This window comes from Misgurnus anguillicaudatus, chromosome 19 (assembly GCF_027580225.2).
Source record: "Misgurnus anguillicaudatus chromosome 19, ASM2758022v2, whole genome shotgun sequence".
NCBI lineage: Eukaryota > Metazoa > Chordata > Actinopteri > Cypriniformes > Cobitidae > Misgurnus > Misgurnus anguillicaudatus.
Window position 1 is genome coordinate 44,781,301 of NC_073355.2, and position 144,179 is coordinate 44,925,479.

Consider the following 144,179-nt stretch of genomic DNA (forward strand, 5'->3'; position numbering starts at 1 on the left):
GTGGACTTTATTGGACCTCAACAGTTTCAATGCAGCTTCAAAGGGCTCCAAACGATCCCAACTGAGGCATAATGGTCTTATTTAGCCAGACAATCGTGATTTTCGCAACAAAAACAATCAGTCCTTTTTAACCACAATTTCTCGTTTTGCACTAGCCGTGTGATGCACCTGCATGACCTTTAATATTATGTAATCACGTCAAAAGGTCCCGCATGACGTATGTGAAACTCTTGCTCCAGTGACATAAGGGTCTTCTCTAGAGAAACAATCATGATTTTCGCCAAAAAAAATCGGTACTTTTTAACAACAATTTCTCATCTTGCACTAGCTGCGTGATACGCCAGCGTGACCTTACGTATAATGTAATCACGTCGAAAGGTCCCTCATAACGTATGCGTAACTACTGCTCAAGTGGCGTAAGGGTCTTATCTAGCGAAACAATCGTGATTTTCGGCAAAAAATCTGTACTTTTTAACATCAATTTCTCATTTTGCACTAGCTGCGTGATGCACCAGCATGACCTTACATATTATGTTCTCACGTCGAAAGGTCCCGCATGACGTATGTGAAACACTCGCTCCAGAGACATAAGGGTCTTCTCTAGAGAGACAGCCGTGATTTTCGCCAAAAAAGTAAGCATAAGGTCTTATCCAGCGAAACAATCTTGATTTTTGGCAAAAAATCTGTACTTTTTAACAAAAATTTCTCATCTTGCACTAGCTGTGTGATGCGCCAGCGTGGCCTTACGTATAAAGTAATCACGTCGAACTAATTTTAATGGTTATAAATTTTGATTTTAAAAATTAGTTAATGTTTGTTACAGAATTTGCCAAGATTAATAAATGCTGTGAAAGTATTGTTTATTGTTAGTTCATGTTAGCTAATGTGTTAACTAATACAACCTAAGTGTTGCCCAAAAATAATCCACATCCAATCAGTCTCATCTATTTTCAGTAAAAAACTTAAATCTTTTCAGTTGTAAAAAAATGTTTGTCTTTTAAAGCCCCATTTTATATATAGACGGTTTCATCCGACGCACGTGATACACGTCTGGATCCGAACCTTACTTCCGGTTTCGTTTTTTTTTAATATTTCCTTTGTAATCTATGTGTTTTTTTTTTGCTTGTTATATAAATAAACTACGTTTAAAGAACTTTGTTGTTATTTATTCTTAGCGGAGTTTACAGGAAGTTGCGTGCGGACCGCAACAGCCGCTTGTTTTTGTTGTTACTGCTGAAACCGTCTATACGCTATACTCTAGGTTTAAAAATAAATAAATCGTTTGGTTTCAAAACGAGATCTTGTTTTTAATTGTTCATTCCAATTAATATCAATCAAACTGCAGTTGGTTTGTTTTGATAAAAAACAGCCAAGTAGCACAATAAAACATGATAACATAATTTAATTACAAAATTAAAAACAGAGTTATCTCGTTTTGGAAACCAAACTCTTAAAATATAAACTGGTATGGTCCAATACACTAACAAAATTCTCTCACAAGAATATCTAAGCTTTCAAAACCTACAATTTGGCAAATGCGTTAAAGTTGAATTTTTACAACATCGCCCCACCCTTTCACTTTTCATCAAATTTCCTGTTCAATCAAATGCTCTTTAGATGCTTAAGCGTCCCGCTCTCTGTTTTTGTCACAGTACGTCTTTGGTGGACTGTGCCATAAATGAAACGCTATTGGTTATTTAAAAAAGTTTTGTTGTTGTCACCACATCAAATAATTCTTCACATTCCAAGGCACTTGCCTTTAATGTTGTTATAAACTACCGCATACATTTGTAGTTTTTAATGTAGTTACACTTTAGTTTTCACAAGGCTTACTTCATCTTTAATTCAGCTTAATTTTATTTAATTTCTAATAGTAATTGTTTAAATGTTGCGTATGCAGCCTCAGCAGATGTATGAAGTTTGATGAGATATTTACAGATGAGTGCTGCCCCCTGTAGGTCAGCCGTCACTGCAGCGCTCTCAGTGTGCAAGCACGAAAGAGCAGCAAATTCCGGCAGGCAGCAGGCCTGTAATCTGACACCGCGGGGGAGGGGCTCCACCTCTCATTTATCAGAGTGGGTGGAGCGCAGGGAGGCCCTGCTCTCTGATTGGCCAGGCGACAGCTGACTCGTTTAAATCCCCCTGTAGTGGCAACAGAAGCACGTTCTCTCCGTCTCTCATGCAGTTCTGCTCTTTGCCGCTGTTTAAATGCAACGTGTATCTAGTATAGTTAAAACGATTCAATCGCTTGTATTTACATTTTAAGAGAAAAAAAATGTATTTAGTATTTAAAATTTTTAATAAATTTAATATTAAAACAAAAAGCAAATGTGACGACGTTACTGTCATTTTACGGAGAATTGTGAGTGTCTAATGCAATGCAGCAATAGCACTACCATAAAAACATAAAATAAATATTGCATTTACTATTAATAAATAAACAATAAATAATAATTTAACTTTTGAATATGGAATATGCATCAACGTGCTTAACCTTTTTTCCATCATGTGGCAACCAGTGGTTGGATGAGAGGGGATTAATGGGAAGGAATTAACATTTTGAAATATTTTTAAACATTTTGTGTCGACTATATTGAAAAAACGGAAACACATCTGTTAATCAGCTATTTAACATTTTTATATTTGTTTTGTCTTTGCAGCGATGTTGAGCTCCCCCAACGCTGGCATGCCGGCTTCTCTAGGCCCCGTGGGCACCAGTCAGCCCTCTACACCGGCCATCAGCAGCGGCACGCACATAGACCCCAGCTCCATGCAGAGGGCCTACGCAGCACTGGGCCTCCCTTATGGGAACCAGCCGGCTTCGCAGACGCAGGTCGGAGGGCAGCAGTCAACGCAGACCCAGCAGATGCGCAACATGAATTTAGGTATAAACTTCACTTTGAATATGTGTTGATTGATTCAATCTTTCTTGTTCATTATTAACTTCATCTACTGTCATATTGAACCATTTAATAAACATGTCTGTTAAATGATGAAAAGAAACATTGAAATACAGTTAACATATCCCGAAATGTGCCACCTGACGTGATCTGTAAGCTGTACAGTTCATCGCACGAAACGTTAGATTGTGCTTCTTTATCATGTGTAATCCCTGTCACACATTCAGGCCCTAACCAGATGAACATGGGCGGAAACGGTTTGGGTGATCAGACGACCCTTCACACTGATTCCTCTCTCCCTCCATCCCTCAGCAGCAAGTGAGTCTTTTCACCTTTCATCCTTCACCTTTAACCCCAACCATTCAGTCATATAAAAGACAGATATTGCAGCAGGAAATGTTCATGTAAGATTGGAAGATGATAAATGTATTACATATTTCGAGTGATTTATGAATGCATGATCCCACCCCTACAGTCAGATGATGTCCGATGGGTCGAGCATGGGCGGCGCGGGGAACCTTCCCACCGCGGCACCGCTCTCCATGCCTGGCATGAAGAAGCCATGGCACGAGCATGTCACTCAGGACCTGAGGAACCACTTAGTCCACAAGCTGTAAGTCTGACAGGAAGTCATCATAATAGTTTATCAAAATAAAGTTAATCTTTACTTACGTTCTCATGTGCATATTTCTTAAACACCACGCAGAGTTCAAGCCATATTCCCCACACCAGACCCTGCAGCACTGAAAGACAGACGCATGGATAACTTGGTCGCTTACGCTCGTAAGGTCGAAGGGGACATGTTTGAGTCTGCCAACAGCAGGGTAAGTTTGCTGAACTATCATGCTAATTATCAAACACCTGTATTTTTGTAGTGCTGGCCTGTTTTTAACTTAAAATGGTTTTGTATTAAGGACGAGTATTACCACTTCCTGGCTGAGAAGATCTACAAGATCCAGAAGGAGCTGGAAGAGAAGAGGAAGTCCAGGCTGTCAAAGCCACCCATGGGTGCTCAGGTTCCACAGCAGCCTGGCCTTCCGCAGCCCAACGCTATGGGACCCACACAAGCCATCCGGCCACCAAGTTAGTATATTTATTTGATGGCTTCTTTTTCTGCCATTGCATAGTACCCCACGGTTTAAGTCGGCTCACCTTACTTTGTCTTGGTTAGCTTTTCCATCAAGTTTAGTAACATTTCAGTGTGGGAGGGATTATAGGTGTGTCGTTATATTTGCCCTGCTTACTGCTGTGACTTCATACAAGAGAGAGCGTCGTTGTACATTCCCATACATTTATTTATTTTTCGGTCCACCAAACAATTAAAATTGACCACCACAAATAGATGCTTGCACATCGCGTTTATCACTACCTCTGTCTCACACGATGTACAAACAGCGGAGCTACACGTTTAAGCATATATGCAGACGTGCGCGTCACGAATGTGCCGCCACAAACTGCAAGTCTGGAAAAAACTGGTATGGTGGTCCGGGCTCCAGACTAACTTTTTTCACTAGGAGCACAGTGGCCCCCAACTGGAAATTTTAGGGGCGCAACCAGAAAATTTAGGGGCACACACTGTAAATCAACATGCTAACCAAATTCTCACATTTCTACTAATTTCCACTGTATTACTAATAAATACTTTAATGATAGATGCAGAAAGTACAATGTGCTGTTTCAAATTCAGTGGCACATCACAAAAAAGGTCAAATTTACTGGTCGCACATGTGCGACTGGATGTAAAATTCAGTGGCACACTCTAAAATTTTGGTGGCAGTCTGGAGCCCTGGTGTTCATGATTTTCAACCTGTGGATGTTTTTCATCGCATAAAGGGAGTTTGGGAATTTGCAGCAAAGCACAGATGACAACAGGTTTACCTGAGACAGTGCAAGCTAGCAGAAAGCTAAAGCTAATTATAATGCTAAAGCGTCATAGCGATGACGCTGGTAGTGACAATTCTGTCAGACCAATCAGTGATCTACAGAGTTTTCGGGTCACTTTTGGTATCAGCTCGGGTACTATGCAATGGAAAAGCGCCATTAGTGTTTGGGTGACTTATTTTTTGTTTTGGGTGAAAATGATTAAATCTCAAAATATCACTCATTTTCACAGATGGACCTATGCCCAATGTGCCAAATCATTTGATGGCCCGCATGCAAGGCCCCCAAGGTATTGTGTCTTTTTTGTATTTAACTCGACTTGACTGATGAAGTGTACATGATGACGCCAGAAATATTTATTTTCGTAAATACTATTAATTTTGATTTCATGTTTGTTGTTTAAAATAACATTTATATGCTTTGTGCTGTTTTTAATGTTTCAATATAAGCTCCACAAGGCAAGACCTGCTTACACCTGTGTTGAGGAGTACTTTTATAATGCGTTTCTATTATCTTTTGCAGGGATGGGACAGTTTAACCCTGTGACGATGCAGAACGTACAGATGTCCCAGTCCCAAGGGGCAGCCCCACGTGCAGTGTCTCCCATGACCCACCCTGGACAGATGAGCATGGGCTCTGTCCCATCGGTAAGCATCGGCTCATTTTAACCAAGAGTCAGACGAATCTATAATGTGGCATTTTATAATTTTGGTTTTAGTGTCAGTAATACTGTTACAGCTGTTTCCTGTTATTTACTCGTGATCTACATTTTACAGTCCCTCCAGTTTTTTGTGATTCTGTGATCGGAAATGTTGCAGTATTATTATTACAGTATTATTATCACTGACTGTTTATTTAATTATTGAATTGAGAACTTCTTAATAATTTAATATTAGGCAAGCTATCCTAAGTAGAGAGAAATTTAGAAGAAAATTATTAGTCATTTTGATTGCATAATATATGCAATTAGCTAAATGTTGATCTTATTGTTTTTTGCAGATGGGTATGTCACCCTCCAGGATGCAACAAACACCAGGCATGATGGGAGGCCACCCAAACAACATGGTGGGCCAGACGCCCAGTCAAAACCAGTTCATGAACCAGCCGTCATTCTCTGCCTCATCCACAGGCATGAATGTGAATGTAAACCAGGCCCAGCAATCAGGACAGTCTGCCGTGCAGGTAAGTACTCGGATCCTTTTACATATCCTCTACTCTATTCCTGTTTATAATAATATATCTACATTAATACTAGAGCGCTCAAATGAAAGCATTGTTCTTATATCATAGGTGATTTTTAAATGTATGCTTAAAGTATTCAAAGTTTAAATAAAGCACCTTGATTTGATATTCTTTAGTAACATGAATATGTTTGGAGGCAACAGTAGTTTGAGTGTGTATGTTCTATATCTGAGCCGGTAAGCCCTACATATTTCCTCTACAGCAGAACTCTAACCTGTCCCTGAATGCCGTGGGCTCCCTGGGCCCCCAGTCCACTCTGCGCTCCACCCCTCCTCCGCCCTCCACCCCTTCAGCCGCTGCTAACCTACAGCTGCTCCAGACCCAGCCTTCCACGCCGGCCTCAGCTGGGGGCCAATCCACGCCCACCCACATCCCCAGTGGTTTGCCCCGCCCTCCCTCTGTCCTGGGCTCCTCCCCTGCCCCTTCCCACCCGCTCACGCCCCTGCAGTCCCAGCCTGAGCCCTCCCTGCAGATGCAGCAGCCCAGTTCTGTGCAACCACAGCAGCCCAGCACTCCGGTGAGGATGGCCGCCAAAATACAGCCTCGTTTTAAACTAATGTTTTACAACTGTCTTATGTGGCTAGTCTCACGTGTGCCATTAGCACATTTATCCTTTCAAATTCCGATTGTATTTCCTTTAACCTTGAATTATTTTGTTTACTTTATTGACACTGAATGCATGGCACTCTGCTTGTGTTAGCAACTGGGTCAATGTTTACCTAGTGACACATTAATTTGCATCATCTTACCTTTGATAACTAACCTTGGAAAACGTTGACTTTCCTTCTTTTAAAAAGTATTGAATACTCCCAATTCATTTTGCTATCTTTACTATACATGAATATGTGCTTTGTTGCATTTTGCATATCGTTTTTTCCCAGATATCCTTGACACGAGAAAGACCTGAACAATAGTTAAGAACTGCTTGACTTGATACATTTTCTGTTTTGTATTTAGCTATCTCAGATGGCCGCTAGCGTTGATAACAGAGTACCCACGCCTGCGTCTGTGGCAGAGAGTCACTCCCAGCAGGCTTTACCTGACTACCCTGCTGCTGAACCCAAATCTGAGCATCAGGAGGACCAGCAGGAATTTGAGTCTGGAAAGAAGCAGATTGAAGTCAAGACAGAGGTACGACATCATTTCTGAAAAAATTAATCAACTTTAACATTTATATTATAATGTAAATTATACAGAAACATGCGTTTCTCCAAGTAGCACAGAAAGGAACAATGTTTTATGGTTTCTAGGGCTGCATAACGATTAAACGCAACTAATCGTTTACAGAATAAAAGTTTTCGTTTACATCATATGTGTGTGTATTGTAATTGTGTATATATAAATACACACACATGAATATATATTGTTTCTTAAAATTATACATGCATGTGTGTATTTATATTAGGCCTGTCAAATAAAATATTTAATGTAGATTAATCGCATGATTGTCATGAGTCAACTCGTGATTAATCGCAACTTAAAGGTACGTTTTTCAAGTTTTTAATGCGCTAATCAGCATAAGTGTGGACAAATATGTATGCTTTATGCTTGTGTGCATGCTTCAGATGTGTCGGTTAGCGCAAGGAAGATTGTGTTTTTTTAGTCTTGTCGATCTTAATAATGTTTTTAAAACAAAAATCAGGTCCCGAACTTTATTTCTCTTAATAACTATTTTTAACATCAAGCAAGTCCTGCATTTTATTTTCTAATTCCTGCATGTACCGAAACCAAAATCTCTGACGCGAAAGTGGATGGACACGCTTTCTTTGTATTAGTTTAGCATTTAGGATGGTACACCACTCAGAAAACGTACTTATAAAGATCATTTTAGATGTTTGATAACTATTTACTGTTTAAGGCTGCGTTTCAATTTATCCAACAACGTGCTAGACCTAGGGTCAAAAAGAATTTGCACGTTGCATTAATCGCACGTTAATAAATAAGTTTTGTTAAAATACATTTTTGTTAATTTGTTATTACAAACACTTTAATTTTGACATAATATACTCGATACACTTACATATGATATAAACACAAACTTTTATTCTGGAAACGATTAGTCACGATTAATCGTTATATCCAGGAATAACCAGCAGTTTAACCAACATATATTTTAGTAAAACATTTTATTTAGATATAAAATTTCACATAGGGATATCTTTGAACATTGCAGGTGTGGTGCAAACAATGCATTGAATGAGGATAATAAATCAATTCAGACAGTAATTTTAATCAGTAGTGTTGTTTAAACTTTGGTCAAGATTTTTTCCTGACCAGAAAAATCACAAATATTTTAAGTATTCAATAAATCACCTGGCACTCGTGTGGTGTTGATTTTGCTTTTCATGTGTCGACAGGATGAAGACGTCAAACCTCCTCAAGTGAAGGAGCAGCCAGAGACTGTTGAAACTAAATCAGAACCGATGGAGGCGGATGAGAAGAAACCAGAGTTAAAGACCGAGCCTAAAGAAGAGGAGGTGTCCAGCGCCAACAGCACCACACCCTCCGGCCAAGCCAGCCAATCACGGAAGAAAAGTAAAAACTTCAGTCTGATAAACAATTCAGTTCAAGTGTCTTAACTTCATTGTTGATAACATCTTGATGGTTCCCTGCAGTTTTTAAACCAGAGGAGCTTAGACAGGCCTTGATGCCAACTTTAGAAGCGCTGTATCGGCAAGACCCAGAGTCCTTGCCCTTTCGCCAGCCTGTGGATCCCAATCTACTTGGCATCCCGGTAAATATATATTCATTCTGTTTGTCTTGATATTCAGAGGCCAAGCACATGCTGAAGCTTTAATTTAAGTGTATGATATAATTCACCATGTATTTTTATATTTGCTCTGTTTCTTAGGACTACTTTGACATTGTGAAGAACCCTATTGACCTTTCCACCATCAAGAGGAAGCTGGACACTGGCCAGTACCAAGAACCCTGGCAATACGTGGATGATATTTGGCTCATGTTCAACAACGCCTGGCTATACAACCGCAAGACGTCCCGCGTCTATAAGTACTGCTCGAAACTGGCTGAGGTCTTCGAGCAGGAGATCGACCCCGTCATGCAAGGTCTGGGGTACTGCTGCGGACGCAAGGTGAGTATTTCAAATAATGATGACCGCATCACAAAATATATGGATTGGCCGTACACACAAAACCGCAAGGGTGTCATTTTCAGATTTATATACTCTGGAACCCAGTTAAAAAAAAAAATAGCAGTTTCAGACTTTCAAAATGGCGGATTCTTCTAGATGAAAACGCAGATACTGTACAAATGTTTTATGTATACTAGAGGTCTTCTACCCAACCCGAAATGACCTAAATAACTTTTTACTTGAACCTGAGGTGTATAAATTTTTTTTTTAAAGAAAGGCTTGAGACGAACCCAAGAAAATTAGACCAGAGAAATGGAAAAGGCTTTTGTCTGTGAATGTAATCCTAAAGATTTGCCTTATTTGTGTCCTCCACAGTACGAGTTTTCACCTCAGACGCTGTGCTGCTATGGTAAACAGCTCTGCACCATATCCAGAGATGGCACGTACTACAGCTACCAAAACAGGTAACCGATGGCATGATCTATGATGAGGGAAATTGAAAAGGGAACGTTGGAGATTTGGACAGGGATGCACTGATAAATCAGGCTTATTATCATTCACGCTCATTCATGTAGATGTGGGCCACCTTTAGCTGACCCTGTATTGATTGCACAACAGTCATAAAGTCAGACTCAATGTTTAAATGACATTTAAGTACAATTGAAAGCAGTTTATGGATCATCCTTGTAGGATTTAAACCTATAACCTATCAGTTATCAGTCCAGATCTCTAGGCTACACCACCCTGAGTTCAGCCTCCGTTAATTAATATGATTGGTAATCTACGGTGCATCACATGAAAAACTCCATCTTCCTGTGTGACTTCATAGCATGCGTCTTACCTCCATCACATCATCTCATTTCTTAGTTGTACTGTACAGTGACTGATTGTCTTGACTGATTTCTGTAGTTTTTTTGTTAATTTTTCATTCATGGGTTAGTTTACCCATTTGATTAATATTTTGGGTGAACTACCCAATTGCATGACGTAACATCCCATCATTTGTTTTGATATGAATGCTAACGTGTCCTGCCTTGGCCTGTCTGCTGTGTGTTGTGTCTCTCTCCCCTGTTCTGCACTCTTGTGCCGCTCGCCGTGTGCCGGTTTGCCTGTGCTCTTGTGTGCCGCAGTTCACCCAAATATGGCCTTGTCGCCGACAGGTATCACTTCTGCGAGAAGTGCTTCAACGAGATCCAGGGCGACAGCGTCACCCTGGGAGATGATCCCGCACAGCCCCAGACGTACGTATTTCCTGTCACCTTTGAGTTTTAAAAACATAATTAGGGCTGTAAATCGATTCATGTTTTTAATCGTGATTGAGCAAAATTTTTATTATCAGTCCGTTATTGACATTGTTACATGCATTGATATGTGACCCTATCTGTGATATCCTAACCTGATAATCTATTGATGGCGCATTAAAGCTTGAGTCAGTTTTAAAATAATTTATAGTTAGATTTATAGCATGTAATAAATCTTGTTTATTGTTTTTTAGGATGATATCCAAGGAGCAGTTCGAGAAGAAGAAAAATGACATGTTGGACCCTGAACCGTAAGTCACAAAATCTTTAATTGCGCTTTTCATCTGGTTGTGTTTGGGAGTTATCTCATGGCAAGTGTAAATACCGTATTTTTCAACAGTTTGCAGCTTTTCTTTGTGCATACTAGGACAACCTACATCACTTGCACTGCATGGTTTACTGTATCTCACAATGCACTGCATTAGAATGTAGGGCAGTGATTAATCGTGATAAATTGCATACAAAATGAAAGTTTGTGTTTGCATAATGTATTATGTTTATATAAATATATGCATACATGTATGCATTTAACCCTCCTATTATGTTTGGGGTCAAATTGTATATAAAAAATTAAAATTATATTATTCCTACAATTTAATTTAAAATCTGAGGTTATTTAGCATATATTAAACTATTTGGATTCAATTTGAACCCAAACATTAAAAGTGTTGCTAAAATTTGAACATAACAGGAGGGTTAAGAAAAAATGTTATTTATATATAAATTAGTTTTAATATATAATATAAAATGTGGGTATAATAAAAATCCAAAATATATTTAATTTTTTAAAGTGGTTGCATAACGAAAAAAAAATTAATCTAATTAATTAGAGGCTTTGTAATTAATTAATCAAAATTAATCACATTTAATCACATATAAATATTTGACCTGAGAACATTGAGAAGTAATTTTTTCACATGGATTTTTAGTATACCATGAATAATGACTGAATACATAAGCTTAAGCAACAAAATATTGTTTATTTTTGTTCAACCAAGTTGTTGTACTCGGAGTCAGGCTAACGTCCACGCTAGATGCTATATGTTTTGCATTGAGATAATACTTGAGGCTCTAATTTATACATAATTATTATACACACACGTGCATGTATATGTCTAAGAAATATTTACTATACATTTTTATATTTATATATTATATTATATATAAATATGTAAATATATTATTTTGTAAAATTATACATGTATGTGTGTATTTATATATAAATAATTATTGTACACACACACACGCGATGTAAACAAAAACTTTTATTTAACTTTTATTTATCTTGCTATAAATTGTTATGCAGCCCTAATTTTGTATGCGATTTAATCACGATTAATCGTCAACAGCCCTATTGGAAAGGCTTACTTGGTACTTTACAACAAATAAAATGCAACTTACAACAGATGCTGTAGCATATGTTATATCCAGAATTAAGAAACATGACTTAAATTATTAAATATATATACATCGTCTTTCCCACAGCTTCGTTGAATGTAAAGACTGCGGCAGGAAGATGCATCAGATCTGCGTCCTGCATTATGATGTCATCTGGCCAACAGGGTAAGTGATTCATCCACCTGTACTCCTGCAGTTCACTGTGAAGTAACGTGACGTTCCCCTCACGCTTGTTTTTGTTCTTCCCCCAAAACAGTTTCATCTGTGACAACTGTCTGAAGAAGTCAGGAAAAACGAGAAAAGACAACAAGTTTTCTGCTAAGAGTAAGCACCTCATTTGTTGTTCTTTATACTTCTAGCTGTCTGCTGCAGAGTGAAGTAACCCTGTGTGTGTGTGTGTGTGTTTGTATTCAGGGTTGCAGACCACACGGTTGGGCTCGTACATTGAAGACCGAGTAAATAAGTACTTGAAAAGACAGAGTCACCCTGAGGCCGGAGAGGTGTTTGTGAGGGTGGTGGCCAGCTCTGATAAGACCGTAGAGGTCAAACCCGGGATGAAATCCAGGTACAGACACTTGAACGAATATACAATTAAAAGATTGTGACTAAGAGGCAAATGGGTTTTTTTGCGTGTGAGATTATTCGCATCATATCATTTTTCTGCAGGTTTGTCGACTCGGGGGAGATGTCAGAAACCTTTCCCTACAGAACCAAAGCACTTTTTGCATTCGAGGAGATTGATGGAGTGGATGTGTGTTTCTTTGGCATGCATGTCCAGGAGTATGGATCCGACTGTCCTTTTCCCAACACAAGGTAGTATTTAGCTCAAATACTGATTGGTTCGAAAACAAAAAGTAAATCATGTCTTGAAACACCTAAATATACCATGCGCACTTTTGTCTTTCCAGACGGGTATACATATCATATCTCGACAGTATTCACTTCTTTAAGCCTCGGATGCTAAGAACTGCAGTTTACCATGAAATTCTCATCGGTTACCTGGAGTATGTTAGGAAACTTGGGTAAGTTTAAGTACGACGTTGATAAATGTTAGCATTCACTCAAGTTTCACATACAATAAGTTAAACTTAACGTCAACATCGACTATAAGTAAGCCATTCATAGATTTATTCCCCTGATAAGTCTTTACTCTTAATAAGTCTACTAAAAAAGCAGTATAGACTTGTTCATAAGTTAAGGTCATAACTGATTTTAAGTGTCATCTAGTGGTGAGATTGTGAATTGCAACAAACAATTCACAGCTCACCCCTTCCTTTCGAAACGCATAGAGAAGCTACGGTAGCTCCCACGGGACACAGGATGTCGTCTTGTGCACTAATAGGGATTTTTTCCATCCAAAGGTATACGACTGGCCACATCTGGGCCTGCCCACCAAGTGAAGGTGACGACTACATCTTCCACTGTCACCCTCCTGATCAGAAAATTCCCAAGCCCAAGAGACTTCAGGAATGGTACAGAAAAATGCTGGACAAGGCTTTTGCGGAAAGAATCATTAATGACTACAAGGTAAGTTATAATAAATGACTTTCTATTGATACTGGGTTAACATCTTTTAGACTTCCTGACAGATACGATTCATTAAATGACTATGCGTTATACAAGGACATATTCAAGCAGGCCACAGAAGACCGGTTGACAAGTGCCAATGAACTGCCCTATTTCGAAGGAGATTTTTGGCCTAATGTTCTTGAGGAGAGCATCAAGGAGCTGGAACAAGAGGAGGAGGAGAGGAAGAAGGAGGAGAATACAGCATCCACTGAGACGACAGAGGTTAGTTAGACAGCCAAACTGTGATTGAAAACCTACAGTTGCTTTTAGCCTTTCGTTAAATGTTATCCATTTCGACAGGGAACTCAAGCCGACAGCAAGAACGCCAAAAAGAAGAACAATAAAAAGACCAACAAGAACAAGAGCAGCATGAGCCGAGCCAACAAAAAGAAGCCTGGGATGCCGAATGTAGCTAATGATTTGTCCCAGAAGCTTTATGCAACAATGGAGAAGCACAAAGAGGTTTGTCCCAATTCTTTAGGTACATGGATAAAATAGCATTTATTCCACAGGCCTTAATGCTAAATCTTTTTAATTCTAAATAAAATATAGGTCTTCTTCGTGATCCACTTCCATGCTGGTCCAGTGGTCAACACTCTGCCTCCAATAATGGACCCTGACCCGCTTCTGAACTGCGATCTGATGGATGGCCGTGATGCATTTCTGACGTTGGCCAGGGACAAGCACTGGGAGTTCAGTTCTTTACGTCGCTGCAAATGGAGCAGTATGTGCATGTTGGTGGAGCTACACAATCAGGGCCAAGACCGATTTGTGTACACTTGCAACGAGTGCAAGCACCATGTAGAGACACGCTGGCACTGCACCGTTTGCGAGGTCAGTCCTTTTTTTATGGCTTTGATAGAACAGTTTGGGTTACTGTTCCCTACCTAGTGGATTGTTTTTGGATGTAAGCATTGTCAAGTAGTTAGGAGTCCTAAGCTCTGAAACTAAAATCGCTTTTTTTATAAAAATTGAGCAAGCTACTTAACCCTAGGTTGCTCTATTAGGCCTTAAATATTACCATGAGGTGTAAGGCTAGTCTGTGGATAAAAACAAATTCTTTTTGCCTTAGTTATGCCATGTTAAGTGAGAAATCTATTCTGTGAAGTATTCTGAAAACACGATTTCCACTTCTGATCTCTTTCAGGACTTTGATCTATGCATTAACTGCTACAACTCCAAGGGCCATGAGCACCAAATGGTGAAGTGGGGTTTGGGCCTGGACGACGACAGCAACAACCAGGGCGGCGAGGCTAACAAGAGCCCACAGGAGAGTCGACGCCTCAGCATCCAACGCTGCATCCAGTCGCTGGTGCATGCCTGTCAGTGCCGCAATGCCAACTGCTCTCTGCCGTCCTGTCAGAAGATGAAGAGGGTGGTGCAGCACACCAAGGGTTGCAAGCGCAAGACCAACGGAGGCTGCCCTGTGTGCAAACAGCTGATCGCATTGTGCTGCTACCATGCCAAGCACTGCCAGGAGAACAAGTGTCCCGTGCCATTCTGTCTCAATATCAAGCACAAGCTGCGACAGCAGCAGATGCAGCAGCGGCTGCAGCAGGCGCAGATGATGCGCCGGCGTATGGCGCTCATGCAGGGCAGAGGAATGCCTCAGAGTCTGCCCTCCCCAACTACCTCAGCAGGTCCGGGGACACCCAACTCTCAGCAACTGCAGCAGCCTAATACACCCCAGACCCCGCAGACGTTACCCAGCCAACCCCAGCAGCAGCCTCCGCATCAGAACGTGGCTGGTATGGTGCAGGCATTCCCCAACCAGTCGCCTACGCCAGGGTCCCAGGGAAAACCAGGACCACAGTCCTCACCTCTGCCCCAGCAGCAGTCTCCTCTGCCCATGCCTCCACAACAACAGCCACAGCCCTCTCCACAGCAGCAGGCAGCAATGAAGGTTGCAAAACAAATCCAGATTATGACCAAAAACAAGCAGCTCCAACAGCCGCAGCAGCCAGACTATAGAATGAATATGAACGGGATGCCAATGAATCAACAACCCCGCATGATGCCTAACATGCAGATGATGGGCCCACGTGGTCCTCAGATGGTTCAAAACATGCAGCCTGGCCAGTGGGCACCAGGGATGCCAGTGCCCATGCAGAATCCGCAGGCGCCTCCACCGCAGCAAGTTCCCCCTCAGCAGATGGCTATGGCCCCACAGCAGCAGCCTCAGGTAACGCAGACACCCCAACAGGCCCAGCTTATGCAGCGTGCAATGATGCAACAGCCGCAGCGGCAGATGCAGGGTGTCATGCCTCCCCAGCAAGCGCCACCACAGGCTCCTCAGCAACAGGGCATGCAGCAAAGAGGATTGACCAGCAGTATTGCCCCAGGAGCATTGCAGGACCTGCTACGTACCTTGAAGTCACCGAGTTCCCCTCAACAGCAACAGCAAGTCCTAAATATTCTCAAGTCAAACCCCCATCTCATGGCTGCGTTCATCAAACAGCGGACTGCAAAATACCAGTCTAGCCAGCCACAGCAAGCGCAGCAACAGCAGCAGAATCCACAGGCAATGCTCGCAGGTCAGCCAGGAATGCCGAACATGGCTGCCATGCAGGCCGGCGGTGTGCCAAGACCCGTCATGCCCCCTCAGCAGCCTCAACCGGCCGCCACCCAGACCATGGCCGGCCTCGGACCCCAGGCGCAAATGATGAATGCCGCAAACGGAAACCAGCAGATGTTCCGTCGCCAGGTCATGCGTCAGATGCCTCCGGGACCACAGAGATTCCCGCAACCAGGCCCGGCTAGTTACTCTCAAATCCGGATGCAGCAACAGATGAACATGCAGGGAGGTGCTGGGCCTATGGGTCAGATGGCACCCATGGCTCAAATGGGCCAGCCCACTATGAGCATGGAAGCCCAGCAAAATTTGCTGCATCAGCGCTTGCTGCAGCAGCAACAACTGCAGCAGCAGCAACAACAACAGCAGCAGCAGATGATGAAGCAGCAGCAGATGGGTTCGCCAGCACAGGCCACTTCCATGAGCCCTCAACCCCATATGCTTGCTGGGCAGCAGCAGGCCATGGCCAACACGCTGGGCAACCAAGTGAGGTCTCCTGCCCCATCGCCCCGTCCCCCCTCCCAACAGCAACCACATTCCAGTCCGTCCCCACGCATGCAGCCCCAGCCCTCGCCGCAGCACGCCGCCTTGCACTCCAGCTCCTCTCATCCCAGCCTGGCGGGGCCCATGCCCGGTCCCATGGACCAGGCTCACCTGTGCACACCCGAACAGAGCGCAATGCTTCCTCAGCTAAACGCGTCGAACAGTGGAGGGTTGACCAACGACTTGAGTATGGTCGGGGACACCACGGGAGACATGTTAGAGAATTTTGTAAAGAATTTGTAGCATTAAAAAGACTTCTGTAAGGAGATACTTGTGTTTTCGGCACATGTTGTACTGAAATCAGAGACGTCGGCAGAAATGCGACGAGGTAATGGACTGTACAAGGTTTACACAACCGACGGACTGCTTTTCTTCCGTGTTGGAGGGATTAAAATAACTATTTAAAGAGCAGAATCACAAAGGGTTTTTTTCTTGGGAGGGATGGTCCGACCAGCTGTAATTCAATCCTGGTTCATGCGTTACGTTTTTTTATGATTTTTTTTCTTTGTTTTTTTTTCTCGGGGAGGGGTGTTGTTTTTGGAATATGGACTTTTTAATGAAATTTCTCAAGGTAAAATATTTGATTTTATTATCGAAGACTTTCGTTTTGTATGTTTGCAAACTGAAATGCATTTTTTTTCTGTGTGTGTGTGCTCGTTTCGGGACTGTAAAATATTGTGGTGTGGAATCAGGATCAATCCTCATTCCCATCTGATACGTATTCACATTTACCAGGTTTGGAAAAGGACACGCAGCCTTTTTCTCTCCGGACTGTGGAGTTTGTACAGAGGACCTGTATTCATTTGTACAGAAAAGGAGCCTTGGCTACTGCACACACACGAACACGAGCAATCTGTGAAAATTGCTCTTATTTTTCAAGGTGCCCAAATGCGTTAATTTATTGGCCTGAATTTAGTAGTCGTTGCTTAAGATGTAGGAAAACGTTCCTCTTGTTTTCTTGTTTGATCTCTGAAACATCGATGATGTCCCCTCCACCTCGCTTATGAGGCCGGAGTTTCGTCTAACTGCTGATTTCTTCAAAGAGTTCTTCAGTCGACCTTTTTCTTTCTCCACGAAACTTGAATTGAAGGTGAACGATTCTTTCATGTAAATCATGCAGCTCGGTGACACTGTAAATAAAAGGAAAAAAGAATGAGATCGCTGTATAAACTGGTTAAGAACTTGTTTCGTACTTATATACCATTGTTAAATAAACTGTGTGCAACAGACGCCTTCTCTTGATTTTTACTCTCTGTGCATAATTTGTGGCTCTCAATTTGAACAGATCATGATCTAAATGAGATGTAAACCTGTGTCCTAACCAGCTGTTCAACCAAATAGAAGCAAGGCCATATGTGCTATAGGTAATTATATCTGCAGATCTTCAGTAGCTACATCAGGATGCCGAGGAGTGTGATGATAGCAGAGTGAATTGAGTCATACAAGTGATTCGAGTCTTTTGATTCTATTCACCAAAAAGATTCGTCCAGGTGGTATTTTCGTGTTATGAACAGCACTTTTATCGTTTATTATTAAGAGGTCAATATTGTGAGTTTGAGAATGTGTAAAATGTCTACAAATCTATAATAAGGCGGAGATTTTGAGAATGTTGGCAGTTTCTCTGCAGTTTTTGGCTGATTATTTGACTTGCTGAACTTTAATCTAATGGCATACGCCGAGTTTTAGTTTCATTATTAACTGTTACATCATTTTAATTGTGTACGGCGCCGTCGATCGTTTCTTATTTCAGAATGAGATTAAAGATAGACATGCAGCTTTTTGTTCAGTCGGATGTACATAACGTTGTAGGTGAAATTGTTTTTAAGAAATACATTATTTTTGAAGAAGTAAAGCAAGTTACGTATGTGTGGGTCACCCATACACCGACGCCGCATTGAGCTCGAGGCCCGTTGCTAGAATACGTTACCGAGTCCGCCATTTTGATGAGGGCAAAAATAAGTGCACACTCGGTGCGGCGTATGTGTATAGGTGTCCTTTTACATAAATGAAAAATTAAAAGTTAAAATACAGCAATAACTGGCAAACGCAACTTGCAAAACCATGGTTTAACCGTGATTTTTAATAAATAAATAAACAAACATGGTGTGTGGTAACTGCCCTACAAAGGCAAAATACCTTAACTCACTAACAGACATTTTTTTTTTGCTTTTGTATGGCAATGTAGTACAACTTTTTGTTTAAACCAGTAAAACCAGGGTCTTGCCGAGCTGCGCACATTGATCGGAGTATGACGTCAAATTACCGCGAGAACGATTGAAACGCTTTGCCTGTAATGAGTAAATTTGCTTTATTAGCAAAAAAATATATGTGGTTGAGTCAGAAAGAAACTTTAAGACGGATTAAACGCTTTATTGAAGTACAGTGGGCCAACAGAAGTTACGTGCTTTACATTTAAAACAAATCCTGGACTACCACCAGATTGTAAAATAAACGATAACAGATTCGCACAGCTAATCATCGCGTGTAAGTTTCATTCAAGTCAACTTCATTGGTAAGTCAGTCAGGTTTCATTCTAATTATCTGATTGTTTTTTTAAGTACACTGTTCATTTCATTGAGTTGTTGCTTGAGGTATTGCGAATGCATTGAACTATTATTACATAAATTAAAAACATCACGAATGTTTTTATTTGTTTTCATGTTTATTTTGTTCTTTGTAAAAGGGAACAATTAACATTAAAATGCCAAGAAGCAAAGCGTCTGCCCTCCCCAACAAAAGCAAAACAAACGATTTGCAGGTAAATACATAAAACTAAGAATAAATTCAAATGATAATTGAAAAGTTTGCGCTTTGGAATTGTGCTGGATCTGCCATTTTTTTGTGTCCTACCAGAAATTCTTAATATTTTTGCTGTTCTTTTAATTTCTATTCAATTTTTTGGACTTAAAAATTTCCTCTTTAAACAGATTTTATCCTTTATATTTTTTGTGTAAGGCAGAATAAATGTTACAACTAAATACCAGAATATTAAGTTGATGCAGATTTTTCGGTTTTAAAATCAGCTTTACTGCGCCCCCTGCTGTCTGAATAATGAAACTACAGATTTCACAATCTTGTGTGAAGGATTTTTATCAGACTTTATGAGAGCTATATCATTTATAAAACGTATAGTATCCCAGATGAAAAATGCACCAAAATATACTTAATTTAAATGTATTTAAAATATGTACGTTTTTAAGTTAAACTTATGAACATTCAAGCTTACTTAACTGTGCTATTTTGAGGCACCATTTATTTCAGTACGCTAAAAATGATTGAAAGTACTGGTATTTAGTATACCTTTAAGCAGGGGTGCTTTTTCTAACAAGGGCCAAAAATCAAACCCGACTGAGGGCCGTGGGCTGAAAGTTTTAAAATTAAAGTTGCCCTGATTCTTCTAATTTATAATTTTGTAATATTCAAAAAAATAAGCAAACATTACTCTGTTTTTGCATTAATAATGCCGTTTTATTTTCGAGTTTGTTGAGTTTCATGATGCATGCTATTCACCATCAAGTATGCATGTATATTAAAAAAAAATTCACTTTAATTCCTTGCATTTAATTTCAATGCACAAATAAAACAAAAATGTTAAATTAAAAATATGAACATCTGTGTCATTGACGTTTATCGTTTTTCCTTATCTCACATGGCATGATGGGCAAATTAAAGGTCATTGCGGGCCCTAGTTTGGGCATCTCTGCCTTTACTATTGAAGTTGAACTATACTTGTAATTAGTTTATTTGTAGAGTATTACTTTAACACTATTATTCACATACTAAATGTCTACCAGCTGGTATATTTTTTACTAGATTCAAGTGTACTTTATTTTTATGTGGGATGCCTTACTGTGTGATTTTATTAGGTTTATTATTATGGATACAGCTTTTGTGAGCTCTTATGTATGTTACCCAAAAGAAATGGAAAAGGACCACATTTGCAAAGATGTAGGCAAAGTGTAAAAAAGGTCAAAGTGTATTAAAACAGAGCACCTTGAACATTCCTCTTAAAAATAAAGGATCTATTAAAGGTTCTTGGCAGTGATGTCATAAAATATTTTAAAAGATTAATTTCTTACATTTCAATTTCCATTACAGATTTTTCTGTGCATGTTTAAGGTTCTTTATAAAAGTATACACCGTAATTAAGAAAACCTTTTTTTTAAAGTTTAAAATAAAACCTCCACTATTAAGAGTTTTCATTGCAGTATCAAAAATAGAAGAAACGCTTTTGACTTTGTGAGTTTAGAGTCTCAAGAGCACTTGATTTTTAATTTCACAGGTAGAAACTACACACAAAGCTGTTACTGGGAATTGCATACAGCTAAATATTTTCTGGATATATTGCATTTACAAGCTACAAATGAAATGTTTGATAAGGACATGTGGGACTTACGATATTTTTTTTAAATGTTCTTTTGTAAACCAGCCGCAATAAACATAGACATTGTCTGACCTTTAAAGTAATTTACTATTTTACAGATTATTGTTTCTATTCAAAGAAAACCTCCTTCCAAGTTACTTTCAGTATTCATCGCCCTCCATCACAGACAGATGGCAAAAACTGCATTTTGTCAGCATGTAAAATATGACTCCACCCAAACTACAGATATCAGAGTCTTTATAAATAACTTTAGTTTGAGTTTAGATCAACAGCCCAGGCTGTGATGTGGTGATGGAGAGCCGTGCGCAGCTCCAATGATGGTAAAACAGAGTCCAGCAGTGTAAAATTCAGTGTGGGATTCAGTGTTTCTCCAGGGCTTGTGTGAGAAGTTTATTCAATCTGGAAATCATCGGACGGGGGTCTTCATTCAGTCCAGCGGTGATCATGGCATTGTCATAGATCTGGAGATTAAACATGTATTTTAACACAATGAGACATTAACATACATTCACTTATTATTAACTGATGATGATGATGATTATAATATTGTCACATGTAGGTCATGGGTTCATCTCACCTGATCCAGAAGCATCTGTGCGAGATCAGGGCTTGAGTCCTTTAGATCATGAAGTTTCTTGATGAGGTCGTGTCTGCAAACCAAAGATTGACATTAAAGGGGGGTGTAGAGATATTTCATGCATTCTGACAAAAAAGCAATTGAACGCGTGAAGGAGTATTTCTGTACCATATCTAGAAGTTTTGGAAAGGTATTTTTGAACATGAAAGATTCATATGTTAAAATCTTGCTCTATTTTATTTAGGGGCAATTTTAGTGCAGGAAGTACAGTGGAAGTCCTTATATGGGCACTTCACCTGGAATAGCAAAAAACACACCAACCAAGAACTGACACAAAATCAACGTCACCCAAGAAGTGTTGTTGTTTGTAAGGGAGTTTGTTCAGCTTTCCAGCATTATGGAAACAATGGATATAGTCTGTTTATCCGGTGAAGCAGCAGAGTTTTGTGTGTTTGTTTAACGCTGGGTTTCGTTAAAATGGGGCGGTCCCAACTGGGTCATGAGTCACAGGTGGTAAGTAAAACTGCATCAAATACCTGCATCTTGTTGGCAATCAGCGCGTAAGTGCTTATAATGCAAACAAAATGAACATTACGGGGTGGTTTCCCGGACATGGATGAGCTTAAGCCAGGACTAGGCCTTAGTTTAATTAGAAAATAGAACTAGTTTTAACAAACATGCCTTACTAATAACATTACTTGTGTGTATTTTGATACAAACAAAGGGCACTGGTGTATTTTAAAATATGTCAGTGCAAGTTGTTGTCAGTTTTTGGACAGCTCTTACATTTATTTTAGTCTTAAACTAGTCTAATCCCTGTCCAGGAAACCGCCCGTAGTGAATCATGTTTTGTGTTTGTTGCTTGCTCAAACACTTTAAATAATCCTTAAAGTTGATCTGTCTTTTATAAATCTCATAAAATTAAAGCCTCTTTGGATATATGACAGATGTAATACTACTCTATAGGTACTCAAGATTAACTAAAGATAAGCAAAAATGGCTGGTGTTGTGTGAGCTTTAAAGAAAAACCAACACAAAACCATCACTTCATCTAAAACAAAAAACTACATTTACCCCAAATCATATTTTGAGTTGTCCAAATTTTGTTTGTACTCCCAATAGTTACTGTAATACATACAGTAGATCATTGTATTGTAGTATTACTTAAATCACAGTAAAGGCTGTATAACAAACATAACCATGACAAGAAACAATACACGAGCTAGCATATGTTATTTAAAAAGAATATCCCGTCTTTATGTCTTTATTCTGCTGAACACAACAAAGACACCCTCTGACTTACATATTATGTGTTTTTCCTACTATGGAAGTCAATGGCTGCCATCAACTGTTTGGTTACCATCATTTATCAAAACATCTACTTTTGTATTTAACATAATAAAAAAAACTCATACAGGTTCAGAACAACATGAGGGTAAGTAAACGATGACAGGATTTTTATTTAATTTAAATTATATATATATATATATATATATATATATATGCTAGCCTAGTTTCTTGTCTTTATGTACTGGATGTGTTTTTTTTAGGGTTACGTACCCAGTATTGATCTCCAGTGTGGGCTGTAGTATCTGCGCTCTCTCTTCTGAGCTGCGGGCGAGTTGTTGTGTGCGCAGGAAGTGACGCGCAGCGCCCATCTCCAGTACTGTGATCATGGCCGGGTGTGTGTCTAGACGAGGGGTCACCTAGAGAAGATGAGGTACCAAACGTTACCAAACACACCATGAATGTTTGAGCTATGAAATGCATTAGAGGAGCAGTAGACATGATGTCAATAGCACTTTACAATATTGTTGTATTTGCTAATGTTGTTAGCTAATGCATTTAATTTGAACAATATCATTTTTAAAATCTTTGTTAATGTTAGGATGTTAATACACTTTAATTAATTTAAGTTCTTTGTCCATTTACTAATTTTAACAGATTAATAGTTTTGATTAAAAAAATTTGGACAGCCAGATATATCGAAACCATCCCAGGCAGCAGGTGACTCCGAGACGGATTTCCGTTGCAGATCTGGCCCGGAGTCGTCTGCAGTCTGGGATAGAAATACCGCAAATGTGCACATTGCAGTACACGTATTATAAAGGGTTTGCAATAACTGAACAGTTTCTTTTACCCGAAAGGTGAAACATGCATGTTGTTATATCATTTTCAGTTTTTAGATATGATTTTTTATTATTGTTAACTAATCCATTTACTAATATTAACAAATACAACTTCATTGTAAAAGGTTAATGAAATGAATGAAGACTCTGGCTGTCAAATGCAGCAGTTGAGTTGTGTGTCTCTGTAAATGTAATAACCTTGATGTTGGTGACTTTCTGTCCGAGTGAGTTCCTCATCCAGGCCATCAGATCATCAGCCTGCTGTTCGGTTAACCTCTCAGACTCTGATCAACACAAATATTATCATCAGTTTCTCAAAACAAAATCTAAGTAGTTGCATTTGTCCAAATGCTTAAAGCAAAAGTTCAGCCAAAAATGAAATTAACATAATTTACTTGCACCGTCTCACCGTGCCAACATGACTATTTAACGTAGGCTTGTTTGTCATAACACATGCAAGAACTAATGTTTGGCATGCCACCCTAAATTTAACATGCTGATCTATTTGCTTCCATGGATATGTGAAAAATTTGTGACCCTGGACCACAAAACAAGTCATAAGGGTCAGTTATTTGAAATTGAGATTTTACATCATCTCAGTGCTGAATAAATAAGCTTTCCATTGATATATTGTTTGTTAGGATAGGACAATCCGAGGGTGCAAAAAAATCTAAATATTGAGAAAATCGCCTTTGAAGTTGTCCAGAATATGAAGTCATTAACAACACGTATTACTAATGAGAAATATATTTATGGTACTAAATATACAAAATATATTCATGAACATGATCTTTACTTAATTTTGACCCATACAATGTACTTTTGGCTATTGCTACAGATATACCCGTTCGACTTATGACTGGTTTTGTGGTGCAGGGTCACGTATGACTTTTGGGTGAAGCATTCTTTTAAGTCACTAAACACAGCACAGTAAAACTATAAGCAAAATGGAATCAAAGATATAAATTCAGCTATGGTTTTATGTTACCTGGTTTGCTGTCTTGAAATTTCTCCTCTTTGTAATGATCGACCACGATGTCCGTCTCCGCTGAGATGAGTTTCTTTCTGTCAAACTCTCTGAGGTGAAGCAGCGTCAGCTCATCAAACTGCTCGAAGCAGAACAGAACCTGCCCAAAGAAACAGAACCTCAAATAAATTGTTTCTCTCAAATTGGGTGATGTGAGATGGCCCCCATCATTTTTGAATACACAATAATTAATCATAAATTCTGTGCAGTTTAATCTCAGAAAAAATAAGGCTACAAACTAACAGCACTACATTGTATTATTTATATACACTGTATAATTTTGTTTTGTTTGAGTCAAATTTTAGGTTCACAAGGGGGGCGCACACTGAAAAGTTTGAGAACCACGGTCAGAAATCAACCACAGGAATGGTTTGAAGCAATTCGCAAAGCCTAATAACCCTTAATATTCAGTAAGGCCACATATTATTGTATGTTTGAAGTGACAATTCAGATTTTTACATGCGTTCTGTCTGCAATGTAAGCGTACAGATCGGATATTCCCATCTCAAGATGTGTCGTGCGTCATTGAAAATGCGACGTTGGCAAATCACATGACTCCTCTTAGCAGAGCAATGGAGGACGACAGCTGTACTTAGTGGAGTAATGTTAAAGTTTTACCGGTATGTCTTGTTACAGAAATAAAGCTCTATAATCTTGTATAATCATTCTGTCTGTGTCCATTGCATATAGCAACATTTGACTTCCTCTGTGGTTTAAGTTGTTCTGGGTCAGTATGCCATAAATTGTTTTGGTTTCAAAGTGTTTAGTGTAAATGCTGATATCAGATACAAGTCACTTTTAAAAGATGATGTAAGTTGGTCGTCAAAAAAAAATTAAAAAAAAATTTAGAATTGTGCATCAAGATTTGCTGTGTAAATCCAGCCTTAGTGCCCAGCTGACGTTATCCTTTAGCAATACTTTGGCTGTTTTGAGGTATTTTGTCCATTTAACAGATGTGGTAGTGCCCCCTTGTGTCAGTTTTAAAAACTACACACAGTCTTGTCCATGCATGATGCCCATTTCTTGTCATGTTAAAGCTGCAATCCCTAGTTATTTTGGTAAAAAATAAACCAAAACCTGTTATTGAGCAAGTACACAATAATCCGTTTAACCATACCACAATTCACAACGGCAGCTTTAAATGATCTTAAAGGATTAGTCCCTGTTTCTTAAAAAAAAATCAAGATAATCCACTCACCACCACGTCATCCAAAATGTTGTCTTTCTTTGTTCAGTCGAGAAGAAATTATGTTTTTTGAGAAAAACATTCCAGGATTTTTCTCATTTTAATAGACGTTAATGGACCCCAACACTTTCAATGCAGTTTAAAATTGCAGTTTCAAAAGGACTCTAAACGATTGCAAACGATTGTCATTTTTGACAAGCAAAATAAAAAATATGCACTTTTAAACCACAACTTCTCGGCTATTTCCGGTCCTGTGACGCGCTAGCACGACCTCACGTAATTGCGTAGTGACGTAGAAAGGTCACGTGTGTTACATATATGAAACGCACATTTGTGGACCATTTTAAACAATAAACTGACACAAAGACATTAATTAGTATCATTCCACATACAACAATGTCGCAACGGTCCTCTTTCTCCACACTGGGGCGTAGTTTCGATACGTGATGTTTTTGTGGTTTAAAAGTGCATGTTTTTTCCTTGCCAAAAATTACAATCGTTTCACTTGATAAGACCAATATGCCTCGTTTGGGATCGTTTTGCAAGTGTTGGGGTCCATTAAAATTAGAAAAATCCTCAAAACATAATTTCTTCTCAACTGAACAAAGAAAGACATCAACATTTTGGATAACATGGTGGTGAGTAAATTATCTGGATTTTTTAAGAAAATTGACTAATCCTTTAAAGTGACTGTTTACCCAAAAATAATTACAAAAAAAGTTACAAACCTATATTAATTTCTTTGTTCTGATGAACACAAAGGAAGGTATTTTCAGGAATGTTTGTAACAAAACCAATCAGACTTCCATTATATTATTTTATCCTGCTATGGAAGTCAATGGGGTCTCTGATCGGTTTGGTTACAAACATTCCCCAAAATATCTTAATTCGTGCTAATCAGAACAAATAAATTTACGTCAACATGAGATTGAGTAAATGATGACAGAGTTTTCATTTTTGGGTGAACTTTCCCTTTAATAAATGACTAAACTGTGATGTAACTGTTTTCAGACTTATGTCTGGTCTCACCTCCATGTCTTTTTGTTTCATGGCCTCATAGTACGGCGAGTGTTCGGCCAGGTGTCGGTTCGGCGCGCACAGATAATAAATATTCCTGCTTCCCGCCTTCATGCGTGATGCGTATTCCATCAGACTGGTCTGCTGTCCTGCAGGAAGAGCCGATGACTCAAAGCGGAGCAGCTTACCGATGTCCTCCTGTGATATCATAACGCAGTCATTTACAAACAAACAGAGACAAATGCAGATGAAATACAACTAACAAACGTTTTCGCACCTTCACGCTCTGCTCCGCCGTGGTCACGATGCCCTCGCGCATAAACAGACCGTAGTCCTCAAAGAAACGACCGTATTTCTCTGGATCTTTCTTGCTCTGGTCCAACAGGAAGCGAATGATACGCTGCTGTAAAACATCTCGCAGTTTCCTAAAGGAAATAAAGCATTTGTTACCCTCTGTTAAATATGATAGTGGTGATGTGTGGTCATATATTGCACAGGGTTTACACCTGATCAGGGCGCTTTCCTGCAGCAGCTCTCGACTGAGATTTAAGGGAATATCTTCACTGTCCACGACACCTGCCATTAAAGCAATGAGACTTATATTTGCTCTCGCATGATGTTGTGTAATGCTTGTGTTGATGGGTGTCCTGCTCACCTCTCATGAATCGCAGCCACTTGGGAAGAATATCTGTGGCTTTGGTTTGGATCAGAACCTTCCGGCTGTAGAGCGCCACGCTGGATCCCATCTCACGACTCACATCAAACATAGAGGGTTTCATCTCACACACACACAAAAAAACATCAGCCATGCAATAAAAACAGTAGTTTTTGACATATAGGGCTGCAACTTACAATAATTTTCATAGTCGATTAATCGTGTGCTTATTTCATAGTCGATTAGCCGTGCGCTTATTTTCCATAGTTGATTAATCGTGCCCTTATTTTCCAAAGTTGATTAATCGTCATAGTCTACTAACTGTGCACTAATTTTCATAATCTATTAACCGTGCGCTTATTGTTATAGTCGATTAATCATGCGCTTATTGTTATAGTCGATTAATCGTGCACTTATTGTTATAGTCGACTAATCCTGCACTTATTTTCATAGTTGACTAATCGTGTGCTTATTTTCCATAATCGACTAATCGTGCGCTTATTTTCCATAATCGATTAATTGTACGCTTATTTTCCATAGTCGATTAATTGTGCGCTTATTTTCCATAGTCGATTAATTGTGCGCTTATTTTCCATAGTCGATTAATCGTGCGCTTATTTCCATAGTCGATTAATCGTGCGCTTATTTTCATAATCTACTAACTGTGCACTTATTTTCATAATCTACTAACCGTGTGCTTATTATAGTCGATTAATCGTTTGCTTATTGTTATAGTCGATTAATCATGTGCTTATTTTCATAGTCGACTAATCATGTGCTTATTTTCATGTTGACTAATCGGGCGCTTATTTTCATAGTTGACTAATCGTGTGCTTATTTTCACAATTGACTAATCGTGCGCTTATTTTTCATAGTCGATTAATCATGCATTTATTTTCATAATCTACTAACAGTGCGCTTATTGTTATAGTCGATTAATCATGCACTTATTGTTATAGTCGATTAATCCTGTGCTTATTTTCATAGTCGACTAATCATGTGCTTATTTTCATATTGACTAATCGGGCGCTTATTTTTATACTTGACTAATCGTGTGCTTATTTTCACAGTTGACTAATCGTGTGCTTATTTTCCATCATGCACTTATTTCCATAATCTACTAACCGTGTGCTTATTATAGTCGATTAATCCTGTGCTTATTTTCATAGTCGACTAATCATGTGCTTATTTTCATTGTCGACTAATCGGGCGATTATTTTCATAGTTGACTAATCGTATGCTTATTTTCACAATTGACTAATCGTGTGCTTATTTTCACAATTGACAAATCTGATGCTTATTTTCCATAATCTACTAATCATGCACTTATTTTCATAATCTACTAACCATGCGCTTATTATAGACGATTAATCGTTTGCTTATTGTCATAGTCGATTAATCATGTGCTTATTGTTATAATTGATTAATCATGCGCTTATTTTCATAGTCGACTAATCGTGTGCTTATTTTCACAATCCACTAATCGGATGCTTATTTTCCATAATCGACTAATTGTGCGCTTATTTTCATAGTCTACTAATCCTGCGCTTCTTGTCCATAATCGACTCATCAAGCGACTACTTTTTAATTAAACTGCGAATCAGGCGACTTTTTTATTAATCGACTACTCAGATAATACCTACATGTTTACTCAATTATAATTTTCACTTATAGTTAAATAAGGTACTAAATTAGGGTATTCACGTGTAATTTTAAAAGTGCAAAAGCCAAAAGCATATCATAACAATTATTATCAATTTTATCGATTAGTTGTTGCAGTCCTAGTCTCATGTATCTCTCATACTCACCATCTCAGGCACGTAGAAGATGCTGCGGATGTTGAGAGGAGCGTCTGCGCGGTAGTGAAGTGTGTATCGAGGTTTATCATGAGCCTGAGCCACGTACCGATAAAACTCTTCATGTTGCCACTCGCTGATGTCTTTGGGCTCCATCATCCAGAGCGCCTGCAGAGAAGGATAGAGATGGAGACATCCGGATCAATGATTAGAGTTTGGAGGGGTCAGAGGTAATTTGTTAGTAGACTCAACGCACCTGCAGGGTGTTCAGCCTTCGTCCGTTTAGAAAGATTGGAAAACTGACAAAGTTGCTGTATTTAGTCACAACATCTGAAAAATACACAGGAGTTGTTTCAGTCTACATCTTCTCCGACTAAAACGTGTTTTACGTAAGCAGAGTCACAAACCTTTCACGCGGTCCTCGGATGAAAACTCCTTACAGTCGTCTTTCAGGTGAAGCACAATCTTGGTCCCCTGACGGACACCTGAAGCTTCTGCGACCTCAAATACTCCAGAACTGCAGACACACAAAACTCAATGAGTCGAATATAAAGCTTGTTTGAGCAAACATATCTGCTTTCTTGCAGATCAGTTTTAAACTGCTCTCTGCTCACCCATCTGAGGACCACTTGAATCCAGTAGCATCTGGTTCAGCAGATCGAGAATAAACGTCCACCTTGTCAGCCACCATAAAGGCGGAGTAGAAGCCCACACCAAACTGACCAATGATAGAGCTGCTGGCCTCAGCTTGGTTCTGAAGGGCATCCAGAAACGCCTGAAAATCAGAAAGAGAGAATCATGAAATAACGTCCTTAAGATGCTTAAACGTGCAATGTGGGACTTTTAGTGGCATCTAGTGGTGAGACTGTGAATTGCAACCAATGTCTCAAAGCATAGAGAAGCTATGGTAGCTGTCACAGGACAAACACATCAGCGTCTTGAGACAACATAGTTACAAAATGCACCCTGTAAAGCAGTTTTTCCATTTAAGGCTACTGTAGAAACATGACGGCGACATCCATGTTAGGAGACCCTAAGTGTATGTAGATAAAAATTGCTCATTTTAAGGTATTAAAAACAATACAGTTCATTATGTAAGGTCTTTATACACCACTGATAATATAGTTATGTATGTTATATTGCATTTCTGTCAAGAGATCCTTCTAAAAGTTTCACATTACATCTTTAAAGCTCATTGGTGGAATCAATCACAGCGTTAGTTATAAGACACACCTTTGATCCAGAGCGGGCGATGGTACCCAGATTAGCAACCAGCTCTTCTTGACTCATTCCAATACCTGTATCCTAAAATATGAAAATGAAGACTGTGTTAAACAAAGGATTTGAATTTTTTTAAAGGTGCCAAAAAATCTGGTAAGTACAAACAAAATATTCATTTATACCAACATATTTAGCATTATCCTAATTGTACTATTAAAAAATACTTAATTAAACAGGTATTTGCATAACAATAATTTTTATTTCTTTTAAATAAACTTTCCAAAACATGTCTCAAATCAATGTGCTTGACAATTGACAAATGTTGTTTCTTATAGACACATGCGGATATAAATACATTTTGAAAATATGGGTGTGTTTTCCTGGACCAGGTTTAGATTGATCCAGGACTAGGCCTTGGTTATATTTGGACATTTAAATAGTTTATACAAACAAACCTTACATAAAACAATACTGGTGTGCATGTTGAGACAAAACAATGGTATTGATTTATGTTAAGGTACGTAAAGCAAGATGTTTTTAAATGAAGGCAGCTCAAACATACATTTTAGTCTGGGACTAGGATAAACCCTGTCCACAAAACTGCCCTGTAATGCACAAATTTTGTATTAAAAAAAAGTGTCCACAAGAACATTCATTATGAATTTAATCTGATCGTATCTGTGTTATATAAATGAGATTTCAAAACTCAGTTTTATAACATTTAAGATTACATATTAGCCTGTGTTTCATTGGTGAAGGATACCTGAATGGTGAAAGTTCCTTTATCTGCATCTGTCTGCAGGTGAATCTCCATCGTTGCTGCGTCTCCACCTGTTGTCATCATCTTGTGCCTCAGTTTCTCCAGAGCATCACTGCCATTGGAGATGAGCTCTCTGATAAACACCTAACAAAGCAAACATTAGTGATTATAATAGTCATATATGCTGGCACAATGTTTGAATAATCTCTTGTTTCTTTAAACTTCTTTACCTCTTTCTCAGAGTACAGTGACCTGGCCACAATATCCAGCAGTTTCTTCGTCTCTGCTTGAAACTCATGTTTGGAAAAGGATCCTTATGCAAAAACAACAACAAAAGTCATCTCCTTATGTTCAACAGTGAGTAAATAATGTATATTAACCACCCACAGTTAGTAGACACAGGCACTGCATGTAAAGAGTTGTGTTTTTTATACCTTGTACGCTCTCTGTGTCATTGATGATGTTGTGCAGCGTCTCCTCTTCTGCAGGTTCTGCTTGTTGAGTGCTGTAGGTGCGGTGGGTGACATTGGCACCGGTTAAACTTGAGCTCCAGATTCTGACAGGTCTGATGTGACACTGCTGCTGTCTGCCATTAGTATCAACTGTTAAAGAGAAACACAGAGTCAATATCAATAGTGATGCTAGGGTTTGTATTGGGTTGGCTATGAATGCTCATCCATCTCTGGACTTATACAGGAGTTATTTACAGAAACGTATCAAACTAATAAACACTTCAATTTGAGCACAAATCACGTGCATCTTAGCAAGCAATGAGTTATATGGTCTATTAAATCCATATTTTCATATGATGGCACTGGCGGGCATTTTCATTTAATCAATAGTTTCCAACACTTTGTATAATCTTGCTGGTGCAGTATCATGTCGTCATGGCGGTCTTTAATTAATACAGAATATTATTATTAAATTAAAAATTATTACCTCCATTGAATGTGGCAGGTACAATTCTGTTCCTTATCCCTCTGCTGGATGATAAGAGCCTGACATGAGCCCTCTGCGAGAGGTTTACAGAGTATTTGAGTAAACTTAATGATCGGATCATTTCGGCTTTGACCTATAGATGCTGGAAACTGCGGCGTGACAAGCATACAGTGACCGAAAGGACCCAGCGGGCGCGGACTGATGGCGTCACCGTGGGGCTTAATATATGCCTGTGTAAAGTTTTTCACACATTATTGAACACATTCGATGATGTCAGATTTGTTGTAGGTTAGTTTGTTCTATATGGTTATTTTGCTGTATGTAGTTTCATACAAAAAACAACAATCAGAAAAATTGATTGTCTGTCGCGATTTTCTCGCGCGCCGAGGACACCTGCTGGTCGAACTTGTAACTGCAATGAAAATCAAACACTGTACATTTGGATTTATGTCAATATTATGACGAATGTATACATGCGATCTTCTTTATATTAAATTACATCGTTAAAGAATGTTGTCATGCTAATACAAAAAGCAATCAAAAAATGTATTGACTCTCGCGATGCTCTTGCGCGCCGAGGACACCTGCTGGTCGAACTTGAAACTGCAGGGAAATCAAACACTGTACATTTGGATTTATGTCAATATTATTACAAATGTATACATGCGATCTACTATATATTAAATTACATGGTTTAAGAATGTTGTCATGCTAATATATAAAGGGTTTTAGCGGGTGTTAAATATCTTGAAACGGTAGTTAACTTTTACCTTAAAGGAATTTTTAAGGTCTTAAAAATCCTTAATCAGAGCAACAAGTCTATGGTAATAAATTTGAGCAAGAATTGAATTTTAAATTAAAGAGAAGGGTTAGATTATTTCAGTGCGCAGTAGATGGCGGTGTGTGCTCATTTGTCACTCACCTCCAGAATTTGACAAACATGCGCAGATGAGACTTTTCTGAATCACGCATTTGGGATTTTGATACACGTTTGGAAAAATTGGGAAGTGTTTTTTTCTTGGCTAAATGGCTATAAGACAAGGTTTGCGTCGTACAAGGTGTTGTTAACGCGTTACGCATAGAGACAGAGCGCAGCGCGTCACAACCTGAAAACCACGCCCACCGGGGGGGAAAGCAATCCAACAGTCTCCATTGACTTTGTATTGCAAAAGGCCGCCTCCTTGTCATTTCTGGCTTATAACAAAAAACTGAATAATGCCTAAAAGCTGCTTTGGGACAATATGTACAGCTAACAAGCCAAAGAACACAGAAATAAGTTTTTATAAGCTGTCGAGCCGTAAAACCCAGTCTTTAAGGAGAATAAAGTGGATCGCCGATTACGTTTCCCCCTATTGGACGCAGTTTTACTAATAGGAGTACTATGAAAAGTTGCCTGTTTCCATTTCTGTGTCTAAACGCTCGTTTTTTGAAGTCGACAGCTTATAAAAAATTATTTATTTATTTTTTTGGCGTGTTAGATGTACACCTTGTCACACAGCAGCTTTTAGGTATTATTCGGTTTTTAAGTTTAATCTGTAAATAAGTTTTTATAAGCTGTCGACCCCAAAAAACGAGCGTTTAAAGACACAAAAATGGATACAGGCAACTTTTCATAGTACTTCTATTAGTAGAACTGCGTCCACTAGGGGGAAACGTAGTCGGCGATCCACTTTATTCTCCTAAAAGGCTGGGTTTTACGGCTCGACAGCTTATAAAAACTTATTTCTGGGTTCTTTGGCTTGTTAGCTGTACGTATTGTCACACAGCAGCTTTTAGGCATTATTCAGTTTTTTGTTATAAGCCAGAAATGACAAGGAGGCGGCTTCTCGCAATACAAACTCAATGGAGACGGTTGGATTGATTTCCCCCCCGGTGGGCGTGGTTTTCAAATTTGCATAACGGCGCTCTGTCTCTATACGGTTATATCAAAATGAACCAGAAAGCAAAGCTCCGCCTCCAAGGCAAATAGCCACACCCACTTTACGCTCTTCAGTGCTGGTAGCAGAGTACCTGCAAAAACCTGCATTGACTTGTCTTTGTGTGTTGTTGTCTGAATATGGCACTCTTTCAGGATTACACAGCGGTGTTAATCTGTGTTTTAATTCTGCTTTTGGTTCTTTATCATCTCTTCTCTGGGTCTAACTCGAGAAATGAACCTCCTGGGCCAAAACCTTTGCCACTACTAGGAAATCTGCTAATGTTGGATGTCAACAGACCATATTTGAGTCTCTGTGAGGTGAGTTAACACAGAACCAGACTAACCTGACTGATGAGATACCAGACACAATACTGTTTCCAAGGAACTTATAAAACCATTTCACACGAGTTAAAGATCTTAAGTTACATTGAATGCTCTGAATCAAGAACATATTTGTGACCTGAATAAGTGATTACACCTGCATTTACACCTGCACTGGGGTAAAGATTCAGGTGACCCAAACTCGGGTGTAAATATGGTCAAAAAGTTTTATAATTAAATCACAAAATCACATACAGAGGTAGACTTTGTAGTTTGTACTACTACATTGCTGCTGTAAATATACATGTTTCCTGATAAGTTAGGCAGTGAAAGACCACCCACTTACCTGTCAATCAACCACTGTGCAATATGGATTGGTTGCAGTTCACAGTCTCGCCACTAGAGGCCGCTAAAAATCTACACAGTGGACCTTTATATCCATTATGATTTTTATGCTGGTTTCTATTGTTTCTCAGTAGGGTTAAGCAGAGCTTTTCTGTCATTTTATTAAATGTTTATAATGTCTGTTATGTTTCCATCAGATGGCAAAGCAGTATGGCTCGGTGTTCACCGTGTACTTTGGTCCAAAGAAAGTGGTTGTGTTGGCCGGCTACAAAACAGTGAAACGGGCGCTTGTTCATTATGCAGATGAATTTGGAGACAGAGAAATTATGCCACTGTTTCGTGATTTTACTAAAGGACATGGTAAGAGTGCTTCAAAGCCATCGCAATGTTTGAGGAGGTTTCTTTTACATTTGTATATTAGATATGTGACCTGTCTGTGAAAACCCAGCTAAAGTCCTTTTCTGTGATTTACTGTTTTCTACATGAACCCTGCTGAAATAAACAATAAAACCATTACAGAAAATTCTAATGGTTTCCATTAAAATACCAATAGGAACCATTAGCTTTTACCATTAAAACCACTACACTGTAGTGTGTTTTGGGCCATATTCCATTAGAACCAATAAAATTCCCAATAAAACCATTAGAATTATGGTTTTATTGTTTTTTTTCAGCAGGGAACTCAATCGTCATAATGTTAAGAACAATATGACCTTGATATTTTTAATATTGACTGAGTAATATTGTCAGAGATGGAAATCAATGAGACATATGAATTGAGAAAATAAATAAAAACTTTGCAGGAATTATAGCTGCTAATGGAGAGAGCTGGAAAGAGATGAGACGTTTCGCTCTTACCAACCTGCGAGACTTTGGGATGGGCAAGAAGAAGATTGAGGAGAAGATCATAGAGGAAACATGGCACTTAAAAAAAGAATTCGAGAAGTTTGAAGGTTAGGTTTTTTTTGGAGCAAACACTTTATCCAAACCTAAGACTGTTATGCTCCCAGTTAAAAAAAACATTTTTGAGAAGTGACAACACATTTATCTCTTTTGCAGGAAATCCATTTGAAACCAACCAGCTGATGAACTACGCAGCCTCAAGTGTCATCGCTGCTATCATTTATGGGCACAGATTTGATTATACAGACCCTCAGTTGAGGTGTATGGTGGATCGAGCCAATGAGAGCGTTAGATTGACTGGGACAGCATCTGTACAGGTTCACTTATGACTTAAACATACTAACAAAGAGAATACAGGTGCCAAAAAATAGCTTATTATACAGTGAATAACATTTAAGTTAAAATTAAAAGATAAGATTTAGGGTTCCTCAAATACAATACTAGTCTTGATTACATAAAAAGTACACTTAAAGGGATAGTTCACTCAAAAACGTTCTAAAAAAATCGAACATATTGTTTTTTATGAGTATACTCACACTGGCGCCAACAGGTGGCGCCTGTCCGTGGCGCCCAGCTACGACTCAGGAAGTTGCTCAAATCCCTGTTGCGCCACAGAGCGCCACTCACATAGTTTAACATTAAATAACATCATATTTGTTCCAAATCATTAACGATTAACATTGGCTGCTAACGTATATTTAGCATTTTAAAGTAGACGCTATCTGACTAAGCACACGCTATTTAATGTGCACTTCTGGTGCACGATGCCTCAGAGTTGTCCTATATGCGACTCGACGCTGCGCAGCGCTGAGCTGCGAGTCCGGTGTGTGACCCCCTTAAGGGGCGTGCCATAGTCAGGACGCGCCGTAGTGAGGACGCGCCTGTCAAGTTATGGTTCAGCTTTTTGACAAAGGGATTTTAACGCAGATCAACATTCACGTCAAGAAATGTCGGCAAACTGGACTCAAGCAGAGATCAGGGAACTCGTGACTATCCGCGCTGAGTCTAAAATCATTCAACAGCATGACAGAAAATAGCATCACGCGCTCCTTATGATCTTGTCGTAAACTAAAATGCATGTGCGTGCTTTCTCGAGAGAGAAATATAATTAGCAATTAGCAAATTAACCACGGATAGTTAGCAAACTTCAGACGCTGTAAAAAAAACTACCAAGTGCAGGACTTTACATATGTCACGTCTTTACGGGATCTTTACGTAATATATGAAGGCACGCATAGGTTCTGGAAAATCATTGGCAATGTGAATGAACCAAAAATCAAACGATCCCACACAAATCCCGGTTGTGTTTTCCGTGTATTTTCCGTAATCTCTGTGTGAAAAGGGTTTTGCGTAACCCTAGTTCCCTTAAGAAGGGAACGGCGACTTCACGTCGAGGACCATTGAATAGGAAACCAGAGAGACCATTCAGCTCTGACAGTAACTAAACAAGCTAATGCACATAGGCATATTGTATTTGCATCATATTCAGGTCTTCACTGAGGAGCCTAGCCAGTGACCCGGCTTCTTCAGGGAACGATAGATTGGTCTCTCTGGCAAGATCCCCAATTCATCAGCCCTCTGCGTGATGTCGAAGTAAAAAACTGAAAGGGAAACCAAACTTTGTTTAATTTAATATGTAGTAAAACTTTTTTTGGTTTTTGGATCTTCAGCTCTGTAACATGCTGCCATGGCTTGGTCCTTGGATAAAGAACTGGAGAACGCTGATGAAAAACCTTGAGCTTGATATCAAAGAAATATCAGACCTGGTGGAGAGTTCACGTCAAACCCTAAACCCTCAAAACCTCAGAGGATTTGTGGATTCATTCCTGCTCCACCGGCAGACTCTAGAGGTTTGATTGATATAACATTGCTTTAAATATAAATACTCATCTCAGTTTGTACTTCTTACTAATGATTACTAATGTACTATTTGATCAGGGATCTGAAGAGAAGTCGTCATTTTTCCATGAGCAGAACCTCATTTTTACAGTTGATAATCTGTTTATTGCTGGTACTGACACCACCAGTACAACACTGCGCTGGGCTTTACTGCTGATGGCCAAATATCCTCATATACAGGGTAAGACTCAAATATCACTGTTAGGATCTTCAGTAATCTGTTTTCAGAAGATTACATGTTTTTTTATGATGTTGTGTTTGTAGATCAGGTTCAGGAGGAGATTGATAAAGTGATTGGTGAACGTCAGCCGGTTACAGAAGACAGGAAAAACTTACCTTATACAGACGCTGTGATCCATGAAACACAGAGACTGGCAAACATAGTACCCATGAGTCTGCCCCATATGACCAGCTGTGATGTCAACTTCAATGGATATTTCATCAAGAAGGTCAGAATATTTGAAATTTATGATAAAATTTAAATTTAAAGGCACTCTAAGCGAATCTGTGAGACGTCACTTTTTGATGATGTTTGAACTGTTTTCAAACAGACGGAGCGCAGCTTACTCCTCCCTCTGCCTTCCGTGCTTTCATGAACGCGCCCATCCCCCAACCCCAAATCCTTCTTGTCGTTTATTGGCTGGAACACTTTGTTATCGTTTCTGTTTGTAGGTTTGGCCACTTTGTTGTTATTGCAGTTTGTGGAGGCTGGGCTGTCTACAGAGATTGCGTTTTTTACAGTTTGATCAGCAGACAGGAAGCAAGCAGATAGTGAGATGATGTTTGCTGTATGTAACAAAAAATGTTTTATGGTCTAAAACGCGTGAATTTCGCTTAGAGCACCTTCAAACAGTATTTGTACAAATGTGTTTTGCGCATGTATCATTACTTGTTACCATGTTTATTATCTGTGTACCATGCTAATGTTAAATTAATTTGGAGTGTCATTTTAAACTGTGGAATGATGTAAATTTACTAATAATCAATCAGTACTATGGTACCTAATGTAGCAAACAACTGTGGTCATATGATCACTGTAATATAATACTTTATTGTTAGAATAAACTTTCCATTTATGTCATAAGCTGTGTTCCAATTCGAAGGCTGCGACCTTCTAAGGACGTATTCTAATGCTGCGGTCACACCAGCCGGGGTAGAGGCGGCAAGCACGGTGCGAATGGCGCAAAACGCGCAGATGGAATGTTCCGCGCGGATGGCGCATTCCCCGCGAATTGAAAAATCTAAACTTCGGCTGATTTCCGCGCCACGTTAACCAATCAGAACCTTGCTGTAGTAGTGACGTGATTACAGGAAGCCGGAGTGGGGGAATCTCAGCGGAGTTGCAGAAGCCCCTCCCATGATGCGAATTTCCACGTGAATTTCTCGAATGACTACAATTTCCCACGCAGCTTTCACGCGTGAATGAAGCAAGTGAACTCAAATGTTCAAGCGTCCAACTACGCGCGAATAGCGCAGTTTTCTGCCTCTACTGGGGCTGGTGTAAACGCAACATAAGACCAACTGCACCACAGCAGTGCGACTTAAGGTCAGTAAAGCCGTCCCAATTCGAAGGATGCTTAAAATGAAGCCTTAAAATGCATCCTTGTTTCTCCGCACTGTTCAGGATAGAACGAATGGATCCTTGAAAGCCGAGGCTATCCCAAGAATTATTGCACGCATGTTACAGCTGAATGTAACAGATGGATATTTTAAAATAAACAATTAAAACCTTTATTAAATAAAATAGTGTATTTAGCAAAAAACATTTTGTGTTATTGTTTTAGTATTATAAGTTATGTTTTGTATTAATATTATTTTGTGTATGTTGCCTATATCTGTGTATGTTGGTTAGTAATCTACATTAACGTGTCATATTTTCTTAAATAAATAAATATTTTTCTGGTTTCATATTTATTTTAAATAAGTCAAAAATGCTTTCGAGGACGCGTTCTTTGAAGGACCCAGCCTTCGAAAAAAAGGACACAGCTATTGTGTGTACAGACAGACTTTTTCACAAACTAATCATGATTCAGCAAAACTTTTGTACAAAAAATTATTCTAAATGTAGGAAAAATTTCAAGAACAACTTATATGCAATAATTACGTATGCTATAATCTAAATAGCTTAAAACCTATATAATAATGCTGATATATAATATTATTATATTTTCAGTATTATTATAAACATTATCTATATTATTATACATAGTATATTATATGTAAGCAATAAGGTACGAGAGGCTGTGCTGTATCGTGAATAAGTAACGGCTGAAGGGCGTTGTTAGGCACGACGCGAAGCGGAGTGCCTGCAACCCCTTCAGCCGTTACTTATTCACGATACAGCACTTGCCTCGAGTACCTTATTGCTTTTATAAAACGGTTACCACACAATATTAAAGTAAAAAAAATATTAGTGCAACTTTCATGAAGTTAAATTAATAAAAGCATTCCTTCCGCTAGAAAAAATAGTCCCTGACTGCAAACAACAACATGAAAGTTCAAATAAAAACAACAAACTGTTCTCAGACTTTGTCTCATTATATGTTTATGTGTTGCTAAGGGTGTTGCTAAGGGCGCAGTGATATTAAATAGAACTGTTGGGTGAAGCGGTCATAGCAGTGTTTTATTGTGAATAAAGCACACCTATTGACCAATCAGAATCAAGGATTGGAACTAACCGTTTTATAATATACAATATTATATAGGCTATATTATTTTATCTACACCTTGCATTAGTTTATTTGTTAAAAAGATGTTTACATTTTATTATCATTAATGGACAACAGCTGAGCACTACTGCCTCTGTCAGTGTTTCATCTTAGCAAAATTCAATTTAATCATTTATTTTAACCTTTTTAAAGGCAGTGAATGAAAGAGTAACTTCCTATAACTGACAATTCACCAGAAATACCTGAGCTTACTTATCGAAAACAAGGACGTAACTACATAGTTACATAGTCATTAGTGAATGAGACCCACTGTTTTAAAAGGCAAATGTTAAGATTATTAAAATTAATTATCTTTTGTAGGGTACGTGTGTATTTCCTCTTCTGACGTCTGTATTGTGGGATGAGGAGGAATGGGAAACCCCTCACATCTTTAACCCTGAACACTTTCTGGATGAGCACCGCAGGTTCAGGAAGAGAGAAGCTTTTCTGCCATTCTCTGCAGGTTTGTAGTTTCTTAATTCACAGTTTAGTTAGTTTTAAACTTGGGTCTTTATAGTTATAGACCTTTTAAATCGACCTAATATATATTTAGTCTTATAGTAAAGGGCAAGGGGGGTGCTAGGGGAAAGGGAAGGGAAATTTGAATGATTCTAAGGGCCCCACATACTTTTGGGGCCCTGAAAGATAATTTTTATTAGTAGTAACAGTACTAGTAGTAATGTAATACAAATTAAAAGTTAATGTACAGTTTGTTTCTGTATTTCTGGCAAAATTATCCCTCACCCATTCACTGCAGCTTCAGTCTAGAGTCATGACTGAGTGAGATCAGATGGTTAACTATCAAATTAGGGATGTCTTTGACGAGGAAGCAAACGTATTTACATCAAAAATGAAGAGAGAGTTAGAGAGAAAATGCGGCAACAATTAATCACCCACTTTTATTGTAAGAATTATGTATATCATATTTACAGAGCTTCCTTTGCTGTAATGTAGGCATCAGTCGCGTAGCCAATGGATGCGGCAAAAAAAAAAAAAAAATTCTTGCCCAAAAATATGTTTTAAATATATGCATATATTAAGTAAAGCTTAATTAAATACATTTTTGAATTATTAAAAAATATATTTAGTTTAAACCTTCATATATTTCAAAATGTTTTTCAGGGGCAGCAAATACATTTCTAATTTTACAACCCAATTTTATGAACCCATAATATATTTTTCCTGGCCAATATATAAAATGTATACGTATGTATAAAATATAGAACTATAAGTATATTTTTGCAATTTAAAATATATTTAATTTTAATCTTAAACAAAATACAAAGTTTTTCTTCGAATGCATCGTGAATATAAATGCTTTAAAATATATTTATTTTTAAAATATATTTCAAAATATATTTTAGCACATGTATTTGTTGGCCATTTTTTGTATATTTTGAAATAATTTAAAATTATATCCGAAAATATATATTTTTGTCATGGGGGCAGTTTGGGGGCCCAACCGCATATTCTTTCATAGGGCCAAAAATTGCTAGTGTCGAAGAGTTTCGTTGCAAAACGAGATAAATCCATTTTTTAACATTTTTGTCAAAACATGTTTATTATTATTTTATCGTGTTATTATTTTGTTTTATGGTGCTACTTAGCTGTATTTTTCAAGTTATGAAGGTTTAAATCAAAACAAACCAACTGCAGTTGCATTGATATTAATTGGAATGCACAACCAAAAAAACGAGATTTCTGAACAATTAAAAAAACGGTGGTTATCTCGTTTTGCAACGTAACTCTTGATTTATAGACTTAAGGTTTGTCTCTTAAATCATCTCTTACAGCCAAAAACAAGCAAATGCAATTAACCACCACTTAAGATACAGAACGTCTTAACATTTTGGTTTACTACCAGCAGAAGATCTTTTAAGAGAAATTAAAGTCCCTTGGTCAAAGATTAAACAATAAATAATGGTCTCTCTCTCTCTCTCTCAGGTCGCAGGGCTTGTTTAGGAGAGAGTTTGGCGAGGATGGAGCTTTTTCTGTTCTTCACTTCTCTCCTTCAGTATTTTCGCTTCACTCCTCCACCTGGAGTCTCTGAAGATGAACTGAATCTCACTCCAGCTGTGGGCTTCATACTGAATCCATCACCACACAAACTGTGCGCACACAAACGGTTTTGATATCTGTGGCACTAAAAAATTTAAATTGTCACTGTCTTTAAAGATATCTGAAGTTAAATAATGTAAATGTGACCCTGGACCACTAAACCAGCCTTAAGTCGCACGGGTATATTTGTAGAAACAGCAAACAATACACTGTATGTGTAATGAATGGTAGGAGACCATTCATCCTACCACCAGGTGGCACCCTCTCCACCAACCGGACATTGGACACTCTACTGTGCTTCTACTGTCACTTTCTGGTCTTTCTGTATTTAACCATGGCCGTTTCTCAATGTCAAGGATACTTCCTTGGCAGGACTAGTCCTTACAAGTCACTTCCTTCAGAGGCTAGACAAGGCTGTTCTTAAGCATTCGGATAACAAGTTAAATGGAACAGGCTAGCAAGTGCACGTCATTGCGTCAATGAAAGGTGTGCTTTTGGTGCTGCGCGCATAGGATTGTGGGTGATTTCATCACGCGAAGGATACACATATGCATCCTTCCCTGTGTATGGGATATTTCTCAAATGAAGGATTCAGTCCTTGGCTGAAATTCCAAGGATCATTGGAACAGTCCTTCGACGGACGTCGATGACGTAGCATCCTCGAAATTCTGGCTTCCAAGGATCCCTCCTTGACATTGAGAAACGGCTCATGGCTGCATTCCACTCCAGTTTTAGACACGCACTTGCAAACTTCCCTAAACACTTCCCCTCTGGGAATCCCTGTCGCCATTTTGAAGTTCGTTCCACTTTGTCAAGTGAACGAGGGAAGTTTATATGGACAGACCCTCGCTCCCTTGATTTTGACAGAGGGAGCAGGCTACTTCATATGTACACTTCAGGCAGCTCCATATACCACAATGCAACACGATTGTGACGTCACTTCAGCAGCTCACGCTTTTCACAGTTTAAATGATGGAGGGGGCGGTCTCCACTTTCCATGTAATCAAGGGCTTAGGGCGTTTCATTTGAACCCACTTCAAGTGTTCTGCCAGTAGTGGGCACTCGTACAGCATAAGCAATGACGTACATCTGAGTGAACGAGACTGAGGGAAGTTATCAAGGGTAGGTCATAAAAAATAAATGGAACGCAGCCCATGCCATTCACTCATTTATGGGATAAAATGCAACCTGTATATAGATGTTTTTTGATAATTTAAAAACGTTTTGTTTTATTCAGAATATAATTAATAAGGGATTCATGATTTCTTTGACAAGGTTTAACGGCTGCCAACCTGAAATAGGAGGAGCCGTGTAAGAATTTCAGGTGTATGAGATCATAAGTGAAAGTAAAATCGAACAAGTTTCTGCTTGATCCCTTTGTACAAACTCTCATGAACAGAATTTATTCAGACGCTAGACGATTTTCAACAAACTTAATGTTGAGCTGAAGGTAAGAATGATGAATTTACTAAGTTAAGAATAAATTGCAGTAAAATAGATTAGAGCAGTGTTGAAATGTGAAATTGTTAACTTAACAATCTGTTTCTACCTCGTGATTATTTTGAGGTTGGTTGGCCTCTCATTTACTTGAAGGTGTTTACTACTTGTTTTTTTAATGCTGTTTAATAAAGTTTAAACAAATGATGATTAAGATTTTAATGACTGCATGTGTCTGTATGATCAGTGTTGAGAAAAACATTTCAGCGTTACAGGAAGAACTTGTATGACAAGATGATCATTCACAAAAGAATCTGTTTTATTGTAAGAAAAGGTGTATGAAGGTAAAAATTTGTGTTAGTCTCTAAACAGATTTTTGTTTTGTCATGTTATTAAGAAGCTGTGTTTTGGAGTGATGGAGTTCATTTGTGTGACTCTGATGATTATTATTGGAATCACAGATTCAACAGCAGGTCAATATTCACACTTTATAACAAACTCATGGGGGGGAGTTGTGTCGAGCTTGTAACCTGAAGGCTGGTTTGATTCCCAAGGACTGAGGTGCCCTTGAGCAAGGCACATTAACCCCAATTGTTCCCCGGGGGACTGCAGTGATTGCTGCCCACTACTCTGTGTTACAAGTATACAAGACACAAGTAGGGTTGGAAAGGGGCAGAAAGTTTCCAGTAAATTTCTGTAAACCTTCTATGGGAAGTTAATCTGCGGAATTTTGGAAATATTTTATTAACATGAATTTACAGAAATATATGAGAATTATTTGGACATTTTTATAAACTACATCATACAAACATGGTGGTACAGTAATTCTGTATAATAACAGAAAACTGGTTAGCAGAATGTTGAAGAAACAACATCACAGCTTGAGCTGGCTACATGATAGCTAACCTTGTACATTTTCAATAAAATAGTGCTATCTTACATTTAGATATCTGATTTACTGGCTTCAAAAAATTATCTGTGCACGGCCAATATGTTTCTTTTTCTTTAATAGTGCAGCACAGACACGTTATCCCTCACAACAGATGACATACAGTCCAACAGCTCATTCTGCGTGGTTCTTGAAGTTCCCTTTAACACAGTGGCATTCTAAAAAAAAACTTAAACTCCATAAGCAATAAAGTCGACCAAGCCATGGGATATACCGAATTATCTGAGCTCTTGCTCTCATTATGCCCACGCAAAGCCAGCTCAAACGTGACACAAAATTTTGCGCAGTCTATCACGCAGTCAGACTTTAGACAGCAAATAGGGAAAACAATAAAAGGCATGACTTACATTGTATCCAGCTAGCCAACTCCACTTGCCATAAGTGGTAAAAAAGCACACAGACTTCAACTGCAATCACTTGACTTTGTTGGTCGATCTGGTCCCTAGCTTCTTAATGCTTTATTTATTCTTTAAATAAACGCCTTGTAAAGGGTCATTTTGTAAGGATAAAATCATAATTTCTTTCATCTCGAGATATTTCACTTGCTTCCACTGATCAGTACTGTAACAAATTGGGAGGGTTTGGGGCGCATGGTGCTGCGCCCCAAGGCAGATCTGAAACCAGCCAATAAGAGCTCAGCCTCAAGTCACATGGCTTTAACAAGTTTACTGACTTACATACACACTCATTTGGGTGGCACCCCCCCACACAGAACAAACTCAGTTTTGATTTTATTTTGTATTAATTTGTACTATAAATATTAAACTTTTTGGTAATATGTTAAAGTAGCTTTCCTCTCTGAACAACTTTAAGCGCCTCCTTTTGACCAGCCGCCACTGCACAACCCTCTCTGACAGCAGATTTCAGACATGTTTTCTGTCTCTTAAAACAGGTCAATATGCGGTTGTGGGACCTGTAGATCCTCTCCTTACTGTAGCTGGTGAAGATGCAATTCTGCCCTGTTCTCTCAAACCCAACACCAGTGCTGTAAACATGAGAGTCGAGTGGTTTAGAGTTGATCTCAAAGGGTCAATAGTTCATCTCTATGAATCTCATGAAGATAACAACATAAATCAGCTTCAGTCGTACAGAGGAAGAACTGAAGTGTTTAAAGATGAACTACAGAAAGGAAACACATCACTCAAACTCTCAAGAGTTAAATTGTTTGATGAAGGACTTTACAAGTGTTTAATCGAGTATAAATCCTGGAGTGATGAGATCACTGTTGATCTTAGAGTTGAAGGTAAGCAAACCACAGAAAACTAACACTATTTTATTTTTCTGTTCTGTGCTTGTATAAACTTATATTTTATAGGTAGAAAATGAACTAAATATATTTTTCACCCTTGATGTGTGAAGCTATAGGAAGTCCTCCACTCATCACTGTAGATGGATTTGATGGTTCTGGTGGACTTCATCTTCAGTGTGAATCTAAAGGTTGGAACCCTGAACCTGAACTTGTGTGGCTGGACAGTGAAGGAGTCACTTTGACATCTGAAAATACAGACAAACAGAAAGAGACAGATGGATTCAGAGTGAAACAAATGATTACTGTTTATAACAGAGACAGTAAATATCACTGTAGGGTCATAATGAGACATCACATGATGGACACTGATATTATTCTATCAAGTAAGTACACACACAAACACACACTGATTCTGGTTATGTATTTTATTCTGGTCCTAAGATGAATTGATGCTGTAAAATAGATGGGCCATTTCACTGAACCGGTGCCATTTGCATGTTGTAACTCATCAAAATTAAAGTTAATTTAATATTTTTTTACAATAAGGGCCAGATTTATTAAACTGGGAAAATTAGCGCAAAAGCGCAATTCCAAAAAAACGCAGATGGGACTGGTAATATCTGCGGGTTATTTCTAAAAAGGTGCAAATTAAATAACAGAAACGCAAAAGCAGATTTCCAAAATGACCAACACAATCTACTAAGAGCAGTGCAAATTATGTTGCGTTCCAGGCAGGTTTTGGAGCACGTGAATTACGACTTCACTTACGACTCTGAACTGGGAGTATGCGTTCCAGGCAGCCTGTAACCTGACTTCCCACCCGTGAACTCGTACTAGATCGATGTACACCCAGTTCAGAGTTGTGAGTCGTGGTTTTGAAGTCGTGATTTATGGGTTACAGGTTGCCTGGAACGCAGCATTAGTTCAGGGTCACAAATAAGCACAGCTGACGAGGTGCAGGTGATCTACTAACGCCTGATGCACTTGAGTTCAGCACCACGGACATCCCAGCTAACAAAGCCAGAGCACACTGAAAAGAACTGGAGGACAAAAAATTAAAGTTTACAAGAAGTTTTGAAACACCTGGTATGTGACGACTTCTAGTGACTTCAGCAAACAAAAATAGCATAGCTTGGCAAACAATAGGTGTGTTCGACTTCATGCAGCGCTGCGCAGACCGATTGGCGGTTGACTTGAAGCAGTGCATGCTGGTTAGAAATTTTGTCTGACTTGAGCTGGAACTGAAGGCATGTGACTGTGATATATGGTTTTAAAGAACCGTGAGAGCACTTCTCCAGACCCAGTCAGCAAACAAATTTGGCCCAGATTTGGCATGTGTCTGGCACAGCTGGTATTCATCTGGCAATGGCATACAGCATGTGGGCCAAACATTGCCCAGGTTTGGCAGAGATGGCACTGGGTTAAAGACGGCACCCAAGACATTTAAAGTTATGTTTTTGTTTCAATGTTACATTTTGATCTGGCCCAATTCAGGGCCAGTTATGGGTAAGTAACTTGGCTAAGACTTGGGCCACTTATGGCCCATGTGTGGCCCTTGTCTGGAATACAGACCTGGTCCACACTAGGACCATCATTCATTCCAGTATGTGGCCCAAGCAGACACTGGTAGTGTGGGTCGGAGCTGGGCCAGATAAAATTGCCATGTGGGGAGCGACTGCACGGAGGTAAATATTCTCCTTCCATAAATTTTGCGTCTGAAAGGGAAACTTTTGGAAATGCATTTAAAATAAGGCCATTGCATAAATAATCACACCTTTTCAGCTCTGCGTGTCTTTTTACAGTCGTAATTTAACTGATAGTTTGTACTGGTGCAAGCTATTATTAAATCTGCCCCTTCATCTAATAACACACATATTTAACTTTTCCAAACGATTATTGGTCAATCTCAGGCAACTAGAGAATGGAGGATGGAGAAATTTTGGTAAAAGGACTGAAAGTAACAGGACTAGCATAGATTTAGCAAATATATGAAATATTGCTGAATTAAATATGTGCTAATAGCATGAAGACTGAGCAAATTCTAGTGATTTACCAGTAAATCGATAGCATCAAAGAAATAATATAAGTAACCGGACTGAACATTGAAGGGATAGTTCGGCCAAAAATGATATTGGACCCATGGTTTGCTCGCCCCGGGTCCGTCCGGGATGCATGTGTCCATCGTTTTTCAGACTATTACATTTTCAGTTAGGGTTAGGTTATGGGGTCCACGACCTTCAAATCTAAAAAATGTGCATCCATCCTTCACAAAATAAATCCAAACAGCTCCAGGATGATAAACAAAGGCCTTCTGAGGGTAATCTGCACAGTTTCGTTGTAGAAATATCCACATTGAAAACTTTATAAACGAAAATGACTCGCATCCGGTAAGGCGCCATCTTAGTCGTGTCCGCATTCAAGATCAGGGCTTTACGCAGCGTACGGAAGTTAATCTGCTGCTGCTCTGTGCCCCCGCCCTCCGAATTTGTCATACGCCACTAAGACAAGTGCGTACACTACGCTAATACTCTTTCCTGAATACAGAGGAGTCTAAGATGGAGACGCTACGGAAGGTAGTTATTTTCGTTTATAAACTTTTAAATATGGATATGTCTACAACACCATCTCGCGGAGTCCCCTCAGAGGACCTTTATTTATCATCCTGGAGCCAATTGGATTTATTTTGTGAAGGATGGGTGCACAGTTTTTGGACTTGAAGGTCGTGTACCCCATAACCCCTACTGAAAAATCCAGCTAAGACCAGCATAAGCTGGTGAGTTGGTTTTAGCTGGTATTGCTGGTGTACCAAGCTGGTCTAGCTGTGTTGTGCTCACTTTTTGAGCTGGTCTAGCTGGACTTAGCTGGTCACGCAGGAAGACCAGCAGGAAGACCAGCTGATTTGCCAGGCTGGGAGGACCAGCTAAGACCAGCTTTTGCCTCCTTAAACCAGCTAAAACCAGCTACCAGCATATGCTGGTCTTTGCTGGATTTTTCAGTAGGGACTTCACATTTGATTGGCTGAAGGATCTAGAACATTTTCTAGAACATCGGAAAATGTGTTTGTCTGAAAAACGATGGACATATGCATCTCGGAAGGCTTCGGGGTGAGTAAATCGTGGATTTAATAAAGCAATAAGCCCCAAGAAGCAGTGGGTTACCAGTGCATTTTATAACAGCTAAGGGGCGTTGTTAGGCACATTTACAAATGTGACTTGTGGAATATTCCTAGATTTTCAGAGGGGTGAACACGTTAGGTAACAGGACTGAGTGAAATTCTGGGGACATAAAACATTATAAAAAAATTTCCAATGGTAAAATATGTATAGCAAAGATGGGATATGGACCTACACAAATATGCAAAAAAAAAGATATCTGAAGAATGTTATGCTTTATATTTAAAGGTAAAGAATAAAGAGAGAGCAGGGATGGATAAAAATGCTGTTTTTCGGTGTTTTATGTAGTTTCTATTAAAGGAACAGTATGTAGGATTGTGGCCAAAACTGGTATTGCAATCACAAAACTTGTGGCTAAAACTGGTACTGCAATCACACAACTGGTGGCCAATACACTAAATGACAAAATAAACATCAGTTGAGGTCTGCAACTCCACTTTTTAAATGACAATATTCTAGCCAGACAACTGTTGTGAGTCATATAAGTATTTGAAATGAAAATGATTTCTTAATATCTAGTGACATATCAGGGCCATTTTATGATTAATTGATATACATTTCTTACATACTGTTCCTTTAATATTTTTAAATTATAAAGTTTAAATTTGGTGTAAAATTAACATGCAGGACAATGCAATAAAATGTATTTTAGAGTTTTCTTGCATGTTTGTCCTGGAGACAGAAATGGCACAAATTCGGTAGAATGGCCCAGATGAAAATATTCAAAATTCAAGTGAACTATCATTGATATTAATTGAAGGGGTTATAGGACCCAAGGGAGATGCAACTAGGTGTTGGGAGGTCAGTGGAAAATTGTAATACATCTATAGGGTAACATTTTGATTATTTGCTTTAACAATTTAAAAGGCATTTTTTAATGGCAACATTATGTTTTATAATATTATTCATATTGGTTTCCCCACACAGTTTAACTGGGTGTTTATACATAAAGTGTCCAGCTGGGTCTGTTTTAAAATGATGATCATATCTGAAAAAAAGCTTTACAGTCTCCTATTATAGTACCACATTTGCATATATTAATCATGAAATAGTAAATTTTGAAAGTTTTGTTTTACAGGTAAAATGTTTAACTCTTGGAGGACATCAGTGGTCCTGATTTCATTTGCTGTTATATTCAGTGTGATTACTGGGATATTGATCGCAATGTTCATCTATAGACACAGAGGTAACATTCATGTTTGTTTTCTAATGTTTACTTTTTCAGGTTTTACAATCTTATTAATGGAAAATAATGCATGTTTGTAGTTGTAAAGAAATAGCTTTATATAATTTCCATGTTTTGTTCCACTTCAGAAATACAGAGAAAGAAACTGAGTGAAGACGAGAAACTAAAGAGTGAAGAGAGGAGACTAAAAAATGGTAATATTGGGTCTCATTCACTAAGCATGTGTATGAACAAATTTGCTCGTAAAATGAACAGATGTTTTAACTTACAAATCATGATTCAACAAAAACTTATAATCGTGCACAATAATCATGAACAAGGAAAAAGAACCCAATAATATAAATCTGTGTTATATAATTTATATATTTTTTCCTTGTTCATGATTATTGCGCACATGTGGTCTAAGTTGTTCTTACGTTTTTGGCTTAGTGGGCATTTTATTCCAAAAACTTTTATTTGAAGATGCAGCATTGAGTTCCCACGAAAAGGAACGCCTCGGTTATGCCTGTAACCTTTGTTCCCTGAGATAACTTGACATAACTCCTTGTGCCTGTAGCACTTGCTTCATTTTTTCCAGAAGCTGGCATAGGCTATGTTGTTTACGCTTCCTATTTATATTCCTATTTATCACTTGTGACATCATCTCTCATTGCTGATAAAATAGGGACTAGTTTTATAAGTTATTCAGATGCATGCATGCTAAAATTTCATATCATGACGCAGCGTCTCGTTCCCTATCTCAGGGAACAAAGGATACAGTGGTAATCAAGATTTTTCCATGTAAAGAGGATCAGTGCCGAAATACTGTTGACTCTTGTGTTTATCTGAAGCTCAAATAATGGTCATTATGATCAAGAGTTTACACAAATATCTGTATTTCTATTGTGTGATTTAAGATTAAAAATTAGATCAAACTTGACAAAATAGTTAAAATAAGTAATTGACAGCAATTGATCAGCTGATCAGCATTTTTATCAGAACAAGGATTTCTAAGTGGGCTATTGACAAAAAATTTCCAACAGATGTAGCCATCAAGCCAAATATTGAATTCATGCAGGGAAATCAGGACGTTTGGGTATACAAGTTGAGTCATAGTGAATGGAGTGAAATGACACAGGGACTAAGTATTGAACACATGAAGAAAACAAGGTGCAAAATGGCATGGAAAGGCAGGAGATCACCTGAAATCTCTCAGTACTGAGAGAGAAACCCTGCCTCCTATCAGTACTAATTGATATCAGCTGCTTTATTCCTAATTGATGGCCTGTAAAGGCTTCTCATTACCCAGGAGGCACACAAGAAAGACGTCATGATGGGTAAAAGCAAGAACTCTTTCGAGATCTATGTAATCTTATCGTTGAAAAGCATTTTGATGGGAATAGTTATAGGCGCATTTCCAGAATGCTGAATGTTCCTGTGAGCACTTTGGAGGCCATTATCTGGAAATGGAAAGAGCATCACTTCACCAAAAGCTGGCCATGATCAGGTGCTCCATGTAAGATCCCTGTCTGAGGAGTCCAAAGAATAATCAGGAGAGTTCTCCAAGAGCCAAGAACCACTCGGGCAGAACTTCAGGAAGACCTTGCATCAGCAGGTACTGTTTGTTTCAAAGAAAACTATAAGCAATGCCCTGAACCGCCATGGCATCCATGCATGCTCACCATGCAACACTCCATTGCGGATGAAAAAGCACGTTGAGGCTCAGTTAAAGTTTGCAAAAGAGCATTTGGAGAAGCCTATGGATTATTGGGAGACTACAGTATGGTCATATAAAAACAAAATTGAACTTTTTGGCAGTCATTTTACACACCATGTTTGGAGAAGACATGGCACTGCCCACCACCCCAAGAACACCATACCAACAGTTAAGTTTGGGGTGGAAGCATCATGGTTTGGGGCTGCTTTTCAGCAAGGTGTACTGGCAGACTTCATATTATTGAAGGCAGGATGAATAGAGAAATGTACCAATTCTGGATAAAAAATCTGCTGCCATCTACAAGAAAGCTGAAAATGAAAAGAGGGTGGACATTTCAGCAAGACAATGATCCCAAACACAAGGCCAAGGAAACAATGAAGTGGTCAGTCAATCACCTGACCTAAATCCCATAGAAAATCTATGGAGAGAACTGAAAATCAAAGTTCTTAAAAGAGGCCCAAGGAAACCTCAATATTTAAAGACCATTTGTGTGGAAGAATGGTCCAGAATCACCCCTGAGCAATGCAGACGACTGGTCTCTCCATACAAGAGGCTTCTAGAAGCTGTAATCACCTACAAAGGTTTTTCTACAAAGTATTAAATAAAGTGTGTTCAATACTTATTCCCTGTGTCATTTCACTTAATTTATTATGACTCAACTTGTATACTTAAATGTTCTGATTTCTTTGTATGAATATTTGGCTTGACGGCTACATCTGGTGGAAATTTTGTGTCAATAGCCCACTTAGAAATCTCCTTACTGATACTGAAAATGCTGATGTGTCAAATACTTATTTTCCCCACTGTAAATGCTTGTGTTAATAATTGTTGTTTAAAGTTTAATTTTATTTTACTTAATCTCTTTTCTCTCCTCTTTACAACTTAAACTCTCTAGAATGTGAGAGACTTGCAATGATAGAGAAGGGGACTGTAGAAAGTTGTGAGTTTATTTTCATATCTTTATTAAATTATTCGATTGTCATTCACAATCTTCTATTATGATCCCTGTTTAACTCTTTACTGTCTTTCTGTTTTTAGTGAAATCACTCTTAAGAAAATTTGCAGGTAAGTTAAAGTTTGATGACATCATTAAAGTGTTAGATGAGACTAAGTGGTTTTCTTGACACACTGAATTTGTTTGTCATTATTTTATCAGTGAATGTGACTCTGGATCCCGATTCAGCTCATCCACATCTCATTGTGTCGGATGATGGGAAACAAGTGAGATATGAACAACAATCAGAAACAGTGAAGGATGGAGATCAAAAGTCAAATAACAAGTTTGATGAAGAGCTCTGTGTTCTTGGAAATGAAGGATTCACCTCATGTTTTTACTATGAGGTGCAGGTGAAGGGGTTAAGTGAGTGGTTTGTGGGTGTGGCCAGAGAATCTGTTAAGAGGAAGGGGTTTGTCAGTCTGAATCCTGAGAAGGGATACTGGGTGGCTGGTTTGAGAGGAGGAAAGTATCAGGCTAGTGAGTATCCATATATTCCTATTTCTGTGAGTGTGAAGCCTCAGAGAGTCGGGGTGTTTGTGGATAATGATGAGGGTCGAGTCTCTTTTTATGATGTGGAGTCTATGTGTCATATCTACTCATTTACTGAACAAACGTTTAATGAGAAGCTACATCCGATCTTTTGGCATAGTAACTCTGCACCACTCATCATCTGTGATCTCTGAGATTTAATATAAATATAAAAATCCTCTCCTTAAGTTATTTGAGTAACCTGGAATGGTATTATACACGGGGATGTGCGTGTCATTTTTTAGTAATATACATTTGATGCTGATCTGGTAGGCTCTGCCATAAAGCTTGTGGCACTGGAAAGCCTTTTTGACTGCTGTTCACTGCTAAAGGACTGTAACAATCTTCTCAATAATGTCATGGAGAACTGTTTACCACCTGTTGAATCTTTGTCTAGTCAGACTGAGCATTGAGAACACAACTAAGGTTATTCAGTAAACTCTGCTCATTTTGGGCCCATTCATACGCCTGGCCCAATGCAGTGAAAGTATTTTTTATTTCTAAGTTTTGCACCACGTTGTTCACATCCCAAATGCATTTGCACCCATTTGTGTGCCCATGGCTGGTCTGAAACAGAAGTGTTTAGGCGCATTGTTGGTGCATTGCTATTTTAAGGCAACTGAAATGGACTGTGCCACTGACCAACTAAAACCTGATGTAAAGTCAATGGTGCAATTTTTTTACATTTATTTAGATAGCGTGTTAGTATTTATTATCCACCTATAAATGGGACGACAATGTGCTTATTACACACACAACCATTTATGACATGTGCTCGCAAAATGATTCGGAATGAGCACATTTTCAACATTTATTTGATTGATGTTGAGACAGACAGCTTTAAGATCTACTGTAATGCACGGATCTAATATAATGTTACACATCAGATATTTTTTCCTCAACAGTTAACCAAACATTCACTTAAGACACAACAGATTTAGGGCCCTATCTTGCACCCAGCGCAAGTGACTTTGTCAGTGACGCATGTATCATTTCGTATTTTGCAATGGCGCACAGCGGGTTTTTCCCTCCACAGACGCACGTCGGCAAACTAGGGAATGAACTTGCGCTCCCTGGGCGGTTCAGCGCAAAAAAGGAGGCGTGCTCCGGCGCAAACCATCTCTTATGCTATTTTGCCGTTTCAAAAAACAATTGCGCCACTGACCAAAAAAAACTAGTCTAAAGTCAGTGGCGCGTTGCGCGTGGTTCATTATGCTATTTTAAGGGCGCATGCTTGACCATAATGTATAGCGTGCACAACGCGCATTGCTTATCTAATCTACACAGATGCAACAGTTATTTTTGCAAATCATAAATTGTTACAATAAAAAATGTAAGATAAGGGAAATCATTAAATCATAAATTGTTACAATAAAAAATATTAATACATGAGATAAGGGAAATCATTGTGGTGAGCATTGTGGTGATAGTTTTTATGTATTGTGTGGCTGCGTTAAACAATTATCATGCAAATAACGATTAAAATATTTTCATAAGTTTGTTGTGTGGCTGTATTACGTTTATTTTATCTAAATAATAATTAAAATGTTTTCATAAGAAACCTTCATGTATGTGAACTTGATTTGTAAGTGTACTTTGGGGTTGAACCTTGCTTGCGTTTCTTGTGTCCGATTTCAAAGCCCCCCAAACCCTTTCAGCGGTGAGGGTGGACGCAGCGACGTCCTCCTGTGTGCCCGGCGTGCCCGATTTATGCTGGTAAGCTTGGGATCCCCCCGTCTCCTGACATCATTGTAGTGCTTGGCGCAGCTGATGAGACAATTGCGGCTATTTCCTCTCACGCCTGTTTAACCGACGCTGATTTGGGCGGGTTTCTCCCATCCCCATACAAAACAACTTCTCTGTCTTTGACTGCTCTTACAAGAACGTTGGTCTCCTCGGCTGTGAACCGCTCTTGGCGTGCGCCTGTCAAATCTGTCATAATAATAGCAACCCGCCATGGAACTTGCGCCCTTGCGTTTAAAGGGAATGTTGTATAGCGTTCTGATTGGTTTATTTGACGTTACGCCCAAACCACACCTATGAATAATGAACCTACTTCAGACCAACCCCTTATTGATTTGCGCCCGGCGCAAGACTTATTTCTCCCGCCGGGAAAATAGCAACAGCGCCCAAGATCCGCCCACAAAGTCACTTGCGCTTTGCGCTTCGGACTTGCGTTTCAGATCGTTAAAATAGGGCCCTATATCTGCATGAATTCTTGTCAAAACAGATATGTTTTAACTGCCATTATGTGTATATATATATATATCGGGTTCGCGCACTCCCACACATGTGTCCATGCTTCAGATCTGTCAGTGCGAAGAAGGTCGTTTTCTAGTCTGTAACTGTTAATAACTGTTTTAACATCAAGTAAGTCCTGCACTTCATTTTCTAATGTTTCTAAACCAAAATCAAAATGTCAGACGCGCATGTGGATGGATGCATCCAAAATTAATATTTATACTTTCTTTTGCCTGAAGCTCAAAATTAGTCAGTGCGCATTAAGACTTATTTTGCCAGCATGGGTCAGATTTTTAAATATGAAAAATTAAAGGATTAAAATGTAAAAGATTATTATTGAGTCTCTTGAACACAAATGAGGACGTATTATAGGACTTAAAAAGGTATGAATGCAAATTTTGCATTTATTTGAAATGATTTGTTTAAAAATGCTACCCCACAGATTTAATGTATGTGATGACTTTGTGGATATGGTGAGATGAAAACCATTTTTATCGAAACACTCACAATGATCTCTTGTGATTTTCTAAACGTTTGTAAATTCTTTATCTCCTGTTTTTTACAAATAAAGTATTTTTTTGCATGTTTGTAAAATTAAAATAGGGCCTTTATTTTATCATCGCTTTATCTTCCTGATGGTCTTCTCCATCTCTGTCTCATGATTGAGTAACAGACAAGAAGATCATTATCCTGATACACTGTAAAAAAAGTCCGTAAAAATTTCAATGTTATTGCAGCTGGGTTGCCGGTAATTCACCGCAGATTTACATTTATGTTACTTACTGGCAAGAGTTTGTTCAAAGTTAAAAATTTTTCAAATATTAACAAGTCTTTATCTTTACAGAACAAAACCATACAATAACAGCCTCATGCAAAGCACTCTGGGAACCAGAAATCATCATCAACCTTTTTCGTTTTGTTTCCCAGAATGTTTTGCCTGATGCCGTTCTTTAGTTCTACTCTGTAAAGACAAAGACCTGTAAATGTTAAATGTTCATTTAACTTTGAACAAAATGTTGCCAGCAAATAACATAAATTCAAATCCACGGTAAATTACCGGCAACTCAGCTGCAATTTCTACGGATTTTTTTTACAGTGTAGAGACCGACATTATGACCTACAGTATTATCAACAATAAATAACACACTTCATTAAATTATCAGCATGTTTTGTTTAAAATATTAATGTAGTCACTTTGTGAAGTCCTGTCACAGTTCTGACTTCAGTTTGTGTGAATGTTCATGACTTCTGATTATAGTTTGTTGGTTACTCATTTTTTTAGTCTGATTGTATTTTGCTCATTGGGAGGACAAAGTGAGACAAAGAAATGTAACATAAGATTGTGAATGAACATTTTACATTTGCTTGGAAAATTATTGTTAAGAAATGTTGACTGTTAGATCACAAAGCAGCATTTTCTTCATTGTGTTAAACACATGTGTCACATCAATAAATCTTTTGTAGTGATTTGTTTTTTTCTTATTGATTTCACTTTGGTTTTGTCACATTAAATAATATTTGTGAAACTGTCTGTGAAATCCTGGCAAGTATTGTAATGTTTTACCATTTAGTACAATTTTTCCAACTAAATTTTTTGCTATTCAAATTAAACAGTGATGATTTTTACTAAAAAGAGCTTTGGTGTCCATTTTTCACATAATGGGTTGATACTGATGGATGTGTTGGAAATGTTTTAAATCTAAGGAGGGAGGGTCATTATAGATGAATTCTTAGATGGGTTTAAAATAACATAAAATTCATAAATGTATATTCTTGAGTACTTAAGTCACAAACATTTATGATATGTTTTATTTTTTTATTAGTCCTTACACTGTAAAAAATTGCTGTAATTATGCAGCTGGTTGCCAGTAACTTACTGTAGAAGATAAAGACTGAACATGTTTCTTGTTCATTTAACTTTGTCACGTCACATGAACAAACCAAAGATCTGGGGCCTCATTTATAAAGTGCTGTGTGGAACACATCCTAAATGTGATCTTACTGTCACGAGTGACTATCGGGGCGGAACCAAAGGTTGGAAGAATAGTTCCGCCCGGACCGATTTACCCAAACACCGGCACTTCCGGGTTACCCCGGGCGACGAAATAAGCGGAAACCAGCGACAGGTGAGAGCGTCGGCATGGCGAACGCTGATTGGAGGATTTGGAGGAAGAGGAGGTATATATGGAGCATGTGAAACACAAGTGGGTGTGCATTGTTTGTCCCATTGTTGACGGTTGTTGAAGTGGGCGTTGTGGCAAGTGGTGTTGATGTGGTGAAGTGGACGAAGAGGAATTGAAGAGAGAGGATCTGTTGGAGAAAACGAAGACAGAGGAACTAGTTATGGAAACAGGTTTAGAGGAAAATACATCTTATTCAAGCGATACATGTCCACTTGTATATACTAATCTGCATTGAAGGCCATTACGAAGTACAATCTTTGGCGGAGAGCGTGCACAGTTTGGTGACTTCTTGGGAGATAGCTGGAGGAAAGAGGACAACCCTGAAGGGGAGAAATAACCGTAACAGAACTGTGAGTACCAGTGCCTCATTTATGTTGAAAACTTGGAGTTACAGACAGTCATTATCGTGTGGAGAGTGTGTTGTTGTCTAGTGGCCCTACCGTGGAGACCGAAGTCGGTGGGTGAGCCAATGGATGAGAGGATACCTGGAGCGTTGTGTGGGGACCCGTGTCATCCGTCCAGGGCGCCTGTGACCGCGAGTGTAAACACCTTTTCCCCAGTAAAGTGTATTGACCCAGTGTGGAGGTATGGGCCTTATTTTTTACTACTAGAAGTGTGAAGTGCCGTGTGTGAGTGTGCATTATTGACGTGTGTGTACCTGAAGCATTTGCAGTGCTGTGCCGTGTCTCCTGTCGCTCATACCGTCCCTAGGGCATACCAGTTGCTGTGAGGCACACCATGGAGCTGCTGGGGCGTGCTTATCATCGTGGACGCACCCGCTTATTCCCCCGCCTGCGGGTCCTGGATCTGTATGCTGTGGAAATTAAGGGAAGTAGAAGAATTGTGGAGATACCTACTGTCTATTGTGTACAACCTCGTGCGGGGAGAGAAGCCCAGCCGCCTGTCTCACCAGCGTAGGCCTTGTGTGTTGTCCTCGAGGAAGGAGCAAAGTTGCCGGTTACGGACGTCCTTTTGCAGTTCCATCTGCTCTCGCCACGGACCAAGGTCAGGTGATGTACATCCTTTCGTCACCTATGCTCTAATACTTGCTTGTGTTGTGTCTAGCGTGAGGGAGGAAAAAGTAAAGCTAAGAGTCATACTTACCTGAAGAACCTGTGGAATTAGAACCTAAAGTAAAAGCATACGTACCTGTTCTGTCCTGTTGGCATAGATCTGCACGCCACTGGGTTCCAGAGTCCGAGCTAAGAGCTATATGCCCCTAAACCGCCTTGTCATTACAGAGCTGCCCGCCATTGAGCTGCAGAGCCACGTCAGAGCCCGAGCTAAGAGCCACATGCACCTGAACTGTCCTGAGATTATAGCCGCTGTACGCCATTGAAATACAAAGCTAAGAGCTATATGTGTCTGAACTGCCTTGTCGTTACAGGGGTGTATGCCACTGAACTGCAGAGCCACTCCAGAGCCCGAGCTAAGAATTACATGGTTCCGACCCGTCTTGTACTAACTGAAGTTGTATGCCTTTGAACTGAAGAGCCCGAGCTGAGAGCCATACATGCCTGAACCGTCCAGTCGACCGTCGAGTCATCCCAGAGTAAGTAGGAACCAAACTTGCCTGAGGAAACGCAACCGTTCTGTGACTGCCGAGCCACCCTAGAGTAAACGAAAGTTAACCAGTCGTAGGACAGCTGAAGGAATATCGAGCAGGTAGTTGCCACAAACCCCTTCAATCCTCCAGGAGCCAAGGAGAGCGCCACAGGTAGAAGGACCAAGGAGAGGAACTCCGTCTCCCCGGCCCCCCCTTTTCTTGCTAAGCAGTGCCTGGCCCGGCACTTGGTCCCTTATCCCCAAAGAGTCTGTGGAGGACAGAAGGAGAGGCCCCTTTTAAATTTCCCCTTTGCTCAGAAGCATTTTAAATAATTTAAATAAAATTTGTTTTAACTTACCTGTGTTCGTCTAATTGGTCATTGGGGTGCTTTTGGGGACCTCCTCGGGGTGGAACGCGCCGGAGGGGCATTAAGTAGCCCGCTCCGGCTGGTAACAGTACGATAATTTTTCAAAAATGCATGTGTGATTCATAAAACGAATGTACGCATAGAAAACGCACGTATGCCTCACTTTCAGACATGAAATCTATAAATCGCAAATGAGCTTAAAATTGTGCACAGCTGAACAGTTGCAGATTTCTGCCTTTAAACAATTTCTAATTATTGTCATTGACATATAGGGCACCTGTTAATGTTTAAATCATTTTGAGCAGCAAGAAGCTTATATTTCCAAAAACCTGCAATCGGACAAGTTACCGTCTGATGGGGCGCTAAACACTTTTCCACGTCAAAGACAGTTTTTATAAATATGGCCCTAGGTTTTTGCGTACACACACATTATGATAAAATCTGTGTGTACGCACGTTTAATAAATGAGGCCCCAGATCTCATCGCATCTGCTTGTTGAGGAATTATGAACTAAGAACTGTTTGCAATAGCAATGGACTTTTAATGTATCAGTCACACCTACTTTACACTCTTCAGTGCTTGTAACAGATTATATCTTCACTTTGTCCCACAAAAATCTGTATTGACTTTTCTTCGGGTGGTGTTGTCTGAATATGGCACTTCTTCAGAATTACAGCACAGCTGTGTTGATCTGTATTTTAATTCTGCCTTTGGTTCTTTAACATCTGTTTATTGGGTCTAACTTGAGAAATAAACCTCTTTGCCACTTGAAATCTGCTTAATGTTGGATTTCAACAGAGCACACTTGAGTCTCTGTGAGGTAAACCAGACAAACCTGACTGATGAGATACCAGACACAATGATGTTTCCAACGAACTTATAAAACCATTTCACACAGTTAAAGATCTTAAGTTACATGATATGCTCTGAAACAAGAACATATTTGGAGTCTCTGAAAATGAACTGAATCTCACTCCAGCTGTGGGCTTCACATTGAATCTATCACCACACAAACTGTGTGCAGTCAAAAGTTTGGCACTGAAAGTGAAAACTGTAACTGTCTTAAAAGATATCTGAAGCTAAATAATGAAAATGTCAGATTGCACATAATCTTCTAAAATTTTGACCCATGAAACAGTAAGAATATGACCATCCCACACCTGAAACACCACAAATTCATGTTAAACCTTATAATTAATGAAAGTTTAAAGATTTCAGTCAACACAAACATAGAAAACAAACTCCTGTTTATCAGAATGATGGGAGGAGCTCATAAGTGAAAGTAAAATTAAACAAGTTTCTGCTTGATCCCACAAACTCTCATGATCAGAATTTATTAAGACGCCTTAGACGATTGTGAACAAATTTGTTTGTATTTGTTTGTGTTTAAAAAAAAAAAAATTGTCATGTTTTTGAGAAGTTGTGTTTTGGAGTGATGGAGTTAATTTGTGTGACTCTGATAATTATTATTGGAATCACAGATTCAACAGCAGGTAAATATTCACACATTATAACTATAATATTAACTTTTTGTGGTTAAAACTGTTTACAAGCCCATTGTTACAAACAATGACTGTTAATTTATTTTTCATGAATGGTTTCTTTAATTTTAACACGATGAAACCATACAACACCTCTCTGACAGCAGATTTCAGACCTGTTTTCTGTCTCTTACAGATCAGTTTGCTGTTGTTGGACCTGCAGCTCCTCTCCTCGCTGTATCTGGTGAAGATGTGATTCTGCCCTGTTCTCTCAAACCCAACATCAGTGCTGTAAACATGAGAGTCGAGTGGTTTAGACTTGATCTCAAAGACTCAGTAGTTCATCTCTATGAAGATCATGAAGACAAAAACACAAATCAGCTTCAGTCGTACAGAGGAAGAACTGAAGTGTTTAAAGATGAACTACAGAAAGGAAACACATCACTTAAACTCTCAAGAGTTCAGATCTCTGATGAAGGACTTTATAAGTGTTTTATTGAGTATAAATCCTGGAGTGATGACATCACTGTTGATCTCAGAGTTGAAGGCGAGCAAACCTCCTGTTTTATTGTTCTTGTACTTGTAAGTGATGTTCAGTATTGGGTTAAGTGCATGTTGTCATAATCACAATAAGCCAGAAGAAAACAAGGAAAAAAGTGTAGGAAGAAAGTTATCACTAAATTAATGTTTTTTTTTTTCATTCTTGACGTGTAGCTGTAGGTAGTCCTCCACTCATCACTATAGATGGATTTGATGTTTCTGGTGGACTTCATCTTCAGTGTGAATCTAAAGGTTGGTACCCTGAACCTGAACTTGTGTGGCTGGACAGTGAAGGAGTCACTTTGACATCTGAAACTACAGACAAACAGAGAGAGACAGATGGATTCAGAGTGAAACACATGATCACTGTATATAACAGAGACAGTAAATATCACTGTAGAGTCAAACTGAGACATCACATGATGGAGACTGAGATTATTACATCAAGTAAGTACACAAACACTGATTCTGAGTATGTGGTTTATTTTGTCTGATGATGATTTGATGCAGTAATACATAAAAATATTCATAATTCAAGTGAATATAATCAATGATATTAGATAAAGAGAGTTTTGTTTTACAGGTAAAATGTTTAACCCTTTGAACTCATCAGTGATCTTGATTTCTGTTGGATCTGTGCTCGGTGTGATCGCCGGATTACTGATCGCTGTGTTCATCTATAGACACAGAGGTAACATTCATGTTTGTTTTGTTATATTTATTATAATGTAAGTATTGTATATAGTGTTAGCTAAGGTTAGATTTAAAGAAATGTTGTTTTTGTCAACATTGAACATCTCATCAGTTAGTGGAGTTCAGTGTGAAGTTTTTCAGGTTTAGATTCACTTCATCTTCAACTGAACACACAGTGATTTGAGATTTCACTTCTCATACTGTAGTGCTTAAAAGTCAAGAGTTTATATTTTTTCAGACAGTTTTATGATCTGTGGTGTGTGTTGTAAACTGAACTGCATACAGTAACCTGTAAAGACATCACAGTGTCAAGTGGACAAATCAAATTCAAACCAGAAAATAATCTTTATAAAATAATGTTGGATGTTTGTACGTTAGTTGTTATGCCTGTAGTTGTTAAGAAATAATTATATCAGGTTAATGTTTTTTTTCTTTTCAGAACAACAAAGAAAGAATCAGAGACTAAAGAGTGAAGATCAGAGACTAAAGAGTGAAGATCAGAGACTACAGAGTGAAGATCAGAGACTAAAAAATGGTAATTTTGTCTGTTGGTTATTTATGTTATTAATTTATTGTAAATTGAAAAACAGTTTTGATTCATTAAATATTAATAAATAATCATGTTATAATCACCTGTATTTAATTTAATTTGGCAGTAATCCAGACACATAAGCATTTAGCTTATTATTTATGATAAAATAACATTGATTTGTTGATGTGTTTTATGTCTATATTTAAAACTGTGTTGAACATATTTACAGTGTAGAGTAATAAATGTGTGTGAATTACACTTAACATGAAGTTTAATCAATGACACAAGACTGAAGACAAGAATCACTGTCCAGTGTGAACTTCAAGCTGTATTGTAATTGTATGAATTATATAAAGTTATAAAGAGTATTTCTAACAGTCTTGATGTTCACAGTTCACAATAAGACAAACATCATGATTTAAAGCTGTTTGCTGTCTTAGGTCCTGGACTGTGTGTTGTCATTTACAGTAAACATTTATCAGGAGTTGTGCGGTCATCTGTACTTAACAGAAGAAGATAAAACAGTTTCTGTAGTGACCCATGAGTCCTGATCTCAACCTGACTGAGATACTTTAACATCATCTCAAATAAAATTACATCTCAGTAATATTGATGAACATAAAGAGTTTAATATGTAAAGAGGATCAGTGCAGAAAAATTATTGACTCTTGTGTTGATCTGAAGCTGAAATAATCACTCAATACATGAAACACTCAGTGGATGTTACTGCTGATAAAAGAGAGAAACTCAGTCATTATGATCAAGAGTTCACAAACTTTATCCACCTGCACTGTAAATGTTTACACAAACATCTGTGTGTCTGTTGTGTGATTTAAGTTTAGATGATCAAATCAAATTCTGATAAACATTAAAATCATTCATTAAAACATGACCAAATATTTAAATGTTTATGTTTGTTTATAATTTCATTTTAATGTGTTGTGTTATTTTACTTAATCTGTTTTCTCTTTAACCCTTTAGTACGTGAGAGACTTTCACTGATAGAGAACGGGACAGTAAAAGATTGTGAGTTTATTTTCAACGTCTTTATTAAATGATTCATTATTTGACAAACTTTTCATTAAATGTTTTGATCTTATTCTCAATCTTAAGTATAATTCTGTTATGATCTCTGTTTAACTCTTTACTGTCTGTCTGTTTTTAGTGAAATCACTGTTAAGAAAATATGCAGGTAAGTTAAAGATTGATGACATCATTAAAGTGTTATAGATCTACAGCTGTTAGATGAGACTGTATGTGGTTTACTTGACACATAAATTTGTTTGTTTATCCTCTTTATATTTTTCATCTGTGTTCATTTGTTGTTATATATTGTTCAGATTTGTCTTGTTTTGTTTCAGTTAATTTTCTCTATGCAGTGTGTTTATGTTTGTTTATTTCTCTGTAAAGTGATGTTGTGTTATAGAAAGACACAAACTAATAATATTATTATCATCATTATTACAACATTCATCTGTAAAGCAGAAATCTCAATATTTTAACAGTGAATGTGACTCTGGATCCTGATTCAGCTCATCCAGATCTCATTGTGTCTGATGATGGGAAACAACTGAGATATGAAAAACAATCAGGGACAGTAAAGGATGAAGATCAGAAGTCAAAAAACAGGTTTACTATACGTACATGTGTTCTTGGAAATAAAGGATTCACCTCAGGGTGTTTTTACTATGAGGTGGAGGTGTTAAGTGAGTGGTTTGTGGGTGTGGCCAGAGAATCTGTTAACAGGAAGGGGTGGATGTGGCTGAATACTGAGAATGGATACTGGATGGCTGGTTTGAGAGGAGGAAAGTATCATGCTAGTGAGGGTTCATACGTTTTTCTTTCCCTGAGTGTGGCGCCTCAGAGAGTCGGGGTGTTTGTGGATTATGAGGAGGGTCGAGTCTCTTTTTATGATGTGGAGTCTATGTGTCATATCCACTCTTTTACTGATCAATCTTTTAATGAGAAACTATATCCTGTTGTTTCTTTAGGTTATATAAAATCTGAAAACTCTGCACCATTTATCATCTGTGATCTCTAATGAGATTTGATCTAAGGAATAAAAATTATTTTCCTGAAGTTATTTTTGTAACTTGAAATGGTATTATACACAGGGATGTTTCATGTTTGTGTCATTTTCAGAAAACATGTGATGATGAATGATGATGGTAGTTTTTTGTCCCCTAAGAGAAATTTGTTTTGTGCATACATGTGATGCTGTATAACAAATCAAATACATGAATAACAATCACACAGTCATGTCATTCACACCAGAGTTCATCAGTTTCACGGCCATAAGATCAAAAGGATTATTGTAGTGGTTTATCTTCAACATGTGTGATCTTGTCTGGGAAAACCCAACTAATGTCATTAAATTAATGTCTATAAAACTGCAATGGAAAGATTTGTTGGCTGTTGTGATAAGAAAACTTTCAGATTAATGTTAATAAAACTGAGGAGGTCATCACAGACCCCAGGAGCTCTGTTGTTGTTTGCAGACATTAATCAGGTTTCTTCCTATAAATATTTGGGGGTCCATATTAACTTCAGTGGCATAAACATGTGTCAAGTGTTTAAATACAAGAGGTCAAGAGCGTCTACACTTTTTAAGAAGATTACAATTATTTATAGTGAGCAGTAATGTTATGTATATATTTTATAAAGCTACAATAGAGTTTATTTTGTGATCTGAAATTATTGTCTGGTTTGGGAGTCTAATGTTTAAAATGATAACTCAAATAAATAATCTGCTGTCAGGGGAAATTATTGAAAAACAAAAGCTCAGTTTCTTATAAGATATTTTTACTCTTCACATGTGTTCAACTCTGAGTGATGTGTAAGAGATTTTAGGGTCCTGTTATGTAGACATAATCAATATAAATATTCATTCATTTCACTGTAAAACTGATAATAGACTTGTACAATACCTCATGTCACTAAATGCTGTGTGTTTTATATTTTCTCTTTTTAGTAATGCATTATAATGGGATTGTTTTTTAAGAAACGTGATGCTGATGTATGTGTGATGATAGGATAACATTTGTATGATGTGAGTTTTTGCATCAGACAAACCTGACTAATGAGCTACCAGACATAATACTACTTCTAAGAAACTTATAAAATAATTTAAAGATCTTAATTTACATTGAATGCATATTTACAACTGCCTTGGGGCAAAGATTTAGGAGTTACAGGTGACCCAATCTCAGGTGTAAATATGAACAAAATAATTTTTTTTATTTATCAAAAAAATTACCTTTAGAAGAATAGAGTAACACTTGAGTCATTAGTGGATTACTGTTATTCATATAGTAGTTAATAGAAAGCTAATCTTAAAGTGTAGAGTCGTCTAACCATTCACATGCTATTCACATATGAGCTACTGTAACACCCTCACTGCCTGATGAAGGGAGATATGAATGAATAAAGACACAAGACGCAGCTGCTTCACCATCAGTGTATCTGTATTGTCTGATAATTATTTAAAGAGTTTAATCACATTATTTTCAGATTTTGTGTGCCAATAAACTTTGAATGACAGAAGATTACTTTAAATAAAACCAAAACACAAATGATAAAAATTTACTTACATAAAGCTGTACACTGTCTAAGTTAAACATATCACATATACAGTATATCATGAGTTTTTAGTGAAACATACACATTTTATGCTACACATAGCATAAAGTAGACAGTATAAACAATTAAAATGCTCATTAACATGCTCTCATTGTCCTTTAAACTTCAACAGACTCAGAAAATGTGGACATATATTAAAAGTGATTGTCCCATTTTTAATAATTTTACACAATTGTTGACCTTGTGAAACAATTTATCATCTTTCAAAACAGTCAGCTGCAACTTATAACTCGTAATTATTGAATCATCTATCAAAACAAAAATTATATTGGTAGATTCACTCCATTTCTACACTATTTCTCAAACCGCATGGTCTGATCAGTATGGACAACGCATGCGCTATGGATTGAACTGGGAGCAAAGGTTTTAATATATACTGTATGATAACGAGAGCTTTTTGAACACATTAAATTATGACATTTATATCTTTCACAAGTGTAACGCATAACAAACAAATACGTAATATTGTATATGATGACATTGTACCTGTGGATATGAGATGGGAACGATTTTTAAGCAATATTATCAAAACACTCACAGCGCTCTCAAAGGTGAAACATTTTGGCTCTAGACGTGTTTGTAAATCTTAGTTTACTAAGTTGTAAGGGTTTTGTCTTGTCATGTTCATGTCTTTTTATTTGGAAGTCCTTGTTTTATGCTCATGTCTTTAAATATTAGCCCTCTTTACCATTGTCTCTGGTCGGTTATTGTTAATGTAAAGTGTATTTGCCATGTCTGTTTTCTTGCATTGTCTTGCCATGTCACGGATTCTTGTTTATACTTCTTTGTTTCATTAAATTCACTTTCTGCAATTAGATCCTTTCTCTTTTCATGTCTTGGATTACACACATTTTTTTACATATTTGTAAATTTTTCTTCTTAACTTGATCATGTATCCATACTTTTTTAATCAATTGAAACCCTGCTGATTTTGATTAATACACCACAAAACTACAACTATAAGAGCAGAAGCAGATAAATGAACAAGAATTCAAAATTTTTAAACATTTATGTGTATTAAAATATAATTTGTGACAGTTCAGAGAGAAAGACAAACGTGAAACAGGCAATGTATAGTAAGAATGCAAATACAACGTGATGACGTCACTGTTATGCTAATGACGTGATGATGTAATCTAGCCGCATTTAGCGACTTTCCAAGCAAGCTTTAGCTACTTTCTATTGAAAATAGTTGGCAACACTGAATGAACGTTATCGTTACTGACATTAAAATGCGGCGCGTTACTAAAATTGATCTTACTGTAGTGATTTTCAGCCGCGTATGCTCACTCTCTCAGCCAAACACTGTTTTTCTCTTGTGTGTGTTGTGATAAACATAACGGATGATGATTGGCTTAATTTCCATTGGTAGCCAACCAGAGGCAGAGTTCACAAAAAGGCCCGCCCACATGCGCAGTCCAAGTCAGAGGAGCGAGCAGCAGTGTTAATAAGTCTGAGCAACTGGGTCACTTTGTCGCTAGATTTAGCAACTTTCTATCACTTTAGCGACTTTATAGGACAAATCTAGCTATCTTTTCTGGCATGGTTGGAGACTTTTGTAGACTGACATGAAAATACGCGTCGTTTTGTTTTCTCAACGTGCAGCACTGCGGTCAAGCCAGCCGCCACTCCGAAAAAGACAGTCAAACTAGCCCCCCGTTTTTTTTCTGTGTGCACATAAATTAGACATTACGGTAAACGCATGAGAGGAATGATTTCAAAATAAAAGTTTCTCACTTAATCTGCTGATATTTCTGTTGCATTATGTGTCTGTTTTAAGTCATTGCTAGGGTATTATGGGTGGTTGCTAGGCTGTTTCTCTTGCATTCTGTGTGGTTGCTAGAGTTCTATAAGTGGTTGCTAGGCTGTTTCTTTTGGATTCGGTTTGGTTGTTAGGCAGTTTATGTTGCATTATGTGTCTGTTTTAAGTAATTGCTAGGGTATTATGGGTGGTTGGTAGGCTGTTTCTCTTGCATTCTGTGTGCTTGCTAGGGTTCTATAAATGGTTGCTAAGCTGTTTCTGTTGCATTATGTGTCTGTTTTAAGTAATTGCTAGGGTATTATGAGTGGTTGCTAGGCTGTTTCTCTTGCATTCTGTGTGGTTGCTAGAGTTCTATAAGTGGTTGCTAGGCTGTTTCTTTTGGATTCTGTTTGGTTGTTAGGCAGTTTATGTTGCATTATGTGTCTGTTTTAAGTAATTGCTAGGGTATTATGGGTGGTTGCTAGGCTGTTTCTCTTGCATTCTGTGTGCTTGCTAGGGTTCTATAAGTGGTTGCTAGGCTGTTTCTTTTGGATTCTGTTTGGTTGTTAGGCAGTTTATGTTGCATTATGTGTCTGTTTTAAGTAATTGCTAGGGTATTATGGGTGGTTGCTAGGCTGTTTCTGTCAGGATTTGCACTCGGACGAGAGAAAAACAGGAGAGTGGATCCAAATGCAGTTGAATTTAATGAACAAAAACTCAGGTCTGTTACAAAAACACACACGACTTCACTCGGGGCAAACCATGACGTATACACAATGAACTATGACACACAGGTGAACAGGAAGTGAATACATAGCAATGACCAATGGTGAGACAAGAACAACAATCAACTAATGCAAGACACATGCAAGACACATGTGGGTAATAAGAGATAAAGTCAATGAGTCCAAGGTAACAGATGACGGGGGTGGAATCACAAACAAGACAAGGCAGCAAGGCATATGACCATACAAGAACCAAATAAAGAAACAATAAACAAAGAGACTGCAGACACAACCCCAACAGTACCCCCCCTTAAAGGACGGCTACCAGACGGACCAAGGCAAAAAATGGAAAAAAACAACAGTCCAGGTGGGAGGTGGAGTAGAGACGGAACGGGGGAGGGATGGAGGGTCAAAAACAATAATGGCAGCAGCCACAACTGTGGCCACGGCGGGGCCGGCAGAGCAGAAAGCCACGGCGGGGCCGCACGCTGAACCAAATACCAGAGCTGTGCTGGCGACCAGGGTGGTGCTGCAGGCAGATCCAGAGACCATAAGAAAGGTGGTGGCCAGGGTGGCGCTGAGGACCGCAGTGAGCCAAGTGGCACAGGAACCCAGGGTGGCGCCGATGACAGCGGCGCTCTAGACCCGTAAATCAGGACAGAAAGGCGAGAGACTGGCAAAACCAGGAAAATAGGACATAAGGCAGAGAGTTCACAGTTTGTCATCTTAGGCAGTTCACTGGGCAGCACACTAGGCAGTTCACTGGGCAGCACACTAGGCAGTTCACTGGGCAGCACACTAGGCAGTTCACTGGGCAGCACACTAGGCAGTTCACTGGGCAGCACACTAGGCAGTTCACTTGGCAGCACACTAGGCAGTTCACTGGGCAGCACACTAGGCAGTTCACTGGGCAGCACACTAGGCAGTTCACTGGGCAGCACACTAGGCAGTTCACTGGGCAGCACAGAAACAGTCATTTTGGGTGAGGGAGCCATTTTGATCTTAGGTGCAGGTGTAAATAGGGCACCTTTAACCATGGGTGTAATGGTGAAAATGGCTTTCTGGAAAACCGGGGCAGGAATGACTGTAGGAAGCTCAAAAACCGGCGTAGACAATATAACAGCCGTCTCAGGAACAGAGACAGACGTGATGGTGGCCATCTTGACAGTGGAGACAGGCGAAAGCACAGAGCTAGGGAGAGGGGCATCTACACTGGAAACGGGCTGCTCGGGCATGGTCCTTCTTCTCCGTCGATTGCGCGCGGATTTCGCGACCCCCGGCTCGAGAGACGCAATCGCTTCCGGTGCAGGCGTGGAGTTTCCCCGAGAGAAAGGCGTTCGTCGGATGACCAGTTTGGAACCCCTCCACGGGCTCTCGGCAGCGAGGGGTGTGGAAACGGCTCTCCCGACATCAGCTGTAGACCCATACAAGAGGCGGTCGTACCACATGGTGTCCGAAGTGCCGACGAGTAGCTCAGTCCTGGGCGCTACCAGCCTCCTTCCTCCTCCCCATTTCTTCTGTGAAACGGGAGGACCAAAACAATAAGTCCCTCTCGCGGGACTCGCGAGTGTTCCACCAACTGCTGGATCCTTTTTTGGACGGTTCATTCTGTCGGGATTTGCGCTCGGACGAGAGAAGACACAGGAGAATGGATCCATTTGCAGTTGAATTTAATGAACAAAACTCAGGTCAGTTACAAAAAACAAACACGATATATCACACGGGGCAAATCACGACATATACACAATGAACCGTGACAAACAAGTGAACAGAAAGTGAATATATACATAGCAATGACCAATGGTAAGACAGGAACAATAATTAAACTAATGCAAAACACATGTGGGTAATGAAAGATGTAATCAATGAGTCCAAGGTAACAGATGACAGAGGTGGAATCACAAACAATACAAAACAGCAAGGCATATGACCATACAAGAACCAAATAAAGAAACAATAAACAAAGAGACTGCAGACACAACCCCAACAGTTTCTCTTGCATTCTGTGTGGTTGCTAGGGTTCTATAAATGGTTGCTAAGCTGTTTCTGTTGCATTATGTGTCTGTTTTAAGTAATTGCTAGGGTATTATGAGTGGTTGCTAGGCTGTTTCTCTTGCATTCTGTGTGGTTGCTAGAGTTCTATAAGTGGTTGCTAGGCTGTTTCTTTTGGATTCTGTTTGGTTGTTAGGCAGTTTATGTTGCATTATGTGTCTGTTTTAAGTAATTGCTAGGGTATTATGGGTGGTTGCTAGGCTGTTTCTCTTGCATTCTGTGTGCTTGCTAGGGTTCTATAAGTGGTTGCTAGGCTGTTTCTTTTGGATTCTGTTTGGTTGTTAGGCAGTTTATGTTGCATTATGTGTCTGTTTTAAGTAATTGCTAGGGTATTATGGGTGGTTGCTAGGCTGTTTCTCCTGCATTTTGTGTGGTTGCTAGGGTTCTATAAATGGTTGCTAGGCTGTTTCTGTTGCATTATGTGTCTGTTTTAAGTAATTGCTAGGGTATTATGAGTGGTTGCTAGGCTGTTTCTCTTGCATTCTGTGTGCTTGCTAGGGTTCTATAAATGGTTGCTAGGCTGTTTCTGTTGCATTATGTGTCTGTTTTAAGTAATTGCTAGGGTATTATGAGTGGTTGCTAGGCTGTTTCTCTTGCATTCTGTGTGGTTGGTAGGGTTCTATAAGTGGTTGCTAGGGTGTTTCTGTTGCATTCTGTTTGGTTGCTAGGCTGTTTCTGTTGCATTCTTTTTGGTTGCTAGGCTGTTTCTGTTGCATTCTGTGTCTGTTTTAAGTCATTGCTAGGGTATTATGGGTGGTTGCTAGGCTGTTTCTCTTGCATTCTGTGTGGTTGCTAGAGTTCTATAAGTGGTTGCTAGGCTGTTTCTTTTGGATTCTGTTTGGTTGTTAGGCAGTTTATGTTGCATTATGTGTCTGTTTTAAGTAATTGCTAGGGTATTATGGGTGGTTGCTAGGCTGTTTCTCTTGCATTCTGTGTGGTTGCTAGGGTTCTATAAATGGTTGCTAGGCTGTTTCTGTTGCATTATGTGTCTGTTTTAAGTAATTGCTAGGGTATTATGGGTGGTTGCTAGGCTGTTTCTCTTGCATTCTGTGTGGTTGCTAGGGTTCTATAAATGGTTGCTAGGCTGTTTCTGTTGCATTATGTGTCTGTTTTAAGTAATTGCTAGGGTATTATGAGTGGTTGCTAGGCTGTTTCTCTTGCATTCTGTGTGGTTGCTAGGGTTCTATTAGTGGTTGCTAGGCTGTTTCTGTTGCATTCTGTTTGGTTGCTAGGCTGTTTCTGTTGCATTCTGTTTGGTTGCTAGGCTGTTTCTGTTGCATTCTGTGTCTGTTTTAAGTCATTGCTAGGGTATTATGGGTGGTTGCTAGGCGGTCTCTCTTGCATTCTGTGTGGTTGTTAGGCTGTTGCTAAGGTTCTTTAAGTTGTTGCTAGGGTTTTATGCGTGGTTGCTAGGTTGTTTTTGTTGCATTCTGGTTGCTTGCTATGCTATTGCTAGGGCTTTTTAAGTGGTTGCTAGGGTATAAATTTGGTTTTATATCCGATTGCTAGACTGTTGCTAGGGTATATGCAAGGCCGCCTTAATGCACGGGCTTACCTGGGCTGAAGCCCAGGGGCCTCCCAAGTTCAGGGGCCTCCCAAGTTCACGTTTATATTGTTTTGTAACTTGTCAGGTTATCTGTCAATCACTCTAACTGCACGTTACATGGCTGCTGATTGGTCCGTGGTAACTTACCTTGAAATAAAATATCAGACGTAACAGATTTTTTTTTTCTATTCCGCGTAATGTAATTAAGTGCGCGTTGTCAACTTGGCATTCCTGCATGTTAGACTGAGTGTGACAGAGAAACAGGAAAGAATCCACCAACAAATGAAAGAGTAATTTCTGAAATTTCATAATAAGCACTGCAGGTCTCGCTCTCTTTCGCGCGCGCGCCCGCTCTCTCTCTGTGCTCGTGCAGCTGTCTTGAGTCTCTGGCATGCAGAAGTCTCTCCAACTGTGCGCAAGATACTGTGCTGCCAAATAAAGAAAGGAGTTCCCGAACATATTAATGCTGTTCGTTGTTATAAAGTTTAAGTTTACTCGCGTTTATATCAGTGACGCGTGCGCAGCCGGAGCGATGTAGTTTGACGCGATGTTAGTTCACAGTACACATCTGTTGGTTTAGAAAGACGACGCAACGGTACATGTGCAAGTCAAAGCGCGACAAGACCATCTCAAATGATCATCCCCTGATAGCACCATTCATATTTATAATCTCCTTATCTAAAGATCTTATATACAGGTATCCCTGTCTGATTTGTGCATATTCATACGTGTTAGTTTTACATGCGTAGTATGCATAAATACTAAAAACAATGCATACTATATCTTCAATAGCCTACAAAATAAATAACTGATTAAAAAACAAGATATGTACAACAATACATACAACAATGTATTGAAAGAAACTAATGCATTTTGTGATGTAGATTACCTAGATATTACACTTATTTTTTTTTAAATGAGACTATAAATTGAGGGTATGGGGGGCCTCCAAAACATCTCAGCCCCAGGGCCTCACATTGGGTTAAGGCGGCCCTGGGTATATGGGTGGTTGCTAGTCTGTTTCTCTTGCATTCTGTGTCTGTTTAAGTCTTTGCTAGGGTATTATGGGTGGTTGCTAGGCTGTTTCTATTGCATTCTGTGTAGTTGCTTGGGTTCTATAAGTGGTTGCTAGGCTGTTTCTGTTGCATTATGTGTCTGCATTAAGTCATTGCTAGGGTATTATGGGTGGTTGCTAGGCGGTTTCTCTTGCATTCTATGTGGTTGCTAGGGTTCTATAAGTGGTTGCTAGGCGGTTTCTGTTTCATTCTGTTTGGTTGTTAGGCTGTTTCTGTTGCATTCTGTGTCTGTTTTAAGTTATTGCTAGGGTATTATGGGTGGTTGCTAGGCGGTCTCTCTTGCATTCTGTGTGGTTGCTAGGCTGTTACTAGGGTTTTATGCATGGTTGCTAGGTTGTTTTTGTTGCATTCTGGTTGATGCTGTGCTATTGCTAGGGTATTATAGGTGGTTGCTAGGCTGTTTCTATTGCATTCTGTGTCTGTTTTAAATCGTAGCTAGGGATTTATGGGTGGTTGCTAGGCTGTTTCTGTTGCATTCTGTGTCTGTTTTAAATCATTGCTAGGGTATAGTGGTTGTTTGCTAGTCTATTTCTATTGCATTATGTGTGGTTGCTAGGCTGTTACTAAGGTTTTTTTAAATGGTTTTCTCTGTGATTGCTAGACTGTTGTTAGGCTATATGGGTGGTTTCTAGGCTGTTGTTCTGGCATTCTTTCTGGTTTCTAGGTTGTTGTTGTGGAATTCTGGTTGGTTGCTATGCTATTGCTCTTGTTTTCTGGGTGATTGCTAGACTGTTGATAGGGTTTTATTGGTTATTACTAGGCTGTTGTTGAGATATTACGGTGGATTACTATAAAGTTGCTAGCATATTAAGGGTGGTTGTTATGCTGTTGCTCTGACATTCTATGTGATTGCTGGGCTGTTGCTAGGCTACGGTATTTAAATTGGTTGCTAGGATATTGTTATGTTTTCTTGGTGATTGCGACGCTGAGGCTTTGTCTTTCTAAATGATTGATAGGCCTTTGCTAGGGTATTTTAGGTGGTTTATAAAATTGCTAGGCTGTTCAGGGTAGTTAACACAGAACTGTTATGCATATAATAGAGAGTCAGTGTGTGAATGATAGGTAGTTGCTACAGCATTATGGGTGGCTGTTAGTGTTACTAGTTGCTGGGTTGTTCAGGGGATTGACAGAGCATTGCTATATAGTTGATAGGGTATTTAAATGAGAAGGCTCTAAAATATCCAACACATGCTGTATTTTTTATATATTTAGTTAGATGTTAAAGGAACTACCTGTTTCCACAGAATCATTCTACTTTTGAAAGATAATACACCATCTCAGGTTGTCACCCCTGCAGTATCATCACAGTCTGATATGCTGTTTTTAAAATAGAGAGTTCGAAAATGTCCTATACATTCAGTTAGATGTTAAAGGGTAACCACCTGTTTGCGCAGAATGATTTTACCTCAGAGTGACAGTATACCATCTGAGGGTGTCACTTACACCGTATCAGGCCAGTCTGATATGGAGTTTGTAAAATATAGCTCTCCAAAATAGCATAAAATTAAATTATTTCTATAAGATCAAATAGATGCTTAAAGGAAACTACCTGTTTGCACAGAATGATTTTACCTCAGAGTGACAGTATACCACCTCAATGTGTCACTCACATTGTATCAGGCCAATCTGATATGGAGTTTGTAAAATACAGCTCTTCAAAATAACCTAAATACACGTTTATTTTATAAGATCAAATACGTGTTTAAAAGAAACTACCTGTTTGCACAGAATAATTTCACTTCAGAGAGACAGTATAACACCTCAAGGTGTCACTCACACAATATCAAGTCAATCTGATATGGAGTTTGTAAAATACAGCTCTCCAAATAACCTAAATACATGTTTATTTCTATAAGATCAAATAGGTGCTTTAAGGAAACTACCTGTTTGCACAGAATGATTTTACCTCAAAGTGACAGTATACCACCTGAGGGTGTCACTTACACTGTATCAGACCAATCTGATATGGAGTTCGTAAAATATAGCTCTCCAAAATAACCTAAATACACGTTTATTTTTATAAGATCAAATAGATGTTTAAAGGAAACTACCTGTTTGCACAGAATAATTTCACTTCAGAGTGACAGTATACCACCTCGTTGTGTCACTCACACTGTATCAGGCCAATCTGATATAGAGTTTGTAAAATACAGCTCTCCAAAATAGCATAAATACATGTTTATTTCTATAAAATCAAATAGATGGTTAAAGGAAACTACCTGTTTGCACAAAATAATTTCACTTCAGAGTGACAGTATACCACCTCAATGTGTCACTCACACTGTATCAGGCCAATCTGATATGGAGTTTATAAATTACAGCTCTCCAAAATATCATAAATACTTGATTGTTTCTATAAAATAAAATAGGTGCTTAGAGGAAACTACCTGTTTGCACCAGAGCATGTGAGCGGTGCGGAGCAGGAGCGGAGCGTTGAGCGGTGCGGTAATATTTCCATCAGAGCGCAGAGCGCATTTCCGAAAATTCCGCTCCGCTCGCTCAATACGCTCAGCACCGCTCGCTCATCCCAGAATGCCCTTTGGTAATTTGCTAGTTCGAGAATCTGTAAAAATGGCTAGCAATAAGTTATAAGTTTAACACACAGCCAAGACTCAAAAACCAAGTGAGGGAGACAAGGGAAAAAACACAACTTAAATACTCTATGAGAAACAAGGCACAGGTGACTAACATAAGCCTAATAAAGCCACATGAGGAGAAACAAAAAGAGAGAGGAACTAGGAGGCCCTCTAGAGGCAAGGAGGCAAACAACAGGAAGTGGGATGCTGACAGGACCCCCTCATCTAGGAACGGCTCCTGACGTTCCTTCCAGAACATCCCCGCCTCCGGGTGCGAAACTCTCGGATCAAACTTGGGTCCAGGATGTCCTTGGCTGGAACCCAGGACCGTTCCTCCGGCCCGTAGCCTTCCCAGTCCACCAGATACTGTAATGAGTTCTGGACCCTCCGGGAGTTCAGTATCCGGCGCACTGTGTAGGCTGGCTGGCCGTTGATGATCCTGGGAGGTGGAGGGGGTCTGTGAGGGGGGGCAAAAGGAGAAGACAAGACAGGTTTTAGTAATGAGACATGAAATGTGGGGTTAATTCTAAGGGAATGAGGGAGAAACAAACGATTAGAAACAGGGTTAACTTTCCTTGCTATGCGGAAAGGCCCGATGTATTTCTGGGAAAGTTTCTTGGACTCAACCCGGAGGGGTAGGTTCTTGGTTGCTAACCAAACTCTTTGACCAGCTCGGAAACTAGGGGCTGTCCGGCGGCGGCGGTTAGCCTGACTTTGGTATCGTTGAGAGGCCCGAAGGAGATTATGCCTGGCCTTTCTCCAGGTCAGTCGACAACGTTGGACAAAGCGCTGGGCAGAAGGTACACCAACTTGAGTTTCTTCTTTGGGAAATAAAGGGGGAGTATATCCAAACTGGCATTCGAAGGGGGATAGTCCAGTGGCGGAGGACTGGAGGGTGTTGTGGGCATATTCAGCCCAAATGATATAGGTGGCCCAAGATGTAGGATTGTTGGCCGCCATACAGCGTAGGGTGGTCTCCAGAACTTGATTAATCCGTTCCGTCTGGCCATTAGATTCAGGATGAAACCCAGATGACAGGCTGGCAGTGGCACCAATAAGCTTGCAAAAGGCTGCCCAGAACCGGGATGAGAACTGGGGACCCCGGTCAGAGACAATGTCCAGGGGAATACCAAAGCAGAAGACATGGTTCATGAGGAGCTCAGCAGTCTCCTTGGCCGAAGGCAGCTTGGGCAGGGGAATGAACCGGGCAGCCTTAGAGAACCGATCTACAACCACCAGGATGACAGTGTTGCCTTGGGATGGTGGAAGTCCTGTCACAAAGTCTAGAGAAAGGTGCGACCATGGTCTGCGGGGAACAGGTAAGGGATGAAGCAATCCCTGAGGTCGCTGATGTGTAGATTTTCCCTAGTTGCACACGATGCAGGCATCTACATACACCTTAACATCCTTCTTGATTGACGGCCACCAAAACCGCCGCTGGAGGAAGTCAAGTGTGCGAGCACTTCCCGGATGGCATGTCAAGGGAGACTCATGACCCCATTGCAAGACCCGGGCCCGGGCAGATTTAGGAACGTAAAGGCGTCCAGTGGGACCACCACCTGGATCAGGCTCATGGGCAAGGGCCTCTCGCACCACTCTCTCCAGTTCCCACTGAAGGGGTGCAATGATCCTAGACATAGGAATAATTGATGACAAAGGCTTCTCTTGTGTCTCAGGAGAGTATGCTCGGGACAGGGCATCCGGCTTGACATTTTTGGTGCCGGGTCTGTAAGATAGGAGAAACTGGAACCGATTAAAAAACAGGGACCATCGAGCTTGCCGAGGGTTCAACCTCTTAGCCTGTTGGAGATATTCCAGATTTTTGTGGTCTGTAAGAACCTGGAAAGGGTGCTGAGCCCCCTCAAGCCAGTGGCGCCACTCCTCCAAAGCAAGTTTTACTGCAAGCAACTCACGATCCCCCACGTGGTAGTTGCGCTCAGCATCCGACAGGCGGTGAGACATGAAGGCGCAAGGGTGTAATTTTCCATCTTCAGCCCTCTGTGACAGGATGGCTCCTACCCCCACCTCTGAGGCGTCCACCTCCACCACAAAAGGTCTCTTTGGGTCAGGGATCAAAAGAATAGGAGCAGAAGTGAATCGACGCTTGAGATCTTCAAAGGCCCCTGCTGCTTCCAGACCCCAGTGAATCTTGGTTCCTCCTCCCTTGGTAAGTGCTGTCAAGGGGGCCACAACAGAACTGAAATTCTTAATAAACTTCCTGTAGAAGTTTGAAAAACCAATGAAACGTTGAACCTCCTTGACTGTAGTAGGAATGGGCCAATTGTGGACTGCTTTGACTTTCTCGGGGTCCATCTCCAGGTGGCCAGGAGTGATGATGAACCCGAGAAATTGGGCCTGGGTTACATGAAATTCACACTTCTCTGGTTTTACGTAGAGGTGATTTTCAAGGAGTCTCTGGAGAACCCTGCTAACATGCCCCTCATGCTGCTGCAGTGATTTTGAGAAAATGAGTATATCGTCTAGATATACAAAGACAAATTTATTGAGTAGGTCCCGGAGAACGTCATTAATTAGTGCCTGAAACACAGCTGGGGCATTGGTAAGCCCGAATGGCATCACGAGATACTCATAGTGGCCTGTGGGAGTGTTGAAGGCTGTCTTCCATTCATCCCCTTGCCGGATCCGCACAAGATGGTAAGCATTACGGAGATCCAGCTTAGTGAATATTGAAGCTTCTTGAAGCAGCTCAAAAGCAGTGGCCATGAGAGGTAGGGGGTATCGATTCCGAACTGTGATCTTATTGAGGCCCCGGTAATCTATACAAGGCCTAAGGCCTCCATCTTTCTTCTCAACAAAGAAGAAACCTGCCCCAGCTGGAGAAGTGGAGGTTCGGATGATGCCAGCTGCCAAGGACTCCTTAATATAGACATCCATAGCTGAGCGCTCAGGAGGAGATAAAGAGAAGATCCGACCTTTGGGAGGGCAGGAACCAGGGAGAAGATCAATAGCACAGTCGTAAGTGCGGTGAGGTGGTAAGGAGGTAGCCCGGGTCTTGCTGAATACTGCTTTAAACTGATGATAAACACTAGGGACTCGAGATAGGTCAATAGACTCTTGAAAATTAGAAATAGGGGCTATGGGACTCTGAGGTAGACAGGTAAGTTGGCAAGTTGAACCCCAACTAAGAATGGTGCCAGTGGGCCAGTCAATTATGGGATTATGTCTGCACAGCCAAGGGTGACCCAGGATAATAGGATACTCGGGGGAGTCAATAAGATAAAAGGTCTCCTCCTGCTGGTGTTGAAAGGTAGTAAGTCGCAGGGACTGAGTGGCCTCTGTAACTTTGCCTGGTTCCAGAGGTCTGCCATCTAAAGCTGTTACTGCCTGGGGATGAGGAAGAAGCTGAGTAGGGATATTAAGTTTCTTAGCCAAGGTTAGATCCAGGAAGTTGCCTGCTGCACCAGAGTCAATCATAGCCTGGACCAGATGCTGGTGGTCCTCCCAGGATAAAGTGGCTGGAACAGCTAGGACAGCATTAGCAGGAGGGGCTCTAACTTTCCCCATCACAGCCCTCCTGTTGCTGGGCGGGGACTGGCGTTTCCCGAGAGCTCTGGGCAGGTGGAGCGAAAGTGGCCAGAAGCACCACAGTAAAGGCAACGTCGCTCTCTCATGCGACGTTCCCTCTCATTGGAAGAAAGCCTGGAGCGGCCCAACTGCATGTCCTCTGGGTAATCATGGGGCTGTTCAAGGGCAGGGGAAGCTCTGGAGGAAGGAATACAAACTGGTGAAACAGACCTACTCAAAGTGGACTGAGACTCCTTGCGGCGAGCCATTCTCCGCTCTCTCAAGCGATTGTCCAGGCGGATGGCCATAGCTATAAGGGACTCGAGATCTTCTGCTGGTTCTCGGGTGGCTAACTCATCTTGAAGGGGGTCAGACAATCCTCCATGAAAGCAGACCCTCAGTGCCTCATCGTTCCATCCGCTTCTTGCTGCTATAGTTCGAAACTCAATGGCGAAATCTGCCGTACTACGGGACCCCTGACGGAGAGTGAGTAGGCACTTGGAAGCATCCCGACCACTGATAGGATGATCAAACACTCGCTTGAACTCTTCCACAAATGCCGCGTAGGACTCACAACAGGCATCCTGTGATTGCCACACTGCAGGGGCCCAGGAGAGGGCCTTGTCTGAGAGAAGGGTAATTATGTAAGCAATCTTGGAGCGATCTGTAGGAAAACTTGAGGGTTGGAGCTCAAAGGTGAGGGAGCATTGAGTGAGGATACCTTGGCAGGAACTAGGATCTCCAAAAAAAGGTTTGGGAGATGGTAGTCGGGGCTCCGCCATGGGAGAAGACCTGTCACCACCTGGAGGTAATACAGAGGAAGGGGAAGGGAGGCGTTCAAAGAGCTGGCGGATGGAACTCATCATATCACCCAGAAGTTGAGAGTGTTTGGTCATCAGCTCTTCTTGTTGGCTGAGAACAGCTTCATGACGCTGAAACGATGCCTCATGTTGAGTGATCATTGCAAACAGGTCCTTGGGACCAAGTGTCTCTGGGTCCATTGCTGACTTGGTTTTTCTGTCACGAGCTGGGATTGAACCCGGGTCTCTGGTGTGGTGATCAGAGAAATCTACCACTTGGCCACAGAGGCAGTGATGTTCAGTGTTGGGAACGTTATTTAAAAAAAGTAATAAGTTATAGTTACTCACTACTTGTTCCAAAAATTAACTGAGTTAGTAACTGAATTACTCTATAATAAAAGTAACTCGTTACCAGGGAAAGTAACTATTTGCTTTACCGTTAAAAAAAGTTGCTATATGTCAAAGAATTTGTATTTTTTAGCAGTTTTCACAAGTCAGTTGAAATAAGTAGAACAGACAGCTGTTCATAAATAACTTTCCATATTTATTGCACGTCAACAGACAGCAAGAGTTTTATCCTGTACTTCAAGTATTATCTTTGTAAGAAAAGTAAACAGTTACACCATATAAAGTGCATTTAACTTCAGCAAACTAAATGAAATAAAACTCTCTCAACCTGAGACAACTGGTCAAGTAAACAACCTGTACTTCCAAGTGTTTTGTTCACAAAAAGTTAACTTTTAAACAACAAAAAGTGTGTTTGCTCTGTAGTCGTATTCTTAATTAAATAAATCAAACTCCCAATGTCAGACAACTGGTCTGGTAGACATTCTGTACTTCAGGTATTTTCTTCAAAAGTAAACAGTTAAATAATATAAAGTGTGTTTGCAATAACTGTAGCAAATTAAATAAATCAAACTGAGATAAATAGTCTGGAAGACATAGGCTGCTGTATTTCGTTTTCTTCATTAAAAAAGTAAACAGTTTAACAATATGATTCATTAAATTAGAGTTGCTTACAACGGATGTCGACAAAGTCTTCGCTCCCGGACAGGGCCGGCCCTGGGCATAGGCGGAATAGGCAAATGCTAAGGGCGCTGCCGACCCCTTGGGGCGTCCGTGCGCCCAAATTATTATTTTTTTAATATATGTATATAAACATTTAACTATAAATATTTAATTTTGCACAAGAAAACAGCAGTTACTGATGAATTATTAGTAGCATATAATCTCGGAAGATCGTGCTTGTTAAATAGCTCTGTGGCTAAACTGCACTGAAGCGGCAGTTTAAAATATAAACCCAGAATTCAGCAAACGTCAAGGACAAGAAAACGGAAACAACAATCAGACAGAGACGCGGAATTTACATAATGTTACACAGACCATGTTTAAATTTCAATGTTTCTAGACAGAAATAGCAACTTGTTCACTTTGTTTGGTATTAATAAGCTGCGCATTGGAGTGCTGGCCGCGGTGCTGAAGACGTGCTCAGACAGAGTACTGGTGGCAGCACAGATATTTACGTGCAACCTATTGGAGACTATTATTCGTTATTATATAATTATTATTCGTTATTTTACTTTATTACTTCCACTTAAGAAGAGTTTTGCACTTTTATTTCAATATTTCTCTTTATATAAATACTATTTTGTACTTAAATCTATAATTTCATTATTTTACTAACCAAACTCATCTGCGCTTTCCGATAGGTTGCATGTAAGGAGAAAAGTAGCTTACTTCCCCTTGAGAAGGGTTGTGTGTTTTAAACTTTTAAAAACATATATCTCTTTACAAAAAAACTTTTTTCTTCTATTTAAAAGCTATAATTTCGTTATTTTACTAACCCAACTAATGACTCCTCCGCTTTCCAATAGATTGCACGTAAATATCTGTGCATATGTGCCATCACGCGCCTTCAGCACCGCCACTGTGCAGCTTATTAATACCAGACAAAGTTGGTATTTCTGTGCAGAAACATTGAAATTTAAACATGGTCCGTGTAACGTAATTTAAATCCCGCGTCTCTGTCTGATTGTTGTATCCGTTTTCTTGTTCTTGACGTTCGCTGAATTCTGGGTTTATATTTTAAACTGCCGCTTCAGTGACAATGTCAAGACCAAATGCCTGAGTGACAGGGTATTTTGTGTATGTGTGCGTGTGCGTGCGTGCATGCGTGTGTTTCCAAAATATTTTCAAAATTAAGAAAAACTAGACAAAGCTTTGCATTTTTTTCTGTGTAAGTTTATGAACAAAATGATTCTAAAGGGCACCAGGTGAAATCTTGCCTAGGGCAGCAAATTGGCCAGGGCCGGCCCTGCTCCCGGACATAATGTACACATTACATGCACGTTCTTGCTTTGACCACAATGAATTTGAAGTAGTGCTTATATCTCCACCTTGAAAATGCCAACTTTTCATCGGATTGCTCCTCCTGACTCGCCATCTCTTCTGCTGCCGCGAATCTCTGTTTAGCTGTTGCGTGTGTGTGGGTAAATTCCAAATGCCGTTTGTGCGCCCTTGAAGGGCACTTCGCGAAGGGGATGTAAAATCCAAATAAACAGAAAAAGACGCTGTATTTTATCACCAAGTGTATTTTAATTAGCCACACTATCAGACAACATTGCGCAACTTTATCTAGAGTTTATACATCAAGAGATTTGATCTTCGAAGGGAATAGGGCATAGTGATCATCACTTTCGATTGGAATTCGCCCTGTGTGTGTGTCGCCGCAGGCGCGTGCGCTGGCATGTGTAAAACAACATTGGCTCTGATTGGCTACCATGAAACACATTACTCTGCCTTAGCCAATCATAATCGCTTATCTTGTTATTAACCTACCTCCTCACTAGCTGTGTGAGCCAGGGTTGCGTTTGGATCACACAGGTTAAGTCAGTGCATAGTAACGCACCGCATTTAACGTCCGGTAACGTTAACGGCGTTGTAACGGCGGGAAAAGTAATTAATTAGATTAGCCCGTTACTGAAAAATGAACGTCGTTACGTAACGCCGTTCTTTTAAACGGCGTTATTCCAAACACTGGTGATGTTGTACCCAAATGAAACACTTAAGACAGAACTCCAGCTAAGGTTGATTTATTAAAAAAAAAGGGTTTTGCATGAAAAAATCCAACCAAAGTTCTTCTCAGACAGAGGAATAAATAGCAGTGGAAAAAACTACAAGGAAAAAACAAAAACTCCACGAGGGGAGAAAATATTACTACAGAACACACACACTCAAAAAGTAAAGATCACCTTACTTGAGGAAGCTTGAAATGGCCAGGGAAAACAAAGCAGGAAACACACAGCCAAGACTCAAAAACCAAGTGAGGGAGACAAGGGAAAAAACACAACTTAAATACTCTATGAGAAACAAGGCACAGGTGACTAACATAAGCCTAATAAGGCCACATGAGGAGAAACAAAAAGAGAGAGGAACTAGGAGGCCCTCTAGAGGCAAGGAGGCAAACAACAGGAAGTGGGATGCTGACAGATTCAGCACGTCCTCTATTTTACAGAGAGTCCGCTTAATTAACGGCTTTTCGTTCGGTCTGCGTGAGCTAAACATTTTTGTTCTGTAATTTGTTCTCGTATAGGCTATATTTCTACATATTTTCGACCATGTAACATTTGGGATAAAATGTAAGTTGTTATAGATAGCATTTAAGCTTGTTCTTGTTCTGAAATGATGAAATGTTTAGTCTGACTAAAATGATCTATCCAGATGAATTTAGCCAAAATAATGATTTATTCGTTTTCATACTATATAGATACATGTTCATTTATCTAATAATATACTATTGAAAATGCCATAAATAAATATTCTGTATTGCATTCGTTTTGTACATTTACAGGTTCATAAATACTGTCTAATTTTAATTTCTTTAAGACACTGTGTTCTGTTTTTACCATGCAATGTAAATTCGCACTTAAAAACCTTCTTGTTAAGAAATTGTTCTTCAATTTATTTTAGTTTTTTCAAATAATATATTTATATAATATTATAGTTTGTTAATCTTTTTCTCATAAGGGGAACGAATTGTTATAATATTTCGTAATTACTTATTACATTTATTATAACTTAAAATTGTGAATTAGTAAAACATGTGGAGGTCGTGGAAACAAATTGTTAATTTGAATTATATCCGTATCAGTTAAACTAGGTCTAATAGCCAACAAACAACTGTACATAACTTCGATTTATTAGCTAATACTTATATAATTAAATGCAATTATCCAAGAACGTCAGTACAGAAAACAATTAGGCTTACTAAATATTTTTTTTATGTCGGAGCGGGATCTGAGTGGGAATTGGTTTATTTCCGAGCGTGAGCGGAAAGTTAACGGAGCGCTTGCTTGGGCGGTGAGCGACTGAGTGGAGCGCTTGAACAGTAGAGCCGATATTTACCGGAGCGTCACACCGCTCCGCACCGCTCACATGCTCTGATTTGCACAGAATTATTTTACCTCAGAGTGACAGTATACCACCTCAATGTGTCACTTACATTAGCCTCAGTTGCACTATCGGGCCTGTGCGAGTCAGGGCTTCAAACGGGCCTCGCGGAGCCAATAGCCTCAGACCTCCAGCTGTGTAGCCAAAATCACGACGCGTTTGCATTGTTAAGCCAATAGCGCCGCAGCGCTTCAGAAAACCCCGCCCTTAATACGCCTACCTGGATGTAACGTCACACAACTCCGCCTGTTTTACCGTGAGGAAGTCACTTCAATCTGACAGGAGACGGGTGTGAGATAGCATTATCATACAACAAACTTAATGAAATAACTGTTTGCACGGTGAAAGCCAAGATGAGAAGATAGAGATGTTTACTCCATCCGCGGTGTTACTCTTGAAGTTTATGTTGGCTGCACACGAGCGATCTCACGACGAGACAATATCAGATGATCAATAAGCAATAGTAAACTTTATGAAGTAGGATAATTACAAATAAAGCGTTCATCTACCTAATGTGCCATTATACTATATACACAATATTTTAAAGAATATAACGAGTCATAGTTTTACATTTATATAAAATAATCTTATTTTAAAATATGCACGTGTGTCTAAATATGTAACGTTAAGTTTGTAATTATAGTTCTATGGCGATGTAAACATACTTACACATTATAAGAGGTGTGATATCTTTAATCATGAAAACGTTAATAGTTGAGCATCACATGAAACGCAAGGTAACTGTCTAATAGCTATTTCAATAATGTGTCAATCAATAAATACTTTTGTCTATAAAGAACTGCCTCGAATAGCTGAATAAGACTGAAAATCACTTTACTTGCATCTCAAAACGTTTGAGAAATCATTAGAAAATGTACTCGTTAAGAATCAACTCTGAATATACACAAGTATTTAAAAAGCTATGTTACAGTGGTTAAGTTAATGATGGTTATATTTACCATTTTGTTGCATACCATTTCTGTGTTTCAGATGTGATCCACATTAAGCAATCATTTTCAATAAACTGACAAGCAGCCGTAGTAATAATAGCGCGGTACTTTATTTACATATGAAGTTTATATCAGTGCACAAACAGGTGTATTTAAAGACATCTCCTCCAGACGGATTTTAAGATCCATGGCTCCTGTCGTCTCATCATCATCATCTTCGTTTCATCTCCTGCTCTTTCATCTGTTGCTGTGTCATCTCTCATATACTAAATAAAAACTTCTGGATGACAAAGCTTTACGTTGGCATTTTTCTGTAAAACGGACACAAAAGAAAGCAGCACATGTGATGTTTTGTATAAAGGGTTTGTAAATACACATACAGTATACCGACATAAGTTTGCTACATTCATATAAGAGTCAAATTAATCTCCAAAATACCAGAAAGCATGGCTATGACTAATATAATAAAACCATGGTTACTTTTTCTAAGGGCTGACTAAAAAATTCAACAGAGATGACAATATAACACAAAAAACACAACAAACACCCATGTAAGACACTTATGCAATCGTTAATTGTATTGTATTTTAAGTGTTTTGTATGCAAACGTTATGTGTTAACTCACCGACTGTAGATACCATCGTGACTCGAGTGATCGCTTCTTTAATACATGGACGATGAAATGATGATCCAACACACATCCTTAATTTCTCAGCACTGTTGCACTTTAAACACTTTGTTCTGTGGCCGAAACTTTATAAACGACTCCCGAACCGGTAGCGGTGTGCGCCGGGTCCTTAGCATGGTGAGTTCGGCGTCGTAACGCGTCTTTAGTTTTTTACATATGCAGATCATTTTCTTCAGTCCGAAGTACAAACATAGCAGGCATCTTCCGTTAAACAGTAAATTACTGGTGATCCCGATTATTTTTAAAGTTTTAAATCGGCAGACAGATGGATGCGCATCTTGCTAGAGACTCAGATAAACTCCGCCTTTGACCTTTACCACTCCCCTAGCCCCGAGAAGCCCGATCAGGGCCCAAGGAATTCGGCGGGCCAGAAAAACCGGGCCTTAAGCCCCAACGAAGCACCAGTGAAGCACGACCATGCCCCGGAAGTGACAATGCAAACGCCGCAGGCCTCGGCAGGCACAGGCACGCCCGCTTGAAGCCCGATAATGCAAACACGGCTAGTGTAACAGGCCAATCTGATATAGAGTTTGTAAAATATAGCTCTCCAAAAAAAAACAAATACACGTTTATTTTTATAAGATCAAATAGATGTTTAAAGGAAACTACCTGTTTGCACAGAATAATTTCATTTCAGAGTGACAGTATACCACCTCAATGTGTCACTCACACTGTATCAGGCCAATCTGATATAGAGTTTGTAAAATATAGCCCTCCAAAATAGCATAAATACATGTTTATTTTTATAAGATTAAATAGATGTTTAAAGGAAACTACCTGTTTGCACAGAATGATTTTACCTCAGAGTGACAGTATACCACCTCGTTGTGTCACTCACACTGTATCAGGCCAATCTGATATAGAGTTTGTAAAATACAGCTCTCCAAAATAGCATAAATACATGTTTATTTTTATAAGATCAAATAGATGTTTAAAGGAAACTACCTGTTTGCACAGAATAATTTCACTTCAGAGTGACAGTATACCACCTCGTTGTGTCACTCACACTGTATCAGGCCAATCTGATATAAAGTTTGTAAAATACAGCTCTCCAAAATATCATAAATACTTGATTGTTTCTATAAGATCAAATAGGTGCTTAAAGGAAACTACCTGTTTGCACAGAATTATTTTACCTCAGAGTGACAGTATACCACCTCAATGTGTCACTTACATTGTATCAGGCCAATCTGATATAGAGTTTGTAAAATATAGCTCTCCAAAAAAACCCAAATACACGTTTATTTTTATAAGATCAAATATATGTTTAAAGGAAACTACCTGTTTGCACAGAATAATTTCATTTCAGAGTGACAGTATACCACCTCAATGTGTCACTCACACTGTATCAGGCCAATCTGATATAGAGTTTGTAAAATACAGCTCTCCAAAATAGCATAAATACATGTTTATTTCTGTAAGATCAAATAGGTGCTTAAAGGAAACTACCTGTTTGCACAGAATGATTTTACCTCAGAGTGACAGTATACCACCTCGTTGTGTCACTCACACTGTATCAGGCCAATCTGATATAGAGTTTGTAAAATACAGCTCTCCAAAATAGCATAAATACATGTTTATTTTTATAAGATCAAATAGATGTTTAAAGGAAACTACCTGTTTGCACAGAATAATTTCACTTCAGAGTGACAGTATACCACCTCGTTGTGTCACTCACACTGTATCAGGCCAATCTGATATAGAGTTTGTAAAATACAGCTCTCCAAAATATCATAAATACTTGATTGTTTCTATAAGATCAAATAGGTGCTTAAAGGAAACTACCTGTTTGCACAGAATTATTTTACCTCAGAGTGACAGTATACCACCTCAATGTGTCACTTACATTGTATCAGGCCAATCTGATATAGAGTTTGTAAAATATAGCTCTCCAAAAAAACCCAAATACACGTTTATTTTTATAAGATCAAATATATGTTTAAAGGAAACTACCTGTTTGCACAGAATAATTTAATTTCAGAGTGACAGTATACCACCTCAATGTGTCACTCACACTGTATCAGGCCAATCTGATATAGAGTTTGTAAAATACAGCTCTCCAAAATAGCATAAATACATGTTTATTTCTGTAAGATCAAATAGGTGCTTAAAGGAAACTACCTGTTTGCACAGAATGATTTTACCTCAGAGTGACAGTATACCATCTGAGGGTGTCACTTACACCGTATCAGGCCAATCTGATATAGAGTTTGTAAAATATAGCTCTCCAAAATAGCATAAAATTAAATTATTTCTATAAGATCAAATAGATGCTTAAAGGAAACTACCTGTTTGCACAGAATGATTTTACCTCAGAGTGACAGTATACCACCTCAATGTGTCACTCACATTGTATCAGGCCAATCTGATATGGAGTTTGTAAAATACAGCTCTCCAAAATAACCTAAATACACGTTTATTTTATAAGACCAAATACCTGTTTAAAAGAAACTACCTGTTTGCACAGAATAATTTCACTTCAGAGAGACAGTATAACACCTCAAGTTGTCACTCACACAATATCAAGTCAATCTGATATGGAGTTTGTAAAATACAGCTCTCCAAAATAACCTAAATACATGTTTATTTCTATAGAATCAAATAGGTGCTTAAAGGAAACTACCTTTTTGCACAGAATGATTTTACCTCAGAGTGACAGTATACCATCTGAGGGTGTCACTTACACTGTATCAGGCCAATCTGATATGGAGTTGGTAAAATATAGCTCTCCAAAATAGCATAAAATTAAATTATTTCTATAAGATCAAATAGATGCTTAAAGTAAACTACCTGTTTGCACAGAATAATTTCACTTCAGAGTGACAGTTTACCACCTCGTTGTGTCACTCACACTGTATCAGGCCAATCTGATATAGAGTTTGTAAAATACAGCTCTCCAAAATAGCATAAATACATGTTTATTTCTATAAAATCAAATAGATGGTTAAAGGAAACTACCTGTTTGCACAAAATAATTTCACTTCAGAGTGACAGTATACCACCTCAATGTGTCACTCACACTGTATCAGGCCAATCTGATATGGAGTTTATAAATTACAGCTCTCCAAAATATCATAAATACTTGATTGTTTCTATAAGATAAAATAGGTGCTTAAAGGAAACTACCTGTTTGCACAGAATTATTTTACCTCAGAGTGACAGTATATCACCTCAATGTGTCACTTACATTGTATCAGGCCAATCTGATATAGAGTTTGTAAAATATAGCTCTCCAAAAAAAACCAAATACACGTTTATTTTTATAAGATCAAATAGATGTTTAAAGGAAACTACCTGTTTGCACAGAATAATTTCATTTCAGAGTGACAGTATACCACCTCAATGTGTCACTCACACTGTATCAGGCCAATCTGATATAGAGTTTGTAAAATACAGCTCTCCAAAATAGCATAAATACATGTTTATTTCTGTAAGATCAAATAGGTGCTTAAAGGAAACTACCTGTTTGCACAGAATGATTTTACCTCAGAGTGACAGTATACCATCTGAGGGTGTCACTTACACCGTATCAGGCCAATCTGATATAGAGTTTGTAAAATATAGCTCTCCAAAATAGCATAAAATTAAATTATTTCTATAAGATCAAATAGATGCTTAAAGGAAACTACCTGTTTGCACAGAATGATTTTACCTCAGAGTGACAGTATACCACCTCAATGTGTCACTCACATTGTATCAGGCCAATCTGATATGGAGTTTGTAAAATACAGCTCTCCAAAATAACCTAAATACACGTTTATTTTATAAGACCAAATACCTGTTTAAAAGAAACTACCTGTTTGCACAGAATAATTTCACTTCAGAGAGACAGTATAACACCTCAAGTTGTCACTCACACAATATCAAGTCAATCTGATATGGAGTTTGTAAAATACAGCTCTCCAAAATAACCTAAATACATGTTTATTTCTATAGAATCAAATAGGTGCTTAAAGGAAACTACCTTTTTGCACAGAATGATTTTACCTCAGAGTGACAGTTTACCACCTCGTTGTGTCACTCACACTGTATCAGGCCAATCTGATATGGAGTTTGTAAAATATAGCTCTCCAAAATAGCATAAAATTAAATTATTTCTATAAGATCAAATAGATGCTTAAAGGAAACTACCTGTTTGCACAGAATAATTTCACTTCAGAGTGACAGTTTACCACCTCGTTGTGTCACTCACACTGTATCAGGCCAATCTGATATGGAGTTTGTAGAGTATAGCTCTCCAAAATAGCCTAAATACATGTTTATTTCTATAAGATCAAATAGGTGCTTAAAGGAAACTACCTGTTTGCACAAAATAATTTCACTTCACAGTGACAGTATACCACATCAATGTGTCGCTCACACTGTATCAGGGCAATCTGATATGGAGTTTATAAATTACAGCTCTCCAAAATATCATAAATACTTGATTGTTTCTATAAGATAAAATAGGTGCTTAAAGGAAACTACCTGTTTGCACAGAATTATTTTACCTCAGAGTGACAGTATATCACCTCAATGTGTCACTTACATTGTATCAGGCCAATCTGATATAGAGTTTGTAAAATATAGCTCTCCAAAAAAAACCAAATACACGTTTATTTTTATAAGATCAAATAGATGTTTAAAGGAAACTACCTGTTTGCACAGAATAATTTCATTTCAGAGTGACAGTATACCACCTCAATTTGTCACTCACACTGTATCAGGCCAATCTGATATAGAGTTTGTAAAATACAGCTCTCCAAATAACCTAAATACATGTTTATTTTTATAAGATCAAATAGGTGCTTAAAGGAAACTACCTGTTTGCACAGAATGATTTTACCTCAGAGTGACAGTATACCATCTGAGGGTGTCACTTACACCGTATCAGGCCAATCTGATATGGAGTTTGTAAAATATAGCTCTCCAAAATATTCTTAATATACGTTTATTTCTATAAGATCAAATCCCTGTTTAAAGGAAACTACCTGTTTGCACAAAATAATTTCACTTCAGAGTGACAGTATACCACATTAATGTGTCACTCACACCATATCAGGCCAATCTGATATGGAGTTTGTAAAATACAGCTCTCCAAAATAACCTAAATACACGTTTATTTTTATAAGATCAAATACCTGTTTAAAAGAAACTACCTGTTTGCACAGAATAATTTCACTTCAGAGAGACAGTATAACACCTCAATGTGTCACTCACACAATATCAAGTCAATCTGATATGGAGTTTGTAAAATACAGCTCTCCAAAATATCATAAATACTTGATTGTTTCTATAAGATCAAATAGGTACTTAATGGAAACTACCTGTTTGCACAGAATGATTTTACCTCAGAGTGACAGTATACCATCTGAGGGTGTCACTTACACTGTATCAGGCCAATCTGATATGGAGTTTGTAAAATATAGCTCTCCAAAAAACCCAATTACACGTTTATTTTTATAAGATCAAATAGATGTTTAAAGGAAACTACCTGTTTGCACAGAATAATTTCACTTCAGAGTGACAGTATACCACCTCAATTTGTCACTCACACAATATCAAGTCAATCTGATATGGAGTTTGTAAAATACAGTTCTCCAAAATATCATAAATACTTGATTGTTTCTATAAGATCAAATAGGTGCTTAATGGAAACTACCTGTTTGCACAGAATGATTTTACCTCAGAGTGAAAGTATACCATCTGAGGGTGTCACTTACACTGTATCAGGCCAATCTGATATGGAGTTTGTAAAATATAGCTCTCCAAAAAACCCAAATACAAGTTTATTTTTATAAGATCAAATAGATGTTTAAGGAAACTACCTATTTGCACAGAATAATTTCACTTCAGAGTGACAGTATACCACCTCAATGTGTCACTCACACCGTATCAGATCAATCTGATATGGAGTTTGTAAAATACAGCTCTCCAAAATAACCTAAATACATGTTTATTTCTATAAGAACAAATACCTGTTTAAATGAAACTACCTGTTTGCACAGAATAATTTCACTTCAGAGTGACAGTATACCACCTCAAGGTGTCACTCACACAATATCAAGACAATCTGATATGGAGTTTGTAAAATACAGCTCTCCAAAATAACCTATATACATGTTTATTTCTATAAGATCAAATAGATTTTTAAAGGAAACTACCTAGAACAACCACCCTTAATATGCTGGCAACTTCATAGTAAACCACCATAATATCTCAACAACAGCCTAGCAACAACCAATAAAACCTTATCAACAGTCTAGCAATCACCCAGAAAACAAGAGCAATAGCATAGCAACCAACCAGAATTCCACAACAACAACTTAGCAACCACACAGAACCCCAGAGCAACAGCCTAGCAACCGCCATAATTCCCTAGCAACCACAAAGAATGCCAGAACAACAACCTAGCAACCACCCATATAGCCTAGCAACAGTCTAGCAATCACAGAGAAAACCAAAGCTATACCCTAGCTACCATTTAAAAAACCTTAGTAACAGCGTAGCAACCACACATAATGCAATAAAAATAGCCTAGCAACCACCCATAATACCCGAGCAATGAATTAAAACAGACCCAGAATGCAACAAAAACAGCCTAGCAACCACCCATTAATCCCTAGCTACGATTTATAACAGACACAGAATACAATAGAAACAGCCTAGCAACCACCCACAATACCCTAGCAATGATTTAAAAAGGCACATAATGCAACAGAAATAGCCTAGCAACCACCCATAATACCCTAGCAATGAATTAAAACAGACCCAGAATGCAATAGAAACAGCCTAGCAACCACGCAAAATGCAACAAAAACAGCCTAGCAACCACCCATAATACCCTAGCAATTACTTTTAACTAGGGATGGACCGAATCCAGATTTTTTTGGGTTCCACTGTTGGGTTCGGCCGAATCCGAAACCAAATACCGAATCTTACTCGCATTCTTATTCCATTACAGGGCTCGCCAAATTTCAAAGTCCCTTTGGGCAGGCACTCTTCAGTTTTTGGTAGCCCGAAATTTTGCCAATACAAAGCCAATAGGTCTAACCACAATGTTTAATCTGATATTCTTGTTATTGTTTTGATGCTGTTGTTTTTAACAAACAAAAAACTAGATTTCCATGTAAACCAACTGTTCCTGCTCATCACCACACCAGATATACTCACCATTTAAAAGTGGTTTAGTGTTTCACAAAACTCACAGTTTGGATCATCCAGTTAGAGATTGGATAATTTTTTCGATCAGAAAAACAGGGGCTACTGTCGCTTTAATGGCGATTATGCAGAGTCACACTCTTAACTGCCTGTACAATCTATATCACATTAAAGTTTTCTGCGAGAGATTTAATTTTCTTACGTGAGGACAGTAATGACTGACAGGACGAAGTTTGAGGATTTGCACAAAAATCCATGACAAATCAGTGCGGATTGCTTCCTGTACTCCGGCTTCGCCCGATCGCGAAAGTGAAAGTAAAACTCGAGCGCGCGCTCAAACGCAATTTAAATACCCAATGCCTGAATTTCATGCACCACAATTACCCATCCAAATCTGTGAGAGGATACATAAGTATTTAAATATTTTTTTTTCCTCCCTATAAGTCAAGATAGCCCGACGGGCAGGGCGGGGATGCATTTTAATAACCCGACTGCAAAGCACAATGAAAGCAATGCGGTGCGATAGGTTAGTTTTTCCAGGTGGGTCCACGAAATGTGAAACGCCCCTAAGGCTCACCGGGGGAAAAAAAACACTTATCTAAACGTCAGCACCTGATGTGTGTAATCAACGGCCGCGTGACGTCGACCAGCGTAGCGCAAGCTTAGGGTTCGGTTCGGTGGAAAAAAAATCTAAGATTCGGCCGAACCCGAACCCCGTCAAAAAGCCCAGTATTCGGCCGAATCCGAATCCTGGATTCGGTGCACCCCTACTTTTAACAGACACAGAATGCAATAGAAACAGCTTAGCAGCCACCAATAATACCCTATCAATGACTTAAACAGACACAGAATGCAAAAGAAACAGACTAGCAACCACCCATATACCCTAGCAACAGTCTAGCAATCACATAGAAAACCAGAGCTATACCCTAGTAACCACTTAAAAAGCCCTAGCAATAGCATAGCAAGCAACCAGAATGCAACAAAAACAACCTAGCAACCACGCATAAAACCCTAGTAACAGCCTAGCAACCACACAGAATGCAAGAGAAACAACGTAGAAACCACCCATAATACCCTAGCAACAACTTAAAGAACCTTAGCAACAGCCTAGCAACCACACAGAAGGCAAGAGAGACCGCCTAGCAATCACCCTAATACCCTAGCAATGACTTAAAACAGACACAGAATGCAAGATAAACAGCCTAGCAGCCACCAAAAATACCCTAGCAACGACTTAAACAGACACAGAATGCAAGAGAAACAGACTAGCAACCACCTATATACCCTAGCAACAGTCTAGCAATCACATTCAAAACCAAAGCTATACCCTCGCAACCACTTAAAAAGCCCTAGCAATACCATAGCAAGCAACCAGAATGCAACAAAAACAACCTAGCAACAACGCATACAACCCTAGTAACAGCCTAGCAACCACACAGAATGCAAGAGAGACCGCCTCGCAACCACTCATAATACCCTACCAATGACTTTAAACAGACACAGAATGCAACAGAAACAGCCTAGCATCCAAACAGAATGCAACAGAAACAGCCTAGCAACCACTTATAGAACCCTAGCAACCACACAGAATGCAAGAGAAACAGCCTAGCAACCACCCATAATACCCTAGCAATTACTTAAAACAGACACATAATGCAACAGAAACAACCTAGCAACCATTTATAGAACCCTAGCAAGCACACAGAATGCAAGAGAAACAGCCTAGCAACCACCCATAATACCCTAGCAATTACTTAAAACAGACACATAATGCAACATAAACAGCCTAGCAACCAAACAGAATGCAACAGAAACAGCCTAGCAACCACTTATCCACACTATTCCTACGCCCCATGACGCTTTGCGCGAATTGTGGGTGCGACTTCCGGCGCGTACTGTCACTGGACCAGAGCCGGTGATTTCCATGATGATTACGGTCATAATTTCATGTATGAACCAGTGTGAGGATGAAATTAAGAAGTGTCCTGATACATCAAGATATATTCAATCGTTTCATGTTGTTCCTCGGGGGCGACGGATCTTCAATGTGCAAATAAAAGCACAGAGACATGCCGTATCTCTACAGTGGGACAGTCAGTCGAGTGTTTAATACATGCAATATACAGAGACTTCTTGTTTTTAAACGTTTCAGGTGATGGTTTAAAATGTCACAACTGTCCCTGGTGTGAGGTTTTTTTAAACGGCAATTTTAATCGACTTGTTTGAGTTTTTATGGCTACACATCAAGCTTCACGCGATCCGACAGCAGCAGTAACTTATGCTTCTCATTCAATACAATGTTATTTAAACAAACCATAATAAACATATTAAACTCCTATTACATGTTTTCAGATTTCGTTTTATGAAAATATTATACAGTAAATAAGACATGAGCTTATGAAATTATTTGCTTAAATAATTTATTTAAAACACAACAAAAGTAACGGTATGCGTAACACATCACGAACTATTATAAACATTAACTAATAAGCAGTTAATGTCGTAGGCTATATATTATGTGCTGTAATCTCATTTTTGTAATAATATATAGGCCCTAGTAGCAGAATAAATAAATCAGCATATTTATATCTGCATAATATGTTGTTTTTGAATAATTATTGTATTTATTGTTCACTGTCAGTTTCTATGAAAGGTTTTACTGGATGGATGTGTGGATACTGTTAATAGATGCACGTGCGCCACATAAACATTCAGTTCTTGAGCGTGTATTACAGTTAAAACAACCGTTTTGTAAAGGTTTACTGCGTTTGTATCATCTATTATGTTAACCCCTAACTGCACAAATTATGCCGATCTTCCTGGATTTCATAATAAGCATTAAAATGCCAGTCAAAACGTCAGACTCGTATCCCTCGCAATAGGACTATTATTAGCTGTAGTGGCTCACCGGAAGTTTTACCCATCTGAGCTCAAGATGGCGTCGCCCGCATTTACCTCAGGAAAAGTGTGGATAGAACCCTAGCAACTACACAGAATGCAAGAGAAACAGCCTAGCAACCACCCATAATACCCTAGCAATTACTTATAACAGACACATAATGCAACAGAAATATCAGCAGATTAAGTGAGAAACTTTTATTTTGAAATCATTCCTCTCGTGCGTTTACCGTAATGTCTAATTTATGTGCACACAGAAAAAAAACGGGGGGCTAGTTTGACCGTCTTTTTCGGAGTGGCAGCTGGCTTGACTGCAGTCTGATGGTTCAGTATTTTACTTGCCCAGTCTGAATTTTCACTGACATCACAAAAAAGTAAAATATAAAATACAAATAAAATAGGCCTAATCTATATTTCTTGTTTCTGACATGTGTAACCCTAATAAATATGAAACCTAAGATTAAAGGTGCCATAGGATGTTTTGCCATAATATGTTAAATTGTTCTTTGACAATTACATAGAATGTTGCTTTATTAAGAGCAAAAATTATCCAGAAACGTTTTTACATGTCCATTTACAACCCTAGAATTTGTCATTTGAATTTAATTGTCTATTTTTGCCATATTTAAAAGGGACATGAATAATAATGTTGAGCCCTGCTCTGAGGCTCATGCCAGAAGCTCACATTAGTAAACAGACCTTATATTTTGAGCCCTTATCAGATAAAAATACATTTTGAGTAACAACTAACAACTAATCAGCTAAACGCTAGCATATGATATAGCATTTATTGGCATGTAGCGCTAACTCAGCAGTCACAACTTTGTTTTTAGCATTTTAACAAATTTGTAATTAATGTGTAATTTAATGTTTTCAAAACATGCACATTGTGTAATGGCTTCCTTTCCTGCTCTATAAACCTAGACTACTAAGGAGACCATGGTGTCTGTGTGAACAACTGATTATTTTGTAGACATCTTTTGAAAATTAAACAATTGCGTGAGTTTGAGGAAGATAAAATTAATTAACTTTTTTAATATATTTTTTAAAAAGGAAGTCAGAATTGCGTTAATATATATACTTTTTGTTAAAAAAAAAAGAAAAAATATACATAATTATGAGAAGTGCCCTTTATTTCACTTGAGCCCCTGCCCCTCAAAATGTCTGTGCACGTCCCTGCTGAAGATGAACTGAATCTCACTCCAGCTGTGGGCTTCACACTGAATAAATCACCACACAAACTGTGTGAAGTCTAAAGTTTTGATATCTGTGGCACTGAAAATAAAAACTGTTATTGTCTTTAAAGATATCTGAAGCTAAATGATGTAAATGTCAGAACGCACATAATCTTCTAAAAAAAATCTTAATTTAATTTATACCAAATATAATTGTTACTTTTTTATATTGTGTACAATGCAATCTGAACATTTAGGTGTTTTGTATGAGATTTAGCCTGATATACGCTTGTTTTGAATTTTGTTGTTTGTCCTTTTTATAGCCAAATAAGACTTTTTTTACTGCCAAGGCAAAATGTACGGAAAGTATATAGGCTATTTGTATGTTCATGTGAATTATTTAATAAATACAATAAAATCTGTATTTTTATCATTTGTAAGGGAATCAATATTTGGTTTACAAGGTTTTATGGCTGCAAACCTACAAAATTATGTAGTTTAGTTTATTTCATAGCAATACAACATATTGACCCATGAAACAGTAAGACTGTGACCATTCCACACCTAAAACACCACAAATTCATGTTAAACCCTGAAAGCTTAAAGATTTTAGTCCACATACCGAGAGAAAATGAATTCAGATTCCTGTTTATCAGATTGATGGGAGGAGCCGTGTTAGCACTTCAAGTATGAGATCAAAAGTGAAAGTAAAATTAAACAAGTTACTGCTTGATCCCACAAACTCTCATGATCAGAATTTATTCAGACGCTTTAGACGATTGTAACTTAATGTTGAGCTGAAGGTAAGAATGATTAATTAACTGAGTCTGTGTGAGTCTAACATTAGTGTAGCTGAGAGGTCATGTATGTGATTTCAACATATATTGAATGTAAATTAGGTTAAAGAATAAATACAATGAATAAGGATTAGAGCAGTGTTGTAATGTGCAGCTATTAACCTAAAAATCTGTTTCATTGTGATGTTTGTGAGGTTGTGTTGACTCTTTTCTTTTTACTACCTGCTTGTAAACGTTTAATCCTATTGCAAATGTTGATGAAGATTTGAATGTGTGTGCATATGATCAGTATTGAATAAAAGATGTTAGCATTACAGGATGAACTTGTAGGTTCAGTGAGTTAAACCTTTTTTAATTATTTCAGATTGCTCATTTATGCATCATTTATTGTAAAGCCCTGTTTGTGGGTATCTGCGTGCCATCTGATTGCCAGGCTGTCATGTTAATCAATTTAAAACTCTGTCTGACTTGTTAGACATTTTCGTTTTATTGAAAGAGAAAGTGATTGTATGTATGAATGTAAAATTTGTGTTTGTACTTATTTTTGTAAAAGTTTTGTGTCTAAAAACATTTTTTATTTTGTCATGTTTTTTAAGAAGCTGTGTTTTGGAGTGATGGAGTTCATTTGTGTGACTCTGATGATTATTATTGGAATCACAGATTCAACAGCAGGTAAAGATTCACACATTATAACTAACATATTCACTTTTCTGTGTATAAAACTGTCTAAAAGTAGACAGCTGATAATAGAAGAATGTTTACAAGGCCATTGTTACAAAAAATGACTATTTATTTTTTGCATGAATGGTTTATTTAATGTTAACATAATGAAACCACACCTCTCTGACAGCAGATTTCTGTTTTCTGTCTCTAACAGATCAGTTTGCTGTTGTTGGACCTGTAGCTCCTTTGATCGCTATACCTGGTAAGGATGTGATTCTTAAACCCAACATCAGTGCTGTAAATATGAGAGTCGAGTGGTTTAGACTTGATCTCAAAGACTCAGTAGTTCATCTCTATGAAGATCATGAAGATAAAAACACAAATCAGCTTCAGTCGTACAGAGAAAGAACTGAAGTGTTTAAAGATGAACTACAGAAAGGAAACACATCACTTAAACTATCAAGAGTTCAGATCTCTGATGAAGGACTTTATAAGTGTTTTATTGAGTATAAATCCTGGAGTGATGACATCACTGTTGATCTCCGAGTTGAAGGTGACCAAAGTGATTTTCAGTATTGGTTTTAGTGCTTGTATGTTTTCATAATCACAACAAGCTAAAAGAAAAAAAAAATCATAAAATAATCACTTAATAATGTTTTTTTACCCTTGATGTGTGTAGAAACTGTAGGAAGTCCTCCACTCATCACTGTAGATGGATTTGATGTTTCTGGTGGACTTCATCTTCAGTGTGAATCTAAAGGTTGGAACCCTAAACCTGAACTTGTGTGGCTGAACAGTAAAGGAGTCACTTTGACATCTGAAACTACAGACAAACAGAGAGACACAGATGGATTCAGAGTGAAACACATGATCACTGTATATAACAGAGACAGTAAATATCACTGTAGAGTCAAACTGAGACATCACATGATGGAGACTCAGATTATTACATCAAGTAAGTACACAAACACTGATTCTAGTTATGTTGTTTATTTAATCTTAATACACGGCTCTCTGGAATGCTTGATTCTGATTGGTCAGTTGAGACATTTGCAGGTTCGTTCTTTTCAAATAATAATCGCTCCAAAGTAATAACGCATAGCTGGTACTACACTCTAAAAAAACAAACGGTGCTATATAGCACCAAAACAATTGCTTTGGATCGTAACGATAGAAGAACCATTTTAGTGCCATATAGCACCGGTGAAGAACCAGTGAAGCACCAGTGAAGCACCAGTGAAGCACCAGTGTAGAACCATATAGGGGCCATATAGCACCACATATGGTTCTACATAGCACTATATGGTTCTACACAGGTGCTTCACTGGTGCTTCACTGGTGCTTCACTGGTTCTTCACCGGTGCTGTATGGCGCTAGGAGTGGTTCTTCTATCGTTGCGATCCGGGGCGACGGTTTTGGTGCTATGTTGCACCGATTGTTTTTTATAGTGTACTTGTACGAGTAAAATCGCTCCGCGCCAATAAAGATCAATAAAGATTAGTGTCTGTTTGGCGCCATCTTGTGACAAACACTGGACAACCACGACAAGACACAGACAGCTACTGAGACTGAACTTGACAAAATAGAGCATGACAGCTACAAAATGGAGACAGACAAGTATGAAGCAGAGGATCTTAATAAGCTATTACGATCATTTTATGCATCTGTGCAAAGTTTCGCGGAAGGATAAAAATGTTAATATAAAACAAATATGCCAATAAAATGTTTCAAATTCATATTCATGTCCGTTTTTTTTCTTATGTGACAAGTAGCCGTGTAATAAGCAGGATAATGTAGAGGCAGCCGGTAGTTATCGGGAAATAAGCCCCTTCAGTGTGATACAAGACCCTCCGCTTCGCGTCGGGTCCTGATCACACTGTCGGGGCTTATTTCCCAATAACTACCGGCTGCCTCTACATTATCCCTTACTTATGATGATTTGATGCAGTAATACATGAAAATATTCATAATTTAAGTGAATATAATCAATGATATAAGATAAAGAGAGTTTTGTTTTACAGGTAAAATGTTTAACTCTTTGAGGTCATCAGGGATCATGATTTCTTTTATATCTGTGCTCGGTGTGATCGCTGTAATATTGATCGCTGTGTTCATCTATAGACACAGAGGTAACATTCATGTTTGTTATATTTATTATAATGTATGTACTGTATAGAGTGTGACCAAATGTTAGTTAGATAAAAAAGAAATGTTGTTTTTGTCAACATTGAACATCTCATCAGTTAGTGGAGTTCAGTGTGAAGTTTTTAGATTCACTTCATCTTCAACTGAACACAGATTTGAGATTTCACTTCTCATACTGTGCTTAAAGGACAAGTTCGGTATTTTAGACTTAAAGCCCTGTTTTCAGATTGTTTATGGTCAAATAGAATGGTTTTGACTGAAATTTCGACATTTTCGGCTGCCCTGAGAATTTTCGCGTGTTTGTGTTTCAGCTCAGACCTTTACAATAGGTTTGATGGTGCACTGGAACAGTCCTTCCTAAAATGCATTAAACTTTCGTTTACAAAGACATGAAACTCACCGAGTGGTCAGGGGTGTTCACTGATATGCTCACACAAAAATCGCCGCAAAAGACGCACTACAACAGGTTTTATCGTAGTTTTGTCCAACTCCATTGACTTGTATTAGTTGTGCTGTGAGGTACGGTATTACTCCGCGCCGGGAACTTTGTTTCTATTCTTGCAATTTTCAATGGCGGATTAGCGCCACCACCTGGGCTGGAGTGTCTATTATTCAAGCTCTAAGCGGAAGAATGTACGGGTGTGAGGCGTTTGGAAAAATAGGTCCACAAGTTAACAACGAGTGCTAAAACAGCTGTTGGAAAGCATCTTCTGCAGCGATTTTTGTGTGAGTGTAACCCATACGTTGGATTCACTTTAAAGAAAATGAGGAAAAATATCTACTAGGTCTGAGATCACCAAACACCTAAATTAACAGATAATCTTAATGTTTGGAGTCCCGGGTTCGGGGTCTCACACAACAAAAAAAATAGTTTAAGAATAGTGTGTCTGCACTTATATGAAATCAGATCTTATTTAATTTATATATATAACTGCTTGAATAAAGGCACGAACACAAGAATTAACATGAGTGAATAGTAGTGTATTTACTACCCTTTTTCTTCTTTATACCTTTGAACTGTATTGCAAGTTTATGCAACTTTATCTTTCTTTCTTTTCACAATTGACCAATTGAACAATAAAAGATATCATTCAACAATTGAAATAACAAAAAAAATATATACATATCCCAAACAGTATGAATCCAAATATTGTAAAGTACCAAAGTTCTCAATTTGAGGTAGAAATGTGTTTAGCTCAGTTCAGTCTGTGTGTGTGTGTATATAAAGGAGAGAAAGCCTACAGATTTCCCAACGAATCCAAACGAATCCAAACGCTGAAGAAAAACGAACTTTAGTAGTCGAGTCCTGTGAGTGTGCAGTCCATCTGTAGCAAATTCCACCGTATCGCGTCCGTATCGACCCGAATCCCAAAACAATCACAGCGTGATGAAACAGTCCAAGTTCATCAAACACATGCTGCAATCCTTACCTAACGCAATGAAACAGTTTTAGCATGTATTTAGATAGAGATTTGCAAGGATGGATTAAGTTGAGCAGCTGCCAAAATGCAGCGCACATCTCTCACCACAAGCTGGCGCACAAGTGACGTCAGCGTCACTCCACTACATTCACATAACGTTGATTACTTTCAACTTAAAACATTATGTAAACATATATTGTTTAAATACAATCTCAAAACTATTTAAACAACAATGACAATAATATGAAGAAAAGGAAAGAAAAGAAAAAAAACTCAGTTTGCAAACTTTATGCCCGATTCACAGATGGCATCACTCATCATCATCTTACATCAAAAATTAAAATACACAGAAATTATTCAGAAAATATGAATGATTAAACCTTACCTAACGCAATGAAACAGTTTTAGCATGTATTTAGATAGAGATTTGCAAGGATGGATTAAGTTGAGCAGCTGCCAAAATGCAGCGCACATCTCTCACCACAAGCTGGCGCACAAGTGACGTCAGCATCACTCGACTCAACTTCTCTAATAATCCATTGCAATTCACAAAAAAAAAAAATACACACATATATATAAATGTATTTTACATGACTAAACATGTTATATGCATCAGGTAAAAAAATATACAAATAAAAAAAACAATGATAATAAAAAAACACTTAAGTCTCAGGTATGAGTGACAGAAATATTCAATCCATCAATTCAATTATTTGAGTGGGTTACATCCTCCCCTGCTCAAATTCTGATGTCCTCATCAGGCACTTTATAGATTGCATAACTCTTAAGGATCAAAAACATTCCACTCTGAGTTGTGATACTTAATTTGATACATGACCCATAAGGTTAAACAACAAATCACTTTGAGTTTGTTGCACTCTCATTTGCTGTTGCATCATCTCAATTACTTGACTAACATAATTTGGTATGACACCTGTATTTGCATTTTGCATTCCACACTGTGCTTCCCATACAAAATCTTTCAAGTTACTTGGAGGTCTCTTGTCCCTTTGTGACCTTCTCAAGGCAACAGGAATGTCAGAGCTCACTTCAGCAGGTAACTCTCCAGAATGTTCTAACTGCTCATTGTCATTGTCCACACATGACAATACTTCCTGCTGAGTTCTCCCTTCACAGCCCTCATTCAATTGGTTCCCCAAATCAACATCATTATTACTTTGGGACAGCTCAATTTCTGCCTGTACATTCAGCAAACTATCAGACGCCAAAGCATCAGAACTCTCTTGTGATGTTACCCCCAACTGAAACTCTGGGGCACAAGGGTTCAGTATCACTTTGGTGCTTTCAGTCTCTGTTACTTCATCACAACTTTCAGCTTTTGAGTTCTTTCCCAACTCACGTTTACTCCTCCTGTGAGTAACTGCACCTTCCACAACTGCAGACTCTTCACTGATCTCATCAGTGCAGGGTGGGAGAAACCCACAGGGGAGTAAAAGCTCTCTGTGCAAGACACGCTCATGACCTTCTCCACTTTCAGGCTGAACAACATACACAGGGATGTCTGCATTAGGCTGCTTTACCACCACATATACCACAGATTCCCAACGATCGGAAATTTTATGCTTTCTTCGGATGTTGACGTTCTTTACAAGAACCCGATCGCCAACTTCTACTGCAGCCGCTGTCACCTTACTATCCCACCTAGCTTTATTCATCAATTGTCGCTTTTCAGCATTTTGAACAGCCAACTGGTAAGCATATTTCAACCGTCGTTTCAGCTCTGTCACATAATGAGTATGAGTTGTGGGGTTATGCCCCTTTGGGTTAATACCAAAACAAAGGTCAATCGGCAAGCGAGCTTGACGACCAAACATCAAGAAGAAAGGAGACTCTCCGGTCGCATCACTCCTAGTGCAATTATACGCATGGACTAGGGGACGAACATATTTCCTCCATTGCTCTTTCTTTTTATCACTCAAGGTTCCCAGGAGATCAAGGAGAGTCCGATTGAACCTCTCTACTGGGTTACCCCTAGGGTGATAGGGTGTAGTGCGTGATTTAACCCCAGCTATTGTGCACAATTCTTTCACCAACTCAGACTCAAAATTGGCACCCTGATCACTGTGAATTCTCTTAGGAAAACCGAAATTGCAAATAAGATTTTCCCACAACACTGAAGCCACCGTTTTGGCTGTTTGATCTTTTGTGGGAAATGCCCACGAGAACTTTGTGAAATGGTCCGTAATGACCAAAATGTTACGGGTGTCACTCGAATCTGGCTCTAAGGACAGATAGTCAATACAGACTAACTCTAAAGGAGCATATGCTTTGATGTTTACTAGCTCTGCAGCTCTTTGTGCCCGAGCTTTTCTCTTCACACACCTCTCACATGTTTTGCATTTTCTTTCCACATATTCTGCCATTTTAGGCCAATAAAATCGAGCTCTTGCTAGTTCCAAAGTCCTTTCATACCCCATGTGCCCAGTTTCATCATGAACTCCCTCAAGAGCCCTTTCCCTGAAACTATGGGGAACTACCAACTGTCCATATTTTTGGCCATACTGATCAGATACCATACGATATAGCACACCTTCAACTAAACTCATTTTGTGTATCTCTCTCAGCATTAGATTCACTTCTTGTGATTCTTTGAGTTTTTCTGCTCGAGATAAATTCTCACCAGACTCGACCAGGTTGATTACTCTCCTGATAGAGACATCCTCTCTTTGTAACTTGTACCAATCTGCCGGAGTCATACTGGGTAAAGCAGTTTGTCCAGGCCAGTGGCAAGGCTCAATCAGGCTATCTGGGACAACATCATCATCGCAAAGAAGCATTTCTACAGCCGGAGACGGACTGATGTTGCCTTCCTGCAGGTCTCCTTCCATACCTGACTGTACCGTATGTGTCTCGCAATAAGCCAAATGCTGTAACTGCACGGTCTTAATAGCTTCCTGATCAAACTTCTCAAACTCAGCCTCTGCACATTCTGCTCTATTAATCAAATTAGCTACTCGCTCATCCATACTGATGGTCTCTGCATCATCAATTAATGGCTCTTGAGGACGCCGGGAGAGCCCATCGGCGTCAGCATTAGTTTTGCCGGCTCTGTATTTGATATCAAAATCATACATTGACAGGGCTGAGAGCCACCTATGACCAGCTGCATCTAATTTTGCTGTAGTGAGCACATACACTAATGGGTTGTTGTCCGTTAATATGGTAAATTTTGTACCATACAGAAAATCGTGAAATTTCTCACACACAGCCCATTTTAGTGCTAAGTATTCCAACTTATGCACAGGGTAGTTTTTCTCGCTCTTTGAAAGGCCACGGCTGGCATAGGCAATTACTCTGGTCTTCCCATTCTGAACTTGATATAAAGCAGCACCTATGCCACTGACGCTGGCATCAGTGTGGAGGATATAAGGTAACCTCCAATCTGCAAAACCCAAAATGGGTGCTGTTGTAAGCTTCAGTATGATAGAGTCAAAAGCAGCTTGGCAATTATCATCCCATCTTCCAGCTAGAGATTGTACTTTACCCTTACCACGGTAAGATGAAGTTGAATGTCTGGTAGAGAACTCACCCTGCAATAAAGCATTGAGGGGCTTAACTATCTGAGAATAACCCTCAACAAAACGACGATAGTACCCTGTGAATCCTAGAAATGACCTCAATTCTCTGACAGTTTTTGGGACTGGCCATTCAGTTATGGCTGAAATTTTGTCCGGGTCAGGGTGTATACCTTGAGCAGAAATAACATGCCCTAGATACTTTACAGAGGTTTGAAAAAATTTGCACTTGGAAGGTGCCAACTTCAGCCCAAAAGCTGAAATCCGTTGGAGTACCTTCATGAGCCTATCCTCATGCTGTTCAAGGGTGTCAGAAAAAATAATCAAGTCATCAAGAAAAGCTATAACCTCCTGCAAATTCAGACCAGCCATGACCTTTTCCATGGTCCTTTGAAAAGTTGCAGGAGAGTTTGTCAGCCCTTGTGGTAAACGTTTGAATTGCCAGTTCCCGAACGGTGTAGTGAATGCCGTTTTATGGCGGTCACTCTCTTCCACTTCCAGCTGATAATACCCACTCTTTAAGTCTAGGACTGAAAACCATTTAGAGCCTGACAACAAGGCAAATGTCTCCTCAATCCTAGGGAGAGGGTATGCATCTTTCTTGGTCAACTTGTTAAGCTTACGGTAGTCTACCACCATTCTCAAGTCACCATTTTTCTTCCTCACCAGTACTACTGGGGAAGCATATGGGCTGTTAGACTCCTCTATAATCTCACTAGCAAGCAGATCTAATAAGTGTTTCCTCAAATCCTCAAAATCAGCTGGAGAGACACGCCGAGTACGCTCTTTAAAGGGGACATGTTCAACTAACTCTATGCGATGTGCCACTCCTGACACCCGCCCCACATCTAAGTCATGCTTTGAAAATGCGCTTGATGTTTCACAATTTATTCTTTCAGTGATGTGGGTTTTAAGCCCTTCAGAAATAGGAGAGTCACCAAAATCCAAAATCACAGGGTCTTCTGACTTGGCTGAAAGCGGTGCCATCAGAGACGTGATCACTTGGGAGGTGCTAGAGTTTTCATGAATGGGGACAGGCTTAATCCAGTCCACCGCTGAACACTCTGCAAGCACTCCCTTTGGCTGCAATGTCACATTGTGGTTCGAAACGTTTCGAATGACTACTTTGACTTTATTTCGAGCTCTCGGCTCTGCTTGTATCAATTTACATTCCACTACTAAACCTCCTGGAACATGTTGCATCAGCGGTTCATCGAGTATCATTGTCCTGCTCTTACCACAATCCTTAGCTCGATAGACTCCAGTTACTTCACACTTTTCTCCTTTGGCTATAGTTACTGCCTTTCTGCCTGACAGTCTAACTGGAGCAGTGTGCTGTGTCCTATTACAATGTGTCAAAATCTTATCACACTCCTGATATGCAGCTATCCAATGGGTGCCGATGGGGAGCTGTTGTAGATATTCACTTCCCCGCAGCATCTTACAATCACTCATTAGCTGGCGGAGGACATTCGTGCCTACCAACAAGGGCAGATGAGCACTGTAGGTTTGATCTGGGCAGACAAGTGCTAATGCACCTACAACTGCATCCGTCCCACAAACAACCTTAGGGAACTGTACTTCTATCTCAATGAACCCCAAATAGGGAACGATTTGCCCTGCAGCTCCTTCTACTCTGAGTAAATTTCTCATGGGAGTTATGGCCCTACTTTGTAAGTATTGGTTGTAGAAAGATTCTGATACACATGTTACCTGTGACCCAGTGTCGATTAGACACTGACATTCAACACCATCTAGCCAAGCTCTGCTTTCCCAAGGTTCTCCGATTAACCCCTTAGGGACCTGGTTGGTATTTTCAATGGAACTTTTTACAATCCCAGCCTCTGTTCGTTCCACAACAGAGGCTACTCTGTGTTTAAATGTGCATTGGGCATTCTATTTAGAGGACTTCTTTGCTCATGCCTCTGAACTAACTTTTGCTGGACCAAAGCTGCGTTCACTGGATTAGGACATTGTTGCAAATAGTGAGAGTCTTCGCCACAACGGTAACAAAACCCACTAATAGGCAGTGACCTAGTTTGTATTTGCGGCACAGGGCGTGATAGTTTTGCTTCTTTGCCTCTTTTCTTCTTAGGCATATTTGCAGGAAGGTGATCAGCTGTACACGTCTCAGCTGAGGTTGGCTTCTGTGCCTTTGCTTTAACCACCTCAGCTTCAAGCTCTTTTATACGGTTTGTCAATGTCAGATGGTCTTTCTCTTTTGCATTACTTGCTCCAAATCCTGGGTCTACAGTTAACTGCACTTGGCTTTGTGCTCTAACCTTAGGCGTACATAAATGGAGATTCATACGGTTCTCTTTGAGCTGCTTCTCATGCTCATAAGACCTCAATTTGAATAGCAAGCTAGAATAGCTCAAGTCAGGTTTTGGCAAATCTGTTAGTAAATCTTTAAGACGCAACTGAGTTATCAGAACTTCGTCCCAGCACCCTCTGATGAACTGCTTAAGAAGCAGTGTATCCGAATTTTTGTCAATCACTCCTTTCTTTTCAACTACCTCCTGCATCAGAGAATGGAGCCACCTCAAATAATCAGAAGACCTCTCACCCTGGTTTTGGTGCGTCTCAATAAACTGTATGTAGAGTTCATCTCCACCAGTTACACTACCATAAGCTTTATCTAGCTCCAACGCATACACTTCTGGTTTAACATTCATGCCTACGCTTAAAGCGACATTAAAAGCAGGGGGGAGTAGGCTATCCAAGATAAGTCTTGATTTATGTCTTTCCATCACAGCAGTATCTGCTAGTAGCTGCTTCACATACAACTGCCATGTGGTGAAGTCTACTTCACCATTAGGCTTGGGAAAATTCCCTGAGAACATTCTCAATTTATGTGGTGAGGATACTTGTCCTAGATAGTCTTGGTTATGTTTAACTACATGTTCCACCACTACGCGCTTCACCTCCTGTGGTATGGTAAATGTGACAGGAGTCTCATTCATTACATTAGCCTCTATTAGAGGTGGATCGGCTTGCTTTGCAAAGGACACTTTTGATGCAGACTGTAGTCGTGAATTTACCATAACTGCAGGGCGGTCACAGATTTTTCTCGGAGCGGGAGTTGATGTGCTAGGGCCTCTGTCATCTCCGTCAGATTTGCGTGCAAGTTTAGATGCAACCTGTATACTTAAATCGCCTGCATCTACATGGTGTAGTTGGGCTAAACTTTCTATTTGTGCCAACAGCTGATCAGCCATATCATCCAAGGTTTGGCATGTATACGTAGTCTGTGATGCTGTCAGACTGTTAGAGGAATGCTTTTTCTCTTTGATCTGTCCAGCATCTAAGGGTACAATTTTCCATATACTTTTGCCATCAGCACTCAGATACTCTTCTTCTGCTATTAATGGGGTAGCAACCTCCTGAAATTCACAAATCATCTCCCCTGAAAATCTGTCACCTACCCATTCTGTCTTCACTACCTCATCTAGGTGATCGAAAAATCTTCTCACATCCGTGAGAGAAGTATTTGGGTCTACATTGGTAAGTAACACAGACCTTTCAGGATCACAGTTATACTGCTTACACAAGTCCATGTTGAAAGGAAAAAGAAAAAAAATATTCAAGACAGTTAGTAGAAAAAAAAAATTAGAAAATAACAGAATTAATAAAGATTAATTTTATCACACAAGCGCAGCCCCACGTTGGGCGCCAAATTTTTCTCTCTCTATTCTGTAACCCATATGTTGGATTCACTTTAAAGAAAATGAGGAAAAATATCTACTAGGTCTGAGATCACCAAACACCTAAATTAACAGATTATCTTAATGTTTGGAGTCCCGGGTTCGGGGTCTCACACAACAAAAAAAATAGTTTAAGAATAGTGTGTCTGCACTTATATGAAATCAGATCTTATTTAATTTATATATATAACTGCTTGAATAAAGGCACGAACACAAGAATTAACATGAGTGAATAGTAGTGTATTTACTACCCTTTTTCTTCTTTATACCTTTGAACTGTATTGCAAGTTTATGCAACTTTTTCTTTCTTTCTTTTCACAATTGACCAATTGAACAATAAAAGATATCATTCAACAATTGAAGTTACAAAAAAAATATATACATATCCCAAACAGTATGAATCCAAATATTGTAAAGTACCAAAGTTCTCAATTTGAGGTAGAAATGTGTTTAGCTCAGTTCAGTCTGTGTGTGTGTGTATATAAAGAAGAGAAAGCCTACAGATTTCCCAACGAATCCAAACGAATCCAAACGCTGAAGAAAAACGAACTTTAGTAGTCGAGTCCTGTGAGTGTGCAGTCCATCTGTAGCAAATTCCACCGTATCGCGTCCGTATCGACCCGAATCCCAAAACAATCACAGCGTGATGAAACAGTTCAATTTCATCAAACACATGCTGCAATCCTTACCTAACGCAATGAAACAGTTTAAGCATGTATTTAGATAGAGATTTGCAAGGATGGATTAAGTTGAGTAGCTGCCAAAATGCAGCGCACATCTCTCACCACAAGCTGGCGCACAAGTGACGTCAGCGTCACTCCACTACATTCACATAACGTTGATTACTTTCAACTTAAAACATTATGTAAACATATATTGTTTAAATACAATCTCAAAACTATTTAAACAACAATGACAATAATATGAAGAAAAGGAAAGAAAAGAAAAAAAAACTCAGTTTGCAAACTTTATGCCCGATTCACAGATGGCATCACCCATCATCATCTTACATCAAAAATTAAAATACACAGAAATTATTCAGAAAATAAGAATGATTAAACCTTACCTAACGCAATGAAACAGTTTTAGCATGTATTTAGATAGAGATTTGCAAGGATGGATTAAGTTGAGCAGCTGCCAAAATGCAGCGCACATCTCTCACCACAAGCTGGCGCACAAGTGACGTCAGCATCACTCGACTCAACTTCTCTAATAATCCATTGCAATTCACACAAAAAAAATAATACACACATATATATAAATGTATTTTACATGACTAAACATGTTATATGCATCAGGTAAAAAAAAATATACAAATAAAAAAAAACAATGATAATAAAAAAAACACTTAAGTCTCAGGTATGAGTGACAGAAATATTCAATCCATCAATTCAATTATTTGAGTGGGTTACATGAGCATATCAGTGAACACCCCTGACCACTCGGTGAGTTTCATGTCTTTGTAAACGAAAGTTTAATGCATTTTAGGAAGGATTGTTCCAGTGCACCATTAAACACATTGTAGAGGTCTGAGCTGAAACACAAACACGCAAAAATTCTCAGGGCAGCCAAAAATGTCGAAATTTCAGTCAAAACCATTCTATTTCACCATAAACAATCTGAAAACAGGGCTTTAAGTCTAAAATACCGAACTTGTCCTTTAAAAGGTTTATGGTCTGTGCTGTAAACTGAACTGCACACATTATCCTGTAAAGACATCCGAGTGTCAAGTGGGAAAATCAAAATTCAAACCAGAAAATAATATTTATAAAAAAATGTTGGGTGTTTGTACATTAGTTGTTATCCCTGTAGTTGTTAATTATATCAGGTTAATGTGTTAAATATATTTACAGTGTAAAGTGATAAATGTGTGTGAATTACACTTAACATGAAGTTTAATCAATGACACAAGACTGAAGACAAGAATCACTGTCCAGTGTGAACTTCAAGCTGTATTGTAATTGTATGAATTATATAAAGTTATAAAGAGTATTTCTAACAGTCTTGATGTTCACAGTTCACAATAAGAAAAACATCATGATTTAAAGCTGTTTGCTGTCTTAGGTCCTGGACTGTGTGTTGTCATTTACAGTAAACATTTATCAGGAGTTGTGCGGTCATCTGTACTTCAAGATTAACAGAAGATAAAACAGTTTCTGTAGCGACCCATGAGTCCAGTACTCAACCTGACTGAGATACTTTAACATCATCTCAAATAAAATTACATCTCAGTAATATTGATGAACATAAAGAGTTTAATATGTAAAGAGGATCAGTGCAGAAATATTATTGACTCTTGTGTTGATCTGAAGCTGAAATAATCACTCAATATATGAAACACTCAGTGGATGATACTGCTGATAAAAGAGAGAAACTCAGTCATTATGATCAAGAGTTCAGAAACTTTATCCACCTGCATTTCGTTATATAGTCACGTATTTTTTTGATTCTTTTTTCGTGCTATTATCACGAAATTTCGTGTTTTTTCGTAGTCGTATAACGAATTCCTGTTTTCGTGTGATTATCACGTATTGGTTACTCGACTGTTTTGTCCTATTTTCTTACCATTGTCGCTTCGGTTTAGGGTTGGATTTACATAAAATGACATCCCTAACCAAACCCAACTCTAACCCTAACGCCAGGCGACATATAAAAAAATAAATCAGGAAAAATAGTATAGATCAATATATTAAGTGACATTCTAATGCAAGCACCAAATCTGGCCCTAAACCGAAGCGACAATGGTTTAAAAATAGGAAAAAACAGTCGAGTAACCAATACGTGATAATCACACGAAAACAGGAATTCGTTATACGACTACGAAAAAACACGAAATTTCGTGATAATAGCACGAAAAAAGAATAAAAAAAAATACGTGACTATATCACGAAACTTTGTGAGACTGGGTAGCAGCGTCTGTTGTGTGATTTAAGTTTAGATGATCAGATCAAATTCTGATAAACAACATAACAAACATAAAATCATTCATTAAAACATGACCAAATATTTAAATGTTAATGTTTGTTTTTAAATTCATTTTCATGTGTTGTGTTGTGTTATTTTACTTAATCTGTTTTCTTTTTAAATCTTGAACTCTCTAGAACGTGAGAGACTTTCATTGACTGTTAAAACTGGTGAGTTTGTTTTCAATGACTTTATTAAATGATTAATTATTACACAAAGTTTCATTTGCAATACAGTTTAAAACAAATCTCATTTAATGTTTTCATCTCTGTTTAACTCTTTACTGTCTGTCTGTTTTTAGTGAAATCACTCTTAAGAAAATATGCAGGTAAGTTAAAGTTTGATGCCATCATTAAAGTGTTATAGATCTACAGCTGTTAGATGAGACTGTATGTGGTTTTATTGTTTTTATCCTCTTTATATATTTCATTTGTGTTCATTTGTTGTTATTTATTGTTCAGGTTTGTTTTGTTTTGTTTCAGTTAAATTTCTCTATGCAGTGTGTTTATGTTTGTTTATTTCTCTGTAAAGTGATGTTGTGTTCTAGAAAGACACAAACTAATAATATTATTATTATCATTATTACAACATTCATCTGTAAAGCAGAAATCTCAATATTTTAACAGTGAATGTGACTCTGGATCCTGAATCAGCTCATCGACATCTCATTGTGTCTGATGATGGGAAACAAGTGAGATATCAAGAACAATCAGGAACAGTGAATGATGGAGATCAAAAGTCCAATAACAAGTTTAATAACCGCTCATGTGTTCTTGGAAATGAAGGATTCACCTCAGGGTGTTTTTACTATGAAGTGCAGGTGGAGGGATTAAGTAGGTGGTTTGTGGGTGTGGCCAGAGAATCTGTTAAGAGGAAGATGTGGATCAAGCTGAATCCTGAGAATGGATACTGGATGGCAGGTTTGAGATATGGAGGGTATCAGGCTAGTGAGGATCCATCTGTCTCTCTTTCCTTGAGTGTGGATCCTCAGAGAGTCGGGGTGTTTGTGGATTATGAGGAGGGTCGAGTCTCTTTTTATGATGTGGAGTCTATGTGTCATATCTACTCTTTTACTGATCAATCTTTTAATGAGACCTTATATCCTGTTGTTTCTTTAGGTAATGTTTATTCTAAAAACTCCTCAAAAGCACCACTCATCATCTGCAGTGATCTCTCATGAGAACTGATAAATATCTGATCTAAAAATATAAATCCTCTCTGGAGAGTAAATCAAACCCATTTGAAGAGACTCAATTGTAAAGGTATTATACACAGTTATGTGTGTAATTTTAATGAACATATAACATATGTATACGTGTGAAACTGTATATCAAGCCAAACAAATGAATTACAATCACACAGTTGTATCATTCACACCAGACTTTATCTCATTTGTTCTAATGGCCACCAAACTGTTGTGGTTTTATGTTCAATATATGTGATCCAGTCTGTGAAAACCCAGCTAAAGTCATTGAATTGATGTCTATAAAACTTTTATTTTAGCTTTATAATGGTATTGTTTTTTAAGAAAGTGATGCTGATGTATGTATGACAGTTGTGTATAATGTTTGAATGATGGCTGTATGTTGTGAGTTTTTTTGCAGCAGTGTTTCTCTTGTCTGAGACAATAATGTCACCTTGACCTTGAAGTGTATAAACATCATCCAGATGAGTGTAGTTCAGATTCTGGATTGATCACATTGAGAAGGATTCAGAGTAGTTTTCCTTACATGTTTGATTCATTAAAGGCATTAAAAACAGCTGTGTAACCATCATAGCAACACTAAAGAGTCTCTGGACAAAGTACATTTTATCTAAAGTGTAGTGATCGTCACACAGGACACCAATTGTGTTGTACACAAGACTCTAGAGGTGTTACTAGTTTTGGTCACGTTAACTCATTGTGTGTGTGTGTGTTGAACTCACTGAATGGGTTAAATGAAGAGGTCACATTCCAACTATGGGTTAAATTGGCCATTCTGACCCTTCAACTTATGTAGGATGATTTTATGTAGAAAACAGTAAATCACACACAAATGTTAGCTGGGCTTTTGCAGGTAAAAACATTTCAGTATTTAATTTTTTTACCATTTGATTCAAATTTTCTTTTTGCTATTCCAATTAAAAAATGATCATGTTTACCAAAAAGTCTTTTTTGTGCTTTTGTGTCCATTTTTTTCACATAATGATGTACAACACTTCAAAGCTTAATCTAATGTAGGCCTATGAGATCATTTTAAATGGGTGAAGTCATTATCATTATATGGATTATCATTATCAAAAATTATCATTACCGCAACATGATATAACATTAACAAATTTACGAAATCATGTTTCAGTTATGAGAACTAAAAAGTTGTCTAGGTACTATGACAAACAAAATTTTAACTTTTATCTGGAGAGAAAAAAATAAGAACTGCTTACCTGGTAGCCATCTTGTGTGTCACAGTCAATTATGTCCCTTCCAGCTATTTTTTTAAAAAAATGTTAGTTCCTTGAGGGCTTAAACAATGATTGAAAATTGTTGCAGAGGATGAGAAAATTGGTCTTGGACACATTTATATTCACTATTATTGTCTCTACATTTACCAATGATCACCCAATACCACATGTTTCTTTACTGTAAATGTTTATAGTATAACATGCACTGAAGCTTTTTATTTTTTAATTATAAATATTTCCATGTCAAAGAACCCAAATCCAGTCATGGACTCTTTGCGGTAATGAAAATGTTCCCCTTAAATGTGGCAAACTACAAAATTGGTTTGTATGATGTCATTTGAAATCATGTGCAAAATAGTACATGAAGAGATGTTTGTAACTGTATGCTTCTTATTTTGATACTCTTAGGGGCCAGTCACACCAAAAGCGTTTATGGCAGTTGCAGGCGCCTTTTTTTGAATGATATTCTATGGGCAGGGCGCGGTTTTTTGCCACCTGCCGCGCACGCATTTTTGAAGGAGCGCTGAGAGCGGAGAAGCGCCTGACTTCATTCGTGTCTTTCCATTGTCCAATCGAATGAGGGGAGAGGCGGGCCTTACGTAGTGGTGAGGGAAGTTTACAGTTGCTTTGAAGAACCGGACACCACTCGCTCACTCTCTCCTGTGTGTTTGTGCACCTCTCATCCTTAAACAAGGTCAGAGCAAGCGTCCTCTTTTTAAAGTTTCTGCTGATATGACAGTTAACAGCAAAAGAGCGCTCACGCTTCAATATTTGATTGACAAGACAGCTGACTCGGTGGTTGCTTAGCAATATGAAAAGCCGCGTCGCACTGCTCTTTTTTTTTAAAAAGGCAGTGCGTCGCGCCTTGCGTTTGAAAGCGTTTAAAGCGCTTTTGGTGTGACTGCAGCCTTACTCTTACAAGTCTAATTTCGCAAGACTCACCCGTATATGTAATGTTCTCAAATTCTATTTGTTTACTTGTCAGAACTAGAAATCGTTCTTATCAAAAATACAGTACATGTTTTACTGTGATTCCGATTTCTATGTTTTTATTGTTGTATTGGACATTTCAGCCACTGGCCATAAAAAATGTGTTTACTACAAATAAAAATCAAATTTACAAAAATGTAGACCAATAAAAAGTGTGTAACCAAATAACACTGTATGGCTTTGATGAGAAAAGTTTGATCACTTGTAGAGAATCTATTATAAGGTACAATACTGATTAAAAACAATCATAATGATCTAGTATGAGTTTTAAAAGTCAAAGAAAAAAATACTTTGTAGATGAATGTAGAAACTTGTCTGAAGATCAACACAGCTGACAGTGTAACAGATGTTTGCTCATTGTGTCAGCTTTCTTTTCTCTATCATTAAGTTTTTCTCAAGTGTGCTCTCATGTCAACGTTTATCTTCTTGTGAGCTTTCAAACATATGTGCTGGGAAAAACTCACATTTGAAGTGTTGTGTGAATCTTTATGCCAAAGTAAACTCTTTACTGCACTGATCGGTGAAATGCTTTTCTCTAGAATGAAATCTGTGCTGGTGATTTATGAGAGCTTTGTCCCGTGTAAAATTATGTCCATACTGTTAACAAATGAAAGGTTTCTCTCCAGTGTGAATCCTCATGTGGGCATTAAGAGAAGATTTTCTTTTAAAACTCTTTCCACAGTGTTGGCATGTTAATGGTTTCTCTCCATTGTGAACTGTCATGTGTGCATCAAGATGACCTTTCATTCTGAAACTCATTCCACCTTCATGACATGTGAATGTTTTTTCTCCTGTGTGAATTCTCATGTGTTTATTAAGGATACACTTCAGTCTGTAACGATTTCCACAATGATTACATGCGAATGGTTTCTCTCCTGTGTGAATTTGCATGTGTACTGTAAGGTGAGTGACCTTTACGTTTGAAATTCTTTTTACACAGATGACATGTGAATGGTTTCTCTCCAGTGTGAACTCTTGTGTGCATCTTAAGGTTATGCTTACTTGTGAAACTTTTTCCACACAGTTTGCATCTGAACGGTTTCTCTCCCGTGTGAGTTTTTATGTGTTCATTAAGGTTACCGCCCGTGGTAAAACTCTTTTCACAGTGTTGACATCTGAACGGTTTCTCTCCGGTGTGAATCCTCATATGTACTTTAAGGTTACCTTTTGTTCCAAAACTTTTTGAACAGTGTTGACATCTGAATGTCTTCACCTCGCCGTGAGTCCTCTTGTGATCAGCAGGGCGTCCATCTTTTTTGAAACTCTTTTTACACTTTTTGTACAAAGATCGTTTCTGTGAAACATTACATTTTCCTTTTACATTCTGATGTTTTTCATCCATCTTACTCATCTCAATTAGATGGTCTGTGTTTATTCCAATCATATCTAAAATGAAGACAGTAAATAGTTAAAACTGATAAACCATAGTGCAAATCACTTTTGAGATTTTATGACAAAACCAGCGTGTCATGTATCTGTTATGTGTTATCTATCATGTGAAGTACATTATGTCATTTTTATTGTCAATTTCTGCTCTTGTAGTTTAACTGTAGTAGAGCATTGTCAAATTTGGACGTGGGCGGCAACATTAAACAAACGCATTAAAACCGCTTCTAAAACTTGATATATGTGCTTCACTTTTACCCGAAAATCATATATATTTATGTCCATCAATCCATCTTTATAGCACTTCTGACATTGATATTGACTCATATTTGTACTCTGTTTAACGTTTTATCCATCGTTATAGAGAAATCCTATGGAATAAATTTCCCGCCTAATGTATTGAGGTCACGGATTAAAAAATAATATGCATGAATAAAATAATAATAAGCGCAAATCTAAATCAGAACTTTAAACAGATGTAAAGTTATATTGCACAAAACTGAAAAACGAATGCAAAGTTATCCAAATTGCATACAAAATGACGTTTTCTTTGTTTATATTTTTCATTTTTTTCTTCTCTTTAATATATTCTGCTCATATAAAATTTTCCACAATCTGCGCTTGCATTTCCAAAAGTTGCAGTTAGACTTTCATGCAAATCAGGGCAGACTTTAAGTGTCGCCATTGGTCCGCTAGTTTTAGATTGACAGCTCCTCCTCTAGCCAATCAGTCGAAGAGAGGGTGATGACGTCACTTCGGCACGGTGCGACTCAAAGCAGGCGATCGTGCAGGTGAAGATGGATAATCGTCAGATGGGCTTTGATAATTTCAGATAACTTTTTGTATATTCACAGTAGGGATGCATAACGATTAATCGCGATTAATTGGGTAGCAGAATAAAAGTTTTTGTTTACATCATAGATGTGTGTGAACTGTGTATAATAACTTTGTATAAATAAATGTACACACATGCATGTTTTAGAAATGTTTACATGTGTATATACATTTGTATATTTATGTATAATTTATATTATATATAAATATAAATACTTAATATATAAAAAAATGTTTCTTAAAATTATACATGAATGTGTTCATATTTATATATATACATATTTATTATACACAGTTTACACACATATGTGATGTAAACAAAAACTTTTATTCTGCTAACGATTAATCACGATTAATTGTTTAGCATCCCTAATTCACAGGTAGTGAAGTATGCATGTACAGTTTCTCTAAATATAATTATTGGTATTTATAGTCCGTTTTGAGAGAAAATTTAATTTTTCTACTGTTATTGAGCTTATTTAAACTTAGCGGTTAGCGCTTAGCGTATTTACCTCAAAGTTTACTTTAATAATATTTCCTTTTTTAAGTAATAATAGTACAGTTTGCATATCAATCCTGCTTCTTTATATGTTTATTCATGCACTTATGCTGTTATGTGAAGTCATGAGAGTACATTTATTGCAATATGAGACATTAAATGCCGTTATATGAATACTTTTTTCTTTAATGTGATCATTATACACGCACAGTGGCACTGTTGTGCTGGATTTAAATGCATGTTTATATATTTGTATTTACGTTTATATTGCAAACTTTTTGGCACAATATAACGTGGTCTTATTGCAACAGGTCCTATAAAACTGTTCACTGTACACGTGCCTTCCCGTGTATAGTTTGAAACACATGTAGCCTTTCTACAATCCTGCCTGTCACCTAATAATCTTAATATATGTGGAGATAAATAAACCTTTGCACTAAATCTGGCTACTTTGATCCATTTCTGTGTTCTGGCTCTGACACACCAAGAGACAAGCCGGAGATTTTAAACATCTTTATAAAACGGTTAGTTCCAATCCTTGATTCTGATTGGTCAATAGGTGTGCTTTATTCGCAATAAAACACTGCTATGACCGCTTCACCCACCGGTTCAATTTAATATCACTGCGCCCTTAGCAACACCCTTAGCAACACATAAACATATAATGAGACAAAGTCTGAGAACAGCTTGTTGTTTTTATTTGAACTTTCATGTTGTTGTTCGCAGTCAGGGACTATTTTTTCTAGCGGAAGGAATGCTTTTATTAATTTAACTTCATGAAAGTTGCACTAATATTTTTTTTACTTTAATATTGTGTGGTAACCGTTTTATAAAAGCGGTGGGGTGCTCGAGGCAAGTGCTGTGTCGTGAATGAGTAGCGGCTGAGGGGGTTGCGGGCACTCCGCTTCGCGTCGTGCCTAGCAACGCCCTTCGGCCGTTGCTTATTCACGGTGCAGCACAGCCTCTCGTACCTTATTGCTTACTTAAACCAATCTCCTTATGTCCAATATTTATATATGTCCAATATTTAAAGTATATTATGTGTATCTATTTATTCACACACGTCATATGCAAGAAAGTAATGCAGTGTTTTTAAACTTATTTTCTTTGTATGCTGTCAGAATATGAATATTGGCTCAATAAAGGACTATTAACGGAAATTCACAATTCAGAGATTGTTGGCAGATATATTTAGTTTTATTTTGTGCAGCTTGCTGGATTGGAGCTTAAAGCATCAGTTTATAATTTATGTAAATTTAGCATACAGTTATTTTAATTTGTGTCATTTAACGGTTATGCAGTTCCTAGCACAGATAATAAACAAAGCCTTTTCTGTATTGTTGAGTTGTATTATTTATTATTTATTTGTATTAATACAAATAATGTAATGCCCGAGTAAACACAATGGGTCTGAAAATAAAACAAAAGCAATTGGTTTGAAAATGCTTTATTTCTTATCAATATTGGGAAATCCCCTACAGTAAACACAAAGCTTCCTTTTATAACATGTTAAAACTACTGTACATTTATTCAAAATAAAAACCTGAAGCACCACACTGATATTCAGGCTGTTTACTATTATGTTTTTTTTTTGTCAAGATCGTTCAGATGTACAACTTGGCTGAAGTCTACCAATGGTAATTTCATAAATGTATTTGTCCTAAAAAGCAGACAGCCATATATGAAAGGTCTGAATGCCTATGATATCGTAATATTTTTTGGTTTATACTGTATACGTTTGCACATAACTTAACTATTATCACTTTATCATTATAGTGTACTGAGCATAGAATGTGTAAAGCCAATGTATGTAATTCATTTTAGCCTTAAACTGCAAAGACTCACTCCACTGCCTAAACCTAAACTAGCTAAAAGGATTCGTGTTAACGGACTTTCATTTACTTGGATGACACATTATCTTAAAGAACTGACAAAGAGTACTCACAACAGACATAAGTGTATTTCTGTCAAACACTAACAATATTTTGTTTAATGATATTTAATTGTCTAATATTTGCCAGCTGACGGTTATCCATCCTCTTCTGCACGACTATGCAGCCGGGAGTCGCACTGGAGGGACGTCACCTTCCTCTTCAACTGATTGGCTAAAGGAGCTGTCAATCTACAACTAGCGGACCAATGGTGACGCTTAAGTCCGCCCTGATTTGCATGAAACTCTAACGGCAACTTTTGGAAAAACAAGCGCAGAGTGTGGAAATAAGAGCGAGAGAATAAACAGCACAAGCATACAAAACAAATAAATATGAGCAAAAAATATTAGAGAGAAGAAATAAAGGAGTAATATAAACAAAGAAAATGTCATTTTGTATGCAATTTGGATAACTTAGCATTCGTTTTTCAGTTTTGTGCAATTTTATTTTAATTCTGTTTAAAGATCAAATTTGCGCTTATTATTTTTTTCATTCACGCATATTATTTTTTGAACCGTGACCTCAATACATTAGGCGGGAAATTTATTCCATAAAATTCAAAAGCAAACCTGATCGACTCTCTCCAGTCACGTGCATAGACAGTAAAAGAAATGGACACAGCGACCCCATTGGATTCAACGGAGACAAGTGAAGTCAAATAGAAGCACGCACTTCCTGGGTGTCGAGCGTACTGCGCAGACTCAAACTGAGCTATGACGTAGATGTCACGTGAGCAACCTGTCTGACAATTGTAAGTCTTCTAATAGCCGTGCCACGGGAAATCTGAATCACCTACCTTGCAGAGACCACGAGCGTGAACAGGAGCAAATTTTGGTAAGTATTCTGATTAATAATCTCCCTTGACTTTATGCCTTCACATCCACCCGTTTGCCTCATAGTCAGTAAAAGATTGCCTGTGAGCTTATTCGCTGTCAAAGTGACGCCAAAATGAATGGGAGTCAATGGGATGCTAACAGCAGTTGGGTGTTCACTAAGCAATGGCGGCGTCCCGGGAAGCTTCAATAAAATATGAAAACCTGCCCTCCTGGTCACGTGCAGAACTGAGAGAGTTCTCTCGTCTCGTCTTCTTTTGTGGGTTTACTGGCGGGTTGTAAACCGACTTTAAAGGTGCATACCGCCACCTACTGGAGTGTGACAATGATAATCTGCATGATACTGGTTAAATTCTATTAATTAACGCGGTGTTTTTAAGAACATCATTATTGCTATTATTAACATATCCGTTTTTGACCCTTCATTTAAAATTACCTATTGTGAATTCTGTAATACCTACAGTATGTCTTGTACTTTTCTAATAATATTCTTCCTGCTGATACCTCATGTCATTAATATAAAATAGTCCTTTAATTTTTGGTCTGTCATTGACCCAGTACCCCATATGAGATACTGTTTGAAAGCTTAGAATCTCTAGTTTCTGCATATATGCATCACTTTGACATATATTTTAAGAAAGTTATTTACACTTAGGCTATGTCCACACGAAGCCGGTGCATTCCCTATCTGATAATTTTTTTTTCCTTGCACTAAAAAAATTATCCGTAAACACGAAACCACTGAAACCGACTGAAAGCGGTGTAGTATATATGCCGGACCAGTATGGGGCGCTGTAATTCTGCCACAGATATACACTATACACGGAGAAGACGACTTTGAGCATGCGCATAACCAACGTATGGTGTTGTCCATTATCGCTTGTTGCTCACCACAATTGCATAGAAGCAATAGATTTTGCTGTAATAAAGCTAGTAGGCTTTAGTAGCTTCTGTAGCACGAACACAATCACATAGTCCGCCGTTATTGTTGTTGCTGTTACGTGTGACAGTTTCGATACGTGATGTGATGACGTTTTTGCTTCACAAAATATACGGATTGGCTGTACAGACGAAACCGCAAGGGTGTCGGTTTCAGATTTATCCACTTTAGGACCCGGTTTAAAAAAATAGCGGATTCAGTCTCCCAAAACGCCGGATCCATGTGGATGAAACGCCAATACGATAACAAATTTATACGTATACAGTGATACGCATCTCCGTGTGGACAGCCCCTAAATTTACACTATCACCCTCCCCTCCAACATTTTTATATCATTTAATATTTACATATTTCATATTTTTCAAGTATGACAAACATGGGCTAGTTTTATATCAAATGAAAGCTCTCACTCTCAGGAATAAGGCTACAGCGTTATTTTTGTTCTATTATCATCACATATCCAACAATCGTTGAATGAATAATGAGGTAAAAACAGTCTTTTGTAAATTTACGTGAAACTTGAGCGTGAACTGCCTCAGATAGCACAGATAGCCACAAATGATACATCAACTTTTATCTTAGGTCCTACTCTACAAAATGAGTCCATTAACAGTTGTGTTAGTGGACTCATTTGGTTGTGTGCATGAATAATACCTTGCTATTTATTATATGTGCAAAACAAAACAAATTACTTTTATATGAAACATTTATTTTCACTCCCTTCAGTAAAATAAGAATAACTTTTGAATTCCACATGGTAAAGAGATCATTCTTTTTTTGAGTGTTTACTGCCACAACAACAGAACAACCAGAAAGGTCTGCAGTCTGCTAGAGCACACAGAACCAGAGTTATTCACTTTCAAATACATTCATCATATGAAAAACAACATAATTAATAATATTTGTCACAAACAGCAACTTTTTATGTAACCTCAAAGGATTTTCTGCAAAATGATTTAAAGATATTGCATTTATTCCATTGTATGTGGTTATGGGGACACTTCAAATGTTTTTAGGCAGAAATTCAATGCAAATACTTTTTTAATTCTACCTTGAAATTGGAATTTTTTTAAATTGCCCCAGAATTTGGTACTGTAAATTATTTATTGAACGAAGAGGTGCAAAAGGCCTTGAAGTTTAAACTGAGGTCGCAGGGTTTGTTTAGGAGAGAGTTTGGTGAGGATGGTCACTTCTCTCCTTCAGTATTTTCACTTCACTCCTCCTCCTGGAGTCTCTGCAGATGAACTGTGGGCTTCACATTGAATCTGTGTGCACTCAAACGGTTGTTATTTGTGGTAATGAAAATTAAAACAGTCACTGTATTCATGATATCTGAAGCTAAATATTGAAAATGTCACAACACATAAAATCCTAATGCTTCTAAATTATTCTTAATTTACTTTCTGCTAAATATAATTCATGTTATTTCATTTAAAAAAGAAACCTAAAATGAAACCTGAACATTTAGATGATTTTGTTTGAGATCCAACCTGATATTATCTACTGGTTATGACCCTTAAAGCAGAAAAATATGACAACCCCATTCGAAATACAACAATTTCCTGCTAAACCCTAAAGATTTCAGTCCACACAGAGAAAGAGGAAATGAATCCAGCTTCTTGTTTATCAGAATGATGGGGGTCATGTGAGCACTTCCAGTCTATAAATTCACAAATGAAAGTAAAATTAGTGAAGTACTTCTTGATCCTTCTATACAAACATTCATGAACAGAATTTATTCAGACGCTTTAGACGATTGTGAACAAACTTAATGCTGATCTGAAGGTAAGAATGATGAATTTATCTCAGTCTGTCCATATGATCAGGATTGAATAAAAGATTACAGAGCATTACAGGAAGAACTTGTAAGAAAAGATGGATAATCTTGAGTCTAATATGAGACTGATAGGTAGAGAAAGATTTCATTACAAGACTTTACAAGTGTTGGGACATTTTGGGGTCCCCATGAGGAAACAAGCTTATAAATCAAACAGAATGATGTTTCTTGAAAATGTGAAGTAGGAGAAGGGTTTCTGTGATGGTTGGGGTTAGGGAATGGGGTAGGTAAAGGGAATAGAATATACATTACGTCTATGGAATGTCCCCACAAAACATGGAAACCAAAATGCTTGTGTGTGTGTGTGTGTGTGTGTGTGCGTGTGTGTGTGCGTGTACCACCTGATTGCCAAGCTGTCATGCCAAACTAAATCTGACTAAATACAAAGTTATTCATTTTTTTAACTAACAGTTTCATTATGCCTCCATCTCACTGACAAATGTTTTCCTTCAGATGTTAGTTATTTACATGTTAAAGGTGCCGTAGAATGTAAAATGTTTTTAGGCATAGATTAATAATACGAGTTGTGTACATGGTAATGACATATTGTGAGCCTCAAACAGATTGTTTCCTCTTTCTTATCTAAACTTTGTGCATGCAAAAGACTGCTGGAAAACAGACAAATCTCAACATAACACCAACTGTGACGTTACAGTCGTGATGTACACCCCAACATTAAATTACACATTAAATTAAGTACAATGTTGTTACAATGCTAAAATAAAATTGTGACTGCCAAGTTAGTGCTATATGCTAGTTAATGCTATATACTAACGTTACACTGTAAAAAATTTCTGTAAATTTACAGGGAAATTCAACAGCAAAATGCTGTTTTCGTGTAATAACAGTAAGTTGCTGTTTTTTACAGTGCATTGTGGGTAGACTTGCTCACTTCAGGTCGGTTGTCGAGCAACAACAGAATGTTACTGTTATTTAACAGTATTATAGCATATTTTTTGTTGTGCACGCCATTTTGGATTGTCTGCATGAGGTAGGTCTGCAGCTTTATCGATGCTTGTGCTAATTTTAAATTACATATTACTTTTAAATATTGCATTTTATCCAGTGAAGCTTTTCAAAAATAAATCAGATTTAATTTCCTATTTTAATCAGGCAAAGCGGGTATTCTACCATCACATCAGTTACACTCACATCCGATCACAGGTAAGAATTCACCAAAGTTTTATCCAACCTGTTTATTTTACTAAAATGTGTGTAAAAGATGAATGAGGAACGATCAAAATCAATTATGGGTTTTGTGTCTTTACATTTTTAATGTGTGCATTCTGTCTCTGCAAGTGAAAGATACGCTTGTGTTATCTGCAAATTTGCCTGGTTTTTGTATTGTCTTAAAATCCTTTTAAAATCCTTTGTTACCAAGTATATCTACAAATAACACTAAAAAGATCTGATATTTGTAAATTCATTACATGCTGGTTAGCTGGTTGAAACATCCTGTTGTATGTGGCACGCTTTTATTGGTGGTAAGACACATTAAGTTTATAAAATGGACATTGTCTCTGTTGCAAACATGATTTCAAACTTGTTAAGTCATTATGCATCAAGTACAAGAAAGTGCAGTCAAACTTGAATTTATGTTTATGGTTAGAAACTGATAAAAGTGTTACAGTTTTGTCCGTAGCAAAACCAATTGAATCGCATCAAAAGATTACTTCTTGACTCATCTGAATTACTTTTATCCTCCATGTAGGGTTATTTTGGTGCTTTGGTGCTATTTTTGTCCTTATTCCCTTTTCGTGCATTGTGTAGACAAACAAATATTACAGATATTATTAAGGTGAGTAAAAGATGAGAGAGTATTATTTTGTATAACCATTCATGTTATGAGTAAAATGTATATTGCCTCTATGAAATATTATCAAGTCTTTTTGCAGATGTTAATTATCATAAATTGTTATCTTTGCTAATAGATGTGTGCCACTCCTGCTGACTTTAAGAAGACTAGTAACTCACCTGTGACACCTTGTTTGATCCTGTTTGGTAAATATTGACATTTTTCACTAAACAAGGCCCACACTCCAGGCTGACACAACTTTTACTTTCTTTCTTTCTTTCTTATTCTTTATGCCATTCCAGCATCTTTGGCTATATTCTTGGCGAGAACCGGTTAATGATAACATCTTCAACTTGCAAAAAGTGAGAGCAGCATCCACACTGGAAGTCCTTTAAAGGTAACAAGTTATTTTTCAATTTTTTCATTAATATGGTACTTAGTATGTTGACCTAAAAGGAATGGTTCCACATAAAATAATGATTTATCATTAACTTAACTCAATTTTAACTTGTGACTGTCTTTAAAGGTTGAATTTGTAACTTTTGAGGAGGCAATTTTGGTAAGGCTTCACAATAAGGTCTCATTTGTTAAACGGGATAGTTCACCCAAAAACCAAAATTCTTTCCTCATTTACCCTTATGTGGTTCTAAACATGTGAGTTTATTTATTTTGTTGAACACAAACTGAGATATTTTAATAAATGATGGTAACCACACTGATGACAGTTCCCAAGTCAATGGGCAGTGCCAACCTTGTGCTTACCATCATTTATCAAAATATCGTCTTTTGTATTTAACAGAATAAAGAAACTCATACAGGTTTAGAACCGCATGAGAGTAAATTATGAAATAATTTTCATTTTTGGGTGAACTATCACTTTAACATTAGTCAATGTATTAGCTAACATGAACTTACAATAAGCAGTACAAAGAAGTATGTAGTAATTTTTGTTAAGAATAGTTAATAAAAAGTAATTTGTTGTGTTCGTTAGTTCACACTTCATTAATGTGACAAATCCAACTTTTAATAATGTCTTAGTAAGTGTTAAATTAAAAGCGCTGTGTAAGTATCAAAAGCGCTGTGTAAGTATTGTTTATTGTAAATTCATGTTCACTAAAATAGTTAACTTATGTTAACTAATGACACATTTTTGTAAAGTTTTATAAAAAAAATTGATAATCTAAGTCAGAGTTTTAAATCATTCTCTATTCTCTTTTTATTTTCAGACGCTTCATTAAAATCATACCGCGAACCAAGGCTGCAAAGGGAAAAGTGACCTCTAAAACAGGAAAACTGCAAAAGAAGACCATCAACAGTCAGTCTCAAACTATCAAATCTTTTAAAAAGACTTATGGACTTTGAGTGGTACTTCATTTAAAATGTAGCTGACACTTCCCACCAATACAGTTTTTTTTTAAATATGGTGGGCTGCAGTGATGGCAGGTGACTTTTCTGAGGAGGCACGAATGCATATCTAGCCAAAACATTGTCATGTGTGTGGCTCGTCATTTCAAGATGTGCGTTCGGCGCGTCATGTGAACCTGTGCATCGCGTGTCATGTCAAAATACGTGCCTGCTCCAGACACTTTGAAGGGGATTATGATAAAAGAGATGCTCACTTTTGCCATACTAGCTTAATCTCATGTGTAATCAGAGTTTAGTGTTAAATGAGTGTCTTGCGAGTATCATGTCTTTTTTATTCTTTATCATATTCAAAGCGTTTGCGGCAGGCACGTATTTTGACATGATGTGTGATCCATATAGGTTTACATTACTCTCCATTCCAGCCACCACTGGTGGGGTGGTGTTTTTAATACTGGTTTGTATATTATAGACCATGTTTTCGTATTTAAAATTGGGCTGGTGTCTGGTAAAGAATTAGCAAATTAATGTTTTATTGAATTCTTTTAAAAATGTGGTGTTTTTACAGTTGTAAAACTTTTGTGCTTTTTTGAAATCAAAATTTTAAACTACATTTGTATTTTAAGTAAAGATAAGGCATCTCAATATTGTTCTTTGTTTGTTTGATTTTTTGTGTCATTTTTTGTATTATATGTTATTGGTGCCTTTTAATTGCACCACAGTTTATGCACTGAATATTAAAATATATCTGCTTGTATTTCTGCCTGTTTTATGGCATAACAAACATAGCATAACAGTCAATCTGGTGTTGAATAAAGAATAAAAAATTCATAACCTGTCCTTTTTTGTTTTATGTTATCCACTTAAATTTTAAAATAATGGAGGTGTGACTAATACAGTATGTACTGTAAATTAACAGGTATATGATGCTAAATAACAGTTTTATGCTGTAGATAACAAAAACAGTATCATGCTATTAAATAACAGCTGTATTCTGTAGGTAACAAAAACAGTACCATGCTGTTAAAATAACAGTTGACTGCTGTAGGTAACAAAACAGTATCATGCTGTTTTTTCTAATAACAGTATCCCGCTGTAAATTAACAGTGCAATGCTGGCAACCACAGCTTCCAGCATAATACCGTTTTTTTACAGGGAAATTTTTTACAGTGTAGGCTTACAGTTTTTCTCGGTTGCTTAAACACATTTCCTGAAACTATGCCTCATATTCTTAAAACAGGAAAACACAATATCATAACGCCTCACCCAATACTCCAAACATCATATTTTCAGGTCAAAATGAAGTTCTACACTCAAAACCATTCACTCTTAATGAAAAACCAACATTTTCCCTCAGACAACACACAAATGCTTTCAAAAGCACACACACTACAACATAGTATTACACACTGGTGCAATAAATTCAAAACAATATTTCCAAAACTGGTAAGTTGCAAGTTGCTTGTGGTTCTCCCCTTCAAAAACCTTTTTACATGACCAAAAAAGACACAATCAGTATATGCATTAGCCCATTTTTATTCATTCATGTGCTACACAGCACCACTGTAATTTTTTTTTATTATTATTACGCCTCAACATCCCGTCTTTGTTTTGGGTCAGGGCAGCGAATCTTGTCCACATCACAAGCTATATTGATCCTAGCCAAGAATCAAGGGTAAAATCCTACTGCATGATCCACCCCTGGCATTCATCTACTGATATGTCGATCTGGAAGGCAATTTGATGCATTTCTTTATTCCAGTAGCATAGTCCAATAGTGTATGCACACTAAAGTTACTGTACAGAGCAGTCTTACTGTAAGTACACCGATCTGTTTCCACTCTAAAGGCTCTGAAGATGGAGGCAACAGTGAAGCGACTCAAATTAGGCTTTACTCGTTGCTCAGCCTCAAGGTCATACCATGGACAAGGACATGGTCAACTAAAGTGGCTCGAGTTTTATCTGAGACTGCTTGTCACCTCGCCCTACGTTTCCCTCCTCCTCTTTCACCACGTCCTCCTCCTCTTCCTTCTCCTACACCATGTCCTCTACCTCCTCCTTCACCATGTCCTCTTCCTCCTCCTTCACCATGTCCTCCTCCTTTCCCTCCTCTTCAGCGTCCTCTTCTTCTTCTCCCTCCTCCACTTCCTCCTCCTCCTTCACCTCGACCTATTCCTTCATTTCTCTGTGGATCCATTGTTCCAAAGCTCAGTGAACTAATTCAGGTTCTTTTATCTATCTATTGAAGTATCTGATTGATGTGTGTTCAATTTTGACTCTTAGTGTTTAGACCTTGGTAATTGTTTGCTAATTGAGCTTAAGCTGTGCTGAATTGAGTGAACAGTATTGAATGCTAGTGCTTTTCATATGACCAGATGGTGTAAGTTCGGAGAAATGTAGGGATTTGTGTGTAGAGTTTTGAAGTAACAGTTCACCAAATCTGACTCATGTGTTAAAGCATTGGAGTAGTGTTTATAGTTTAGCAAAATGATTGTACTTCTTGAAAATGGTGTTATGTTTTTGAAATTTTAGTTCAAAAGCCTGGTTATATTGTTATAGCAATCAAGAAAAACTGTAAGTTCTACACTGAAAAAAAATATGTTGACTTTAATTAATTTTATTATGGCAAGAAGATGCACACAATAAATTTATCTAAATCCAGATATATTCTTTATGTTGAGTGTACTTATAATTTAAAAATTGAATGTACCTATATTTTATAAGTAATAACTAGTAAAATAACTATTTTGAGTAGAATGTACTCAATTTGTTTATGTTCAGTACACTTAAATTATCATTATTAACATTATGTGCAACCAGATCAATTTAATGAAGTTTATTTGACTAAGTTCGGGAGGAACATGGTCATGTGATCCAACCAATCAGTGCAAAGAGGTGCCTATAAATAGCAGTCCCTCACATCTGTCCCATGACAGATTTTTTGCAGCATCCCTCCTCCACCCCATCACCTCACTCTCATCTAGATTCATTTATAACAGTTAAAGAGGGGGGAGTACTCTGGGTTCAGGCTAAAATTCCGAGCTCGGAGCCCTCTCCTTGGACAGCACGCAAAATATGGTTTATATCATTCCCTTTCGATTACATGTTAATGCAACTTGTGAAATGGTTCATTAATATTCAGAAAAATAAGCAAACCCACTCTTACTTTATTAAGAGATTTTTGCTCTCCCAAACAAGAGTGCCAGAAACTTAAAACAGAAACTCTTCTAAATCTCAGAGATAATAAGTCTTTCTTTTTTGTTAAAAACACATAAAATAGCATTTAATTTTAAATTTTACTCTCCAAATTCAGTCCAATGCAAATCATGCTGGGAAGTACAAGTCAACTGCCTAGTTAATTATATTAACTTAAATAATTCAAGTAGTTTCAATACAAAATTATTAAGTTAATGTCCTTCTTGCACATTTGTGTGGATTTTACATGATAAAATTAAGTTAAATGTAATAATGTGTTGATTTAGAATTACTTAAATTTTTTGTGTTATTTTTACTTTTTACAGTTAAATTTAGTAAGGCACATAATATTTTTTTACAGTGTACTATTGACATTACAGTTACGTTTTGTAGGTCAATATTGTAAAAAAACACAAACTTACCACTCAGAAACATCAATCGCCGTTCGGCCGCCCTTATATTGAAGGCGGCTCTTTCGCGGCCCGTCGGAGGCAAACGCTATTTTCAAGCGATTTTCCGCCAGTTATTTAATATATAAATATTATATATTAATATTTATATATTTCTAGCATGCAGTTTATCAAGAATAATGATTGATCAAACCAGACAAATTCCCATTTGGAGTTTTATTACACATTTCAAAGTACAGTAACATTCATTGAAACAAGATATGTAAGAGCACTGAAATATAAATAACTGAAAAGTAAAAAAGTAGGCTACTAAAGAAAATCCAGATTTCCAAATACATTTTAGTTAAAGGAATAGTCTACCCTTTTGCCATATTATACTATGTTATTACCTCCACTTAGACGAATTAATACATATCTATCTTTTTTCAATGTGTGCACTGTACAGCGCGTCGTGAAAGTGTTAGCATTTAGCCTAGACCCATTCATTCCTATGGTACCAATCAGGGAAGCCACCAAACACTTCCGTGTTTTCTCTATTTAAAGACTGTCACATGAGGAGTTATACTAGTAAGTATGGTGCCACAAAATAAAACTTTTTTTTTGGTACCATAGGAGTGAATGGGGCTAGGCTAAATGCTAACACATTCACAACGCGCTGAACAGTGCACTCATTGAAAAAAGATAGGTATGTATTAATTGTCTAGGTTAAGGTAATAACATAGTTTAATATGGCAAAAGGGTAGACTATTCCTTTAAAAGAAAAAAAAAACGTTACAAGGAAATTAGAACATTTACAATAATTGTTAATAATTTAAAAAGGTCAGCTCTGGGATGAAAAGAATTAGGCTACAAGTAAACATTATATTAAGTTATGGGGATATTTGGTAACAAAGAATGTGCAGCATACCAAAGAATCGTCATTTCTAACAGTAGGATAAATGGTAGTAATTTAGAGTAAAGCTCTGGACTAGAATAGACTATTATAATGGCATTGCTGACCTGGGACACAATATTTTCACTGCAATAAGATCTGTCTCTTGTGAATGAAAAATGAATGGATACTTTATTGATCCTCAATGGGAAATTCAAGGTCCCAGCAGCTTATAGCACAACACATGTCACAGGGTGACTTCGGGCGGAACCAAAAATGGAGAGGAGAGGTTCCGCCCGGACATTTTTTTTTAATGCACCAGTTTACTTCCTGGTTTCCAGGGCAATGCTAACAGGGCTTTACGAGCCACAGGTGTGAATCATCAATAAAGCAAACTGTGATTGGAGGCTGGGGGTTGATGAGACACATAAATAGCTCTAAAGGAAAACAAGTAAAGGAGCGATGTACACGAGAGGCGATTGACACGGGGGAAGCTCCTTTGCCAAAGGCAAACAAAGACACGCACCTTTTGAAGAGCCCGAAGGCTCTGCTGATCCGGGGATCGCTGAAGCGAGCGGAAAGAGGACAGAGCCACAGGAGGCGAAAGGAAGGCAAGCCGTGGATCTTTTAACAGGAGCACCCCGAAATCGTGCTTGTTATCCCTGTTGGTTGTGTGTATCGTAGCGCTGAGTTGGGCTCGCCTGGTACGCTATTTGGATTGCTGCATCTGCTCTCTCTCTTGTTTTGGATCGTAGACTTACTTTTGAAAAAGATGTCGAAGACCTTATAGGTTGAAGATTAAACGGATACTGCTTTTGGATAAGAGAAACGAAGGAAGAGGAAACGTACCATTGTGAGTATATATCTGTGGAAAAGTGGTGTTGGTGGCTGGAAACCGCCCTGTCTTTGCATCTGGAGCCATTACAGTGTGAAATCAACCTAGGGGAACGTGGGACGAAGAAAGTACAGTTGTTGTGAGTAACAGAATCCCTTTATGGAAGTGTTTTGCCTGTATTTGACCTGTATATCTTTTTGAGTGTCTCCAAGATAGAGTGGGTGGCCCTACCCCTGAACCAGCGTGGTGGGTGAGCCGAAGGGTCCCTGTGTTGAAACAGCTACAGTGACAAAAACAAACACTAGGCTGTGTTACCATCTCCATATTCTCGTTCAGAGCGAAGTGAAGGAAGACGGGCGTCTATTGTGTGCACTGAGCGTGGTGGGCGAGTCTTGGATGTAGAAATTTTCACTTGAAGTGGTGCTGTGTAATGCTGTGTATTGCAGTGAGGTTGCTGTGTCTTGTCAGACGTACCCCCGCCTCCAGTCACTCGTCCCGGGACGACGAAGAGGAAAGCGGTCCTAGAGTAAAACCTGTACATGATCATGCTGTGAGTGTGTTTCAGTCTTAAAATCACGGAGTGGCATCTCGAAGTATTTTCACAGCCAAACGCTCGGCGGACTTGTGTTAGGAGTGGCGGTGAAGAACTGTGCTATCGGCAGTGTGTGAGTACTACATATAATATTGCTACCTTACCTGTGTCTTTTCATCATCACAGAGCTAGAGGCGAAGGAGATCCGCCGCCCAGAGGTCTCGACGAAAGGGCGCCCCGGTCCAGCTTTCGATTGACCAACGGGTCTCGAGGAAAGGGCAGCGCTCGACCCGGTGTGCCGGCGTGACGTTTCTCGCCCCTCTGTAGACCAACGAGCTCGCCGAGAGGGTCTTGGTCCCCGGCGTCACATAGGAGACCACTGTCCAGTTGACGCATCGCGTAGCCAGCTATCGTAAGTCCGCCACCCTGTAGAATATCACATAACCTGTTAAATCTGCCGAACAACAGGGAAGAGGAGTGTGTTGCGAGAGCTGTGCAGAGAGCCATACCTACCCCGAAGCTGTAGTCAGCGCAGAGGTGTCGTCTGTGGAGAGAGAGAGAGCCAGCGTGAACGCTGAGATACTGAGCTGTGAAGAGAGCCATACCTACCCAGAAGCTGTAGTCAGCGCGGAGGTGAGAGAGACAATTGAAAACGATTCACTGTGCCTTTGTGTCCCAGCTGTCATCTGTGGAGGAAGAGAGAGAACAAATGTGAGTGTTAAAGGAACGAGCTAGGAAGGAAACCCATACTTACCAAGAAGCTGCAGTCGGTGAAGAGGTGAGAGAACCCTTTGAGATCGATCCACCGTGTCCTCGTGCCCAGCTGTAGTCTGTGGAGAGAGAGAGAACAGGGAAGGAGAGTGAGTCGACAAGCAAGGAGCTGTGTGAGATAGGCGGTGAACCGCCGTGAGCTATCTGCAGGTACACGGACAGTAAAAATCTATACCAACACTGATTCTGATTTATTCTGCCTCCAGGAAGGAAGAGGAGCGCGCCACGGGCAGAGGGAACCAGAGGCGGGAGCCTGTTCCTCGACGCAACCCCCACCCCCTGTCCCTCATTTGGTCGTGGCCCCCCTGGAGGGCAGAGCCTGACATTAGTTTTTAATTTCCCTTTCCCCAATTCCCACTACATTTTAAATATTTAAATAAATAAAGAATTTTTTTTTATACTTGCCTGTCCTCGTTGTTGTTTGGTCATTGGGTTGGTTTTGGGGACCTCCTCGAGGTGGAAATTGAGAAGGGGCGTGGCTTAACCACTAGCAGCCAGCCCCTGGCTTGTGACACACACATCAACATAAACAGAATGATTAAAAAAAAAATCCTAATGACTTAAAAAAAACAGTAAAAGACAAAAGATATTAAAACATGGATCCCCATGAATGTAATGTATAAGCATGAGGCGCTTATGATCTGGGCTGCGTTCTCCGATCACGTTGTCTCTTAGCACGCTACGAAGACTCAAAAGGTACACCTTAACTACAGGTATACCTTTCCTACGTGTGTTCTCCGAACTATACCTTAGGATGTTGCTTAAGGTAAACCTTCTTAAGTTCGACCTTAGCGGTTGCTGTCTATTGTGGAGGTGCTGAATAGGTTGATATCGATTGCTCGACAATCAATTATTCACTTCATGTAATAGGTTTCGCTGCGTTATGAGATAGCGGTGTTCTTTATTAAAGAAACATTTTAGAAATAGTTCAAGTTAAATTTATTAGGAATATCTGGTAAAAATATTTCAAATTGCAAACAACTAAATTCAACCATCTAAATTTTATCTCAAACCCGTGCAAAACCCGCAACTTTATTTCCAAACGTATCATGCATAAACTGCTCAATTGCATCCGCCATGCCTTCACTTGAAATTATAATTTATATTAGGGGTTCCCAATAAGTGCGTTGCACAGGGGAATAAAGTGGGTCGTGGAGGTACTTGGCTGTGCATTACACACTTAAAATATATAAAAACAAACTGCTGTTTTTCATTAGTTCACACGTTTATTGTGGTTGGACACTGGATGCGCAAGCGTGGTTACAATGCGCGATAAAGCTTAATGGACGCATTTCTGGAGCCTGTCTGTCTACCTCAAATATAACATATAAAAATATACACTATATAATAGCCTTTATAAATATATAGTATGATTGCTTTAGATTTTAGCTTGATTAGTTTTAATGTGGAAATTTTGTTGACCTTAGGAGCCGTAATCAAGTGGAGCAGTTTATTTTGAATGTTTATAAAGAATATGGCATGCGGTTGCCTCAAAGTTATAAAACGTCAAAAAACTTCGATGCAAAGTCGAATTAACATTATTAATCATAATTAGTTTTTTTTTATTTTACCCGATTTATTTATGCAGCTAAAATACTAAGATTTAACGAATTTGAAATGCACAAATGAAATAGTAGGATTCGCTGTATAGCTGCCATAGTTTCACCAACTCCAACACCCAAAATATATTTTTTAAATAGTTTCTTAAGCCTGTAGCAGTTAATAGTTCGCAGCTGATGTCCCTTAAAAAAATAATAATTAAAAATCTTACAACCATCAATGCAATGATGTCTAATTATGTGAATTTTTTATTCTTTAAATTAGGGCTGGGACGGTTGTAATTACCACCGCGGTGGTGGAGTCAACCGGCGGTCGGAAGTGCGCCCCGCGGTGGTGTGCACGTCACAAATTATGAAAAATATAAAGTACAATCTCGCCCAGTGTTTGAGTTTGTTTATTCATGACAATGTGCAGTTACATTAAAAAGATGGCTGCACCAGATTTAGCATAAAGCTACTTTCCATCTGTTGTCCTACACAGTTAAAATTACATCACACAATTAAAAATACCTAACAAAACACTAAGTATATAAAATATTCATATAACAAGAACAATCAATACAATAAAATGCTGTTGAGCACAAGCATCCAATACATAAATATAAAAAAGTACAATAATTTAAGTACAATAATTTAAAATACTAATTAGTGAGAGCAGGACTGGTGCTCTAAAAGCCAGTCTTTAACTGCCTTTGAAAAACTATAAAAATCTGCATTGTTTTTATAGTGTCCGGAAGACCATTCCATTCCTTAGCGGCTTTATACGAAAAGGCTGATTGAGAGAAAACCGACTTTCTTTTTGAAACATCACAATCACCTCTAGATACTGACCTCAGTGAGATGTCTTCAGGTTCGTGTTCACGCAAACAGCCGCAGACGCGGAGTTAATGCGCTAATTTGCAAGGGAAGGCAACTGATATCAGTGGCTTGGGGGCGGAACAATGAGGAAAGATATTGGCCGTTTCTCAATCCGAAGACTGTAGCCTCAGGAGGTCGAATTTGCAAGCTGCATACGTCATCAAGACTTATTACATTAACAATTATAAAGTTGACTATTATTGTTTGTTAATCATACATTGTTGTAATATGCTTATGACTTGCAAATGTCTGAAAATAATAAAGCAGGCTTGATGACATATGCAGCCGCGACCTCCGCAGCCTTCAGATTGAGAAACGGCTGTTCTCTCTTGGCCACGAAAAAGTATCAATCTGCGCTACCAGTTCACCATCAGAAAGTGTTTTCATCGCGGTTGAAACATAATAACCCCAAAAAGGTTTCTCACTTGTTGATTCATGAGTGGAAGTGCTACAATAAACACGCAGAAATGCGCTGATCTCCTGTGTGCTCCGGGGCTCATACGCACAGTTGCTTCACGTGACCGCGCCGCTTCCCTCCTCTTCAAAGCACGTGGGCGCTTCAGAGCGTCTTTCGTTGCTAAGTAACGAAAGCCCTAAGCATTGCTTGACGCTGTGATGAGTACCCACCGGCGGAGAAAGAATTTGGCGCCTATATAAACACGCAAGTTGGTTAAGAACTGTATATCTGATCATCGTTTACATTTTTATATTTCAAAATATATGTATGTGTATTATGTATAAGACCTATATGCATCAACGTGCGCATGCGCCCCCCCCCCACACACGCACACACAAAATTAATCTAAACTCATAGCAGGCGCGCTAAAAGTTTGAGTTTTTGACATCAAAATGTCACCTTGTGTTTTTGGCTGCCAGATTAGAAGGAACAGCACTTTTGGTTCAAATATAAAGTTTTACCGAATCCCGGCAGACATTTCTTCACAGAAATCAAGAAGACAAATTGTGGTTGAATGCAATACGGCGTACAGACTAGACGGAGACGATCGTAAATAATGCTCGTGTTTGCAGTGCACACTTCATATCAGGTAAAATAATCTATGCATATGTACTGTTGTGTTGGTTTTATCTAGTACAAATCAGCAAGTTTCGGTTTTATAGGTGAAAAGTCGCCAACCGCGCTATTGTTTAGCTCAAATGTTAAACAAACATACAGCTATAGATGTGTATGCCATCGTTTGAATAGTCTCTTAAAATAATCCACATTGCTAATCATAGTTAGCCCAGCGATAGGTTACATAAGACAGTAAGCCTAAACAAAATTACCCAAACCACCTAAAAGTAATTCATATGTTGTCTAGGAAATATCTAAAACCTGGTTAAAATCGCAAGAGTTAATTTACAAAAATACCTGTCACGGTCCCGCAGAATCAGTGACTGTACATATTCAGACACTTCCCAAACTGCTTCTGCATCCTTGTTTAATAAATCCCTCCTAAAACGTGCTATCTTAAGCTTGTCAACATTGCCTCTGCGGCTCTTTTTGCCTCCAGCTAAGCCCCGCCCACACAAATACGTCACAATGTTTACCAACTGTAAAAGGGTCTATAGACTGCAATGTAAGCTTTTATGAAAGTGATGGCCCCTAGTGGAGTCATGTGGGATAAGGTATAGCTAAGAGTGCTCCAGACCAACCTTACGAACATATGACTTACAGAAGTGATACGTAACTAAGAACGTTTCGGGAAACACGTATTAACGATAAGGTACAGCTTAAGGTACAACTTAAGAACGACGTAGCGTTAAGGTAGTTTCGGAGAATGCAGCCCAGTACTTTATCTGGTGCACCTGTATAAAGGACAAACAACCTCGCCATTACGTATCTTTCCGAGGAGGTGCCCTCAAGGCAGGGTCACAGGGAATTTGGAAAAAAAAGAAAAGTAATTTTCACAGTGAAGTGTGGATTGGTTGAGTGTAGTGTGACACTTCAGGCTTCTTGATGTTACTGACTGCAGGATAAAGAAAGGGTTCCAGTTATCAGTGATGCTGGGGTGTCAGTAGTCAGCCCCGCCTTTTTCCGCCTTCAGATGGTCTTTCAGGTTACGCGTAACATTAACCTGGACAGCCCCATCAGTGGCATCCTGGGTTGCCGGGTCCTTCCGGATGGCTCCTGTAAAAAATACAGAACTGTCATTTCATTTGAATAGCATAAGGCCATACACATCTACTTAAATATAAAAATCAAACTTACTTTGAACAATGGTCTTCAGGAACAGGTCTCTAAAACATGCTTGATTCCCTACACCAGTCCAGGTTGTAATGGAAAGGTGATTAGAGAAAATACTCTTAAGCTGAAAATTCAAAAAAAGTGTTAAAAATTACATTTCTCTGAATTTTCTCATACATAAATGTGAAACAGGGTGTGGATTCAGACTGTATATGCAGTGTAAAATCTTAATTTTACTTTTTAGACTACCCTATGGCGAAATTAGCACACTTACAAATCGCTCCTGTCTATCCTGCCTCAAAGTGTTGTCAAGCAACGCCAAAAGTGAGCAGCTGTCATCTGAAGCTACAAAATGAAAGGCACATGGTAATTTTGGACCTACATCACAGACAAAAAAAGTAAAATTTAAGAAAGAGTGCATGTTCTCACCTGCTCGTTCACTACGTTCCCTCAGGGCTTGGTTCTTCTCCCTCACACTGCAAAAAATTATTGTCTTACCTAATTTTTGTCTTGTTTTCTAATATAAATATCTAAAAATTTTCAAATAGAGATACATTGACTTGGTAAGCAAGTGGCTTTAGTCTTGTCTAAGAATAAGTCTTGTTTATTAAAATAAATGATGAAAAGAGTTTTTCTTTTTACTTAAAACAAGTTAAAATATCTGTCAGTGCAGTAAGAAAAATAAACTTAAATTAAGTTGATTGAATTAAGTTGAAACTGGAATTAAGTTTATTTTTCTTACTGCACTGGCAGATATATTGACTAAAAAAACTCTTGATTTTCATTATTTATTTCAATAAACAAGACTTAATATCTTAAACCACTTGTTTACAAAGTCAGTGTATCTCAATTTAAGAATTTTCAAACTAAGCAAGACATTCATTTTTTTCTGCAGTGCAGGGCTTGGTTCTCCCCCTTCAGGGCTTGTTTTTTAATTCTGGAGTCTCTAGAAATCTACATTATGAAAAAAAAACAATAACTAAAGGCACTATTTCCAATACTGTTAAAACACTGCACATTAAGACATATAGGCCTAGAATATACCTTCATAGCTGAAAACTTCATGCTGTACACGAGATGCCGTGCTCTGGGCAAGTTATCTGCAAGAATGAACAAAACCACATTGTTATTGTCACTTCAGCTACTGGATTAGTAGCATACAGCATACATAGTCTTACTAAAAACATTGCGTATGTACTGTAACAAAGGCAAAACAGCATGTGTTCACTAACACTTGCTAGCCACTTTAGCTAGTAGATTAGCAGCATTATTGTTCAGACAAACAAAGTACTTTAAACAACTTATATACATTGTTACTTTTGCAAGAAAACACCAAAAGTTAAACTTAGTCTTTTTAGATGTAAAGCTTTGGGTACTGTCCCTTGTGAAAAAAAGTGTGCTTAAGTGTACTTTTATAAAGTGTACTTATTACATAAATAATACACTTTAAGTATATACACTTAAGTGTGAATTAAATGCCATCTTTTCGGCGCACTGAATGCACATTAAGTGTAATTAATTTCACATATATCATATATTAAGTTGAAATAAAATGTAATAAGTTGCCATTAAGAGTGATTTTTTTGGAACAACTTAATTGGTACTTTATTACAACTTTATATCTACTTTCATAATTGCTTCTAGTGTTTTTACAATATACTTAAAGTGCACTACACAATATAATAACATGCAATTAATGTGATTTAAAATACACTTTAATGTCTGTTAACAATACTCTTAAGTGTGAATTAAATGCAATCTTTTCGGCGCACTGAATGCACATTAAGTGTAATTAATTTCACATATATCATATATTAAGTTGAAATAAAATGTAATAAGTTGCCATTAAGAGTGATTTTTTGGAACAACTTAATTGGTACTTTATTACAACTTTATATCTACTTTCATAATTACTTCTAGTGTTTTTATAATATACTTAAAGTGCACTGTTCAATCTACTGTCAAGCAATTAATGTGAAATTAAAAGTAAGTTAATGTATATTAACAGTACATTTAATTACTCATTAAATGTGTTTCAAATACAAGTTTGCCAAATAAATTCAAATATACAAAATTAAATTCAATCAGTTGAACTGTGATTTCAGTGCAGTGAAGTGATTTCAATGCATCTCTCTACAGTATGTACTTTAACTACTTCTATTGTATGTGAAATATGGTTATGTACTTCTCAAAATACTGAAAAACAAATCAAAACAAAAAGTTAATTAAATATGTATTCATTTCAGTTTAATGCATTGCAAACAAACAAAAACCACAATGCTTACACTGACAATAAAACAGTTTGGTAGTCAGATTTTTTGTTTTGCAAAAGTACATTTAATAAATTAATTATGAGTTGTATATGTCCAAACAAAAAAACCTCATTTTAATATTGTTAAATTGGAATCAAACAACAATCAATATTGAATAATTACATCCCTTAGAAAAAAATAAACTCAAAGTTATTATTTTTTAACATTTTAACAGACAACTAAAAAAGAACTGCATGAACTTTAAATTACATAGGTGTGATTGGCAAAGGACAAAAAAGCAGGAAAATATACGGCACACCTACCATGACGTGGCGACACACACACACACACACACACACACACACACACACACACACTTATATAAAATGAAATACAGTTGAAATATAATTTGGGCTCAAAGTTGATCGATCTGAGTGGCCAATCGTCAATCTGCGTGGGCAAGTGCCACCCTGACCATTATGTAGCCTTGCCACTGCTTCAGACTGAACAAAATCATTTTGTGCATTTAAAGGTAAATACAACAATGTGGTGCATTTTGAGAGTAAAAATAAGTGACTACATCTATGAGGATTTTTATGTTCTTGTAAACAAATTTATGCCCTTTTAGTAAAATCTTTGGTTGTCTATTGTAATAATAATAAGGCACACAAGCCACATAAACATATGATAAATGAGATTCGCCATTGGTCAAAACATGTTTAATGTTTATAGAATAATTAGTGGAGGCATTTAATACAGATTAATTATTGATTACAACATTTGTTACTTTATTCAAATGTTGTGACTTTCTGGAAAGGCAGTCAAGTGCATTTGTCTTTTGCATAGTTCTTTTGGCAAAGCATCTAACAGTCAAAGCTACGCGTTTCACACACCAGATCCATGAATGTTTGTGCTTGTCATTATATTATTCTGTAATCGCAAGCGTTACTGCCAGATTCACAAACCATTAAGAGGAGCAAACGTATGCGTGTGTTCGTCAGGATGACATTGGATCTGATTCACGTATATGCGCGCGTTAACGTATGTGATTACAGTATAATATAATGCAAGCAAACTTTTTGACAAAAACGCAGCTTTATATTGATATCGCGAGACCGCATTTCACCTCGACGAGAAATCTGTTATTTACATTACTGGCATAGCCTGATTTGAAACGGACAGTTTTGTCAAAGCAGCAAACACCTGGTTCTCTTAATTTCTTCCCAGCGCCACTAATTTAAGTCCTTTATCAATTAGGTCGTCTTACCTAGGCTTCATAAACTAACTCTTCATCCTGCTGACTCACATAAACTTATGACTTCACCGCGGCCGCGCGGCATCTGTAGCTGAGCTGGACCTCAGCCGCACCTCAAAGACCCCTCCCTATTCTACTTCTGATTGGCTAGTTTGTTAGTTTGGTTGAGAGTGAAAGATGTGTTTCTCTCATACCATTTGTAGGCGAACGCATGATTTTTTTTAATTCGCAGCCAACAACACACACCGGAGATCGGACTGCAGGCTCTGTGAACTCTGCTTTGAATGAAGTTCCATCGTGACAAATAAATAGATTATTGCGGAGTGATATGCGGTTATTTATAACGGTGCCTTGCAACCCCCCCCCCCCACACACACACGCAAAAAATTGGATTTGCATGATTCACGAAAGCCTCATTTTCAGGTCGGAAAAGCCGGAATTCCGGATTTATCCGGAAGAATCACACCCACATCAGTCTAATGATCATTTATTAAATGCGTTTAGAAATATTGCCATGAAAGTGTACTTTCTTTATGTAGCGGGTATTAACTCACTTATGGACCAGGCATAATAATAAGATCAGAAGGGTGCACGGTACGAAGGAGGAGGTAGCAGTGATAGTGAGCAACAAGCAGAGACAGAAGGTAAGTTGATTAATAAATTATTTTACTTTGAGTATTGAGAAACCTTTCTTTTTCTTTCCTTAATCACAAAAAATAGTAAACAACAATGAAAATACAATTAACTATATATACCAGGGTTCCTCAAATCCCACCCTGGAGGTCCAGAGCACCACAGAGTCCAGCTCCAACCCTAATCAAACCCACCCACCTGTGATTTCCTAGTGATCATGAAGACCTTGATTAGCTTGCTCAGGTGTGTTTGATCAGGGTTGGAGCCAAACTCTGTAGCGCTCCGGACCTCCAGGGCAAGATCCGAAGAAGGGGGATATATACTATGGGTGCACCCTCTAAATTACTTCTCATTTACAGAAATCAGTGTCACAATCAATGTACAAGGATGGTACAAATTATATATGTAACACACTGAAATCCGTATTCAAGTTCAAAGTTCTTATCAATTGGAGTATTGATCAGTCTTAAATTATCAGATTTGTGCTTCTGAAATGTTTCAGTTCAATGAAGTAAACAAACAAAATAAGGAAACAGTTTCTGAAATGTATCCTCTTACTTGTCTGAAGAAAAATATTTAAAATAGAAATTTGTCCTTTCCTCTAGATTCGTGATCCAATCAGG

At 38.4% G+C, this 144,179-nt stretch overlaps 7 protein-coding genes and 1 long non-coding RNA gene across 15 annotated transcripts in view; 7 read left to right on the plus strand and 1 right to left on the minus strand.

Moving 5' to 3' along the window:
- The window catches only part of LOC129436652 (histone lysine acetyltransferase CREBBP), a 53,019-nt gene extending 35,293 nt beyond the window's left edge, over nt 1–17,726 (plus strand). Inside the window, exons 6-31 of one of the 3 annotated variants that reach the window (XM_055194894.2) lie at nt 2,661–2,885; nt 3,128–3,218; nt 3,376–3,513; nt 3,607–3,724; nt 3,815–3,983; nt 5,014–5,070; nt 5,304–5,428; nt 5,781–5,963; nt 6,226–6,540; nt 6,981–7,154; nt 8,381–8,558; nt 8,639–8,757; nt 8,875–9,114; nt 9,490–9,578; nt 10,245–10,355; nt 10,610–10,666; nt 11,901–11,978; nt 12,070–12,137; nt 12,228–12,378; nt 12,480–12,626; nt 12,722–12,835; nt 13,175–13,340; nt 13,437–13,604; nt 13,683–13,844; nt 13,935–14,216; nt 14,530–17,726. In XM_055194894.2, coding sequence (XP_055050869.2) covers nt 2,661–2,885; nt 3,128–3,218; nt 3,376–3,513; nt 3,607–3,724; nt 3,815–3,983; nt 5,014–5,070; nt 5,304–5,428; nt 5,781–5,963; nt 6,226–6,540; nt 6,981–7,154; nt 8,381–8,558; nt 8,639–8,757; nt 8,875–9,114; nt 9,490–9,578; nt 10,245–10,355; nt 10,610–10,666; nt 11,901–11,978; nt 12,070–12,137; nt 12,228–12,378; nt 12,480–12,626; nt 12,722–12,835; nt 13,175–13,340; nt 13,437–13,604; nt 13,683–13,844; nt 13,935–14,216; nt 14,530–16,740 — 5,936 coding nt within the window. In that variant the 3' untranslated portion in view covers nt 16,741–17,726. The remainder of the gene's footprint in view (nt 1–2,660; nt 2,886–3,127; nt 3,219–3,375; nt 3,514–3,606; nt 3,725–3,814; nt 3,984–5,013; nt 5,071–5,303; nt 5,429–5,780; nt 5,964–6,225; nt 6,541–6,980; nt 7,155–8,380; nt 8,559–8,638; nt 8,758–8,874; nt 9,115–9,489; nt 9,579–10,244; nt 10,356–10,609; nt 10,667–11,900; nt 11,979–12,069; nt 12,138–12,227; nt 12,379–12,479; nt 12,627–12,721; nt 12,836–13,174; nt 13,341–13,436; nt 13,605–13,682; nt 13,845–13,934; nt 14,217–14,529) is intronic. The other 2 variants (XM_055194895.2, XM_055194896.2) reach the window with 2 other exon arrangements.
- A 3,024-nt stretch (nt 17,727–20,750) lies between these two features.
- On the minus strand, nt 20,751–32,389 carry LOC129436656 (heat shock protein 75 kDa, mitochondrial). Its single transcript, XM_055194899.2, has 18 exons — nt 32,189–32,389; nt 31,684–31,851; nt 31,480–31,562; nt 31,253–31,393; nt 30,502–30,573; nt 29,883–30,043; nt 29,676–29,785; nt 29,525–29,598; nt 29,281–29,436; nt 27,473–27,593; nt 27,324–27,393; nt 27,095–27,242; nt 26,830–27,015; nt 24,576–24,714; nt 23,786–23,871; nt 23,019–23,164; nt 21,459–21,531; nt 20,751–21,342 (listed from the first exon to the last, which is right to left on the minus strand). The coding sequence occupies exons 1-18, from the start codon at nt 32,307–32,309 to the stop codon at nt 21,241–21,243; spliced, it is 2,157 nt and encodes a 718-aa protein (XP_055050874.2). The 5' UTR covers nt 32,310–32,389; the 3' UTR covers nt 20,751–21,240.
- A 1,719-nt stretch (nt 32,390–34,108) lies between these two features.
- LOC141351187 (cytochrome P450 2K1-like) lies at nt 34,109–43,576 on the plus strand. Its single transcript, XM_073857748.1, has 9 exons — nt 34,109–34,424; nt 34,970–35,132; nt 35,576–35,725; nt 35,832–35,992; nt 37,346–37,525; nt 37,614–37,755; nt 37,839–38,023; nt 40,604–40,745; nt 42,227–43,576. Exons 1-9 carry the CDS (start codon nt 34,245–34,247, stop codon nt 42,412–42,414), a joined length of 1,491 nt encoding a protein of 496 aa, XP_073713849.1. The 5' UTR covers nt 34,109–34,244; the 3' UTR covers nt 42,415–43,576.
- An 8-nt stretch (nt 43,577–43,584) lies between these two features.
- Nucleotides 43,585–54,727, plus strand: LOC129436659 (butyrophilin subfamily 1 member A1). Of its 2 annotated transcripts, none has more exons than XM_073857749.1 (9): nt 43,585–43,790; nt 44,175–44,250; nt 45,619–45,969; nt 46,086–46,358; nt 50,227–50,334; nt 50,463–50,528; nt 52,926–52,970; nt 53,069–53,095; nt 53,187–54,727. In XM_073857749.1, exons 2-9 carry the CDS (start codon nt 44,193–44,195, stop codon nt 53,708–53,710), a joined length of 1,452 nt encoding a protein of 483 aa, XP_073713850.1. In that variant the 5' UTR covers nt 43,585–43,790; nt 44,175–44,192; the 3' UTR covers nt 53,711–54,727. The 2 variants fall into 2 exon arrangements, with proteins under 2 accessions (XP_073713850.1, XP_073713851.1); XM_073857750.1 differs by having other exon boundaries at nt 44,178–44,250.
- A 6,488-nt stretch (nt 54,728–61,215) lies between these two features.
- On the plus strand, nt 61,216–62,034 carry LOC141351191 (myelin-oligodendrocyte glycoprotein-like). The gene is made up of 2 exons (XM_073857755.1): nt 61,216–61,385; nt 61,570–62,034. The coding sequence occupies exons 1-2, from the start codon at nt 61,328–61,330 to the stop codon at nt 61,995–61,997; spliced, it is 486 nt and encodes a 161-aa protein (XP_073713856.1). The 5' UTR covers nt 61,216–61,327; the 3' UTR covers nt 61,998–62,034.
- A 49-nt stretch (nt 62,035–62,083) lies between these two features.
- LOC129436679 (butyrophilin subfamily 3 member A3-like) lies at nt 62,084–114,838 on the plus strand (the record flags this gene model as incomplete). Its single annotated transcript, XM_073856696.1, has 6 exons — nt 62,084–62,360; nt 62,497–62,604; nt 63,046–63,141; nt 64,120–64,164; nt 64,304–64,330; nt 113,978–114,838. Coding segments are annotated over 6 exons (1,107 nt in total), but the record flags the coding sequence as incomplete, so codon positions are not given.
- On the plus strand, nt 99,513–103,022 carry LOC129426072 (butyrophilin-like protein 3). The gene is made up of 4 exons (XM_073857925.1): nt 99,513–99,590; nt 99,796–99,843; nt 100,261–100,536; nt 102,955–103,022. The coding sequence occupies exons 1-4, from the start codon at nt 99,533–99,535 to the stop codon at nt 103,020–103,022; spliced, it is 450 nt and encodes a 149-aa protein (XP_073714026.1). The 5' UTR covers nt 99,513–99,532.
- Nucleotides 114,839–125,821: 10,983 nt separating the features above from the next.
- LOC129423748 (uncharacterized) lies at nt 125,822–129,053 on the plus strand. Of its 5 annotated transcripts, XR_012359417.1 has the most exons (6): nt 125,822–126,207; nt 126,755–126,841; nt 126,975–127,044; nt 127,141–127,235; nt 127,365–127,397; nt 128,065–129,052. It is a non-coding gene; the product is annotated as an uncharacterized lncRNA (long non-coding RNA). The 5 variants fall into 5 exon arrangements; XR_012359416.1 differs by having other exon boundaries at nt 127,141–127,397; nt 128,065–129,053; XR_012359415.1 differs by lacking the exon at nt 127,365–127,397.
- Nucleotides 129,054–144,179: the final 15,126 nt, after the last annotated feature.

Excerpts from the sequence above, each read along its gene's own strand:
- LOC141351191 (XM_073857755.1), top strand. The coding sequence starts at position 61,328 with ATGGAGTTAATTTGTGTGACTCTGATAATTATTATTGGAATCACAGAT. Across the intron at positions 61,386-61,569 it reads AATCACAGATTCAACAGCAG|ATCAGTTTGCTGTTGTTGGA; the intron begins GTAAATATTCAC and ends TGTCTCTTACAG.
- LOC129426072 (XM_073857925.1), top strand. The coding sequence starts at position 99,533 with ATGGAGTTCATTTGTGTGACTCTGATGATTATTATTGGAATCACAGAT. Across the intron at positions 99,844-100,260 it reads TCCTTTGATCGCTATACCTG|AAACTGTAGGAAGTCCTCCA; the intron begins GTAAGGATGTGA and ends TGATGTGTGTAG. Across the intron at positions 100,537-102,954 it reads GACTCAGATTATTACATCAA|GAGAGAAAGCCTACAGATTT; the intron begins GTAAGTACACAA and ends GTGTATATAAAG.
- LOC129436656 (XM_055194899.2), bottom strand. The coding sequence starts at position 32,309 with ATGATCCGATCATTAAGTTTACTCAAATACTCTGTAAACCTCTCGCAG. Across the intron at positions 29,437-29,524 it reads GAAGGCTGAACACCCTGCAG|GCGCTCTGGATGATGGAGCC; the intron begins GTGCGTTGAGTC and ends CCTTCTCTGCAG. Across the intron at positions 21,532-23,018 it reads ACACTGGAGATCAATACTGG|ACACGACCTCATCAAGAAAC; the intron begins GTACGTAACCCT and ends TTTGGTTTGCAG.
- LOC141351187 (XM_073857748.1), top strand. The coding sequence starts at position 34,245 with ATGGCACTCTTTCAGGATTACACAGCGGTGTTAATCTGTGTTTTAATT. Across the intron at positions 37,526-37,613 it reads TCCACCGGCAGACTCTAGAG|GGATCTGAAGAGAAGTCGTC; the intron begins GTTTGATTGATA and ends CTATTTGATCAG. Across the intron at positions 40,746-42,226 it reads TTTTCTGCCATTCTCTGCAG|GTCGCAGGGCTTGTTTAGGA; the intron begins GTTTGTAGTTTC and ends TCTCTCTCTCAG.
- LOC129436659 (XM_073857749.1), top strand. The coding sequence starts at position 44,193 with ATGGAGTTCATTTGTGTGACTCTGATGATTATTATTGGAATCACAGAT. Across the intron at positions 45,970-46,085 it reads TGTTGATCTTAGAGTTGAAG|CTATAGGAAGTCCTCCACTC; the intron begins GTAAGCAAACCA and ends TGATGTGTGAAG. Across the intron at positions 52,971-53,068 it reads GAAGGGGACTGTAGAAAGTT|TGAAATCACTCTTAAGAAAA; the intron begins GTGAGTTTATTT and ends TTCTGTTTTTAG.